Here is a 144,179-nt window from a genome sequence, read left to right on the forward strand (position 1 = left end):
ATGTTTTATGCATAGTGTTCAGTATAGCGTGAAATGAAGTTATTTATGCTAACTATATATACCACATCTGGATTATTATTCCCACTACTTAGAAATAGCACTGTGACAATGCAAGACACGTAATCTCGTACTTATCTATTGGCCTCCCCATGTCATCTATGCTAATGATAAATAATACACTACCATATGATTATGATAATTTCAGATGCTTTTCAAAACAGTATAAGCTGCAGTCTAAAGTCTTCCTGAAAACAGTACTGAACTTGCCAAAAGGACACTTGAAAAGACTGGTGAGTAAAGCCCTACCAAATTGCAGAGCAGTACTTATGGGACTGGGACTGTGGCTTCTTGTTTAACAGACAGACACTACCTCCTTACCTAACAACTGGTCTTAAAAGCAGGACACTAAAAATCCTTAAAATACAATGAGAAAACAACAGATCAAACAGAAAATTTACATCACAAAAGCCTTTGTAGTCATGGGAAGATGAATTTAAATATAGGTGTAACAGTGAGTAACTTCTTGTGAAGCCATTTCTTACCCCAGCATGGTGATTTCTGAATAACAAAAGACACAGAAAAGGAAATTGGATCAGTTCCTTGCAGAGATAAAGAAGGAAGAAAATGGAAAGGCCAAGAAGTCAGTTGATAGGACAGGCCAGAGAGTAAGGACTGTGCAGAGAAGCACAGGGAACAAAGGCAGCATGTCAGGGACTGATGTCCATGAGATGTTCTGAATGCCCACCCAAGATTAACTCAAAGACATAAGAAGTTTAAGTTACTAGCCACAATATTGACAGGCACATGCTGATTTTAAGCAGTTGTTCCAGCTGGTTACAAGCAGCCTGACAAGTGGTGGGACACAGTTCTCCCTTTCTTATAGACGTTTTAGCCTGGATGCTGATCTCCTTACACACTGAATTCATGTTGTGCATCTCACAGAATTTCCATTGTTGACCTTTCCATAGTTCCTGTGATAAATTGCTTGGAGGAACAACCTTTCTATACCTTTTTCTCTTGTTAAGATGTTGAAGTATACTCATTAAATATAGCATTTGGACAATACCCAGGCAGCAGAGATGACCTCTTTTCTGTTAACTAAAGAGAAGTGCAGACATAGTGCAATTTTCTTTAGCTTGTAACTGTTTCAGGGGGATGCCAAGAGGGTTTCACAGTAGGAAATTAGGGATTGCAGAAAAGGATGCTGCAGGTAAAGGCAAGTCAATTGTTTGCTCTAGTTTCTGAACAGTATGTCCATCTTGCTTTCTCAAATTCTCCTGGTCCTTCTTCAACTTCTAGAATTTAGTGGTATTTATAACGTTATGAGTGATTATGATGTGCAGAACAGTCAGTTTAGCCTGGATTTTTACCCACCCAACCCTTCAATGTGGACTCAGCCATTACCTATTGTTTTCTGCCTCAGCAACCCCAGTTTCTGCTCTTACAGTTGTCCTGGTTGGGGCTGGACTAGAGTTCCCGTTGGTCTGGCAGCGGGAGGAGCTGCAGCACCCTGAGACCCCAGGGGCTCCCCAGGTCCCAGTGCCCTCACCTGTGCGCGGGGGCGGGGGGAGCACAGCTGGAGGGCTGGGCCCCGATTGGCCGATAGTCCACGTCATGTGACACTGTGCTCACTATATAAAGGCAGGAGTGGGCCAGGAGGGGCTCTCACTTCCAGGAGTGTTGCTGCAATGCCTTGGTGTTTGGGGTTGCCAGGTGGGTGTCAGTCGGCTGGTGGTGAGCAGCTGTATGGTACGTTACCCGTTGATACTGCTGTCAGTGTATTGTTCTATTACTGTTATTAAGCTGTTGTTACCTCAACCCGTGAGTCTCCCTTTGCCCCTCCGATTCCCTCCCCATTCCCAAGTGGGGGGAGGGTGGGTGAGCGGCTGCGTGGCATTTAGCTGCTGAGTAGGCTCAAATGACAACAGTCTTGAAATCCTTGCTTTCTTTCACGTCCTGTAGGTAGCAGATAGAGAGAGGCAGCAGGGTACAGTGGCTTGTCCAGGGCCTGTTGGTGCTGGTAGGGCAGCCAGAGCGTGCAGACCTGTTCAGCTAGCGCCGGGTCCAACAGAGCAGGGACCTGCCCAGCTGATGCTGCCACCTTTCCTTTATGGTGACACTCACTTGGCTCTTCCTTTGCTATTCAAGTACCAATTTTCTAAAATCTAGAAATACAATGTCTTTTAGATATTACTGCCTCTTTTTAAGGTGACTGAAACTCACAACTGGGTTGAAAAGCCATTGGAGAGAGGGCAGGAACAAGCATGAACTGAAAGTACAGTCACATATGTATCACTCCTTAGGAAGCCTCCAAGAGATGCAGGACTTTTAACTTTCTCGTAGACAAAACCTTCAAAAATAGGGGGCTCATTTCCCCCATTAGAGATCATCTTCAATGTTTTCCTCCAGTTGCTCCAAGTGGGGCTTATAAATCCTGGAGACTGATCTCTTCTGGAGAGTTTTTAAAGTTAAAAATGTTACATGATACAACCAGTGTTCTCCTGATGGGGCAGCCTGTGAACCATGTGGATGCAGGAGGCCTTCATCAGTGTACCTGTAGGAATACTGCTTGCAGAGCCAGGTGCAGTATGCTATCTTTACAGCCAAAGAGGCTGAAGTGGAATTCACCTCAACTCAAATTAGACGTCTACAAGAGGTTAAATGAACTGAGTCCTTCAGGTGTCCATTTTTCTCTCCTGCAAATCTGTCCGCAAACATCTGCGGCATAAAAATCTAAAGTTAGGTGAAAGGAATCTCATCTTAATGTCCAGCTCCAACTTCCCTTTCATTTTACTTCCAAGTTGCAATATTCTCAAACACAAAAATACAGGTAAACATAACACAACATGGCAAGACATTTATAAAGCACAATCTTGCCATAAAATGCATGGGTGCCAAATAAATCTGTCCTCTTGGTGACAAAGTTGTCAGCATTATCTTGAGAGGATGCTATCATTCTGCTTGCAAATGCTGAAGTTCCAGTGGAGTAAGAGAACTGCACTTCATTAAAATCCATTTCTCAGTACAACCAATGCCAACATCACAAGCTGTTTCTGCAATTAAGAAAATGTAAAATGATCCCCTGCAGAGAAGAGTACAGTAGTAATGAAGGGAACAGAGTCGAAGTCCAACACTAAGCCAGCAAATAATTTTCTTTTTACAGCTTCCCAGAAAGGACTTGGCAGTAGACACAAGCAGATAACAGAGCACAGTAAACTGGTGAAGGCTTTATCATGAACCTACTTCTTTGTCACGCTGAAATGCATTTCATTGAACTGTACCCCACAAAAATAGATTTTTATATTTATACATGGATGTATGTACATATATAAATACGACTATATACAAATGCATGTATTCCCTTCAAAAATGAGCACTTTGTAACTAGCTCTAAGCTTGCAGTGATCACTGCTGTCAAGAGTGACTGATTCTGCCTCTTTGCCTCGTAGAAGGAGCATTACCAGCTAGTCACTGACACCACTTACCCTGGCAAACTACAGAGTTCAGTTCCACAATGTGTTTTTCTTCTAGATTCTCATTATCACACATTCTGATCTGCCTGAGGCAGCTATTAAACCCCTTGTCAAGTCACAGCTTACATCTTGACTGTGAATCATATCTTCTTTTAGCCCAAATTACCTCTGCATTTCAATATTCTGAAATAGATACTGTGCAATTAAAGCATTTTAAATGCATTAATTGACACTTACAGCAATAACTCATTCTGTTGTTTTTTGTTAGAAAAGCTATTTGTCTGCAGATACTGTATTATTATCATAGGTTTTAGTGCCCCCTTTAGTTTTATGTCCAATAAACAGCATCAATCCTTTGTGAAGACAATATAATATTCTCAGTGTCAGAAGGGACTCACATAACAGAGAGGAAAAATTGTCTTTGCCATAGCCTTAAACCAAGTAAGGCCTAGTACAACAAAATGAGAGAGTGGCGGAATTTCTTTCATCTTTCCAAAGAAAGAACTAGAGATGTAGTTTAGAAAACTTAAAGCAATATAGAAAAGAGAAATACACATGACGTGTTTTATAAACATAACGGGATACATATGAAGTGGTGTAAACCAGCATCTTAATTTTCATGGCCCTACACTAGTTCCCACCAAATGGTCCACCTTGTGTCAGAAAAATCTGGGAGACATGGAAACCTCTCAATTTACCTCCCATATGTAAGATCAGCATTTATACTTTGGAACTAGATTGTTTTTATGGTGTACTGTTGTTAAATCCCACATTCCTACTCTCTAAACAGTTCTTGCTGTCATTTCATCCTTTGTTTTCTCAGCCAATTTATTGTCTCTCACAACATTAAGCCTTTTTCTAAGCTTTTGAGAACAAAATATGGTTCTTTCAGCCTGTCACACTTCCCAGAGGTCATAGTGATAAAAAATTAGATGGGTGAACTGTTAGAACAGGGATTTTTTTAACTTCATCTACACTCCCAGACTGAAAGCGATGAACCACTGCAAGAGTCCAGATTCACGGCAGTGGCTGGGCTTCCTTTGAAGACCTGCCTGCTGTATCAGAAGAGGGTTGGAAGCTACCCAAGTCTGAAGCCAAGTCCTCTTGGCTCCTCTCTCCTGCGGAATAGATCACCTCGACAGCAGAGGATCTCAAATTTCTGGATTGTTAGCAAAACTCTGACCACTTCAGGGATTTCCAAAGGCTTCAGGGAAGTGGCTGTGTAAGTGTTTCAGACAGACCCTAGAGGATTTTCTCACTACAGAGGTGAGGTGAATCAGGGCTAACCTCCTGATGCACAGAAGCACTCCTTGGAGGTATGCCGTACAAAGGCAGGCACAGCTGCCCACAGAAGGAGGAGTTAGCTGGTTCCCAGTTCAAGTTCCTTTCACTGTTCTCCAAATTCGAAGTCAAAGGCACCAGGAGAGAAAATAGATGCCATGACATGTCAGAAGATGTTTCCATCCCATTGCTTATATTGGGAAGAAATAGATTAATTCAGGATAAAAGGTTACATGGTGTAAGTGACAGAGTGGGGTAAAATTAATACAGTGGGATCTCACTGAATGCGACTCTATTTTTCTCATGTCTGGGATTAATGAATCCTTCACCCCCTTTTCCTCCAGGAACATTACCCCCTTTTTTTTGCAGAGCAAAAGACCCAGGAAATCTTTCCTCTAGATTTAACGACCATGCATTAAGTGACTGAGGACTGTTCCGAAGGACAGAAGTCCCTTGCTCCCTGTGGCCACTCCCTGCCTCCCTGGCTTGGCAGGCTTCACTCCGTATTGCTCCTTCCACAGCTTCTTTCAGCTGGTACCTCTAAAGCCTGCCCCTGGCAGCCGGCTGTCTCTCCACCTACTGACCCCATTCTACCGGGGCTGTGGGCCTGCACAGCAGCTGTCCCAGCCTGGAAGCCTCTGCTGCTCCCTCACAGCTGGGGGAGGCAATACGGCTCTGCATTCGCCTCCTTCCACCCGGCTCCCTATGCCCACATCCACAGTCTCAGAACTTGGGAGACTGAGCTAGCCAGGAATTTCCTAGGAAAATAGTGCATTTTTGACAGAAAACTGCATTTTCACAGTATCAGAATATTCAGAAAAAGGTTTAATTTAGAACTGGTTCAGAACAGAATCCCTCACTGATTCCAGATCTGTTTTTCTACGATTCTTGTTCTGAAAGGAGTGCTAGTATTTCTAGCATTTATTCAAACTGAAAAACATCACCATTTCCATGGACTACATACTCAAATTCTGAACTATTCTTAGAAAACCTCTTTTAAGGGTCAAGTCTTCAAATGTGTATACGTCAGCATAATGTCACTAAGGCACAACAGCAGAGGATCTGATCCCATGGTCTGTATCTCTAAACCTACTGTGAACTTCAAACCTACCCAGCTGTGACATTTGAAAACCTGACCTCTTAAAGGCTTTTCTAAATTGCCACATCCTTCCCATGCACTATCTCAAGAGGTATTACTTGCAGATGAAACTTTTCAGTAAATAGTGTACCTAAAGAATAACAGCTGTTTAGAGCTCAGTGTACTTACATAGTAATTATTTCTCGGTTTCCCATGGAAGAAGAGTTGCAGTGGGAAACAACACTGGTTAGCCTGAGTAGTGCTCTGAGGGCATTTGCTATCATCATGCTACCTGTGGTTTCTGACAAAGAAATACTGAAATAATAGCTGACTGCAGCTGACTTTAAAAGCATGCCTAATTATCTCATTCAATATGTACCTGCTACAGGTCTTAGAGTTTCTAGTAACTAAGGAAGCAATTTAACCCCTTCCTCCAATTTAAGGTATCCAGGTTTCATTGTAGATCTCACAGCTTTGAATCTGAGCATTCCTTGATCAAAAAACCTCCATGCTTACCATCACCAAAACAAGGGTAATACCCTTTCTCAAGCAGAGGAAATACTAGCTAATATTACTTGGCCTCTGAACATTTTTATGTACAACAGTCACAGCCTCTTAGGGAAATATGAAATACACACTGAAGGAAGATCATCACTGGAGGGAAGCTATGGGCCTGTAATGGGAGTATAGCTGAGTAACAGAGAGGTTAAAGCCCCTTGAAAGGTAGAAATCCTAGTATTAGCACAAGGCACCTTGAGGGTTTGAGCATCACCTCTAAAGTGAAGTACATGCAGTCTGAATAGATTTACTTCTGCTGCTCGAAATATTAATGGTCTGAAGATGTAATCAGATCAGTCTAAAGCGCTATTTCTACCAAGAAATTCTTGACATCTCAGAATTAAGCTACATTAAAACACTGAGAGAAGGTGTTAATTCTTTTAACATATAGAAAGCAGCACCCGCAAACTGTGCAACTGCAGGCACATAGTGTGCCCAGAGATGAAAAACAAGAGCAGATATATAAATGGTACCACTCATCAGAGAAGCGTGTCTCATGTGTCTTCTCAATACCAAGGGCTAAATACCAAACTTGTTCCAGTCACAAGCACAGCAGCCATCCAGGAGTGACTGACTCAGAAACAGAGTCTCCTTTTCAGTTCCCTAAACATATATCCTATATACTACCATCAGCAGATGGCTACAGCCATTCACTCTTCACCCAACACAAAATGTTAGCTCTGTTGTTCTCTGCTGGCCTCCTGTCTTCTGCACGCTGTGCTCCCTCATACTTTAAGACCATAGGAAGGTGATGAGTTATCTCCAACTTAGTGCTGTTTAACAGCTCAAGGATTGTAGCAACTGTTCAGAGGAGTTGGAGTGAAACAAGAACTGACAAAACCCTGATGTTATTTACAAGAGATCTTGTGACAGTTTCCTCTCTGTCAGTAGCCTGCATAGATCAGAAGGAAACAAGACAAAAAGGGAATCATGCTTAAATACCGCATGCATTGAGAAAGATATCCTGAAGTATAATGCTCACTTCAGACAGATGGAGAAATCACTGTATCTTTCCCACAAACATGTGCAGCTGAGTTAAAGCTAATGAACAAGGAAGTGGATTACAAACCTGTCATAAACTCAAGGAACTCATGTATATGCCAACTACAAAAGCCCATTGACTTCATATTCAGTAGGTAATGATGTAAGTAGTTTGTAAATAATATACAGGTGGAAACAAAGAAACAACCCCACCCAACTTGTTCACACAAAACTGACATTATTCAGAACACTCATACAAAATATTAGTCTTTAATATTTTATCTTCATCCTGCAATTATTGGGAGAATTAAGTTATTTCTAAAAAATGTAGCCATTGCTCAATTTAGGAATATCAAGATTCACTGTTCTTCCACGGCGGACTACTGCTGGATCTGAGACAACTGAGAAAATCATCCAGGCCATATACTCATTCCCACACAGCAAAAAAAAAAAAAAAAAGTGGGAAATTAACAATCTAAAAAGTAGCTTAATTTTGGTTTCATGGAAAATAAAAAATATGGCAACACTACTTAATATGGTTTTTAAGATAAGACAGTCTGTCCATTTAAAAGGGTTGAGAAACATAGAAACCATGCCCTTTATTTTCTGACCCGAGTTTCACATGACAGTAACACATTTCTACCAGTAACTACTTACGTCTATTGATTTCTTTTTTAAAAAAAGTTCTGTATCAAGTACGAGCACAGTGAAATTTATAACATGATAGACAAAAGGAGACACTGCCTATGGATCAAACAGAGCTGAACAGGTAGACCCAAGACTTGAGCTACTCTTTCCACCCAAGAAAAGTTCGTTTGTGCCTCTACTTTCTTCCTATTAACCCTAAAATTTCAACATAATTTTAAAGATTTAGTACCAGAATATTTAGGATCTGGGCAGTGTTCTCTAGATTTCCAAGTCCTTGTCAACCACCATGTTACTGTAGTAAGCACAGATAACAAAATAAATAAAGAAATACTCATATGATTTAAATTATTATTTCTCCTTAAGAGTATGAAAGGGTTCAAAAATGTTTATACCTAAGAAGATAAATTTTCTATTTAGGAACCTCTAAAGGAATTGTTTCCAGGGTCTTTTTTTCTTGAGGTAGAACCTTTTGTTAAGAGTTTGCTGGATATGGTGTAGAGATTGGAAAGTTAAATCAATTGAGCCCCAGTCAGAGATGATCACTGTAAAAGACGCCTCCTGATAAGAATTCCATATTGCTATTCTCAGCAACATCACTTCACTTTGAATGAAAACAGGAGTAATGGCTTCCAGTTGGTTGCAAGCATTGGTTGCAAGATGCACAATTCTGTCTCTGTTTTGTCACCAGGTGAATCCCAGTCTTAATGGTCTTCCCAGACTTAATTTACACAATAAATTGTAATCTGCTGCCTTCAGTACTCAGATTTGTTTATTTCCTTCATGACTTGAAGGCCTATTCTATTATACAATGCAACTTCATACGTGATAAATTAAGAGGCACAAAAACTTGACTGCGCGCCCGGGATTCTCATCAAGAGCACTGGAGAGTGTTTGGCATGTGAAGCAGGACACCCATCTGAATCTTTTCTTGCTCGTCATTTGCAATTTGTTCTACTGAATCTGGAACAGCCACTTAAGGGCAGGCAAAGTGCCATTTTATGAGCATGGTATGAGCGCAGACTGCCAAGACACTACATATGAAAATTGAAGTTGCTCAGTGACAGCAGCATTCCAAACTAGGAATGTCCAAGCAGCTGGGAGGGCTGATCTACCCTGCCTATTTTTAATGGGATGTGTCATTGGGCCTAGGTTAATTTCAGAAATAAAAGATACTTCTGCAGATATGTAAAGGGAGTTTCTGTGACTCTGCTGAATTCAGATTATATAATGCAATAGTAGTGTAAGGCTGGAGGTTTCCTGGTCTTTTGGTGCGTTCCACAGACAGCGGTGCTGGGCGCAGTTGCACTGTAAAGCTGGGAGGCAGGCAAGCCACCGTAAAACAGCTACTGCACAACAAGCATGTGCTCTCTCCCTGAGAGTGCTAACAGGGAGGCTACAGTTTACTCCTTTGCAGGTAAATCCATATTTACACAGAACAGAATATGTGAATACCAACGTCCCATCATACTCCTGCTCAGATCAGTGGATATTCTTCCACTAGCTTCCATAGAAATCTGACTGGTTTATTGTTGGTAGAGAACCAGGACAAGCAAATCCTGTCCTTTAAATTTAGATCAGTAGACACTTCTGTGACTTTCAGATTAGAAGATCTATATCTCCATTATAATACATCTGACTAACAGGATTTAGCCTTTATAGGTAGTTAAACTCCTTGGGGTTACAACCACTTGATTCCTAATTCAAAAGAAGTAGGTGTGAATGCTCACATATTGCTTTATCGTGTTGTCATGGCAACAAAATCCTCATAGCTGCAATGTCATTGTTAAGTCATGGACAGCCAGAGGATGTTCACTGCCTGCACCCCCCTCAAAGGTTAATACCACCAAAAAGTCCTGTTCCAAAGCACTGAAATAGCCACTATTTTAATACCTATTACAGGACGACTGTAACGCAATTGTCTTCATACATGTTGACAGATGCTATACATTCTCTTTAAAGCCCTGGGTTTTCCCCTTTTGTTTGATAAACAAGCATTACTATTTAAACCTACCTCTTTTTAATGGAAAGTATTTTAAGAAATATAAACAGGAAGGCTGGCTAAGAGCAAATATGTTACAGGGGACCTCAAGATTAATTTGTGAAATAATTCCAGATAAAAAAGTATAGTATCTGTAAACAGATACAAGTCTGGTGTAACATGATGAGAATTTACACAAACTGCCTTCAACATGCTACAAAAAAAAAAAATCAAATAGAACATAGTTTAGAACATGTCTTTTAATTGATAATGAATTTCTACAGTGCTACAGTATTAACAATCTCTAAAACAAATATCTGAATCTATAGCTCAACAAATCTTATAATCTTTGCAAATAAATAAGTTATTAAAAGTATCGTATTATCTTGTTTTCCTGTCTGTGTAAACTGCTAATGATAACGCATTTCAGAAAAAATAACAATAATGAGCAGCTGTGGTGCATTTACATTACCAAGAATCTTTAAGTACAATTCTATACATGATACACTTAGATAAGTATTTCTATACTTACACTTTTAAAAAGCCATCAACTGAAAGGACATAAAATACATTCAAGACTGAACAGAGAAGCAAGAGAGCTGTGAATAAAAACACAACATGTTTCAGTTGACACAGCATGACACACAAAGTATTGTACATTTTAGAACTCGAAAGCCACAACCAGGTGCAGGCCTGAACTTGACAGCAAGTTCCTATGAGAGGGCTAGAGTTACCCAACGTCCAGGTTCCCCACAGTTTGTCTTGGTACAGCCTTAAATTCACTCGTCAGACATGCTCAGTTTCTTGATCTAAGAGTTCACATGACAGCTCATCTCAATTTGGTAATTTATAAGAATGAATCACTTACTGACATCTGTAAAGCCTTCAATCCTACTGAAGGCACTCAAGACCCCTAGAACACATCAGTGGCGTAGAGTTCCAGACACCGAACCAAGAGTACCACCCACTATTAAAGTGTGCTGTCATGAAAGCCAGTTCAAGGAGCTATCCTTGGCAAATATTAACCTGCCAGTTGAACAGCCTTGCAAAGCTTAGTAGGCACTAACAATACTGCAACTCACTTGAGTAAGAGAACACAGAGCTTTGCAGAAACATGAGGTGTTTGCTTCTTAAACAGTCATTGTAACAAACATAGAATAAAACATTTTAATGGGCTACAGTTAATCATCTATAAAAAGTGTATGTTCAGCATGAATTTAAATTGTAAACTGGTAATAAATAATACAGTATCTCCGAGCACATTTTTAAATACACATTATGAAATAAAATTTAATTTTCAGAAAAGCTTTCAACCTTTTTGTTAAAAAACACATTTAATCAATCCTTTATAAACAACTGCAGCCAGTTTGCCTGCCTGAAAATTCTGATTTATGAAGCCCTCCTGCCTAGTGCAGAACACCTACTTGTATTAACCTTCCTTCCTCTTTTTATTAAGGCAGATTAATTAAGAGCTAAATTCACAAAAACTGTCAATGTAGCAACTACCTTAAATTATAAGTTATTGTAATGGTTGTAATTTGTTTTCATTCTAGTTTATTTAGCAATCATATAAATATCCACATACCTACTAAAGTAAGCTAGTGTTAAGACTGTAAGTACCACAGTCAGAGCAGTAGCTAGACCTGTATTTAAAATGCACATATTTATTTCTGGGTAAGAAAAGGTAAGTTTCCTCTGGTCATAGAAAAGGTCTCTGTGCAACTCCCTGTTAACTAGTCATCACAATCTGTCCATTAACATGAACTTGGCTAAATGTTATGTTAAATGGGAATCTGAAACAGCACACTGCACCACTTCGCCAAGGCTGTTAATTTTGAACTGTACCATTGAGAACAGTGTGGCATAGCTATCTTGGCGTACCAGTATTTCAAGAAATATAGGCTTATAGATAGTACTAAAAGAGCTGAGTGGAGCAAAAGAACCCTTTTGTAACACGCCCTTTGTGCACAGGGTCAGAGAAGTGACAGCTGTCCACTACTGTTCACAATGACCTCAGTGACCCTCTTGGCAGCTAAGGTGGAAGGTGCAATTTCTCAGCCTCCTATTCCTTTGCACTGCCCATGCCCTGAGGCCAGAATCTGGCTCTAGACTGCGGAACAAGGTGATTCACCCAATCTGTCCCTGAACAGCCTTTCCCAGTGGGGCAGTGTGTGAGTGTTGGGGGGATCCTCAAGAAACTCAACTGCTTTCAGCTGGAGTTTGTAAAAAGGATGATGTGTTTATGTTACTACCAGTAGTAGGAGACGTCACCTGTTGAAAAAGGAATCTCCTTCCAAATGCCTTTTCCTGTGTAGAGTCATTTAAAAAGCTTCATAAGGTCATACTCTATATTAATCCATTCCAGAAGGCATATGTAGCACAAGAAAACACCTTTATATGAACAACTTTTTAAAGACTACATCAAAACATTAAAGATGCTGTTTGAATACATTCCTAATCTTTCATAAACATGAGGATTTCAATGTTTTAGAAAACCAGGAATATTGCAGAGAGGAAGACAAAAAGACAGGTGTCAAAAAGAAGCTGGAAAGAGAGCACCATATGAAAATCATACTTAACTTTTTATGTCCATTTAACAAGATAATTAAATATTTCATGATGTTATATTGAAGTTTAAGTAAACTACCTAGGATAAAATCCTGTCCCATGTGAAGTCAATGGTAAAAGGATTTTACCTGCAATTCTCACTAGCTTTGAGAAGACATTAAAACAAAAGGTATACATTGAGGCTTTAGTGAAAAGCTTGAATCAAAAAAGAAGTGGAAAAGAATATGTTGCTTGAGTTTTTTTAAAGTACTGTTGATTTATGAAAGTACAAACCCAAGATTTTACCAGAGTGCTGTATTTTTTTCATGTCACATGTACAAAAGGATATAAAAATAGCTTCTTGATTAACATATGATAATATCCTTAGGCCACAATGAAAACAAACATAACACAGTATTATACCGCAGGTATTCCTTTTGTTACAGGAGTAGTATCAGTGGGATACTCATCTGATCAAGGATTTCAAAATCACATATTTAAAGTATGCAATGAAATTTTCAATGAATTGATAGCTGTGGCCTTCAGTGAGCTGCCCTGACAGTGAAAAAAAGAGACACAGAACCTAATCTAAGCTTAGTTATTCGTATTTCATCACACTCTTCTGCTTTCTAACTGAGAAATATTTCTAAAAACCGCCATGATGTTCCTCATGGATCAAAAATCAAGTGAAGTTTACAAAACAGTACGCTAAGAACTTTGGACAAATAGAACTGCTAGCCTGAACAAGTGTAACAACTATTTTGTGATTCGGTGTTGTAAATGTAGTTTATATTTCAAACTTTTATCAATTTTAGCTGCATACAAAACACAAGTAATAAATTATAGCACCTTGTGTGAAATGTGTTCTAAAAAATACAAAGATTACAGCTTTTAAAATTGTAAGAAATACAACTATTCTATCCCAAGTGCACTATGCACCTGTAGTTTAAAAGGAAACTAATTTACAGGTAATGAAGACATGCATAAATATCACAAATTTAAGGCACAAAATGGAATTGGAAAGTCACAGATGTAGTAAATCCTTGCTTTTTCATCAAATTACCTGATGCACTAGAAAAAGGTGTATCTATAATTTTCAAGAAAGCTGTATTATCATAGAATCATTGACTCTAAAAATGAAAACTGCTTATTCAAGTATGTAGTCCAAACTCTTGCCAAAAGAGGATTGTTTTCCACTACTGCATTACATCTAACTTAAAACATTCCAAGCAATTGTGTGCATTGATAAGCACTACTGTGTCATTCCATAAGCTAACTGATCTCATTGGTAGACTCTTTCTGCTGATATTAATTGGATATTTACCTTGTTTCAAATTTATACAGTCAGTTCTAGGTACACCTTCATACTTGTAAAGCCTCTTCCTTTACATGTATGTCATATAGCAAAAAATTATACATACTTAACGACTCCGTTTTTCCAACTTCTTTCTCACTTCAGCTAATTTTGTTACTCTTCTCTGACTTTTCAGAATATCAACTCAGTTCCTTACCCCTGAGGTACGCAAAATATAAGACTGTACTCCAGAAATTACCTCAGCAATCACAAAGAGTATTCTGATTTCCAGCTGCCTGATGCATATAACCTCTTCGTCTGACATTAGTGATGCCAGAAGCAACTTTGCTAACTACACTATCAAGGCTTCTTACTACATTAGTATATTTCAATGTTCTCTCTCTCTCACTGAGCGTCCAAGTTTCCTCAAATGCATAACTTTTTCTCTGAATCTCTTAGGCTGCATCTAATTCGTTGGACCTCTCCCACGCAGGTATCACATAGTGTAATATCATCTGTAACTTTTCTTAATATACTGTAGATCCCTCTTTCAGATTATTGAAGACATTAAAAACAATTAGGTCAACACAGTACAAACAATTAATGGGGAGAGAGCAATTAAAATTGCGCAATGGTATGATTCAAAGCACAATTTATATTTTAAGACACTATTTCAAATATATCTTATCCCACTTAGCTATTTGTAAGAAGTTAAACAGCTCACTATAGCTACAGTTTCTAAATGCAATACCATATTTTTTCTGCATACATAATAAAACATAGAATAGGAAATATGCTGGCAATCAGTCTTCCTCTGCAAACAAGTCCCATTCCAGCCACTGATCAGAGAAAGGTAGGCACATCAAGTCTACTCCTCAGCACAAACTTTTAACCAGTTAATATTATATCTATTATTCTACATATCTTTACAATTACAAATGAAAATACACAGAGATCTAAATTTGCACTGACAATCAAGAATTCAACTCCTTTCAAAAGTCCTTCTGGAATTCTACAGTGTGATCCTGTAATTCAAAGAATGTTGAACAACATGCTAACAGTACTTATAACTGGAAAGGTATTATTTAATATAAAGCTTAAATAACATTTAAGCCACCTAATCTATGAAAAACATCATTACCTAATTTATGCTCTGTTTTCCAGAAGACTCACTTTCAGTACAATTTATCAACTCTCCTTTTGTTCTTGATGATGACTACAGGTCATAACAGAACTTTCAGAACAGGAAGCACAGCAGCCAACTATTCCAATTCTTAAAGCTATTTGTCAACCTACTGAAAATAAGAAAATAATTTGTCTGCAGAAATGCACAATTAAAAATCAAAGTGAAACCAAGGATGAAAAGGTAAGTCTGAAGATATATTAATTGTAAAATAATACAGTCCATGCTATTTTATGCACAGTTGTTTATTCTTGTTCCATGTTTTAAAACTTGGACTCAGAAAAATCACAGGAAGTTTTCTTTTTTTACCCTCTTTTTCCCATTAAAAGCACCAGTTACATGGCTTGATTCAATCGTCCTTTTCCACAATCACTTCTCCATGAAGCACCCTTCTTCTCTGCCGCAGCATGTGGAAGTAAAGTTGTGGAAATACTTGATCAAAGCATAAAAGAAAGCAAATTAGATAAAAAAATTCAATAGATCACATAACAGAAAAGTAAAATTTTGCAGAATTGAGGAAAAATTATGGCACACAATGCTATAGTTGGTTAAGGTAAATCATAGCAAGTCACAAACATTGCAGTGAATTACAAAACAGTAATTACTCAAAAGTCAGACAAGGCCTCCTGAATGTGTTCAAGGAACTTCCCTCCAATACTTTCTTTGTATAAACAGGACTTAACCAGTTGCCAGCAGTGCCTGAAGTTTTCAAATTTGTGCTAAAGTAAGCATGTTTGAATTAACACTTTGAGGAACATACAAATTTAACCTACTTGTTCAAGTCTGAAATGAGGAGCTCCCTTTCTCCTGGCCCTCTGAGATCTATTATATTACTGTCCTGCTGATACATTCAATCCTTATATTTAATGGATAGAAAATTTGATTTTTTCCTGAAGCATTAAGTTATATAAACAGTTGTAAAACTGTTAGTAAGTTATGATATCTTAGGACATATAAATCTCTTTCATTGGCCTGCATGATTTCTTGTGACAAAAAAATTCACAGTGTGTGTGCATAATGTGAAAGTCCATGTTTAAGGTCAACTTCTTAAACAAGTACCTTTTATGGATGCAGATCACAGACCCTTTTAACTGAATTTTTCCTTATTCTCAATGCCTCCTCCTAATCTCTCGCCTTGTTTCAAGCCTCATTGTCCAGATTATCTAAAATATTTTATTTGCCCATTCATGGTGCTGTATTTGAATCAGGTTGCTTTCTCCTTGTCTACACTGCTTAGGTACCAGTGGAAATAACATTGGAAGTAAAAGACAGATAGTCTCTCTAATCTTAGCTCTGGCTAGCCAATTGATCTGTGGCTTCTGTTATCCAGAAGTACAAGGACAATCAGGAGAATCTGATTAAATCAGGGACTGAAGTATGTTCAGTGAGGTCTGGGGGGTGGATTTCTGTGAAAATGAAATCTTGGAGAATACTGCTTCAAGTTTCTCCCGAGCATGCTCAAATGGTGATTTTAAGAGGTGACACATAAATGGACATTAATAGCAATATAAACAAGGCAAATCTCTGGCACAACTTGCAGGATAGTTTCTAAGCCATTGTTTCAAAGTGGCAGAGGCACTCGAAATTCTCAGCAACACAATTACAGACATTTCTGTGTGTAAGCAAAAAGGCTTTTTACTTTGTCCAAGTCTTATAAATGTTTTTAGCATATTCACTGACATTTTTAAGACCGCTTATGTTTTGAGGCAGGTAACAGGATGGAAAGTTTCAGTTTAACCAATTAGAGGACAGCAAAGCTCGGATCAACAGAAAACAGGCTGTAATAGTAGAAAGTGTTCAGCAAATTTAACTACAGGCAGTGTTTCCAGCATTGCTGCTTATTGATTATTATGTTGTTAGTGTTACTATAGTTAAGTAATACTTACATGGCACATAGGAGAACATGACAATAATAAGGAAGTAATAGTAGTCAAAGGAGACATTATATTTGTTGGGAAGTCTCAGTGAAAACATCCCTGTTTTCTTCACATAGGGTAAAGCAGCATATATGGTTAGCAGTTCACCTGCAACTCCAGCAGGATACAAAATGATAAAAAAGTTGTATCTGCATTAAAAAAAAAAAAAAAAACTTGTGAGAAACACCTCATGCATTTAAAATTTCCTCTTGCTATTACTAGTGGCACAGCAATGTATTACAGTAGTTCCTGCACCAAAATCAAGGACCACATCCTGAGTTGGCACAGAATACCAGCTTCAGTTACTTTGGACAGCATTGCTTAGGTTTACAGAGAATGCATTCCTCAGTCCTTTTATTTAAAACCAGCGAAGTATCAGAATGTTTCTATGTCTTTCTAATATTAAAGAGTAAAAAAAAAAAAAAAAAAAATCACAAATTTGTAGTCTCCAAATAATGACTTTTTTTTTTTTTTTTTTTTTAAATTTACTGATCTTGCTCCTGTTGTCACCGACAGGATTCAGACCAGGACTGGATCCCAAATTCAGATGACCCCATGTATCTTTGTCACAGTGCACACACACAAGGTCAACACTATGCATTATAACTTCTTTGAAGATAATGAAAACATTAAGAAACATGAGAAGCCTGTTTTACCCACTGCCACATGGGAAATCCAAATAATACTACATTTACCACTAATGGAAATGGTAAAAAGAAAATGAGTGCCAGAAACTTATCAGATCCATTTTAAAATGGAAAGAAGATGTTCAAATAAAAGGTGAAGGCATTTAGTGTAAGGAAAATGTGGATTGAATGCCATAGGCCACATAGGTGGTGACAAAATGAAAAACTTAATCAAAAGCGTTTGTGCCGTCCTTAGGCATAGTGCACCATGGAGATGCAGTTTCTCCTAAGGAACAGCTCTCGAGTTCACACAGGGAACAGCAATGAGAGCTGTTTCACAGAGAGAAAGGCACAGTGTGCACTCCATGACCAAAAGAGATAAGATCCAAAACAGCAGCAACCAAACATGAAACCCTCCTCGGAGCAAATGAGCTTAGCGGACTCACAGTCCAGGGAACAGATTAGAGGAGGTATAAACAGGAACTGATGTCATGACCTACACACAGTTTGTCTCTATGCAGTGAAAATAAAAAAAAAAAAAAAAAACAAAAAAGTCGGAATTCTGAACTAAAATTCAGAGCATATCTCTTCCATTAACAATGGACAGACAAATATTTTACAATTATAAGCTAAAGATCAGAAATTTCCAGCTCCCTTGGAGTACTGAATTTATGCCCACTTGTGCTGTTTGATTATCCATAAATCCTGATGGGATATTTTTGGACTCTATGAAAAGAAAATACATTTTCAAATGCTTTGTTTATAGTATATTTCACCATATATCTTTGCTGTGAGAATGTCAGTTTTCCCTATTTTCTATGATAAGGAAACAAAAATTCTGTCAGTCAAGACACACTGACTTGATGGCAAAAAGTGTATTTGTCAATATAGCACTTTCTGAATGCATTTCTCTTTCTGAAATTTACATAAAACATTATTAATGAAACCAGACCTGATTATTTTTAAGTTTGGCATTTACTGCTTAATCATAACCAAGCCTACCACCTTAGGTATTAGCAAAAAGATAATATATTATAAAAATGGATATAAATATCAAACATATAAAAGAAGTGCATTAGAAGCATCAGAACTGCATTATCTATAAAACAAAAATAAAGGAAAATAAACAAACACAGTCTTTTAAATAAGAGTCAGTTGTGCTGAATGTAGGTTAGATATTTTCCTTCTAATAGTGTCTGTCTGTCTTGCATGTATTTTTCAAATAATGACTACAGAGAATACTATTCTTCCAGTTAAGTCTCATGATAAACATGCAGTCTCTGTAATATATGTGATCTAGTGGCCAACCTTAATTATGCTTCAAAATCAAAGCAGATTTGATATGGAACACATTTTTTTATGTGGGCTAAGCTAAATCAATATTTAGCTTCACTACATGGATATAACCTTACAAAAGCTCTGATAAAGCAGAACTTCTCATAAAGTAATAATATGCGTACAGATTGAGTGACAACAACTCCCACATTTTCAAAGACCTGAAATCCACAAAGACTAGCACAGGTGCTTGTATTCAAAAGCATCTTAAGGAGTCACACTCTATGTTTAAAGGTGACTCCAAAGATAAAGAAAAAAAAAATAAAGTAAATGAAAGCAGAGTTCAAACCGCGAAACATAGAAAGCAAAGAACAAATCACACCCCAAAATCCCAACTAAAATATTTTTAACATTTTAAACCAAGTAACAATGATGCGAAGTACAGAAAGCAACCGACTTGCACTCTGCTGACACATAACCAAAGCTCAAACATCTGCTCTCCTGTGTGTTAGCTCAGCATGCGTGAAACTAACATGCACAGAACCATGAGAAACTGAAGTGCAAGACATCTCCACCTGGCCCATTTAATGAAGTATGGCAAATGGTTGAGCAGGTTGAATGTGTAGAAGGAATATCGAGTAATCTCTGTCACAGTCCATACGACCAGAAAAAGAATAACGCTCTCCTCATTCTGGATCTGCAGAAGTATAAAGAACCAACACTTTCTTCATCCTTAAGCTTCTTTTCTGTGCAAACTGCAACAATCTTCTGTTTAAGATATACAGAGCAGAACTAACATCTTGTAAAGAAAGAAAATTTTGGCATAAAAGTGATATGCTGAAATCATTATCATGTACAGTTCTTTATCATATGTATTTACTAACATACATTGTACAAACCGAGCAATATTTATTCATTATGCAAATATCAAATCATAAACCCCTATACTTAAGCTTATTCCTCTCTTCTGCATTTTCACTATGAAATCTGTTTCCCTCTTTTTATGTGTGGTTGATTTACTTGTTTATTTTCTCATTCCTCAAAATAGCAAGAAAAAAATGCTACAGAAGATACGTTCCTTTCATAATTGGTTTTTACCCATTCTGCATTTCACTACTCTGTCTCCTATACATTCTCTTACTTTTTATCTTGCTTCTTCCTCACCGTCTAATGCACGTCTCCACGAAACTTTACACAAGAGGAATTGCTTAGTATAATCTACTAACTGGAACTTGGTCACAGAAGATCGAATTTGGCAGACTTCAGGGAGCTGTAAGATAGTTAAGGAGCTGGAACACAGATGGATCACTAAATGAAGAGTAGTTGGTAGATCAGGAGCATTGGGCAAACTCACTCAACAATCCCATTTAAGTTCTGAGTCATTAAACTGCCTCATCGGTAGGTAGCACATATCTCTATCTCTGCTGTTTCAAAACATCAGTTCTTTTTCACTCTAAGTGAACAAATAAACAAAAGTCCCCAAATACAAAAAAGGCACATGGGGATCTATTACAAACACTACCTTCTGAGAAGTAGAACTACACGCAAGTAATTTTCTTTTCTTTAAAAGGGGAGGAATTTTGTAATACACTTCCATGCCTGAAGTCTGAAAAGCTCCAGGGATGTCTGTGAAATAAAATAAAGTAACACAAGTTTTGTTAAAATTACAAAAAAGGGAAACGATTTTTTAAAATAAAATGCAACATGGTGACAAAGCTTAATACATCTTAAAGATGCTGAAAATCCACAACTCTGTCAAAAGTCAAGAAGAATTTTATAAGTGCTCATCATCTCATAAAATTGTGCCCTCAATGTGTCAGTCAGAGAAGGTGCACTTTCAGTGAAAGGATCTCACCAACATCACAAAAGGAGATACAAAAAGACTGCCGAACTCACAAATAGAAACAACTAAAGTGCAAAGACCCAAACAAATAAGCAGAGGTAAAGACAGAATTAGGCTGTTCTTAGCCTCATGTGGTTAGAGACAAACACTAACAACCCAAACTTGGATTCATGTCACAGTGCTAAATTCAAGCAGAAGAGCTTTAAATAAGTATGCAGAGAATTCCTATCTGTTGCCTTTCAAATCTCCAGTGTAGTAGAGAGATCTGGGTCTGGCTATTATCACTAACGTGCCTCTCACCACCTAAGGTGACTGAACATTCATGCCTGCGGAGCAGTAACAGTGTGAAATACAATCAGACATATATTCAGATGTATTTTTTCTTGGACATAGCTTGACCTACTGTACTGAAGATAGAGGAAACAAAAGAAATGACTGGATATGCTAAAGATTTAATCCACTGCAGATAATAACAAAATGGCAAAATGCAGTGCTATATTCCAGCATTCATGTAAACATTCAATATAAAAAACTTGTTAATCTTTGAGACATTTTCCCTTAAGGAAAAAATGAAAACACTTAGCTTACAAAACCAAAACAAAACAAAGCAACACCCAACACTATGAAAAGCCTATTCCATGTTAGAAAAGCAACAGTGAAGGAAAAGATGAAGTGTAGAAAACAGTCCTCTGTGAACTGAAACAAAGGGATTTGGTAACTGAGGCAGGTGCTATGATACCCCATCAGCAGAAAGGCATATGCCATCTGCTGGTGAGACAGTTTAATGGCTCAGCTTTTTAAGTTTAAAGAAATTCAGAAGCACAGACTCAAAATCCATCACTTAATTCTTACATGCCCTTCAGAGAAAGCAGACCTCAGAAACTGAACTAAATGTCCTATCTACTAGTTGTAAGCAGTCTGCTTGTTTCATTCTGCTAGCAAATCACTAGATTTACAATAACCACCTACAGTCAGGCAAATAAACTATCGACATTTATACAGGACCTCAAGTGTCACTGTGGCATGCTGGATGACTTGATATATTTTTAATGACAAAAATGCAGTATGCATGCCACCAAATGTTAATATTACCATAATATTAAACCTTGAGAAGGTTCTGAAAAGAAATTACAAAATCACAACCATGTTTATCCAGGTAAATTCAAGTCAAGACCCATTTTCATTTAGAGTAATTCAGTAAGTGCTAATTTAAGTTTTTGAAAGGAAAATAGTAACACTATGGTAGATTTGGTGGTAAATAACAGCAGTAGTCATTGATCTCACTTAGGCAGACCACAGCTGGCACGATGCTAAGGACAGTGCTGATTCACAGCTAAGAGCCAAATTCAGGCTCCTGAACAGAAGCACGTAAGTTCCATCCTGTAACACCAACTTCCAAAATTGCACTCAAGTATATACGTATTCTCTGTAGGAATGTCATTAATTTTTAAATTGGTCTTCCTTGTGAAATGAGAACTATATTAATAGCTTCTCCTTAAATACAATCAAAATGTGACTTGCTCACACACATACCTGTTTTATACTATGTGCAATGAACCACACCATGAAGATTCTTGAACTCACTTGGACCCCAGTCACAAGCACAGATGTGCGAACTATTCCTTAAAAAGAGAAATATGTTATCTCTGTTCCACAATTCATGTTTCAATTAGTTACAGGAGAAACTAAAACAAAGAACTCACCAACTGCACAGTGGACTACCTGTAAATAAAAATAAGTTAGAGGTTACTGATGTACAGTATGTTACTATCTACACTATAAACATGGCCTTTTGATAGTAATATAATCCTAGGCTTAATTCTGAAGGAAAACCGTTTTTTTGTCTCCAACTAACAGCCTTTAAAAAAAATACATGTCAGAGCCCTGGTAACCAATGCTGTGGTGGGCTCAGTATCTGATCTGTGTAAACACATGAAAGAAATTTATTTTCCTAACTAATTGTACATATTACATATCTAGATACTTACAAATCATTTATTTTTTCAACTAGTAAGCTCCTCTTCCATTATCTTATTCAAAGAATTTTACAGGACAGTGTAGAGGGAGTCATATAAGGACAGTGTAGGAGCCATATAATGGGATACTAAACACATAGCAATTTTAAAATGTTCTGTATTCATTACAGATTAATAACATTATTATAATTTTACCAAGGACACCTAGGAACCTTCAGATTTATTGCATTTTCTGGGCAGTAATGTTTAGCAAATAGAGTGCTTTTCATTATTTTCAGAGATTTGAGTAGAATTACTTATTGTGAAAATTTAACAGCATAAAAGCCTATATACAGCTGGCCACATGATTTTATTAGCTGCTTAAACTATAGATCTTGTAGGCAGATTGAGAAAAAAAGTTTAAATGTAGATAGGCACTCTTTATTGTGCCTGGGAACGAACTGTAAGTGCTCAATACATACAACAGTTTCATTCCATTGATGTACTATAAACTGAGACCACTAGTAGATAGTTGGCAAAAGTGGTACTATTTAAAGAATACTTTGCACAACTTGCACAGACCCTGTTGTAACAGATTATATGGGCTATATGAATCCAGTCTGGAAATAAGCAGAAGCAGGAAAGACACAGAAGGATAATGAGTCTAGTGTAAGGAATAACTGGGAAACTATCATCTCTGGAGATGGGAGGTGAGCTACCTACCACCCTAGAGGGTTGATCTGCTGGCTGGAATGCCTTCAGAAATTTTGCCTTTTGAGTTAAAGACTCTCAAATCAAAGAAGTTCCCAGGCAGTATTTGATTTAAAGAAATATTAGAGTTAAATTTAAAAAAATGTGCCCATTTGTTTCAACTAATCAGCTTGCCCCCCAAAAAACATTCATTAAATAAGAAAGTTAAAAGGACTTTAAGTACTAATATAATATTTTTATATTAAAATCAGGTTAAGAATGTGTTTTGCCTATGAAACGCAGCATCCAGTAAAGCAAACTAATGTTTAAAATTTACCTCAAGCAAAGCAAATGTCTGGAAAAATTTAAGCGTCTTTTGAACGCTTCTGAATAAGCCTCTATGTGTTCCTTTCTGTATATAAAACCGCACCATGGCAATACCTAATACCAGCCACCTACAAAAGAAAGAGAATGTATACATTTCAAATTAGAATTCTAAAAATATCCATCCATCGTAAATAATTTAGTAGAACATTTTCTTCACAGACTATGTTTGTTTCTTCACTTGTTGGTGTTCTTAGATTATTAAAAATACCTTTAGACATAAATATTATATAATGTTATGTAAACATTACACTCTTTCATCTCTTTACTTGGAAATGGATTGAGAATTATTTGTTTACCTTCACAGGATTGACTTGAATTGAAGGAACCCCCCAAAATCTCAGGCCCATGAGACTTTTCACTAGCAGTGACTACGTACTTTTACTATTAAATCCTCATGGATCTTTACTGTGAATTACTATTATTTGAAAACACGTGACAAACTCAGCACTGAAGCCACTGTTTTGGGTCACAGGCTTGTATAAGTAAACAACTGGAACACACACACACATAATTTTTACATTTTTCATGGCCCCTCAAATCATAATTTTCAGAACTGACTAGTGATCTCAATGCTTCTGTTTGTGATTGTCCAACTGAAATTACCTTTACGATTCAGTTTTCAAAAGTGTTGAGAAGTCATCTTTGAAAATCATACTCCAAAGTGCTGAAAGATGGGTGCTCTATGCTCCCGGCTTCCAGAGGCAGGTATATTTAACTAGCATATTTGATGGTGTTGGCTAATTTTTTAATATTTTTTTAAGGAAACTGAACAATGATATCAACTGATAACCCTTCCAACGTAAAAGAAAGTAAGTTACAGTATCTTTTAATCAAACTGAAAGTGGACATAAAACTTAAACTGAGATCTCAAATGGAAATTGAGACTAAAAATAACAAACTTCTAAACTGTGGTGTGTTGCTCATCACCACCCAGCCCAGCCCCAGTATAATAACCAAAGGCTAGCACAACCCCTTCCGCATAATTAATCCACGTTTATATAATTAAGATTTTCAAAATAGTATACTATATGTTCCATCATTAATGCAGATCTATAGCACATTCTTAGAAATATCATGCTAGCGAGATGCCTTGAAATGTCAGGTTTCAATCCTCAAGGGCTAAGAAAGTACAAAAATTCTTTAAGATAGACTTGCAGGCATAACCAGAGCTATGGATAAGTATTTTGAGAGGTAAAAATTAAAATATAAAAATTACAATAACTTTAGCTTAACTTCTTGTCTGATGGTATTTGGAATAATTACTCAGTCCTTTCATTCTATATAAAGCCATAGCAAGCACGCTGTACAGCGACATGAGCTCTGGCTAAGGATGGGCCCAAGTGACAAAGCAGAGGGCTCAAAGAAATACTCAGAGGCAGATTCAGAAAGCAGATAAGTGTTTGGATAAATATTTATATAAACATTTGCATAAATATTTAACACATCTCCTGTTCTTATACTCTTCCCTTGGAAACAGGGTACCAGGAAATACTGACCTTTGGTCAGACCTGTTACACTGTAATGGCATGAGAGTTGCATGGATCGTGACAGCTCTCTGTTAACCTCAAATGGCATGTACTTCAGTATCAGTCCCTTAACAACTCTTACATACGGTGGCTACATCTACGTGGTCACTTGGCATGGCCCCTTCCAGCACTTCACGATGGCATTTCAAACTCACATAGAGTTAGTCAGCCTTCCCCACATGGTGGAAATGATTCCCTTCCTTGATCCCTTCTACTTGAAGCCCATGAAGCCGATCTATTAGAGCTCCAAAATTTGCCCCCACAAGTGTTACTTAGATTTTATAATGGATTTTAAATCTGAGTGCATTAATCTGAGGTTGTTTCCCACCGCTGTGGAAACGAGGAATTAATGGACTACTATCGCTGGTAGTTCTTCACAGTAAAGCTGCCCTTTTTATAGTGAAGTGTTTGACAAGAGGAAGGTGACAGAGAGTTTAGCTGGCAGCATGAATGGTGACAGACACAGCTTTGTCCTAGCCCTAGACTGAGAAGTCATAATACATCTAATCTAACAAGGCATTTTCTGCACCGCGTTCTGTAACAAAAGGGTTGCAGAGAGAAGTAATCTTGTAATACACTCAGAAGCAAACACGTTTCTCTTAAATTTTTATTTGAACATGAATTTCTGTAGATCAATTTATTCAGTTGTCAGTGGCTTTGACTCTGGATCTCAGGAAAGCTCTTGTACTGAGTATTACATATCACCAGGAAATGGAAAACAATTTCTGTAATAAAGGTAGCATTTCCAGTTGGGACTTTCAGTAAGATTGGGTCATTTTAGTCCCTTAAACCTTTGCTATAAAGAAAGATAAGCCTCAATATTTTATTAGAATGGTTGTTAACATGCAATTATGTATTAGTTTGTTAAAACTCTAGAAATACTTTGCTATGTTGCACTGTCTGGACAAAGATGCTGTTCTTGTCACTTATTTATCCTGTGTGGTGAGCCTGTTAAGTATCGCTCCATTTCAAATATTTACTTTTCTCTTAAATTGTATCCGTAGAAGATGGTAAGAATTTGTTCCTCTTAATTCTCTCTTTCCACATAAAATATGCAATTTTGCATGTCTTAATCCCTTTTGATATTAATTGAAGGTGGGAGAGAAGGAAGTAAGAGATACTGAATCATCACCTAAGGTCAAAATTAATATGGCTTGATAATCTTCTACAGATCTATAAAAGTCAGTGATAAGAGTCAGTGTTCATTAGCAAATTCACACATGGAGCATGAGGCTGGGAATTCAATGAGATAACATCAACCTGCCAGCCAGAAAAAAAAAACATTCAGTAAAAGCACTTCTGAAAAGGTGCTGCTACAATATACGAACAGACTTGAATGCGTGTTCAGGATTCACATATGATAGCGAGAAGAAAGCCATTACGATCATACTTCTGGCTTTCTGTATCAGTGCTTGAACTCCTGCTCCAACTACAGCATATCAGTTTTGCTCTATGAGATTCAACGGGCAGAGAGTTTTTTTATGCATGTAGAAATTGTTTGTTTGTTTTTCCCAAGAGTTAGTGAACAGGACAAATTTTCAAGAAGTGAAAATATGTGATTTAAGCACTAACAACATAAACCTGAGTGTATTCAAAACAAATACCCGCTTTCCTCAAAGCAAAGCACCGCAGTGTGGAGCACTAGCTCAAACGAGCCCCTTGCGTAACTACAGCTCTTTCCCCTCCACCCACGCCCTGCCCATCGCTAGATGCCCACGCTCGGCTCGGGACGTTACTACCTCGCAGGGAGCCGGTGCGAGCTCCTCCGCTCGCTCAGATCCAGCGCTCACGGACCTGAGCCAGCTACCCCAGCCGCGGCGGGAACCGCCGCCCGCCCAGGACAGCTCGTTCCGAGACCCCCGGTGGCACCGAGGAGCGCTCTCGCCTCCCCGCGGCCGGCCGGCAGCCCCCGCCCGGCGAGGCGCGGGGGGCCGGCCCGGAGGCGGGCGGCGGCGGAGGGGCGGCGGCGGCTGTGCCCAGGGACGCGGCACCCCCGCCCGGCATTCCTCTCCCGGCTATACTTAACCTCTGCGGCGGGCTCCGGGTGACGCGCTGGCGGCTGGCAGCGCTGCACCGTATTAGGCAATGCCCGGCGGGCAAGGGCTAGCCCCGCTCCCGGCGGCTTCCCCGCGGCCCCGGCTCTCACACCCGGTTGCCCCACGGCTACGCCAGCCTGCCGGGTCCGCGGGACCCCGCCTCGCCGCCGCCGCCCACCACCCGGCTCCCACCGCCCCCGCGCTGCGGCTCCGCGCCCCGCTGAGGCGCCGCGCTGCCTGGCCCACGGCGTGCCCGCGCCCGCTTACCCCGCGGTCATGGCGACGTTGTAGAAGATGAGCCAGGCCGTGGCCAAGGCGCCCAGCCTCCGCTTCTTGCCGTTCTCCTTCTCCTCCACCGCGCCGTTGCCGCCTCCGTCCTCCTCGCTGGACGCCATGGTTCCCCCCGGCCAGGGAGCGAGAGGCGCACACCCGCGGGGAGGAGGGGCTCCCTCCGCGGCGGGGCTGAGGCCGCGCTGACAGCCGGGCCTCGCGCTGTCTCTCACCCCATCTGTCTTCCTCCGGGGCCGCTGCTCGCCGCCAGCTGCTCGCTCGGCGCTGCGCGCTCCTCCCTCTTCGTCGCAGGGGCTTCCCGGGGCGCGCCAGACCCTCCGGGGGCGGTGCGGGGCGGCCGCCGGGCGGGCAGGGCCGCGGCCGCCGGGCGGGGCGGGAGAGGCCGGCGGCGGCCCGCAGGGGGGTCCCCGGGCGGGCACGGCGTCACGCCGCTGCCCCCTCCCGCGTGAGGAGGCGCCTCGGGGGTTGGTACCGCGTCTCCAGCCTTGCTGGTGACCCTCGGGCAAAAGCCCACCCCAACAAAACTGACGGGAAATTCCACAGTTCTTGAAAGGATAGAAATGCGTGTCTGAGGCTGAACACCTGGGAGTCGGGTCAGAGACCCAACTGGTGGCAACACGCCCAGGCTGCCACCTCAGAGGCCTGACAGCCACCTGCCAGGGTGACCCTGGGGACAGGACACCTTCCAGTCTGGTAGGCAGCAACAAATACCACCCTTGATACGCAAGGAAGACTAAGGCCTGAGAAGGGGGGAAATGTCTTCCTAGGGCCTGAGGAGAGCCCAGCTGGCAGACTGAAGGATGAGATTTGGATATTCATGCTCTCTCAAACTGTAGGCCTGCTCCCCGCGTCCACACCCTTCGAAGGTGCAGGCTGCACCAGCCGCCCTGGCTCCTGGCTCAGTCTGAGCCGGCCTGGGGATGCCGTTCACTGCTTCGGGCAGCATACATGTAGCTGCAGGCTCCTCATTTCCACAGCTAAGCATGGTGACCACGGCCACGCTGCCCAAACACCTTGAACACTGACGTATATAGACAGAAGAATTCCGAAAGTGGGTCGGGAAATATCTTTGAGATGCTACTATTTCAGTCCTAAAATATTTCAAGAGTCCAAGTGTATCTCCTTTAGGATGGAGTAGGTCATCTCAACATCGAAAACACCTGGATGGTGTCAGCTCACAGGCCTTCAGGTAAAAAAGAAAAGTAGATGTGCCATATAAAAACTCAGTCTGTCTTCATCTCCTCACCAAAGCACACAAGCAGATGTTTAGCTTTCAGCCTCACAATACACACCCACTCTCAACAGCAAATGTATATAACGTGCATACAAAGTAGTTATGTATGTGCTAGTAAGATTATAGTAAGTACCGATATTATATATACACAGATGCTTTTCATGTTCTAGTAGTCATAAATATAACCCAATTTGGGAATCCTATAGTTAAAAAATCCAGGGAAAGGAATTTACACACATGATTGAACAAACTAATTCAGAAGTTTTTGCCAACCTTGGGCTTCAGGGAACAGTGCAAGGAACTGTGTAGTGAGGAAATATGGGATAGTCTGAGCCTAAATTTCATCTCAGTGTAACAGTTACAAGTTGGTTTAAACTCTGTAGCTTTCCAAAATACTTTCTATATTTACTATTTTAATTCTGGGTATTCCTGCTATCTTACACCTTTTTTTCCGCTCCAATTTCACTTCTCTTTCAAAACTTTTCTAGCTTCTTGTCTTTGTTAATGCAGTGTTGAAATGGGTATCACAAATTAACTATGTACCCTCAGTAAAGAGTTTTTTGGCTCATTTGAATTTGCCAATTTATGACTTCATTAACTGATGAAGACTTTCTAACTTTAAACTATGATACATGGAGGAACACATGACCTGATCCCAATTCTTATTATTAGTTGTGATTTTTAAATACTTTTAGTTATCCTTTGCCATTTCTCTCTTGAGGTTTTTCCACAGCAGTGTTGAGGGAACAAATCCTATTTCTTTCTAAAGTAAACATTTTCCACTTTTAAATCCCTCCTTGAATATTCTCCATGCTTTTGCACAGAATCTTTTGAAATTTGATAAGCAATGTTTGATATATTTTCATTAGACTTCTGTATTACTTTCCTTCCCGTTATTTATTTACTTAAACTTATTGATTTTGGATTCACAAATTATCTGCAATGTTGACCAGGTTTGTCTTCAGTTGACTTAGTCAATTAAGAGCTTATTAGCAAAGATAAGTAGCTCAATGTTTTTGCTCTAATATTGTGGTTTTTAATTATGAGCATACAGTTTCTCTTCCTATGGCATTACCCATTCACCAAATTGATGAGAAATTTCTGAATATCCTCATCATTCTTTTTGGATTCGAATTAAGTAAACATTTTGTGTTGTTTGCAAGTTTTGCCATCCCGCACTTATCTATGTTTCCTGACCATTTATGAATATATTCAGCACAAAACTTATTACAGAACTTGCATAAATACCCCATTGATTTATTTTTGCCATAATAAAGAAAACTTTCTCTATGATTCTGTTTCCTGTGTTTTGATCCATGGAGATATTTTGTTCCTTAATCCATATCTGCTTCATACCCGTGGTAGTTCCTGTGTGACAATTTTTCAGCAGCATTTTCAAAATGTGTTTGTTGTGTTAATAATTTTTTTAAAAATATGTTTTTGTAATGACATGTTCCAGGAATTGCAATAGATAAGTTGAAACGTAGTTTCTTTTTCATAAGTTTTCTATTGTTATTCTTTTAATCATTATTTCTGTCAACTTACCATGTGTATGTTTGTGGTTTTCTAGTCTGTATTTTCTGAATTGCTATAAGATCATTTATTTAAGTTTGATAAAATGCCAGCTCTTTTCAAAGCGTTAAGTATAGTATCTGTGCTTAATTATAAATATTGTACTTTTATAGTGGCAAAATCATTTCATCTAATATTTCAACTTTGGCTAGCACATTTTGACCCAAAAAATCTCAGAATAACTCATAAGACAGATTTTGTTTACATACAGAAATTTAATCAATGGAACCAAATAAGCTTATGCATTAATTTTAATATCTAAATCAGCTTCTAAAATCAGTTATGACTGGCATATCAATTTATCTCAGCTTTGCTGTTATTCAAGTACACTATGAAATCAACCTTCCTAATACATTTTAAGATAGATCAAGGTCTTTTTTTTTATAACTGAGCACATCATTATGTTTCATATTCATTCTCAACCTTCACAGGCAGTTTTCCTTTATTCACTCTAGTTCCAAACCATCAACATTGCTATACTGCTGTTACAAAAACAATGGGTTTTCCTGGCCTTCTTCATGATTGATATTATCAATGTATATTTATCTTCTAGGTTCCTATTGAACAAGTAGATATTCAATACCTTATAAAGCTGAATGGGTTTTATCTCCAGTCTATTTCCAGAAATGCAAGGTGAAGCTTTTATGAGAATTATTTTCTCATGCAGTGTTCTAAAATTATTTTTTTTGGTACAAAATTTACCTATCCAATATGGGAACATTTCTATGAAACGGAAAGTTGTAGTGCTGTAAAAATAATATCATGACTTTTCAGCTCCACTATCACAGAGGAAGGTCATTACTATGAAACGCTGAAAGAATTACCTAGTATGAGCCCTGAAAAATCATTACATTATCCTTATACTTCAGAAAACTTAAATGCCAGATGATAACATAAAATCCCAAGGAAGGAGAATTTCTTAAAAAAAATTAATAACCTAAATTCTGCTTGTCCTTCTGCCCTGTCCTCAATGTTTCCAACACGCTTTGCAAGAGCAAAGTGTTTAGATAACAGACTTTATGTATACCACTTGTACACTGGTTTAGGCTTATAGTATGTAGTACTTGGTGAGGAATTCAAGGATAAATGCAAGTAAACAGAATTTAGCTATGTCTAAATTGAACAACACAATGTTTATGCAATTTTGTGCATTCATCTGGGTGTGTATCTCTATTATTTTATTTACTAGTCTAGGAATAGGACAGAAGATGCTATCAAAAAGATGTGGTGTAGAGTGGATTGCATAAGATGTCTTTGTATTTGGCACTTCTGAAGTGGTTGGAATTTTGCACAGCTACTGCAAAATAAATGATTCATATTAAGCCTCTGACTGTAAAGTTCTGTAATCAGCAAAGGAAAACAGGTGCTATGAACACAGGTCAAAGTGGAAGTTTATATTTCTGTTTAAAAAAACACAAAAATTCTGGTGTGAATATTTAGAAGTCTTTGTATGAAAACTATTCATTCTGTGTGTCTGAAAAGCACTGGTGTATTTATTTTATGTTCTGAAAAGCACCAGTTTGAGTTGCTCTTGTGTATTGTTCTATTTAATCCTCTTCAGAGGCAAAACTATAACCCAAACTGCAATGTTGAAGGACACACCCATGTTAAAGGGAGATGACTATCCTGCTCATCTGAATAAACCAAACTCAGTGCACTTTTTTCTATAATAGACTAATTGGATTCTGTACAATAATTATTTTCTTTATGGGCCATTTTGAACTGTACCACTGTCTAACTATCCTGACATTTTGTTGCATTGCTAGGCTTGGACAGATTTATGTATAGACGAGTCCCACAGACTGTGATTTGTGCAGCTGGCACCTTTGCACACTACACAGACTGGCTGTATCAAGAAGCTAACTCCACTCTAATGTTATAATTATATAGCTATACATATAAAATGCTCAAAACTTAAAATTAGTAGTATTAACCTCAAAGATACTGTTCATGTAAGTAAAATAAAGTACATGTTGAAAATTAACTGCTAGAATAATATATTCTTAAATTCTCTTCCTTATATTATGCAAGAAATGTAATATTTTTCTTAAATAAGGAAGCTTTACTACCTTGCCAACAGATATCAGGCAGATTTTTCACAGAGTTTCACAAAACATGCTTCAATAACACTAAAAATACCTTTGATTTTCAGTGTATTTCAATGGTAACTTGCTTGTGTGAGCACTACAATCTCTATAGAGGAGATTGCTTCCATTATTAGTCTTAGAGCACACACAATCTTTACTTGTTATTTAGTTTTATTTCAAGGACTTGAGTTAAAAAGGGCTCTTTATCAAGGGGGTAGCGTTCCAATTGAACTCCAAATATGGTCAGTGGAAGTATTTCTATTTTCCTTCTTGGAAGAGTGGTGGAGAATGAAAAGATTAGTTTTAACCTCATCATTGGTTGAAAACTGGTCTGAGTTATCAGCAAGTAAAGCTGACCATATTGGGTGTAGTTAGTTTGGCCACATAGAGAACAGGTGTTCATGCCAAAAAAAGCACTAGGACAAGTGGTTCCCCATGGCAGGATCAGGGAGCTGGCACAGAGAGATGCTCCCACCAGCATCCCCTGGGAAGCCCGGACACCCAGAGGTCCCAGCAGTCAGCAGCTTCCAGGTTATCTGCTTCTTACAGGTATATCACAATACATCACTATAAGCTTACTAAAGCAAATAGTATAAACATATTTTTGTGTTTGACTTTGGTGAACTTCTTGTCCAAAGTCATTTAACAAAGCTGCAGTGTAAACATATGAAATATTACTTCATGTGAGTTGGTTTGCAAGTACTGCTTTGAATACAGAAGGATTGAGGAAGATATGAACCCTTGTTTCTGGAATCTATATCTGCAAGAAAGTTGCACGTTAAAATCTTTAATGTGGTCAGGGAAAAAATGAATTGTTTTATAACGTTCATTGTTTGAATACTTGCCTAGTTCTAACGTTACATGGGTTTGAGGGAACTCTATCTATATGCTTCATATAATCCTACTTCCATACTTCATAAACATTAAGGCCAAAAAGGATATTTAGATAATTTTAGCCTGACTCCTTGTATAACAGAGGACACCAGACTTACCATATTGTTGTTTCATATATTCTCTTTAAATAAGGAAATAGGTAAGAATATCATAAGTAAGCCATGTAACTTGGACACTTGAAGAATATTAGGACATGTACAATTTGATTATAGATGGGAAGTAAATCACTCTAATTCAGTACTTAGAAGATTTACATGTGGCCTGTGATTGGGATAAACTTTGTCTTAGTCATATCATTGTATTGTTATGCGTTACAGCATCTTGTATGCCATCCAAAACACCTTGTACTTGTCCTGTCAAAGACAAAAGCTGTGATTAAATGGAATGCTGGCACTTTCCCTATTCTGAACCTTCCTCTTTTCCTTTGATTTTCTTTTCTGCCTAGCTTCCGGTTCTGAAAGCAACATACACAGTGGACTATAATGAAAAATGCAGTTAAAATAGAGGTCAGTGTAATTGATCCCTGAGACAATCATAGGTCTTCATATCTGTCTCCTTGTTGAAAGTGTACTGGCCTGACTTCTTGGAGTTATACACCTTATCTTTACAGTACAGCAGCTAGTAAACTAATATGTGCTAAAATAAGTGGGCATGCCAAGTATAACACTCCTCCAGTAAACCGGAACTGTGGTGGACTTCCCCTCCATGGCCATAATTTTCTTCCTCTAAGAAATACGCTTGTCTAATGCAGGTGTGTGTCAGTTGAAAGATTGTAAAAAATATTAGAACTTCCCTAGCAGATTGTCATTTATAAGTTGCTGTTCCTAAGTAACCTTTCCTACCAGAAGACCAGAGGGAAATGAGTCATTGTAGATCACCAGAATACAGAACTAACCTTGTCATAATTTTAAAAATAAGTAATAAATATATAAACAAACAAAATTAAACAGTTACTTAGGCAAATTTATAAGTATGTCACATCTTTAAAATCCAGGAAGTGAGTTGCACTGGCAATTAACTGAATACATGTCTTTATCTCTTATCAATATCCGAACAACAATACTATATACACAATGAAATGAACTAAGAAAGAAGAAGTGTCCATACCAGTCATCTGAGACTGTTTACTTTGGACAAAAGTAGCACATCTTTTTAAAAAATACCCTCCTTAAAACTTTCTATACGGCTGTCTGGAGACAAGTCCAAAGTCAGAAAACTGTTGGGTAGATAAGCTCCTCTATGAAATCAATAGTCAGACTGTTGCAGAGGCCATCTTTGGAATTAAATCTGAAATAGAACAGATGAATAATCCCCTGGACATGCTTGTTTTTCTTGACCCAATCTGGTGAAGTACAGCCCCTAGCCGTGCCTTCCCACCTCTTCACTTGCCTAGGATCTAATTGCAAGGTGAGTCAGATGAGTGACATGATCCAACAGGGAGCTGTTTTGCAGTGAAGTAGTTTTTGGCTGAATCAGCTGATTGTGCAGCCACAAATGAATTGGATCAAATTCCAAATCTAATACGAGAAATGTGGTGGCAGCACATAGCTGTTGGTAGAGGGAGTGTAGTGTTGCCACAGTCTCTATTAGCTGTAATTACCATGAAATTAGATGCAATTTGAGACTGTAACTTTGAACTAGATTCCTTACTTTTATATAGTTAACTTGGGCAGCACAAGTCCCATTTCAAATGCAGTAGGAAATAATAAAAACATTTTAAACTACATCCAATAGAGGAAGCTTAACACACCTTTTAAAAATTGCATACTCATTATAATACTCACACATAAGGTGGAAGAGCTGGTTTCCATTGCCATCTGTGTCTGAGAGGGCAAAGCCCACACTTTGTGGAAGAGTGCTCTAACCACCACCCATTGTTATGCCATGGAAGAGCCATGGGACAGGGAAGAGAGGGAGATACAGTATAATACAGAGTATTCAAAAGACTTTTGTACTTCACACTGTGTTCAACAGAAAAAAAAACTTTTACAGAAACAAAACATGAGCCATGACTACAGAGCCTTAAGATGCTTCCTGAGTATAGATTATCTTTTTCAAAATGTTGAGTAGGGTGTTGCCTGAGAAGTAAAGATGGATTGAAATCCATTCAGGCTGAAGACAGTCCCCAGTTCCCCACATCTCTGATGTTTGCTCTTATTGCAGGGCTACTGCATAAAAGCTCTGACTGTGTTGAAAGAATACTTACAATTCATTTTGAAACCCATCAGAGGGAAGGGATGAAAAAGGAGGGGATAAAACAGGCTCTGAGAACATCTACCATATGTCTTTTGTGCACATAATGGGGGATGATGAATGGTGAGGGGGTAAAGCACCCTCTGAGAATATCTAGCAGATGTCATTGAATTGAGGTGGAATCCAAACAAAACACATAATTCCTTAAAAGTAGTCAGTCCTAAGCAGTAGATCAATGCTGGCCTGCATCAGCTGCTGAAATCAGTTGTTGTGGGTAGGGAAAGAAGCAGAACTTGAGATTGTGGAAAGAAAAATTTAGTAAAATAAGGAAGTGCCTAGTGACTGTAAATCCCTCTGGGCAGAGGCTTGGTGTGCAGCTTTCATTTGATGTGTCAGAAGTCTGCCTAATGCATGCAATCACATTCATTATTGAGAGTATGGTTAGAGCTATTGATTGCATCCAGTGTTTCTGCACTGCAAACAGTAGTAGAGTCTTTTTCACTTCTTGTTTGCACTCTTGTGACGTGCCCATATTGCTCTTTTAGATGTCTATGACTCTTCCCTCATGTGTGCATGTGCCTTTTTGCTTAATTTGTGATCCAACTAGTTCAGAATAATAAAGAGTACTAGAAGTAATTAAGGATAATTACTTGAGTTTTATGGGACAGCAGGAATAGACAGAACATGCCATATTCTATGAGTCAAATTGTAATCTTGAGATACATCCCATCGAAGCCAACAAGATACTTGTACAAAGTGAAGCAGCAAGACACAACTGCACAAAGACCACAGAATACTCAAGGTCCTGTGAACAACTGATTGCAACTGATCTCAACAGGACCTAACCGTGGAGAAGTGGTGAGGCTCCCATGCCATGTTGTGAAAGATGCATGTGTCATAACCGCCATCCTGCACCTTCGCTGTCAGGACACCTACTTCAGAAGCACGATGGCACTGACAGCGAAAAGGCTCAGTCAGCCCGATGTACAGGGAAGCTCTGAAATTTTTCAATAGGGAGCGAACGTGCCTGGGCACAAAACCCACCCGCCTCCTCACCAGGGAGGCACGAAGGAGCTCAGCAGAACTGATCAAATTAAACCCCCGCTTTGAGCTGCCCTACCGGCCCGAAGCCGCCTGGCCTGGGGCAGGCCCGGAGGGCAGCACCGGTGCTGCCGGTGCCGGCGGAAAGAGCCTGAAGCGGCTCCCGGCCCGCCAGGCGGTACTCGCCGGGCGCTGCACCACCGCCACCGCCTCCGCGCGCCGGGCCGGGGCGGGGCCGGGGCGGGGCCGGGGCGCGGGCACCAGGCAGCCGCGGGGGCCAGCCCCGGCTTCCCGGCATGCTGCGCGCGGGGGGCTGGCTCCCCGGTCCTGGGAGGAGGTGGCGGCGGAGGAGCCCCGGGCGGGAGGAGCCGCCGCCGCTGCCGTGGGCTTCTCGCTCCGCCGCCGCGCTGCCGGGAGGGGTGGCCGCCCCGCGCCCCCGCGATGCCGCTCTTCGCCACCAACCCCTTCGACCAGGATGTGGGTGAGTGGCTCCCGCGGCGCCCAGGCCCGGCCTGGCCCTCCGCCCCGGCCTCCCCCTGAGGTAACCCCGCGGCCGGCCCTCCCTCCGAGCCCCCCTCCCGCCTCCGGCCCGCCGCCCCGCTCCTTCCGCACCCCTCTGCTGCCGCGCTCCCTGCACGGCCTCGCGTGTGGCGGGGAGCCGGGGGCAGCAGCGGCTCGCGGGCGGGATGCGCCGGGGAGCGGCCTGGCCGGGAGCGCCGCCTGGCAGCGGGCGGCGGGGTCCGCGGCCTGGCCGGGGGCAGCACGGGGGTGGCGGGGGCTGCTGCGGGCCCGGCCTGGCTGCGTGGGGCTGCGGGCGAGGGGGACGAGCACGGGGGTGCTTGTGGGAGAGAAGCCGGCCTGCTTAGCAGAAGTTGCGTTGCAGCATGGCAAAACAAGTAGTGAGAAACGTTTATGCTGGAGTGTTGATGAAAGGATGAAAAGTAAAAAGCACCATCTATAACTGCTTCACAGACAGGCATGATAAAATTGTCAAAGTGTTTTGTGTTCAGTGCTTTAAAGTGAATTCCTGTGGGAGCTTTCTTTTTCCCGTTCAAGTGAAACTTGTCGGTTGGTCATCAAGTTTCATCCCCACCTTGCATGTTCCAAGGCCAAACTAGACGGAGAGGAAATGACTGGGCTTTTACTTGACAAAAATTGTGCTTAATTCTGATGTGTCCAAACTGAAGGCAAAATAACACCTAGGCAGTTAAAAATTCATTTTGCACGTCTGATTTGTGATTGTGTATTAGGGTTTTCTTCCTACCCGCTGCTGATGACCGTTTTACTTTGGGACTTTGTTTCGTATGTGGATAAGTAACCCCCACACCCACCCTAGGTTATTTTCTTATAGCATTATAACACTATATATGTTTCTTGGCACAAATTGCTTTAGTAGTCTTATACTTGTTGTAGCTTTCAACTACAAATACATTGTTTCTTTCTTAATGTTTATCCAGCTTTAGAAGTCAGGGATCTGATTTAATTCTTCCAGCTCTTCAAAAAAACAACTCCAAACTGTTTGAAAAGTATGTATCTTTTGAGGGGTAAGGGTTAGTGTATAAACGAAGGACTGTGACACAAATTCTGGGTGTATGTTGTCAGGAATTTTAGTCTGTTGCATTTTAAAGCATAGCTTGCTTTTCTAAATTTGAAAAGTTAAGAACACTTTTCCGCTGAAGACTGCTCTTCAATCTATGACTTTCTTGGTAGCAAAGTTGACAGTGACTTATTTTAAAAAGTAGTAAATAATTTTTCCTAATTGTTTTGCTGTCTTCTAGTGTAATTTGACAGCTGAAAATGAGGACTAGATTACACTACTTACCAGTTTTCCATGGACCATTAGAGGATTGAAACATTGGTAATATTATCTGTGAGAATGATTTGAACCAGTAAGATTAAAAAGTGATAGCTGAGGTTTTGGCATAAGTTCACTTTTTTACTTTCTAAGGCTGCTATCTAGCAGTGAAGATCAGACCTCTTGAATGGGTTTCTCTAGAGTGAAGTCTGATAGATGTGCTTGTCGGCACTCCAAGTTTCATAATGCAAAGTAGTAGCACCCTACTGTTACTTTGGTGTTTTATTTGCTGTTTTCTAGGTGCAGAGGATGCCAACGCTTTACCTACTATTCTTGCCTAGTATGATCACCAGTAGGTATTTTTCAAAAGCATTATTCTGTATACTCTATGAGCGCAGGGAAATAACCACTCAGCCCCAAGTTGTTCTTAGAAAAGCAGATAGTGGGCAGTGGGCTAATTTTCATCAGTAAATATGGCCTCTTTCCACTGGCCCCTTTCATGGTATCCTGAGGGACAGCAAAGGAGCAGCAGGCTGATCAGTTGGTGGCAGCCTACTTTCAGGATCCTGCTGCCTTTATCCATCACTTAACTGGATTTGTGCCAGGGAGATGGGAATGATGAAGTCTCCCGAAAGTGTCCCTGGGCCCTTCTTCCCCAAGGCGCCTTGGGAATGTGCTGTTATCTGGATGAACTTCTTGGCAGGCTTCATAAGATAACGTCAGCTCTAAAGGTCTCGTGTTCTCAGGAAACTTCCAACAGTTGTCAAGCAGTAGTGTTATTTTTCAACTATTTTCTCGGAATGAAAGTTGAGTACTCTGCTTTTGTTCTTTCCTGACAAGAAAGTTTTCTTTTGAAAATCAGACTCCTGAAGCAGGAAGACAGTCAAAAGCTATTCTTAATTTCATATCAATTTGGACATTGGTGTAATTGATAGTATTGCTGTGATAGCTGTGCATTCTCATCTATTGGACAGCTGATCAGTACTGTGTAATAGTTGGAAATTATTTTGGAACCATTTAGGATGGTGGATTGCAGAGAACACATCTGGAACTAAATTTTTTTCATTGTTTTGAAGAGCATAAGTATATCTTTAAGTTCAGAAGGAGAAATTTCTCAGTTTGTCTGGCCAGTCATCAGCATTTGGCTAGTCAAGTAAACATGCTTCTGCTGTGGAACCTGGTCATCTGTAATAGTGTCAGCTTTGTACAGAGATTTTGAGGGGTGCACCTCTTCTTTAGGCGTGGTTGGCAAAAGAATGTTGTTTAAGATGACTGTTAAAGCATTCTTTAATATTATTAGTTTATGCCGCCCAGAGATTTGCGGAGGTAAGCCACTGTCATCCTCAAAGAGTCCAAACCTGTGGATGAAGTCCAAATACTTTTTGTTTTCTGAACCCTCTTTTTACCATATTTAGGAATATTTCAACAGTGGTGATACAAGTTGATGTAGGTTTTCATAATCAAGTCGGTGAATCTTTGACAATGTGTCCAAGTAAGGAACACAGTATTGGAATTTAACAAAAGAAAAAAACTTTCCAAGACTCTGGACTGCTGAGATTGTAATTAAGAGACTCATATTCCATTTAAGGGGTTAGAATGAGAAGTCAGTTTCTGACATATTTCACAACCTTAATCATAAAATTACTCCCAGAGAACTGTTCCTGAGAAATGCAGGTTTATATGTAAGTTTGATGCAGACAAAATAATGGTGGAATGTGCTTTAAGAACCAAAAGACTGTCTATTAATCTGTCATGACAGGCTAATTAGTAATGTAGCGGTGGTTAGTCTAGGTTTGACGAATTTACTGCTAAAGCAGTTCTGAAGTGTTATTCAGATATTATCTCAAGAACAAAATTTGTAACTCTGGACTTAATATAGTGCATACTTTATTCTAACTTGATGTCAAGCATTGTAAACAATCTATATTGTAATAAGAGGACTGAAAGAATTTTTTTATTCCCTTCTATAAACTTATTATTTCTGAAGTTTTATAAAATGCAATAAATACATGTTCTGATATGAGTTGTCATAAAATCGCACATGATATTAAGAGGAGGTGTTTCAAGAACACGGGGATTTTTGTGTGATTTTTCTCCCTTATGCACAGTAAGGGATGAAGACACTTCTTGCATCTGCTTGGATGTTAGTCTAGTTCCCAGTGTAGCTGGTGTAATGGTTTGAGGCACCACAGGTGTGGGAAGAAAGGAAAGGTTCAGGCTTACTATCTACAGTAATAGGAAATTAAACAGGTAGTTTAGTAATGTAGTAGAACTGTTAACCTGATGCGACTTGCAATGATTTTTCACGTGTTATTAACTATAGCAGTTATTGATCATTTGATGCTTGCAACTCTTTAGATATTTAATAATATGCATGAATTGCATATGGTTGCACATATGATCAGCATATAGTTTGATGTTATTAGAAAATAAGAAATGCTTTGACTGATTCCCATGGTGCAATTTCTTGTAATGAAATACTCTTGCTATTTGAAGGCATTATTCTTTAGATTTATCCCCTTGATTAGTCAACGCCTTCAAAACCATCCAAATAGACTGAGCTGGGCTTTTCTCTGTTTAGGCCAGGTTTGCCAAAAGGAGGGAAAATTGTTGCAGACGAGATTCTTGACACCAGATAATTATGGAAACTGCAGACTGTGGGTTAACTTCTGTCTACAAGGGAAGATGAATTCCAAGGTTTTGTTCAGCTTGTCATGAGGCTGACACTTTTTTTTTTTTTCCCAAGTTAGCGTAGTGTTTTCCTCAGTATTATTTTAAGGACAAGGACTTTAACTGAGCTAACAGGGAGGCTGAGTAGAAAATGCATCCCTATAGCCACTCCTCTTTTCAGTTATTTTTATAAGTGTTTATGAAAAACAAGAACTTCTCACTGAAGATACCTTTGGTGTATGTTCTCAGTGAAAAATGGCAATGCTGAATAAAAATGATAAAAATAAGTGGAATACCCCTTTGGTATAATAGCCAATAAAAAAATATTTTTTTTCAGTAACTGTTTCTGAAAATGAATACCAGACTGCGAGTTCATCTGGGCAGTTTGAAGCCAACATACTATGTTCCATAGGCAAAGGAGTTTTTGTAGGCTACTTTCCTAGTAATTATTTTTCTTTCCTCACAGGGAAGAGTTGACATTTTAAGTGCTTCCCCTCATTTCAGCTGTGACAGTGTGCATTATAATATCAAAATTCAGAAAAATCAATATAGTTCTCCAACATGTAAAATCTGCTCTTCTAGCTGATAAAAATAACTCTGTATATTTGATGTGAAAAGTTAAGTCTCTTGCTGATCTTCCTTCTGAAATTATGTTTTTACTGTGGCATGATTTGTGGGGTTCTTCCAATAGATCCTGGTATCATTTATTAGTATAACATGCCTGTGATACACTTTTTTACAGAGTAATCATCATCATTCTCATATATCTCTGATGTGCTCACCTTCCTGCTGTGTTGTAATATTTCTGGGTGAAAGGTAGTTTGAGTTCTGTGGGTTTGTTAGGGTTTGCATAAGATGTCTAAGCATCTGAATGATTTTTTTGCCTTGCTTGTCTTACTATTTTCAGCATAATTTTATGGGAATCTTAAATCTTTTTGTCTTCATTATGCTCAGTTTGCTGAGTTGAATGATGTCTATTGACTGTCTCACGCCCAGTGAGATCCTACATAGTCTTCTGAAGGAGCAAGTTGAGGTGGCCTCGTGTCAGCTCAGTCACTGCTGCTCTCTTTCCTTGGATCAGGAGCAGTGCTTTCATAGGACACCTTCTCCAAGTGCTCCCATAAGGACTTTTTAGGAATACTGTAAATGGGGATACAGTTAAACTGCAGGAGTTGGTTAATAGCTTTACTGACATTAATGGTTCAACAGGGAATTCTAGTTGATTTCTATGGTGGGGTTGCCTGTTAGAGGTTATTTTTAGTCTTGTCTAAATGGTATCTGGTTGAACATATTCTTCTGTGCAGTTCTGAGCATGGTAGTGAAATGCAGAGTAGTTAATATTAAAGCAGTGTTTTTTTGTGGAATGGGCCAACAAATACCTTTGTTCATTTTATTTGACAGACAAACTTCCCAAAGTTAATTACTTTTAACTTCAGGTACTAAGACAGAGTCTGACAGTGACATGTCAGCAGTACCTGAAGGCTGGTAGGGTGCCAGCTGTTAGTCAGGGTAAGCAAATACTGAATGCACATAAAGTTTTTTTTTTTTGGCTGTGGATGTGTGCCTCATGTAAGAAGAGAGAGCGTTCGTGGATTTTAAGTGAGAATAGTGTAAATAATTTAACTTAAGTATATTTGAGTCATAATTTTGTCTACAAAACACTGGTGCAACATAGGAATTTTGTCAAAGCGTCTTTGTTGCTCCTGTTCCCAGAGTAGTGAAAGGTGATAGTCTATCACTAATGCTCTGACAGTAATAGTGGCCTTTTTTGTGGGCAGGCAATGTCAGATAGAATGCTGTTAACTCTTAACTGCCCATGTTTGAGACAATTTAACTAAAACTCTAGAGGTTTTTTTTTTTTTTTTCTCATGTCTTATGATTAGTGTTATTATTCAAGGGAATTAATGGATGCCTACTACTACAGAAGACAAAGTACCTAATGAAACTGGGTCTCCAGCTGAAATTTTGAGCAGCTATGTAGTGTTTGTTGGTGGAAGAAATATCTTGACTAAGAAGGGGAAAGGCGTTGCAAGCTGTAGGCAGTTTTTATACAGGACTAAGTTCAGCTTCCAAGAAGGAATGTAGCCATGATAGAACACTTGCAATTGTACTCATGGATAAATTTGCAAACTATTCTTATTGAGAATTAAAATAAAGGTTGTAATTGGTGTGGTTGATATGGATAAGGGATTTAATCAATCACCATCTTATTTGTAGTTTTAGCCAAACTATTTAAATTAGCATAAAACATAATTTGCTGTTACCTTAAAACATTAAGCATGTGTTAGTTTACTTTTTTGTTTGTAAAAGATGTAACTGATTGCCATGCCATTTCTCTGATGACATTGTGAGGAAAGAAGGATCAATTGTTGCCAAAAGTACAAACAACTGTCTACTATATAGAATAATGGAAAGGCCAGTTTCAGTTCCATCGGACTGCTCAGCTCTCTGATGAAGGATGTGCTAACTGAAGGACAGCGTTAGGCATGAGGGAGCGGTGTGGGTTTGTGAGGGTGAGCTCTAAACCTGGTGAGAATTTAAGGCTGTGGAGGGCACTGTGCAGACACAGTTTGGCTGGAGGCTGGTTCAGCTCCAGCAGAACTGACAATGAATTGAAACAGTAGAGTCCTGGAAGTAAACTGCCTCCATGTGGTCTGTTTTCTGTGTCTCTGGACTGTGCTTGTCAGCTGTTTTCCGTTTAAGGAATGCAGTGTAGGCAACTCAGGCTCTGTGTTTCAGAAAAGCAGTTACTATACTTCAGAGTTGAGGCTGTGTTTGGTAGCAGCAGAGCTCCTGCTCTTCTCGACTGTGATTACAGAAGACTGTCTTGGATTGTGATGGGCCCATGCAAGGCGTTCGATTCAGGTGTCTTACCATGTGTGGCACAAGTATGCGGCCTACAGATGACTGAGAGCTGACTATATTAAAACAATAAATAACAAGCGGGAAAAGTATAATGCATGGTTCTGCTATAGGTTTTTCCTTGCCTTATTTTTTAATCAGTCTAATTTGCTTGTATTTATAAGGTATCGTCAACTAAAGAACTGAAGTTCTGGAGTAATGGAACAATGTTAATTGATGTAAGCAGGGTATAGTCTCATTGCTCTGTTCTCATTTTTTGACATTTTTAGTTGGCATGCTGAGTAGATTCTGTCAGTATGGTGTTCCTCTCAATTTTTGCTTCACAGATGACACGTTTCCTTTATGAACAAGATTTAAAAATCAAGAATTTCTCTGATGGTTAGCTATACTAGTCCTAATCATGATTTGGAGCAATAATAGACTGAAAGGAAAATAAAGTGGTTAGTAGATCAGCTGGTATATCTTAGTGCTAGATGTTAGCATGGTGTCTGCCCAAAATTTTTCATATTTTTGTTGATTATGACCATTTTTTGGTAATCAAATAGGTTTTCTGATTCAGTTTAGAGAGAAGAGGCAATGCTCTTTTACTTTATCTGAGAGGACATTTAGAATTTCCCCATGCTGCTTTGCTGTTTTCTGTGCATCAGGCAGTACAACTGATGTGGTATGATTCCAGTTGTATATGTCCAGTGTTTAATTTTTCCTTGGAAATACCTTGAGAGCACGTAACCATAGAGCTTTGCTTTTCTGAATTTTTGTTCCAAATTAAAAAACTAATTAACTATAACCTACTTCAGTTTGTAGGACAGAGAAACTTGTTCATAAAGACAAGCCATCAATTTTGGGATGAATAATACCCTGTTACTTTTGGAGATTAGATGTTTTGCTTTGTCTTTCTCTGCTCTGTAGTCTTGCAAGTGCTACTATGGATAATGAATCTTTCCTGGCAGATAAGTTTTTGTAGGAAATCTTTGCTTCCTTTCATAAAACTAAGTAGTCTGAGACATTCCCTGAGGGGTGGTACTCATTGCTGAGGCATATTTTGTGTTTTGTAGATTCAGAGGTGAATAGAGAAGGGATGGAAAACAAAATTTGTGTACTATTTTGTGCCCATTCTCCTCTGGTTTGGTAAATAAAGGAAACTGTGCATTCCCTTATGTTCTCCAGCCCTGATCTGATCTATCAGTGTTTAGATAATCTTCCATTCAGATGCAGTATAAGGCTGAGTTTCCTTTAACGCTTTTATTTATTATTATCCTCTGTGTACCTAAGATTTTCTGGGGGAGAAATAGGGAGGGAGTCTCTATTTTTTTCTTCTGAAGTGGAATCTATTTCTTATCTACCTACCCTCTCTATTTCTTCACTCTTCAGCAGAGACTTTGCTTGTCTGATTCAAAACATTTGGAGAAAAGAGTCCCAATGGCTTCCATGAGATTAGCTTTGGTTTAGCTGTTTCTTTAGCTGAAAAGACAGTGGAATATATCATCCAAAGCAGAGATGAGAATGGGGAGATACAACTTTAGTGATTATTAATGAATTGTTGACTCCTCCTTGAGTTGTAATACATAGAAAGGAAATGAAAGACTCAGCAGTTTAGTGTCTGAGGAAGTGGTAAATGTGGTTGTACCTCATGCTGCAAACAGTGAACTAATGCTTTGGGTATTCATATCCTATTCAACTTCATAGTTCCAAATGCGGAAAAAAAAAATCTGTTGGTAGCTATACTACTTTTGTCATATTCTAGGTATATCTTTATTGTGTGGGAAAACAACCCCAAGATATATATTTGTTTATGAGTTTAAATTCATGGCCACAAGTGAAGGTTCAAAAATTAAAAATAATTATGTATAATGTTTTAATGTATGAATTTAATAAATACAGGGATATGTCATGCATTTAGCAATATACAAAGAGGTAATATTGCGACATCTTTGTTTACAATTTTGTTATATTTGTTTACTTATACTTTATTCATCAGAGAAAGCAACCAGCGAGATGAACACTGCAGAGGACTGGGGCCTCATTTTAGACATCTGTGATAAAGTTGGACAGTCACGCACTGGGTAAGTGACTTTAGAAATTTCCTCCCCAAACTTTAAATTTTATTATTTCAGTCTCATACTCAGATGAGAGGAGTTACATTTTTGTTATCTTACATAGACTTTTGCAACAGCTCAGTTTAACCTACGTTTATTACAAGTAAAAGGAAAATGTATGGATTTTCTGCTGAAATATTTTGCATTTCTTCATTTGAAGATATTAGCTGATCTATTAAAATTAGGACTTGTGTACAGCAGCTTTTCACCAATGTAACAGAATAAACAAACTGGTATGTTTTAGCAATGTCACTGTAGGCCCAGGAAACTTCACTAGGGATTTTTTTTACAGAATCATAATCTAGTTTGGAATTGACCTCCAGAGGGCATGTAGCCCAACCGCCCAATTTGAAACAGGTCTAATTAGATCAGGTTGCTCAGGATGGTTTAGAGTCTTGAATGCCTCCAAGTTCAGAGTTTTCACAACCTCCATGGGCAATGTGTTTCAGTATTTACTCTCACAGTAGGTGGGTAAATAAATAAGTAATCCTGCAATCTGATTACAGTTTCCTCTGTTACAATTTGCCTGTTGCATCTTGTCCTGTGACTGTGCAGTTCTAAGAGTCTGGCTGCATCTTATATGTATTCTCTGATTAATTAGTTGGAGAAAGCAGTAATGTCCCCTTTTAGTCTGCTCATTTTGAAAATGAAAGCAGCTCTCCATCTTTCCTTCTATGTGACTCTCCTCTGACCATCCTGGCAGCCCTCCGTTGGATTTACTGCCGTGCATCAGTATCTTTGCACTGCGGAGTCCCAAACTGGATAAAGTACTCCAGATGCAATCTTACAAGTGCAGATGGGAGGGGAAGGAGCACTTCCCTGGCCCTGTTGTCTGCATTGACCACTTATTTGACCCAGGATGCAGTTGGTTGTCTTTGCTGCCAGGATGCACTGCTGATACCGGTCATGCAATAGGACCTGCAGATCCTTTCCTGTGGAGCTGTTTTGTAGGGGTCAGCTCCTGGCCTTTGCAGGTGCAGATGATCCGAAATGCAACACATGAACCTTGCTCTTGTTGAACTTGATGAAGTTCCAGTCTTCCCATTTCTCCAGCCTGTCCAGGTCTCTCTGAATAGTAGCTCTGCCTTTCAGTGTACTGATTGCTCCCTCACAATTTCCTGTTTTCAGTGAAGTTGCTGTGAGTGCACTGCCTCCTATCGTGCAGGTTATTAGTGAAGAGATTTAGCAGTGCTGGTCCCAATAGAGATCCCTGAGGATCACTAGTTACTGCCCACTAGCTGGAAATTGCAGCACTGGTCACAACTCTTTGAGTTTAGGAGGCCAGCCAGTTTTCCACCCACCTTATCCATTTATCCAGCCAGTATTTTACTGGTTGGATGATAAGGAGACTGTATGAGCTTCAACGGTATGTTAACTTTGCTAAACCCAAGATATAAAGCATCTGCTGCCCCTCCCTTGTCCTTACCACCAAACCACCAGTGTCTCTGTCACAGAAAGCAATGAGGTTCTGTGTTTCTTCCCCTTGTTTTGAGAAGTTATTCTCTGACATCAGGGCTTTGATAAATGTACATTTTGAAAATGTGATATTAAATTAAACACATCTTAATACGGGCTGCTAGTGCTTCTATTATTGTTTCTTTTCTGAGCGCTCTCATGGAATTTATGCATGCATTCATTTTTTGGACATGAAAAGTTAAAATATACTTTGAGTTAGCAACTAAAAAATACAGTTTAAAGACAATGTTTCAGTGTATTTGTAGTATGTTGTTTTTTTTTTTTTTTTTTTTTTATGTAGTTATCATTAGGCTTTGGAAATATTTTAAATACGTCTTCTCCAAACATTCACTGTAACAATTCAGGCAAGAAATAGCCTCAAAAAGAGAGTTTTGCCATTGCTGCTGTTTAGTGAATGTATTCTCTGAGAATGACTTGGATTGCTTTGTAAAACTGTGGGAAACAGTATGAGATGCCAGACAGCAAATTCTCACAAGGGGCTTTTGTTCCAAAGGACAGGTTTGAAAATAAGCTTATTTCTTGGGATTAGAGGTGGTCTCTAGAGCAGTACTTATAAATAACATGGCATATTGAGACTTCTGTGCTGTTGTATATAACTGTAGTTAAGATAACAGCTGGCAAGTTATTAATAATGTTTCTTATTAGTCTGTATGTAAAACTGTATTTCTGCTCCTTCAGCATGTTGATGCTGAGCCTGTAACAATATTATTGAAGGCTTCAGTATGTTATTTAATCACTGAAAACATTTCCACAAGCAAGATTTAGTCTCACAGCAACTTAGCCTGAACAGTGCACAAATGTGTGTAGTTGCAAGAGACAGCTGCTTGGGAGTGCAGACAAAGGTGGAGATCTTGTGGCAGCTAAATTTCTCTGGGACAGCTGGAATTCCTGTTATGACTTGTGGGATTGATTATGTATTTATTTATTTTTAAATTTTTTTTATAAAACAGTGGTTTTATTGTGGCTGTATCTCTAACCTTTATAATATTTACCCTGGGTGTAGTAGGCTGCCAGCTGACTTATTGCTTAAAGTCAGATTCTGTTAAAACTTGCTGATAGCGGATTTTCTTTGTTTTAATGGATTATATCATGCCATTGCAAGGTAAAGCAAGACAAAGTTCCCCATGAAGAAGTTTAAATCACATATGCTATGCTGTTTGAAATTCTCCTGCAGTTTAAGTTCCTGTGGCAAGGATGCTAGTTGTCTTAACCAGGATGTGCTTTAATCTTTTAACCAATTCTTGTCTAATACAAGCTGTCTGTTCTTGTCAGAAGTTTAGATTATAAAAATCTCTGGTTTATGGGTTTTCTTTGTAACAGTCTGTAAGCTCCATTGCATACCTACAGCATTTTAGTTGTAGATTGTCTTACACCTGAAGCCACAGTAGACTAGAAGGACTATTCTTCATTAAGTGGCACTTTTTGTTCCATGGTGTTACATGTCAAGTTTTCTCAGAGGTATGCCAACAGCTTGTTTGCATCCAGAGTAATTGTTGGAAACCTGTTATGCTACAAAGGTGCTATATTTTTTCTTAAGATAAATTATTTACAGTTCAGCAACAGAACTGCTACTGTTAATTTTTACATTGCAATACCTTGGTTATAGGGAATCGCCAGTAATTAAAATTTTCATCTTACTTCCCTTAATCCAACTAACTAAAACAGTTTTTAGCAAGTTGGAATTCTGCTGAATCTCTCTTTGACTATTTTCTCTATTTCTGTGAATTTAAAAATTTAATTGATGAGAGTTGATGCCAGAATTTTCATAGAAAACACTGGAAGGACAGTAAATTCAGTAATATTTTTAATAATATGCCTTTTTTACAATACCATATATAAAATATTGCCATACGTAGAGTGGAATTAACTTGGTACTTTCTGCATGTTTCACATACCAGGTTCCTAAGATGACCTGAAATTTGTCTAATTGAGACAATCAACATGTTTTTTTGAACTCTGATTTTGTTTTAGGAACTCGTACAGCTCAGCAATTGCATATTATATTGTTTGCATCACATTTTTTGGAAATATTGGTAGTTCGGTGAGCAAGTTGCCTTTTTGGCATGGAAACATGATTAAAACAAAGGTTTTACCATTAAAGACAATCTTTTTTTTTTGGCATTTATACAGCATATATTCTGCTTTTATACATTATTGAAAACCAATTTATTTTAAAATTTTCTAGCATATTTGACTGGCATTTTAAATCATCTGTCTACAGGACAGGTGTAGATTTTTGGATAGTGTTGTTTTTTTTTCAGTGAAAATGCTTACACAACTGAATCTATAGTTTATCAGCTCTTAGTAAAATAATATTTTCAAATTTGAATTATTAAGCAGAATAAAAGGGAAAATTAAAGGCCACATGGTGTATTTTATCATGAATTGCCCCCCCACCATTTCCTCAGTCAGTTTGGTGCTAGCCAGTTCTCTAGTCTGTCTGCATTTGACTTTGAGATGGTTGTACCTTTTGTATTTGTTAACGAGACATATCAGTCTTTGAAAGAATTACAACTTGTTTTTTCTCTAGAAAAGTTACTTAATAAAAATGATGGCTGGAAAAAAATAAAGTCAACAACTGGGAGAAGACACCTGTAGTTGAGAAAATAGGAATGCTCATGGCAGCACTCTATCGGGGGTGGAGGTGGCTATTGAGAAATGGTTTGACTGTATTGCTGCTTGCCTAACTTTGTCCTGATTCCTTATGGATCAATCACTGACTCAGTGAGCCAGTGTTCTAGTTAGCTGATTGTTCTCTGGTTGTTTTTGTGCCTCTTCATACAAGAGGGAACATTAAAATTGCTTGCTTGGTAGTCTTCCAAACTAACTTTTTGTTTTGTTTTGTTTTCCCCCACCTCAAGTTACTCAATCTCAGTAGCATTTTACATAGTCATTGCAGTGTATGTTTAACAGGCTGACAGGGAAGCTCTTTGACTAGCTTGTTTCTAAAGCAATGAGGAGGAAAACTGAGTCACTAGTGTAGTCTTTAGCCCCACGGTTAATTACCTTAAACTGTAAATGAACAGTAAATTCCTGAAAATATATGAAATGTTTTGTGCAAAGTAGTATTTTAGATTCCAATTGCTGTAAATTTTGTCTTTGTTAAATAAAATACAACCATTTACATTATTTTTTACTCTCTTAAAATAAAACTGAAATTTATCGTGAATGTTTTTTGGATGTATCAGTATAGAATACCTTGCCCTATTTTCCCCCTGCTGATTTGTTATACTCACTCACTGTGCTGCCTCTGAAATTTTTGATTGTAGAATCATTGGAGCAGAACTGTGGACTGATATGTTTGGCATGGTCTGGAGAGGTGCCTAATGAATAGAATTCTGTTCTTGTGGGGTGCATGCCTTCACTCTGATTTTTGCATAGTGCTTCTCATAATTTACAAACTCAATTTTGTGATGAATTAATTTGAAGTAAAAATAAGCATGACAGTTCTGTCTAGAATGGCGATTCTTAGTCTGTGTGTCTAAATATTGGGAAGCCTGGATTTTTTTTTTGTGTGTAGTTGTAATCAGGAGATTTTTTTTTTTAATTTGAGTATGTTAAAACATTAACACTCAAATATTGTTTCTGTTAAATGTATGAGCAAATAGATATTTTTTTAAGGTGTTTTTGTGAATTGCTGAGGATTTTTTTCTTTTTTTTTTACCTTTTCAAAGTTGTACTTGACACATGGAAGATCATTTGGTTTTGAGGCTTTCTTGTTACTTTATTACTTTTTAAGAAGGCTTTAGATTCCTTAAAAATCTTAGGCTAATGGTCCTGTTCCTGAACTGCTAAGCTCTTGATCCTGCATCCTACCATTATAAATACTGGCTTAACAATTAATGGACATGCATTTTTGTGCTTGCGCTCCTATCACATTGATAGTCCTACTCATAAATTAATGGTTAAAAAAAGCAGTTATTTTTGAAAATTTTAGCATGTATTCTTTCTCAATTAAAGTGAAGTCTTGGATAATGAATAGATAACAGTCAGTGCTTGTGTTACAGCCTTCAATTGTAATAATTGGTTATATGAAGGTATACATTGAATGATATGTAGTCTTGATGTGTGACAGCATTTTCTATAATTAGTACCACTAAATATGAGGTGGACACTTCTGTAAAATGTAGACACTGCCAAATATAGTATAGCCACGCAGTGGTGTAACTTACACCTGAGTTTCATGTTATTTTTCTATTGAACTGATATCCAAGAACTAATTTTGCTTCCATTTTTGGAAAAGCTACTATAAATACTCCAGAAATGCATGAAATCTCTTAGTTTTAACTTACCTTCTCTTTTCCTACTTACCTTCTTTCAGGGTTCTCATTTCAGGGCTATTCAACAGATAATGCTTATACACCCATGATAATTCCTATCCCAGCCTCATTCAGCCTTCTGCCACATTTAAAGACAGAACAAAATGACAGAAAGTCACACAGACTTTAATATGCTAAACTGTGTCTGAAACTCTCATTCAAATTCTTTCTTAAATTTCCTTTTCACATTATTTCTATCTACTACAACATACATAAGACTCGAGTTCTGTATTTAACTGTTTTGAAACTTTGTAGAATGTATAACAATTTTTTCAGCATTTGTTGGTTCATTGTGTATCTTCTTTATAAATGTTATTCTGTAGATTAAAGAGACTCTGAGGAATGTAATGGTGGTAATTTTAAAAAACATAGTAAAAGGGTGTTGGTAATCAGTATATAAGCAAATATTCTTAGATACGTTTGTGAAATACAGAGGAGTAGGTGTATGGACTACGGAGAATTACAGTTCTCTATTTGTAAGGGATTTTATATATTTCTGGGGTATTTACAGTAATTCTCACTAACTACAGAAGATAATGTAACTTACTGAGAGGTTTTGATAACTAAGCAAGCTAGCAGTCCTACAGATAGAAATGGCTACAACTGTTAATGGTGTTTTTTTTTTTTTTTTTTTTTGTTTGTTTGTTTTTTTTTTTTTTAATGTTGCACTTACAAGCTACTAAATAATTTACTGACAATGTTCAGGAGAGCTTGCTGTCTGTTAACATTGTCATGTGTGCAATAGGTAATTATATGCTTTTAAATGTCTTGTGTTTTTTAGACCTAAGGACTGTCTCCGTTCTATTATGAAGAGAGTGAACCATAAAGATCCCCATGTTGCTATGCAAGCATTAACAGTAGGTTCTTTTTAATGTAGTGCTTTTCATTCCTGAAAAGTTATATTGCAAAAAAAATCTTCTCTGAGTTTTGTTCTTTCTTTCTTTAGCTTCTAGGAGCATGTGTATCAAACTGTGGTAAAATCTTTCATTTAGAAGTGTGTTCAAGAGATTTTGCCAGTGAAGTAAGCAATGTGTTGAATAAGGTAATGTATTGCATTGATTTATACAATTCATAGAAAAGCTAGATCAGACTGAGAATTGGGGTAATCTGAAAGTGGAATGGAATCTACTTTTGGAAGACTAGAAACGTGGTGGCAGGGAGAAAGATGCAATACTACTGGGAAGATTGTGGCTGTGAGAGAGAACTTCCTGAATGCCACTTCACACTACAGTTACTTACATATTCTGTTCAGGGGAGGTGGGGTGTGGTATGTTAATTTATGAATATACAAATTAATTTTCCTGTTAAATAATAGCAGTGAAACACTAAATACAGATTTGGTGAAATTGAGATAATACAGGGCTTTTATATAACCTTGTTTTACTCTGTTGGCCCTAGTATGTATTGTACTGGTACAAACTTGACTTAAAAATAAAGTGTCTATATCATTTATATTGGCAGTAACATGACATTATTTGAAATGAAGGAATTACAGAACAGATTCCTACATTATTTTAACTTGTTTCTGCTGTGCTTGCAGGGTCATCCAAAAGTGTGTGAAAAGCTGAAAGCCCTTATGGTGGAATGGACTGATGAATTCAAGAATGACCCACAGCTGAGTTTAATATCTGCTATGATAAAAAATCTTAAGGAACAAGGAGTTACTTTCCCAGCTATTGGTTCACAGGTATATTAGATTTTGTGGTTCTTCTTAAAGGGTATTACAAATTCGTTTTATCTTCAGTTCTGTATTTAACTGTTTGTAGTCTTGAATTCTGTATTATGTTTGGCAAACAAAATGAAATCTCTCTTGTCTTAATAAAACATTCCTTTGAGGGGTGAAATGTTCTGGCTTACTTTAGGTTTTTATATTGCAGATGAATACGAATCAAAATGGTGAACTTAATGCGTTGTCATTTTTTTGCTGAATTCATTTTTATGTCTTTCACTTTTGGCTAGGCTGCAGAACAGGCAAAAGCAAGTCCAGCTCTAGTTGCCAAAGATCCTGGTACAGTGGCCAACAAAAAGGAAGAGGAGGATTTAGCTAAAGGTGAGTCCATTTACTTGCTGACCTGATGAATATATTGGTAAATATCAAATAGTGCAGGAACAAATGTTTTGATTCTTTCATTTATGTGAATAGTGTATTTATAGATGGTGGTTATGATTTCTATTCCTTTATTTTTATACCCTTCTTGGAGGGTCAGAGATTAAAACTATTGTATGGGTAAAAAATAAGAAAAATTCCTGATTTTTACTTTTGTTTCCCTTGCCAAACTGAAACAACTCAGTAAAAAAAAAATCTGCAAAACCTCATGTTAAGGCCATGCTCCACTATGAAAATGTTTGATACAAGTTCTGCACTTGGATTTTCCCTCTTCCTTGGGCAAGTGAAGCACATTCATTTGCAATTTAAACATTTGATGAAAGGAGAAAATAAGGATTATAATACAAGTTGTATTCAAAGTATTTGTGGTATCCTACTTTAAACTTTTATTCCTTTGAATACTGCTTCTGTAGTATACTTTAAGGCTTTGGTTGCCGTAAGCCTAAGTGGCTGTTATATGTCTCATTGCAGGCCCAGTAAACAAAATTAGGGTGGTTTTTTTGATTTACTGTTGTACTAAGGTATATTTAAAGGTCATTTAATAGTGCTGTAACAGACATGTGAAGTTATTCTTAGAGTGGTTTGATCTTTATGGTCTAAATACTATTTTCTGAGGTCAAACTTCAGCAGTGTGAATTCATCAAATGTTAGCCCTTGTACATAGCATGGCTTTGGGCTTAAAGTTCTAACAATGGCTGTTCAGGGGAAGTTCTTGTACTAGTAGTTGGTGGATGTTTGCAGTTTCTCATCTTTGATAGAAATTTTTTTTTATTTAGCTATTAATCTAATATAACATTGATTTATTTAAATTATCATGAGCCCATCTGTATATGTTACTAATGGTTTCTTCAACAGTTGACCCACCAAAGTCTACTTTTAAAGGGATCTGTGTTTCAAAGGTTCATTTTCTGCATGGGTTCTCTAGAATTTTTTGTGTTCTGCTCTGTCCCTTCTTAAACATGATAATTTTCTTCACAAACTTGGAAGAGTTTAATATGAGTGAAACCTTTCTGCTCAGTCAAGTTTAATTGAAAATGACCAAGAAATGTAAAATTATTCAAGGAATGATAGGGAGAGAAAAGAAATGGACAAAATTCTGCTTGTCTAAGCAGAAGTAATTTTCTTAATTATGAATTAAGGATGCACTATTTTGCTGTGAGGATGATTGGGCACTGGCACAGTTTGCCCAGGAAGGTCGTGGAGTTTCCATCCTTGGAGAGACTCAAAAGCCATCTGGACATAGTCCTAGGCATCCAGCTCAAGGTAACCCTGCTTGAGCAGGGGTGTCATGGGTTGACACAGAGGGCAACTGAGCACCATGTGGCTTCTCACTGCTCCCTTCTCCCCAGCACTTGGAAGGAGAAAATGGAGTAAAAGGCTTGGGAATTGAGATAGGGACAGGGAGGGGTGGGTCACCCATTATGATCATGGGCAAAAGACACTCATTAGGGGAAGAAAAAGAACATCAATTCAAACACTAACAAAACCAACACTTAACAGACAAGGTGGGACAGTGAGAAGCGCCACCACATCCAAAACCACCTCTTCCCACCCTTCCCTTCTTCCTGGGCTCAGCTCTGCTCTCGATCTCTCTACCTCCTCCCCCAGGGGTGCAGAGGTCAGGGAATGGGGTTCACAGTCAGTTCCACTGCTCCTTCCTTCTTGGGAGAAGTGGGGTGAGGAATGCCACACATTCCTCCCCTGCTCCACATGACTCCCCTCTCACTGGAGATAGTACTGCATGAACTTTCTCCACCATGAGTCCTTCCCATGGGATGCAGCCATTCCCATACTGATCTGGCGTGGCTCACCCTTGTGTGTTTCAGTCCTCCCAGTGCCAAAATACAGCAGCAGGGACTGCTGCTTCCCTCAGAGTCCTGGCCTTCTTTAAGTGCAGATGCCTGTTCCAGTGTGTGCTCTTCTACAGACTTCAGGTCGGCCTCTGCTCCACTGCAGACCTCCATGCGTGGCAGGAGGGGTGGCCCTGCTGTCTCACCGTGGGATACAGGGTGTCTCTGCTCTGGCACACCTCCTCCCCTTCCTTCTCCTTCCTTCCAAGAACCTTGGTGTTCACATAGGTGTTCTTCGTGTAACTCCTCCTCACAAGTCCCAACCCCCTCTCAGGTTCCCCTTCTTAAATACCTTCTCACAGAGGTGCAGCCACTGTCGCTAATTGGCTCAGCCTTGGTGCAGAGGTGGGTCCGACTTGGAGCCAGGGGAGCTTCGAGAAGCTTCTCACAGGGGGCCACTGCTGTAGCTCCCTCTCCTGCTATGAAAAACCCCACCACACAAACCCAGCACAAGGGGATTGGCCAAGATGACCTCCAGAGTTGTCTTTCAACCTCAGCCAATCTCTGCAGTTCTCGGGTTCCATGAATCCAGGCTAAAGACTCCTTATCTAACAGAGAAACTGTCTACCTGAACAGCTGTATCTTTTGAGAATGTTTCAAGTGATCTGGAAAAATTCAACATCATGTATATGCTAGTAAGAATATAAATACATCAGTTCAAAGTAATAGCAATAATATAATGATAAAATAATCAATGACTTCACTGAACTATCCTGTTTGTGCTTAAGTGCTATTATTCATTCTGTCCATGTTGAAAGCCTCAGTAAATCTATGGGCAAAATTGTGCTCTGTAGTTGTAAAACATGTTTTTGTTTTTTACCATTATTTCTAAGTGGAAGACAGAAGTTGATTACGATGCAACAGGAATGCTAAAAGTTTTCAGGGTTAAATATTCATATAATTCAACCTATTTTAATAGGGAATTTTCATGTGAATAACTCTTCTTTTGTAGCTATTGAACTGTCACTAAAAGAACAAAGGCAACAGCAAACAACACTTTCCAGTTTGTATCCGAGCACCTCAAGCCTTTTAACAAATCACAAACATGAGGGCCGAAAGGTTCGTGCCATCTATGATTTTGAAGCTGCTGAAGACAACGAATTAACTTTTAAAGCTGGAGAACTTATAACTATCCTTGATGACAGGTAATTTTATATAGGAAGCCTACTAGAAGTATATCAGACTGTAAAAATCAATTGGGATTCTATGTAGAAGCACATATTGGAATACAATTGCAATAAAATATATTTACATATTAAACACTTTTTAAATTATCCTAGATTTTTACATACAAATGTAATCGCATAAAGATTTGTGTATAAACATTTCTGTAGGTATACAAGTTGTATTTATGTACAAGTAATATAAGTGCCTTGTACAGTGCAATTCTGAGGAAGATTCCATGTCAGTTTCGTTTTTTTTTTAATGTTACAGGGTTTTAAATTATTTTTTTATCTTTAGTGATCCAAATTGGTGGAAAGGTGAAACTCATCAGGGTATAGGATTGTTTCCATCTAATTTTGTAACAGCTGATCTTTCTGCTGAGCCCGAAATGAGTAAGTATTATTACATTTATATATGTATATATATATATATATGCTAAGCCTTGCTATGGCCCAAGGGATATTTCTGTAGTGATTTACTTCCCTTATTTCCCTTATGATAGAGTTCAATTTCAAGTTAATGTGATACTCAAAGTAAAACTGAGGAGCCCTTGCTGTGCCTTCACAAACAACAGTCGTATCTTAATGTGTCAGACCAAGGTTGCCCACGCTGGCATCTGCTGAAAAATAGGATGTTGTCTACTGCTGGCTTTGTCAGTAGCTTTCTTGGGACTCATTTAACAACTCCATTGACACCTAGATAAAGGTAGACAACAGCAATTTTTTTCCAAATTGCCTTTTTGCCTGGTTGCAATGGCAAATATCTAATCAAGAAAAAACTGAAAGCCCCATGGCAGATAGGAGTTGGAGACAGATTACAACTGTTCAAACATATCAGGAAACCTACATACTGTAGGTATATGTCTACACATAATGGAAGGAGAGGGTTTTTTCTGCATACTGTTTATCTTCTTGTATCTATTTATATCAGTCTAACCTACTCTAAATTTCTAATACTTAATATTTTTATTAAATAAGTTTTTAAGATTCTAGAATTGATTTCTGTAAATCTGATGGATTTGCAAGATTAATCTGTGATCTCAATATGAGTGTGCCAAAGGTATGAGCAGGTCAGCAGAATTACATTCTGTAGGAGTCATCATGTCTATATTAAGACTAACTGATAAGAGTAGTATGATAAGAGTAGTATTTGGCAGCTTTTTTGTTGTGGCTTTCACTACAAAAGAGTGAGATACTTTTGCACGTACTTTTTGATGGAGAAGGAATAGCAAAATTTGAGAATTTTCAATTCTATAATTTGCTCTGCAGAAAAGTCTCCAATTTGGCATAGATGTTTTCTCTTCAACCTGACTTATTAGCCCTCTTTCTTCCAATCATTCTCTCTTTGTTTTCCCGATTACTTATTAATAAACATGTTATATGCAGGGAGACTGTTAAAGACATTTACTTGATAAAACATGTTTCTGTTGACCTTGTGTGAACTGATGTCTTTTTTTAAATGCAATTTACATATTTGTTTAAGAATATTGTATAAGTCTGTGGAGCTGTTCTTGGCCTTCAATTGTCAACAGAATACCAATTTTTAAAATTTTCATAGTAGATGTTTCAAATGCAAAGAATGTAGGAAACATGCTAGCTGTATAACATTTATGTCATTATTTTGTTTATTTTCATTTTAAGAAATAAAATCTACCTCTTTATCTTGTAGTGAAAACTGAGAAGAAAACAGTGCAGTTCAGTGATGAAATTCAAGTAGAGACAATAGAACCTGAGCCCGAACCAGTCTATATTGATGAAGTAAGCATGATTAAAGTACTGATTTTCAACTGCTGGTATATTTAAATATGTGGTATTTAACCCTTTCATTCTGTACTTCAAAACCAATTTGAAATATCAGGAGAACTTAATCAAAAGAGAGTGGGAAGGGAAAGTTGATGAAATAAAAGTCAGCGGTATTCTAATTTGTTCATGTATCTTGAAGTTCTTAGGAATTTCTGAAACTGAGTTTGGAAACTGCGTTCCATTTAGGGCCGTACTCCAGGATTGTGCAGCTGTTTACTCCTAAACTAGAACCTTGGTGTGCAGTGATACATTGCTTTAAATTTTTGCTTTAAGTACTTCAGGATACCTCAGAGATGCCCATATTGAATGCTTAGATTTATTTCCAGTATAACGACAACTGTCTTCTCCCAGTTTGAAAGATATCTTTTATTCTCTGAAAACTGTGAGCTTTTTGTTGATCTGTAATTAATATTTTGTAATATTCGCACAAACTCACTGCAGTTATTCTGCAAGGTTCCCAAGAACTCCCATCCCAGGATGTTTTTCCCTGCCTTTTTCTTTTCTCCTTCTCAGTTAGGGTTCTGTCATTGTTTTTTTGAAATGAAAAATCAGTTACTGCCTTCCTAAAGTCTTATTTAACTCCTGCTTCAAGTACTCTTTCTCCTAAGGGATAGTAGTTTGTAATCTGCTGACATAGCTTAGCTCAGGCCTGCTGTGAGGTGCCTTCCAGCTTTTGTCTTCTGTAATCCCATGTTGGTTTATATTTTAATGTTGTGTTTTGTTTTTAAAATTACCATAGTATAATTTTTGAGGAAGTAGTTCATTTGGCTTCTTCCCGCCTTTCCTGGGTTAAGGAGGAAAAAAGCATGATTTTAGTTTCCACTTTGATGCAAGCTATATATCTCTGGCCTGTTAAAGGCTATTTATTTGATAGTACTCAGCTAAAAAGTGATTTTTTTTTATCGTTTACATGTAGTGTTTAGCTAAGCAATGTAGTTCACTCCAAGACACAGTTTTCAAAGAGTTTATGCCTGTTAATTTTCTTGCACTTAAACTGGTTAATCAAGGATGACTTACTCTGAACTCAACCACACAACCCCTCCAAACATGATCTTAAAAAAGGCCTTTCATATATATTAGTAATGACTTTGCTTATGTGCAAATAGGCCTCATACATTTTCAAAATGCAGGATAGTTTTTCAGTGAATTTAGTTTTAAGGACTCATTTCTTTTCACAGTAATCTCTCAGTGTATTCTCTCAAAACATTTCCACTAATCCCACTAGGTGGTGGTATTGCATATGTAATAACTAGAATGGAAAAATAGAAATTGCTCAGAAAATACTCTTTAGAAGGGCTTTTAAGAATAAAGGGGCATTCTGCGTGTTCCACTTGTTACTACTAATAATTCTGATCATTTGGCTTTTCCTTGTTCAAGCATCTTCATTCCTGTAAAGTAGCGTGTGTGATTTCCATTTTCTTAGTCTAGGTGATTTCCAAGTCCCAAGAGATCCAACCAAATGGCTGTTAAAAATAGCTGCTTTAATTTACTATCCTGAAGGTGTTAATTCTCTCCCTCACATATGCTCTAATTACACAATTTGTGTTCTAGGATAAAATGGACCAACTCTTGCAGATGTTACAAAGTGCGGATCCATCTGATGACCAGCCAGACCTCCCAGAACTGCTTCATCTTGAGAGTAAGAAAATCTCATGGGTATTTTTTGTTGCTTTTCTCTCTAGAAATTGCCTATAACAAAAAAAAATGAAACTAAGCTGAAACTACTTCAGCTTTATGTGCATGCCACAATCATTCCTGAGAAAAGTGTCTGAGCTGTAAATATCTTCTCACTTCCCGATTCCCACATCTAAGAGACCAAAATGCAAAATATTAACTTAAAACAAGCCCACTCCTCTCTCAAGAAAACTATATTATATATTTTTTTTTTCTTTTCAAGACCCAAGATTACTTTATTCAATCTTACTCATCCATTATTTTTTTTCCTTCTTAGAGTATCACAGCATGAGTTGCAAAAGGAGTGTAAGGAAGTTTCCATGAGAGGAAGCAGGAATACTTCTGAGGCTTAGAATAGACCTGTGTGTGTCTCCCATGCCTTTTACTTGCATGTGTATTTCTGTAGGACTTTAATGTTAATGAATACCTTACAGTGTGCTACAAATTAGACTAGTCCTTTAGACTCAAATTATTCAGATTACTTCTTCAAAGAGGCATTATTAGACCATTCTACCTGATTTGATAGGTGCACTAATATTTTTGGAAGGGAACTTAACAATTACGAGACAGAACATTGGCTTAAACTGACAATTTGGATTGGACCAGACTTTAAGAAAATGGCATATTCCAAGTCAATCTATAAGTTAATCAGGAAAAAGTGCATAAGCTTGTAAGCTTTAGGATGTCTCCCATCTTTTCACGCCCATCTGGTTCATCATACCTGCAAATGAATCCTGGTTTAGTAACTGCACATCAGGGATGTGTCTGCACATACTCTAGTTGCACTAAAGCTAAAGGCAGGTAAAAAGAAACATGAATGGTTTTAAGTACCACATATAGTTATAGGGGCTGTTTTCTAAGAAGCAGGTTGCCTGTGTCTGGTCTAGGACAGAGGCAAAGAAATCAAAGATATGCTTGTCAGCCTACCTCTAGGTATGGCTCACATTAGGGTCTCCTTTCAAAACACATTGTGAGATCATTAGAACGGTGCTGAATTTTATTTTAACCTGTGGGACTGATCCCAGAGTCTGAAAGTTGTAGTGCAGTCAGATGATTTCTCCCCAGCTACCTACAACAGTGCTTGCCAAACACATGGCTGCGTATATTTCTACAATGCCATATTCAAGACTGTACTTGTATACTTGAGTAGGCCTTGGGTAGCTACTATTTTTGGCATAGGTTATAGGAATTTTGCTATAGCTGTGTGCTGGATCTTGGTTTCCTACCAGTAGTGGCAGGTGCTGATCAATATTTGACAAAAAATCACCTCATTTTCTCCTGCCATCCTTATGTCCAGTCACAAATGTCTTTAGATTGGAGAGCTCATCCCAACACTTCCAGGAGCCCAGGGCTTGTGGTTGACAGCAGTGCAGTTGTCATGTTAGTGTACAGACATCTAAGCAATCCTTGTCATGCCTTTTACCACACTTTGTGTTATATGTAAAAATAGACAGTACTTACACTAGGTTTTACCAGTGTAATGCTTTTCCCAGTATTATTGCAAATGTATTACTGATCACAGGTTCAAAGAAGCAGATGAGTGCCTTTCATACAACTCCTTTTCCACTTGGAGTTGCCTTCAAGGAACACATCAGCGATACCCTTTTGCCCATCATGGCCCAGAGGCTTTCAGCTCCTCCTGCATCTCTAATTTGGGAAAACTGGGAGTGAAGACAGTATTCCAGAACTGCTTATAATGCATTTAGGTCATCTTTGATGCCTGAATCTTTTTTTTCTCAGCTCTCAGTTTGAATGTTGAGTGGCTCTTGGGATTAAATACATCTCTTAATTAGTAAATAGTTCACTGACTGGATAACTGGGCACATTTTGCATTTTGGAGTTGGGTTAGACTATAGTGTGTCCCTTTTCAGCTTCCTTCTCTGTTTATTTTACATTTGACAAATGCTGTCTTTCTGTTAACTGTGGTTTGCTTGATAGTTACATGAACCCCATGTCCTTGTGCTGAAAGTTGGCAAGGGGTGTGTGCATTTGTTTATTTTAATGCTTTTCCATTCTAATTCTGGTGAGTTTTTGTATTGGCTTTTGCACATGTTAATGGTTTGAAAAAGCCCTCTTTCCCCAGTTAGGATTCTAGTGAGATAGCAATGTGCTATTAGTGTCTTTGATGTGCAGATGATTTGAATTATTGCAACATGCTTTCATAGATAGTCTTTTTGTAGTAATGCTAGTTGAGCATATGATCTAGGTTGCGGTGGCAAATTTTCTTCCTTGAAGAATAGATCACCTTTCAGATTTACCTGAACTTTTTTATGCAAAATAATTTCAGCTTTACACTCCCTGGATGTTAAATGTGGTTTTATTTTGCTGTACTTTTATTTTCCTTTTAAACTGTACCACTACTGAAAACTTCATCTGGATCTCATTATTAAATTGTTTTGACGCTAACTCTGTTACTATAATCTGTATGCCAAAGAAGTTATAGTAATGATTCTAAAAAAAAAATTTGGACCAGCATCTACACATTTCTATCTGATTTTTTTTTTAAAAACTGCTTTCTGACTTTACAATATGGAAATCTTTATTACTCTGATAAATTTTACTGTCTTTCTATTCTAGCAATGTGCCACCAGATGGGACCTCTCATAGATGAAAAGTTGGAAGATATAGACAGGTAAAAAAAGTCATGTGTTTTGACTCAAATGAAGATTCATTCTTAGAAATACCCATGTTGTTACTTAATGATATCTTAATAAATTCTGTGAATACTGGCAAAGAAAATAAGTGTATTTATTAGTAGCCTCTCATCTGAGAGGAGAACTGAAGGTTTTTTCCCTAGTCACATAATATTTTAAAGTATTGTACCATTTGACATTCTGGCACTTGTCAGGCATCACTTCACAGGCAATAAGAATATGCTGCTTATCACACCTCATGAAAGTTCCCCGTATTGTTTGTTCTGTACTGAAGCTTTCTAAATTGTAGAATAAACTGTAAAATATATTTTATAGGAAACATTCAGAACTTTCAGAGCTCAATGTTAAAGCAATGGAGGCTCTTTCTTTGTATAACAAATTGATGAATGAAGACCCAATGTATTCCATGTATGCAAAAGTACAAAACCAACAGTATTATATGCAGTCAGCTGGTGTTTCTGGCTCTCAGGTATGTATATAACCTTTACTGTTGTTCTCAAGTACATATTGCGCTATGGTTGCTTTCTTATAAATTATTAGTCATAAGCAGTTTTTCACGAGTTAACTTTTTTTACAAAACTTGCTCAAATATTTTTTTTACGGTATACTTCTCTACATTACTAAAATATATACTGATATATAAAGTGTGGAGCATGTTGGTGGCAAGCAATAATTTATTTCCTATTTCTGCCCTTCTCTTCCCACCCTCCTCACCCCCCAAATAGGAAACCTCTTTTTATGACCATTATTACCCTAGTACCAGGTTAAAATCATCTTGCTCCCTCAGAGATAATCTCAAATGAAAGAGTAGTGTTTTCTATCAACACAGTATTGAAAAAAAAAAAAATTGTTTGTTTTTAGCTGCAAGCTTTGGATATTCTCTTTGCAGGTCCTCATACTTTTAGTTCTTTCCTGTTAAGTTCTTTTTGATCAAGGAAAAAGCCCATCATGTGCTTTGGGTTGCATATAAAATTAAAAACTAAAGCTGCCAGGGCTTTGCATAGTGGATCAAAGAAAGTAAAGAAAGAAAGAAAGTAAAATCAATCTCATCTTTAATTTCCTTTTTTTGAAATATCAGTAGAGAACATTTAATATTTAAATTACTGAAGTTAAAAATTGTAATTTTTTCATGACAGCATTTCCATGTAGTTGACTGTTTCCTCTGAGTTGGGTCTTCTGGCTTATTCATATACTATGGTAATTTTTTAAAGGTCTTTTAAACATTTTAATGTTTAAGTCCATGGTCTAATGCATACTTGCTGTATTCGTTTTCTGTCTATAAGAATATATAACGTTTCAAACTTCTTTCAATAATTACTTGCTTTTTAAGTGAATAAAAAAAATTCAAGAGAACTTACTAATACCTACACAGTATTACATAAACCTTGAAGCAGATTTAGTTATTTTTAGCTGCCTACAAGTATGTATTTTCTTTCAGTGTCTTTTAAAGAAGAGGATGTATGTTTTTGTAGTGTCATTAAGAGGAACATTGTCTTCCATTCTTATATGCTAAGCAATCATGTTGGGACTGTATCAGATAATTTTCAGGTTTTATAAATGGGCATGGTTCTGGGGATTCTTAAGGGAAACCCTGGATTTTTGGGGTGAATATAAGCCAGTATAAAGTTCTGAAAAGTTAAGTCGTCTTGTGCCTTTGCTGCCTTCTGAAATTCTTTTGTGATATTGATAAGCCTTGTATGAATATGTCATCTGAGATTATGGTTCTTAAGATAGAAGAGCTGTATATTGTAAACTTACATGGGCTCAGTTGTGAATGAGACCTGATAATTTCTTCTAGTAATTTGTGTTAAGCCAAATAATTCATGATTGAAGAAAAACATAGGGTTTAGAAATTTAGACTTGATTTAGAATACAGTTGACACATCTACTCGCAAGCGTTTCCTCTGGTTAGTTGTAAAATATTACCTTATTTTCAATTGAAATTTTCTTAAGACCTCTTTTTCCCTTCTGCCCTGCTCAAATAATTTTACAATGGCAGTCTCAACAGTTACATGAAATGATAGGTTAACTAACAACATGAAAATAATACATTATAGGCTTGCTATTTTAATAATTCTACTTAAAGTCATCTGGACATCAAAACATATTCTGCTTTGGACTGCTATTTGTTACATGATTTAAATCCTTCGGTATTTTCATTCAAAAGTAGAAGCTCTTAATTAGTATGAGTGATAGTCATCAAAATAAAATTTGGAATACCAGTTTTACTGTAAACTATGTTTGACCTTTTTGGTACTGGAGCCTGAGGTTAGAAATGTAAATAGTGTCCTTTGAAAATCTAGTAATTTTTTCATACTGCAGCACCTAATAGAAGACAATCTTTCTATTAAAACATCTGTAATGAAAAAAGGTTTGAGAGGCTGTCCTTAAGTTCTGAAGTCAGATATACCAAATTTTCTTCTGTTTTATTTTTAATACTCCTTTATGTAACTTCCTAGGTTTATCCGGGACAACCTCAAAGTAACGCATATTTGGTGGCGGGGAGTGCACAGATGGGCCATATTCAAGGCTATAATCTTCCTCCAGAACAGCTCTCTTCTCTCAGCCAAGGCACAGTTCCTCCATCTGCCAGCTCAGTACTGCCTGGGCAGCCTGCACAGACTTCTTACACAAAGTAATTTTAAATATTTTCCTATTCAAGCTTAATTCAGTTTAAACATAAAGGACTACAGATAATATTTAAAGGAGATTTTTCTTATAGAAGCATAATTTTAAACACAACTGAAAGATACTTCAGTGTAACTATTTCCAGTATGCTTTTTATTGTTGTCTTGTATTTGGTAAAAATTCCTGGCAAACTTCAAAATTTCTGTTGTTTTTATAATTTTCTGTAGTTTATTTCTTTTATGTAAAAGAAACATTAGAGAAAATTATAAAGCTATGACTGATTTTTTTTTTTTTAATAACTTTTAATTTACATTTAATGATGAAGATTATCTGCTGCTCTGGCTGGCTTTGCACAATTTCTGAGATAGTGTATATAGTATTGTTCTTTTTTTCAAATATCTTATGATGGAAGCATTTTGGGAAAGAAGTGAAGAGGCTATGAATACTTACTAAAGCTTATACAGCTTCCCCATATAAAGGAGCTACAGGTGGCTTTCTGTTTTGGATAGGTGCCCAAAGATGCTAAGCTTTGGCTAACCTACCTGTACTGTGAAAAAATTTTGAATTGACCTTAGGAAAACATTAGGGAGCATCTGTTTTGTTGTGTGTTTTTGTTTTTGTTGTTATTTAACTCTCTGCGTAAAGTAATTTTATTTTATAAAGTTGGGAGAGACATCCATCTTGAGTTATTAAAGTACTTGTTAATCTCTGTCCCGCAAAGTTACTTATTTGGGGTAGGAAAACTTATACTGATAAAGCCAGTTTCTGCATACTGCACCTGACTTGTTTTGCTATTTAAAACAGTTGGTTGGGTTTGTGTTTTTTTCCATAAGCACAGTGGAAGATAGGCTTCTATGTTGCACATTTAAAGAAAACAAAGTATAGATTCACGGTCTAGTTTTAAATGTTAGGTGTGTTTAAATCTGAAGACTGTGTTTGAGTTTTAATTAGAATATTTGTTGGCTACAGTTTTAAATATGCAAGGTGTCCAGAATTAGGAGAGTTCTTTGTGTGTATATAGAACAGCTGAAGAGTCAATAAAGTGCTTCTGTTCTGTTGGTAATTTGTTTGTTGATTCAACTTTAATTTTTTTTTTTTCAGTGCAATGGTTGGCTCTGCTGGAAATACTTACTCTAACCAGGCTTCAGTGTATAGTCCACCACCTGCTACTGTTGATGTTGCTTCTTATCAGAACACTGGAACTAATATGTCCCAGGTGCCAAACTATAACTTAGCATCTACACCTCTGCCACAAACAGCAGGCAGTCAACAAGCACCGCCACAACAACCACAGCCTCCACCACCTCAACAACCACAGCATAGTTACTCACAGAAGGCTCTGCTATAGGATCCAGGACTTCTGATTCCTAATCTTTAACCTCTGCTAAAGGCAGTTGGCAATTCTATGAGTTTCTTCCTTTAATCTTTTAAACTTTGTTTATCCTCAGCTTAATAAGAATCTATCTTGGTGAACAAGTTCAATTTGCACTGACTTTTTAGGATTTTTTTTTTTTTTTAATTTTGCAGAGGAACATATTTAGGACATTTAATTCCTTTTAAAATGTCTAAAAATTGGTACAAGATTATTTATGTCTGGTAGAATTGGATAGTCTGTGAAAACTCAACACTTGCAAACTGTTGTGGCATATGTTATGTACATATAGTGTGTGATTGCAATAGTGGCCATTTCGTATAGCTATGGTGATCATGTGAATATATTTAACACAATGTTTAAAAATAATTTACTTTACTATTTTATTTTAATCATGAACTGACAACCATATTTCATAGTTTTGTCTAGCTTTGACAGATGTGGTGTCTTTTTCCAATGCAGGAAAAGCAGTAATTTTGCGTATCATGGTTACACTTCCAAACTAAGGTCTATATATGAATTTACAAACTTATCTGAGTCTACGCTTCATTACTTCTTGAATTGAACACAAGTGTATCATGACTATTAGATGGCTTATCTACCAAAGTAAACTAGTTAACTAGTAAGTGATTTGGGGGGATAACAGCAAATTATGATTCTGCTTCAGATATAATTAATAACTTAAAACTACCATTCAGAGGCTGCTAAACATATGGGACCATGCAACAGATCAGGATCTTGCATTTTATCATGAGAAACATGCAATTTACTTATTTCCAAGTTGTTTTGTACAATGAGAACCAGAACTGTATTCTATGTGTGTTGGTAGAGATTACACCAAAGACAGAGGAATTGAGTTGGAAGAGAAATGATGGAGTTTTAAACTGGAACACACAACATGAATAACACTACTTTATTCAAGTCTCCTTAATTAGAATATGGAAAATTATGGACATTTAAATCACTTTGCTGAACAAACCTTCAGGGCTTTATTTTCTCTCTTGTGGCCTTGCTTAGCAATTTGTTCTGTTTACTGTTACTACACAAACACTTCTGCCTTAAACATCTGTTTCAATTTCCAGTTGTATCATTTGAGTTTGTTAGCCCTGCTATAGAATGAATAGTTTATGAGGCATCTTATTTTCATTCTCTTTCAGGCTACTTTGAATTTTCTTCTGCAGCAGCATGCATGAGCCTTTTTTAAACCCTTTCATTTTTCAGTAGCTTAGCCAGGTGGCTCCTTAAGGCACTGATATTTTCTTTCTGTACCTGAGGTGCTGCAAAAGGAACATGGTAATGGAAGACAGAATTTTAGATATGCTTGATCAGAGTTTTTTGTGCAAAGACTGTTGTTACTTTGCATTTGTATTCACTCTCTTAATGCATCCTGGTTTCCTCTTTTCCAGCGACTAATTCCACTTAAAGCAATACTAGATGGCTTCAACAGGAGATCTGTGTTTTCAGTCTTGTTAGTGTGTATGCCAGAAATGTTTGCTTTTGTGTACTATGTTTTAGTGTGATGCTTCTGGAAGTAAATGTTGCAGTTGTACAGTATACTGTAAGCTGACCTCAGTCATCCCATATACTCCTGCATCCGTTCAGTTACCTAACATGCCTTTGTTTCACTATTTTAACAGACACTGGTATTTTTCCTGTTAATGCTTTCACATGACTGCTTTGTGTACCTTTGAACTGGGGTGGTTACAAAACGTGCCTACAGCTGATGTGTTCCCATTGGGGATGTTCTAGCCAGCTGGCTGTTTTGATACTAGTATTTGAATGTATTTTTTTTTCTCTAGAATTCTTAAGCACCCCTACAAACTGTTATTACTTCAATACTTGATGTCATCACAAAAGTCTGGAATTTGAAAGGAAATACTAAAAAAAAAAAAAAAAAATAATCCAAGATATTGTGTCACAGATAATTTTTAATAGATTGAAGAGGTGATTTTCTTTAGAAAGGGGATGTAGTATCATTTAGATAGTGTTCTCTGTATGCTCTAGGTACCGTATTCTAAAATCAGATAAACAATGTGTATAGAAGTGTATAATTTCCACAAAAAAAAGTGAAAATAACTTTCTACTCCATATTTAGGCCCTGATTCAAGGAGAAATTTGAAGTATCAACATAGTCTGAATGACATCTACTGTTTGTATTCTTAGGTTTTCACATGTTGTTTCACATGTTCCCTAATAAGGGCCTATGGAACATCTGTACAGAAATGACTCAACAAAAATACTTTTTGTTACTAATTTGTCTTTGTTTTTAAAATTTTTGAAGTCTTCTTTCCTTAATACAGAGAAATGCTTGTTCCTGACTTGTCCTTTGAACGCTGAGAGAACTTTTCTGTACCTTAAGTTTTCCGGCTTTGTAACTAATTATTTTGGTCATTTATCCATCTTTAAGAAAACTAAAATCCCCTTTAATTTGTGTTCATCATGACCAAAAAACACTTTCTAAAATGCAATGCCTTTGTAAATTCAATACAATGAAACTTGAGAAAAAGATGGACACTTCTTATTTTCCTTCATGCCTTTATATTAGTTACTGCTCTAAGGTATCCTCTGTAATAAATTGTGAATTTTACGTGATTTAGAATCGGTTTTATTTGTCCACAATTGGTGCAGAAGATCCCTAGTTTTTTTTAGATTCAGACTCTTAGTGTTTTTGTTACATCCTACCTTTTCTATTTTAGATGCAATTTGTGATTGAATTTTGAGCAGTATTGCTTCATATTGATTTTTCCCATTTATCAGGAAAGTTTATTTCATCTTCTCGCTTGGTCGCATCGCATATGCTGGATACTCTAAAGTGATGCCTCTTCCTACCTTGCTAGATGCTGTCATTGCACTAATTCCTTCACTCATCCTCTTGTATCCTAAGTGATAATTTAGCAATTATATTTCAGTTCACCCCCTTTCATGGTTTAGTATCATGCATCTGGAGATGCCATTGCTGGTGCTTTTCTGCTGTGATTTATTCTGAGATTCCTCCTTTATGCATTGTTTTGACCAAGTTCATGTATGTTCTGTCTTACTATAGTATTGAACACTGAAATATGGGTGAGAGATGGGGAAAAGTACATGTACAGCTACTGTATGAAAAAGCTTTTGAGCAAATAAGAAGTCAGAGAGTTAATCTATTTGAAAGTTAAGAATCCCTGGAAATTAAATGTTGTTCATCTTCCCAATAGAAGACCTAATTTTTGAATGTCTTGTTTCTTTACGTGTAAATTGTCAATGAAATGCTAAAATGTTTTAATAATACTTTGTATAACCCTTTGTTATTTAACCTTTTCATTAAGGAATACAAAAATGTTAATTAACTTTGGAAGGGGTATTTTAGTGGCTTGGTTATCATGAACTGGAGCAAACTCTGGAAAGTGCCTTCTGTGCATTTCACTTCTATAAACAAAGCTTGTTTACCCATGTGTATCATCTCAATTTATGTGGGCGTAACAAAGACTTCAAGATTTACTGTAAAGCATCCTGAGAGAAATACTGAGGCAGTGTGTTAAAACTTGCTACACTGATGTCATGGGAGCGTGTTCCAGAGCACGCAGTTGCAGGAACAGTGGCAACATTTACCCACCTCTGTTTAGTAACTGCTACCCATGCAGATGTGTATTTAATGTCACTGGCCAAAGCACATATAGATTACATATAGCAGTAAAACAACAGTAAAAGGAACAAAATATAAGAATTACTACATGCTTCTCAGCACGTGTGGAGCAACATATTGCCCTCAGGGTACAGTTACTGTTCATGAATTGTGAGGTGAGGGAACTGAAATGAATTTGAGTAACCGGAGCTTTAGAGAATTCTGCCAGATTGCAAATGCTTAGATGTAACAAAGATAAATTTGCTTTTAATAGCATGTACATATTTTGCTGATCAAATCTAGGCTGCTATTATAGTTCTCTGATTTCATTTAGATGGCAGGAACATCAGATTTACACTGGAGAACTGCTTAGTACCTCATTCTCCAATTTTTGTAGTATTTTCTCTAATGTCATTTACCTTATTTTTCACTCGCATTTCAAAGGTATCTGTGCAGTCTTTACATATAAAGGTCTTACCTTATTATTTGTCTGCTGGGTTTTACAGACAGAATGAAAAAGAACATCTCCAATTACAGCAGCTACAATGGGACTTTGAATTATATAACTGCAGCTCCCTTTGGAGAAGATGCATATATCTGATTTGAAAAACAAGGGAGCATAATTCTTCCAGTTAAAAACTGGGAAGATATTTTTTTTTTAAAGAAATAGGTAAAATAAAAGTTATAAAAACCTTAATTGCTAACATCAGGCAGAATCATTTTTTACTCTGTTATTCAATCTTGGTAAAGCTGACCAAATCCACACTACTGTTGGTCCTTTCTTATTTTCAGCTGCAAAGAAGAATATTAACTTTCATGTGTATACTGTCCAAAACGATAGTAAAACATGGGAAGGCCTTGACATTTGAACTTTTTTTCTTCAGTATATAAAAAACACTATGTATGTTTTTGAATCCTTGTTTCTTAAATTAGGATGTTTGTGTTTAAAAACATTCCATTTGCTACTAGGTAAAGTTGCAAATCTAAAGTTCACTTTTCATGCTGCTACCTTGCCAAAAAGGTGGCAGGAGTTTTTGTTCTTCTATCCTGCATGTGCTTCTGGAAATAATTTTTGTCTTTGTCATGAAAAAGAAGCCTGCTGCAGTCTGCTTTGGTATTTAATAAAGTGTACGCAGTAGCAAAGTGCATTTTTGATTTTGTTTTGATGTTCCTTTGATGTTGGCATATGTATATATTTAGATATCCTGCACTGTTGTACAAGAGTTGTTTTAGTAAATAACACTATTTGTAAAAACTGTTGTTTTTGGTATGAATGCAAAATATTAAAGTTGGAGTATTCATCATGTTGCAAATTCAATTTGTAAATTTCATGGAAGAATAATCAGAAAAGGACTTCCTTTGCTGGAAGGACTTAGAGATGCAATAGGAAAAGCCTGTTACAAGTACTTAGCTCAAATTTTCTGATTTCAGGCATGGTAGAGGTGGGTTTTTGATTGTTCCAGGGGTTTTTTGGTGTGTTTTTTTTTTTTTTTTTTCTATGATGCTTACCCATGGACTGTATTATTTTCGCTTTTAAAGTTTTTATCCTGTCATTAACTTCCTTCAGCTAAAATCAAAGTAATACATTGTACATCTTATTTTAAGTATGTTGCATGTCATCTTTTGGTAAGAAATATAGCATGAGCCTTTTAAAGGGGTGGTAAAGAACAAATGAAAACAACTGTTTCTGTACAGTCAAATATATATACTTGCTTACAGATCAATACGCAAATACTACTGGCAGCTTGACAGTTAATTTGCACAGTGATTTGACAGTTAATTCAATTTCTGATGACAGTAACACAAAATAGCATAAAACTTGGTTGTTTAACCTATGTGAAATGGGTTGAAGATCAGGCTATAGCCTGGTTTGTGAAACTTGATAGTCTTGACAATGTATGCTGTGTTCTTAAAACAGCGTTAAATTTTCTAGGTTTCTTGCTTAAATCAATGTAAACATCTAAGATTGCCATGGGACTTTGGGAGCAGTGGGCAGCAGATTATTAGTTTGACCTGTTCTTAGGGTCTCTTCCTAAAAATGTCAGCTAAATACCTTAGGATAAGTCCATATGTGGAATGTGGGTTAATTCTGTGTGATAATTTCTGTGTTTCAAGAGAATATCAGTTTTGTTGACAGAATTAAAAGTCCTACAGACTGTGTAGAAATGAAACATGTAATGTCTCTGATTTGGAACAGGGAGGGGGGAATTGAGTTTGCTTTACTGCCCTTCTCTTTTGGAAAGAAAACATGTTTCTGTTGATATGCCTATGACAAAAATACAGTTTGAGAGTTTGTTCCATAGTATTTGAAGCTTATTGTAATATCTGCTGTCATAAATGTGGGCAGCAGGTAAAATAAGCATCAGTCTGTGTTTAAGGGGATCAAACCAACTATCTTCACTTAAACTTTGGATGAACTGGTTTGTATGTAATCTCTCTTCATAGCAGTCGCTTTATATCGCATTATGAAGTTGGGGACCTTAAAGCATTGTCTTCCTACTGTAGCTGGTTTTCAAAATCTTGTGCTACTCTGCTGCAGGATAAAGACTTTTCTCTCACAATATTTGTAAATTTAAATTATCTGGATTATTTTAAGTCAATGCAGTTTTGGTTGATACTGAGTGATCTGTGTTTTAAGTGAGAAATGAGAAATAAGCCATTGTGAGAGAACCTCTGAAAAAATTTCCACCGATTAAGGCTGATTTGCACTTCTTAAAATTCACATTAATGTTGGGAGTATACATGGGCAACATGCAATAATACAGGAAAAAGAGGCAAATCTGTATTTCCAATTGTAGATTGAGAGCATCTTTAGAGTACAATCTTCTGAGTTGGTATAAAATACAAGGAATGTAGTGATGGTAGCACCTCATGTTTTTCTTTGACTTTGCTTAACCCAGTTAAGCATGAGGTTTGAGTCCTTATGTATGCACCTTTGATTTCTAAAATCAATGCAGGTTGGTGTTTATGCCCCCCATGTTCCTGAGGTTAGTGACATCCACGGCCTTAGCAGTTGTACTCTGGACCCTCCTCACGGAGGTGCTGAATCCAGCAGGAGCCCGCTGTGCGGTTGGTAAAGCCTGTCACCAGTGTGCCACTGTTCACTGCTGGAAACTCATTTGACTGATCAGTGTCTCTGACCACTTTCTGGCTATATGAAGCACAAATATCAAGAAATGGAACCCTTCCATATATCCATGCCTGGGCCACTTAATTCTGTACAGTACATTCTGAGGCATTTTCTAAGCTTGATTTACTAATAAGCAAACAGATTTGTCCTGACTGGTACTGAAATCACACTGGAATCTATTTCTATCCAGTTGTGATGGCTTGCCCCTGTTGACTTATGCATCCTCAGGTATTGGATTATGCAGACGTGTTTATTTTTGCAAGCTATGTGTCAGACTGTCCCAAATTACTGTGCTTCATGACAGAGTGTGAACATTTAGATCCCTTGTTTTTAATGTCTTTTAGACTTGTGAAAATGTCCCCAAATTAATCTTTTTGTTTGTTCCCCTGGTGATACACTCTTGTAGCTGATGCTGAAGAATTGTGGCAGAGTTCATTTAGACAAACCCTGCAGCAAAAAACGTGGCCTGTGGAATATAAATATGATGATGATTGTCATGGTTTAAACCCAGTTGGCAGCCAAACACCACACGGCCGCTTGCTCACCCTCCCCTTGCCCGGGGGATAGGGGAGGGAATTGGAGGGGTAAAGGGAGACTTGTAGGTGGAGGTAAAAGTCCAATAATTGTAATAAAATAGGGAAAAAAACCCAAACCAAAACAAAACCAGAAAGTACAAATGGGTAAGGCACAATGCAACTGCTCACCACCCCCCAACTGCTACCCATCCCCTTCGTGGCTAGCGATCCAGAAATACCAGGATCCCGCAATTGCAATCTTGGAAGTGAGAGAGAACCCCCTCCTTCCTGGCCACCCCTCCTCTACATACTGAGCGTGATGTTATATGATAGGGAATATTTCATGGGCCAGTTTGGGTCTGGTGCTCTGGCCGTGTTCCCTCCCAGCCTTTGTACACTTGTGCAGGGGCAGGACATGGGGAGTTGGGGAGTCCTTGATCTCTTAGCAACTGAAAACATCAGTGTACTATCAGCATTCTTCTTATACCAAATCCCATACTGAATCCAAAACACAGCACTATTCTAGATAGTAAGAAGAAAAATTAACTCTATCCCAGCCAAACCCAGGATGTGATTTACATAAATATATGGTGTTTTACCTAAGAATAAATGGAAGTCTCAGTTCAGCTGAGATGGAGAAATCATGGTTCTCTGGAACTGTGTAAGGACACAGGGTCAGTACCAACCACCTCACTGAAATGTGCTATTGAAACGTTCAAATGGGTGCTTTCCAGAGAAACCACAGGTGACTAAAAGGCTCTTGTTAGGGGTGTGTTTGTTCAGAGGGCTCTTTTTCCTCCTGGTCCAGTGAGGAAAAACAAATAGTGAAGAATTTTTTGCTTTAATAGAGTCCACAATCTCACTTCATAACAAATTTATTGCAGCTTCTGTGGAATTGTGATTTAGATTATCTGATTGTGTGGTTGATGACACTCAAGTAGGATGCAGCATTAGTAATTTTTAAAACTCTAGCTCACTTAAATGTAAAGTACATTAGACAACTTTAATTTAGCAATTTATTTTAGTAAGCTTGTTCTCTCTCAAAACTGACATGCTTTCTACTCTTGAGCACTTATCTTCTGGATAATCAAGGTTTCCTGTAAATGTTAGCTGTTCATCCCACTGATTGCTTGGGTGGGCAGTTATTTGCCTTGGTTGCTCAAACTGGTCCTTATTTTTGCCTCTTCCAAGAACTAGACTCCCTTGATTTTGTCTATCCATGAGGCTCAAATTGACACCAGAGTTGCTGTTCAGGTTTCTTTATTCAGGACAGATAGTAGGTGGCAAGCAATTGAATGCATATCTGTAAACAGCACTGAGCTGAGCAGCATGCAGCAGGACCCTGTAGTTCAGCAGCAGCAACACACAGAATCCGAATCCCAGCTCTCCTGTGTGTGTGTGTATATATATTCAATCAGTTACATATACCGTATGTTTCCTAATGTTTATCTCCTTTCATATGCTTTCTCATACTTGATCGTTATAGTAAGCATGGCCACAAATACTAATGGTTAGTAAATAATAAATATAATTATTTTTTAATATGCATATTTATATTTCTATGTTCGGACACTGTACTCTGCAGATTGTTCTTCTGCAATAATACGGGTGCCTTGTGGAGCCTTTAAGTTGTTTTCTGAAATGCAGGTAGTCCTGCTCTTTAATATCTGAAGTACTATCTCTTTCCCTCATCACTAGTTCAGTCACACAACCGCTATAATTCAGATTTGTAATTTTCAAGCTCTGTAATGTTGCTTTGGCCTACAGTGTATTCTTCACATAGTACTTTGCCACTAACTTTGGATAATCATTTTCTGATTCACCTTGTTTTGTTCATGTGGTACCGTTTCACAAGGGAATTGTCCAGATTTCAACCCAGGAAAAGGGAACCTCTGTTCTTGGGGATGGAAGGTTAGTTCCAAATGGTTTAATGACAGAAGCTAATAGTTGCATCCTATTTGCTATTTTTTGTCTGCTACAGGATTCAGAAAGGCAATTACTTTAGTACGTGTGGCAAGTCCATCATAAACTTTTATGAGTGTTCCTCATACATTGTGTGTTGCTTTTAAGAATTTGATTATATTTATACAATCCCAGAGATTATTTCAGCCAGACAATGCACTTAACTGCTTTTGCAGACTTGTTTGTCTCTGTTAGAGACTTTGCACATTCTTTCAAATCTTGTTTGTCACTAAGGACTTCATATGATAGATGGATGGATGAAGGGGAAAGTAAGAGAAAGTTGATTGTTAATAGTGTAGGTACAGGCTATTCCAACCCTGTATTTATCAAAGTTTGTGTCTAGATTTTTCAGGTGTTTATATCTTCCACAGTGTAAGTATGTCCTTCAAGAGCACAGGGTGTTTCTGCAACTTCCTGAAGAAAGAAGTTTCTAAATCTTTGACAAATAGGGACATACTTCCAGAACACCATGGATTGCTTTGAAAGTAAAGTATTTTCTTTATTTTACAGTGAATTAACGTGAGCATACAAATCACACAAACTCCAAGTAGTTAGAAATGATAACTTTTTAAGCATTACTGAATGGCTGCAATTTTTGCCACACAGGTAGATAAAGACTCTAAGCTTTTCCAAGAATAAATCAGTCAGACAGTGCTGCTGGGACTATTCTCTTTGGCATGTCCTGGCCTCATCTTTGAAAATAAACTGATTGAAAAATTTCTGCTATGGAACATTTCTAAAGATAATGACCAAAATCTCATCATCAGCTCTTATTTTTTTTCTCATACTTTACTCAGGAGGAGGCTATTCTAATTATTTTAATTGTTTGATTTAGGTAGAGCAAATAGAATAGATTTAAGTGTTTAAAAGTGAATGCTTTCCTTTAGAAGTATTTGTTTTTAAAGTGTTGTACTGTGCTGAACACAATATTCTGACGGAAGTATCTGTCTGCCTAATTAGCTGACCCTATTAAGAAGTGGAATTTGTAATAGACCTTGTAAGACTTTCCACTTATGCATAATCCAGTATGTTTCTGTATTTTTTTATCATGGTATTTGGGTTATTAATCTGTTCCCTCCTCATATTTTTCTACTACTTTAGGTGATTTTAATGATTTTTTTTTTTTTTAATAGTGTTTACATAAAGGCAATTCTTGGCTAAAAGCGAATCACATTAATGAAATATGGAGTCAGCAGTGGGTCCAAGTACAGCAAATTTGTAATCGTGTTGGGAGTGCCCATCCTGGTCTTCAAAATACTCTATTTAACAAGCCTCTCTCACCAACCCTTTTTTTTCCTTTTTTAATTTATTTTAGTATTAGGTGGAAAAAGTGAGTCTTTTCCCTCATTTGTATTGGCTCTTTTTCAAATAAATCAGTAACTCTACATAAAAACATGGTGTTCTTGACATTTTTCTCCTATTTTCTGTCTTACCTTCTACTCCTTCCTATGTTTGCATTTTTCTTTCATTTTTATCCTAACAAACCTCAACTTTACTGGTCTGAATTCCTGGGAAGTATTCCAGGCTGCAGCCAGTTGTGTGATACACCGCTCTCCTCAGTATCTGGAAATAACGATTCACTACTGAAGATTTGCTGCAAAATCCTCCTGGGTCTGCCAGGAATCTTGTTTCCATCATTGCAACAAATTGTTGATTTGTTTCTGGCTATTTTCTTTACTAAGTTTGATTTTTAAAATGCTTCAGAACACTAAGGAGTACTTTGCAGTTCCCCTTCTTCCAAGTTCAAAGAGAATTGTCTTGTTTGAACACTTTGAGCATGTGCTGAATTTGAATGTGTATTGACAGTGATAATGTCCCCGTTATCTGTTGAAATTTTGTATAATAATGTGAATTTAGTCTCTTGTCTTACCTATGTAATGCCAGTGCTGACTATATTCAGTTTATGATCTTGGAACTGCTCCCTCCTTTTTTTTTTTTTTTTTTCTGGAAGACATTCAAGTCAGATTTAAATGAGTAGTAGCAGCTGTCATTAGAACCACTTTCAGTTCATATTTTTGATAAAAATCAGGGTAAGCACTACACGTTCCCCAAATATCCTCCAAGAAATCCAGATCCAAATACCAGTGCTCACAGGGACCTCCATATCCTGGGCTACTGGTATGCAAAGGGATGACACTAAAGGCGTGACTCCACATCAATATTTTGAGAGCTTTCCCGACTGAGTGTGGCACTGCATACTTGCTTCTAAACGAGGGACTGGAAGGTCTTAGATGCTGGTTGGTGGATGCCTGTGGAGTTAATTTGCTCTATCCTTACTAATAACAAAACTGTTGTTATTATGACAGTTGCATACAGTTTCATGTATAGGCAACAGTCAAGAAAAATAGTGTTGACCTGTTACACAGGCATTTTTTTTTTTAATGTTCTACTGTCATATTAAGGAATATGACCTCTTGGTTCATTACTGCCAGACTGGTTTTTATCAGCAGCCCCTCTGCATGTTCCACTCCAGTAAATCCTGTAGGTTTAAGAATCGTTCTTATCAACAAAATCTGAAAAACATCTCTCTTTCATTATTTCCTTCTAAGCCTTCTGATCCTACAGGACAGCTGTATCATTGTCTGCATGTTCATGGAATATTTAAGCCCACCTTGTGCACTGAGGTTACCAGAATATCAAGATCATCCAGTTTTTCTATTTTCATTAGGGACACAAAGTTTCAAATTTTCCTTTGGGGAAAAAAAAAAAAAAAAAAAAGACTTGGTCACAGAGTTACAATAGTCTTGGGTTAATTTATTTTAAGAACAAAAATCAGTTCTACATAAGATCAGTATCAGCAGTGCAATCCTAGAGTTTGTGTTTCATCTGAGAAGGTTGGTAAGGGAGGACCTTTAGCTTCTTTGATAGAAGGATGCTGTATTAAGGTATTGATAAAGATGACACTTCCAGCATATGCTTTGCATGTATAGTAATATTTGTTTCACTGATTCTTTGATTGTGACGCCCAATGCAAAACTGGAAAGGATGTTGTGCCATAAAATGGATCTTGACTGCAAATCTAGCCTGTCACAAGTACCCAGAAATACTTCTTTTGTCTGAATTTCTCAGCTAAACCAGACTTGTTACCCTTAGCCCGCTACAGGTATTTGGGCTATTTTATTTTTTATTTTTTTAATACTTGTTTGTCTTGCAGAACAGAAGGGGCCGCTGTTGAAAATGTCTGGTAAAACATGGAATACAGTAGACAATCTTTTTGGGTAATGTTGTACTTCAGGATAGCAGTGACAAGCAAGAGACCATGATGAAATAGATTTAATATCTTTTCTTAGTACTTTCCTGACAAAAGTATCAAGCATTGGCTTTACTCAAATTGGGTCTCAAGGATTTAAGAGTGGTGGAGGGAATGAAGGAAAGAAGCAAATTAGCACTTGAGGTGGAAGATGCAATCAGGAGAGACAAAGGAGGAAGATGACTTGGTGCAAATAAGTGAACCTTTATTATTAAAACTTTGTTTCTAGAAGGACATGCATACTTCATGTAGAGAGGATTCATTCACAGAAACCCTCAACTGTAAACCAAGCAGTACTTTAGGTCCGTGTAAAAAGTAACCTTTTTGTGTTATAAATGATGTAAAGTAAGCCAGGGCTCTGAGTGAAATCAGAATTATAACATGTTTGGTGATGTCAAGAGACTTACAGAAGTTTCCAGCTTTGGGTGCAGTAGTTAACTACCTTACCCAGGAGAATTATTAAAATAAATAAAAAGTAAGGATATATATAGGCGAGTCTTTTTGGACAGTATTCTTACTCCAATGGCACGCGATATCCTGAGCACTTCGGTATTCTTCTTCAATTGCTTACATTTGCACTGACTATTTTGTAGGGAAATTCAGCTTTCTTTCCCCCTATACCTATGTTTGCTGTTTGCTACTTTGGTCTCAGCTTTAAGAGCGTAAAGGAAGCATGGGATGTATATATGGAGCATGGTTTACTATATCCTGCTTTACTGCCAGTATGACATTTGATGATTTGGTTTCCTGTAAAAACTGATACATCAGCTCACTTCTGGTCACAGATAACAGGCAGGAAGAGCTGCCAGGACTCCTAAGAATAGTCTGTATAAATTCTCCATGCAGCACAGAGCTGAAGTGAGTATTTTTATTTTAGGAAGAAAAAGCAAATGGCATGTTTTGATACTGCAGAAGGAAGCTGTTCTCAGAAAAATACAGATATTTTAAGTTGCTCATGATTCCAAACCCATTGCTTTACAGAAAGCTTAGATAAGGTGACAATGTCAGTATGAAATGAAATAAGAGAGTTGTCGTGTCGCTGCTGTCTTGATTGCTTGGCAGGCTGCCGTAGTGGGTCTGCCTGAGCAGTTACACACTGTACTGGCTGAAACAGACTGTGAGGATCTCTTCTACTGAACTGAATGTTGCAGATATCTACTTTCTGGGATTGCTAGTAGAGGTAATATAATTTTTGTTTAAATGCAGATAGCACAGCCAACTACTAGTTAATGAAAAAAAATCAGTATTTTTTTTATCTAAGGACTCACACACTGCTTGAAATGACAGAAGCGCTTTGAAATATTACAAAGTTTCTTCAGTGAAATGATGGAGATGGCAGATTACAGAAAAGACATTGGTCTTGACAAAAAGAGTGTCCAAAAAAGGGAAAAATCTACCCTATCACAAAACTATTCTTAATTCTTAACAAGAGCAATTGTTTCCATTTGAATTTTTCTGATTTAACTGCCATTTAACTCAGTTTTGAGGCTTCACGTTTAAGATTACATTAACAGCTAGATTCCACACTTTCAAAGTAATTTTGATGTCTCATTCCAACTAAAATGAGGCATCAAAATAATCCAGCCATGACTCTGGCTGATGTCTTGCTTCTAGCCAAGACATCAGGAAAGGCAAGTAACTAATCCCAAACTCTGCCTGATATGAAATTATTATGCATTTCTTCTCTAGGCATCTTTTACCTTTTACTGGATGTTCTTTCCCATGTGTGGCTTGGGGGTTTTGTTTTGTTTTTACTTTGACTTGCATAAGAAATGTCTTGTCCATCTATGGAAATACCTAAAAAAGTTGGAGTCCAGATCACCCATAAGCAACCTATGTACACAAACAGGAGATGAAGCTCTCCTGGTAACAGGACCATTGCTCTTTGCCCAGGGAGGAGGTATAGGACTATTTTGTAGGAGAGAAAGGGAGAGTGTATGAGGATCCTCAGCCATATAGTGCTGTCAATGTCCACATGTGTGAGGGCTAAGGATAAAATAATCACATATAAAAAGGATATAAAAGTCACATAAAATAGTACCATACTCTGAATTGTTTTGTAGGGTGTGACATATTTCAGCTAGGGCCCAGACTGGGTGCAGTTGCCCACCATTTTGGTCTTTTACGTGGTTTTCAGAGCCATGTTGATATTTGGCTCCCTGCTGTTCTGAGAAAAGCTTTCATGATTGTACTTTATTGCTCACTCTGCAAACAAGTTTCATCACGAGGAACATTACAATCTTGCCTGTAAGTGTTCATCATCTTACAAGTATTGACTGACCTACACAGTATGCTACATCAGCGTGCATTAAATTGGTGAAACAAGGCACACAGTGACTGTGCTGCATGCCCTAAACACACAGAAAACCAGTAGCTGAGGTTAAATTCCAGGAGCTCTGGATTATAGTCCTGTTTGCACATCATGAGAGTGCTGTTTCCCTGGATTCAAAATATCTTGGCATAGCTCCCGGGCATCTGGATTAGTTCCCTTTCAGATTTTACAAAGTCATTATTCATAAATATTCTCAAGGAAATGCCTATTGAGTCTGTTACATAGTGGTACAAGACATTTCACTTAAATCTCAACATTTTAAAATATTTCCTTTAACGGGAAACCAGTTGTACAAGTAACACTGAAATTGGCTGTTTTCCTGATGTATACAACAGGTACAGCTTGGCTTTGAGGTAGTGTGAGATTTTCTGACTTGTAACTCTTCCCAGTCATAGACAAAAATGTGATTCAGACTCTCTGCTTTTTAATTCCAGGGCATTTCTGCTGAAAACGCTACCAAGTGAAAAGCTGAAGTGATGGCTGACATTAGGATGCTTCTGGCCAGAGCCAATCATTTCACTACTGGTTCACTCAACAGTTTTCAGATGGTAGGTTCTGTGTAGTGTAGTGCTGTTTGTGTATTTAACATGATGCTACATTTCTTAATAACTTTGGAGCCTTGCCAAACTTCTCAAAATTTAAGTCAAGGCTGTTGAATTTCCAAGAAATGATGATTTATAGACTCAAACTCATGCCTCATATCAAAACTTTGTAAGAGGAAGACAGCAATTTAAACTTCTGTCTTCTCTTTATCTTTCTCTCAGTAAGACCTAGTGCAGGAGTCACTGCAACGAGATGAAGTGGTAAGGTGTTTATATCTTCGAGCAGCACTGCCTTGAAGTTCAGCTGTGGATGAGCAGATGGAGGAAAAAGCGGGAAGGCTTGTTACTGCAGCTCCAGCAGCCTCCCAAGATCCAGTAAGGATTAAGCCCCAAGGTATCTTTTACACCAGTCCCAGACTCCTGCTTCAGTATGTGCCTTCTCACAGCAGCACTCAGCATCGTCCCAGCCCCTCCTCACCCACTGACAAGTCCGCTCCCTCCACACACCAGGTAGTACCAGCTTCCCTCCCTCTACCCCTGTCTCGCAGGTCATCCTCCTTCACTCATACCTCTTCAGACCACAATCTACAAAATTGTTACATGGCTTTTATTTCATTGATAATAGGATGGAGGATAGAATAGCTTTGAGGCTCTCATCCACTTTTTGGCTACTAAATTTCATTATATTCAGTACTCAATATACACATCACTGTATGTGCTCCTCTAGTAAGTTGAGGGAGGTAGTGACTACCTCATTTTAAGAGCAAGGAAGTGAGGGCAAGAATTAAGTGAAACATGGGATAGCTACAAATAGGTACTTAGAACTGCCTTTACGGAGAACTGTGTGTTCGTCAGGACTGGTGATGTTCCTGGGTGACACTGCAGTGACAGGACACGTGCTGTGCAGATCTGAAATACACAGTGGGAGGCATCCGTCACGGTACACGTGTGCAGATCTAACGCGCCCTGCTGTGGTCTAATGAGTCATCCTATCTTGTAAATCCAGCATGGCAATTACTTTTCAAACAGACTTGGTGAACTGTGTCTGAATTAATAAACAGTTTTGGACTAATCAAAATGACATTATTTGGTGACTAAACAATGTCAAATAAGAATATCATTATCAATCTCAGTCATTCTCAGGAGAGACAAACCTAGCACATTTATGAGTAAAATGCAGGGTGAGCTGCCTGGGGGCAGAGGGCCACTGTGCTGTTCTGGTGCTGGCCTAAGGGGGAAGTCACCGGGAGGGATGCTCAGTTTGTTCTGACACAGACAGAACTGAGGTGTGGAAATTTTATTTTGTTCTGCAGGGAATATTATCAAATGAAAAATCCTGTTGTTGAAATTAGAAAGAAATGCAACAATGTTCTGTGAAGTAGTATTTCATTTTTTCTCCTACTACACTGAAAATGCAATAGTAGGTACTCAGTGATTAGTTTACATAATATCACATAATATTTCAGTTTTATTGAGTTCATTTTCTGATGAAAAAAAAAAAAAAACTTTAAATTCTGCAAAAATGGTGAAAAAATTCCAGGCAGAACAGACTTAAGGAGTTAATTGAATAAGACAGGAGGTTTGAACATTAAAGCATAGATGTAACTGCAATTCTCAGGGCCTTTAGTGAACTTATGTATATTTCTTTCTGAATATTTACCCTATGCTATGGGTAACACTTCATAAACTTGAAGTTAGCATACGCTTAAACTTCTGTAATAATAATCTGACTAATATTAGGGAGAGTATTTTTTTTTTTTAAATGCGCCTTTTAAAAGCTCATACTATTGTTTAATTTCATAGTTCTTTGGGAAACTGGACTGAAACCGGTTTTCTTTTTTCAAATAAAACTTCTGTCACAAGTGTGCAGTAGTTTGCTACTGTAACCATCATGAATTAATATTCATGATGGCATAGACTTAATGGCATACTGATCACTGCTGTAGACTTTTATTTATAATAAAGAATATTGCAGTGTTTCTTAACTACTACCCAAGAGAATAGTTTCCAAGAGTGATTTAAAGATTTCTCAGGTATCCTCTTAATAGCTAGAGGACTGTCATAGTATAGCTGTTCCACTGTAGTTAAGGAGTGTGACATGATTTTATCCAACATTAGATTATTTGAAGTAAAGTTAAAATAAAGACACAAAGAAACCCCAAAATAACCCCCCTCTCTGCAAAAAAGCCAACCCAGAACCTCTACCTGACAGTTACCTGTCAATCCCATAACCTGCTCAGAAGAAGTTTCTTCTTAAATACTGTCTCCTACTGATTTATTTCTGTCCTAAAATATGATAGGTCTTGAAGGACCTCTAACAACTCATGTTTATGGTTATATTTTGAGTTGATAGTGACAGTGGATGTGAAGACTGTTTTTGAATTAAACTGGATTTTTTTGTGCTTGTACCATGATATGGCAAATAGAAAGGACTGACAAACCAGCTCTGTGCCATTTATCCTTTTCACTTCTCTATCATGTCTCAACTTCGGCCTTTCATTTAAAAAAAACCCCCTATTTCCTGATAAGAAAAACTCTTTATCCTTTATTAAACACTATTTCATCTGTGAACTGTCACATTTCTGCTGCGTCTCTTTTTAACCATGATAAATAACTAGAACTATGGGTACAGCTCAAAGGCAGTAACTGTTATCAGTATGTTATGGCATTACATTAATTTCGAGGTGTGCTCTGCTTGACTCCTACTGATTTCCAAATTTTGCTGACCTTTGACTCTGCAATAATTTCTATGTAGTTGGCTATTATTATGTATGAAGAAAACTTGGAGATCACTGGTGTATTTGTAAAGTTATGAGGGGGATTAAAGATGCATATTCACTTTAATAATTGGGAAGGAGTCTTATCAAAAGACTTATGGCACCTAGATAAATGAGAAATAGCAGTCCAGAGATTTATAATTGTCTCTTGTGCAGATAACAGCATGGTGGGTCCCACTTTTCTGGTTTTGTACAGATTTTTGCTATGCAGAGCACTGCAATTAAGACAAAATTCCCACAGTTATCGCTTAGGAGTGCTTTATTATTACAGAATGGGAGAGAAAACTGAATAGACCGTGAAGAGCAACCAATGCTTACTAGAGTGGCACTCCCTTTCTGCCGCTTGGCTGGAGGGGATTTGTAGAATGGATTTCATGTTTGAGAGCAATTCTGTTCTGGGAGCAAATTAAGCTACTGTACCTCCCAAATCAGTGGTGAGCTATTTTCTTTCTGTACAACAGATACCTGCCATAATTTGTAGGCAGATGATAGAGGAATTAACTTAATCTGATTTGATTTATTCTGGGCAACAAAAAGGTAATTAAACAAAGGGGTTTTTTTAAAAGGAAAACATGTAGGGCTTCACAATAAAGGGTTGAGCTATTTCCTTGAGAAAAACAAAATGGTTATTCAGATTTAATATTTATTCTATTGCTCTACTTAATACAATGATGTATGTATCCTGTTCAGGAATGCAGGCCCAAGCTCAAGTCAGGTAAGACTGGACATCTGAGGTGTTTATGGAAGTGTATGGAATCCAAGTTACTCCTCCCTTTCTCTCCACTGACAGCAAAGGGAGGTTAGGATGATTGTACTGCTGTCTTAGTGGTTGTGCAGGTCAGCTGAATACATTAGGTATTCAGTGGAGATTTTTTGGTGGGATTTAATGTAATTACAGAGCAATTAAGCTACTTTATTGGAGTACTTTACTTTTTTTTTTTTTTTTTTCTCACACTAGTGGTCAAAATTTCTTGTTGAAACAATGATATTGTAAAACCAAACCTGAAATGGATCCTTATTATTTACTGTTTAGTTCACTGTTCTTATTAGCTGTCTCATTTCTGTGTGCCTGCAGAAGTTAACAGGATGAGCTTAAGCCTTGCTGTCATGGTTTGAGCCTGGTTGGCAGCCAACCACTACGCAGTGGCTCTCTCTCCCTTCTTTTCCGGCAATAAGAAGGGGGCAGAGAGCCAGGCTTGGGGTTTGAGATAGGACCGGGATGGGGAAAAAACCACCCTTTATGGTCACGAGCAAAAGGCAGACTCGTTAGGGGAATTAAAAAAAGAACATACATTTATTACAGACACTATCAACAGGTAACAGAGTAGGACAGTGAGAAACATTGCCACATCTTGAGAACACTTTCCCCCCAACCCTCCCTTCCTCCTGGGCTCAGTTCTGCTCCCAATATCTCTACCTCCTCCCCCCAGCGGCGCAGGGGCAAGGAATGGGGGGGTGCAGTCAGTGCTGCTGATTCTTCCATCTTTGATGGGGGGAGCTTCTGGAACTTCCTCCCCCTGCTTCATCGTGTCCCCCCTCTCACAGGAGACAGTCCTCCACAAACTTCTTCAGATGTGAGTCCCTCCCACGGGCCGCAGTGTTCCCCACACTGCTCCGTCGTGGGTCACCAACTTTCTCTGACTGGAGTCCCTCCCACAGGCTGCCGCCCTTCCCGAGCTGCTCCGGCGTGGGACACCCCCGCATGCTGCAATCCTCCCAGCACTGAATTACAGCAGCGGGGCTACCTTTTCCCACAAGACCCCGGCCTTCTTCGGGCACAGCACCTTGATCAATCGGGCAGAAACCACAGGCCATAAACCAATGTCTGCTCCACCGTAGATCTTCATGGGTGGCAGGGGGGGGGGCCGCCCTGCCGTCTCACCACAGGATACAGGGGGGTCTCTGCTCCGGCACACCTCCCCCCTCCTTTCTTCCTCCGTTCCTCCACTGACCTTGGTGTTCACGCAGCTGCTGCAACTCCTCCTCACCAGTCCCACTGCTCGTCACCACGTCCCTTCTTAAATACGTTATCGCAGAGGCGCAGCTGATTGGCTCAGTTTCCAAGCAGAGGTGGAGCTGACTTGGAGCTGGGGGAGCTTTGAGAAGCTTCTCACAGGGGGCCGCCCCTGCATCCCCCTTCTCTGCCACCAAAAAAAACTCCACCACTTACTCAACCCAGAACACTTGCAAAGCAAGAGAAGAGATGAAAAAGTGTTGAAAGTTTTCATAACCCTTCTTCTTACTAGCTTTTGTATGGAGGAAAGGTGCCCGATTCAGCCCTAGCTACTTCTGAAATCAGCTCTGATGACTATTGTTCAGCATTCATAGGTTTGTGTCTTGGCTATTTTAGTTCATACACAACAGTGCTATAATTTTTCCTCAATTTGATAGTTACAGTTAGTTTGTGTGTCATCAAAAATTCTTAGAGAAATTTCAGGATTTCTGTCCATTTTCTGTGATTTTCCTCTTAACTTTTAACTCCTGACCCCTGAAAGATTCTTATTTAAATAAAGCTAAATTCTCTGACTCCTATATACTAATTAGAATGTATACAATAGTGAAGTTCTTGAAATTATCTTCATAAATAATGTTTTAGTCTATGTCTGTTGTGGTTTAACCCCAGCTGGCAGCCAAGTCCGTGTAGCCACTCGCTTACTTCTCTGCAGCAGGATGGGGGAGAGAATCAGAAGGGTAAAAATGAAAAAAAACTTGTAGGTTGAGATAAAGACAGACAGTTAAATAGGTAAAGCAAAAAGCTGCATGCACAAGCGAAGCAAAATAAGGAATTCATTTACTACCTGCCATCACTAGGCAGGTGCTCAGCTACTTTCCAAGGAAAGCAGGGCCTTGGGAAGACAGATGGCGTAACTCTAAAAGTCCCTCCTTCCTCCTGCTCTTTTCACCAGATTTTATTGCTGAGCATGATGTCATATGGTGTGGAATAACCCTTTGGCCAGTTGTGGTCAGCTGTCCCAGCTGTGTCCCCTCTCAACTTCTTGCCCACCCCCAGCCAACTCGCTGAAGGGGCAGCGTGAGAAGCAGAAAAAGCCTTGATGCTGTGCACACACTGTTCAGCAATGACTAAAACATCCCTGTGTTATCAACACTGTTTTGGTCATAAATTCAAAACAGTACCATCTGAGCTGCCATGAAGAAAATTAACTTAATCCAAGTCAAAACCAGTACAATGTCTAACTTTAATTAACTCATTACAACAGTATAATCTTCCAGAAATCTAACTCTTCAGAGTCATCTAATACTGTGAGAATTAAATACTCTAGGATGACTAATGAAATGCTGAAATGTCTATAGGCTTCTATGACAAGTAACCCATTGTAGCATCAAAAAAACCCTTGCTTGGTTGCATATAAACTACCTCACTGTTCACAGAATAAGAGCGTTATGTCTGTATCAAGAGAGAAAACATTTACAACTTGATATCCCATACGCAAGTTGTGATGTTAAGCATTTAAGAAAAAACACTGTGAAGAATTAAGCTATGGAGAAGTCATCAGCATCTTCCACTGCAGAACTTCCAAACCTCAGTGTCTTAATGCTGGAAGGCTTCATGATGCTCATGGAAGAAATCTTTCAATATAAAAATCTTCCTTTGTTATCTTTGGATTCTGTTTAAACTAGGTGGGCTTTCTTGGTGGATGGATAGAAAGTGGCCTACTTTATGGATACATCCCTCCCTGTCCCTAAGCAGAGTATCTTTACTTTCCAAATTATTCTCTGAAATGTATATAACTTACGAAGTTTCTGGTTTTGAGATAAAAAAACATGTATATGCTAAACTGGTAGCTTGTTTAAGGAGACATTCTTTCATTACAATAAAGTAAGTCTCATCTGCGTTCACCATGTACCCCCTAATATAACATATTAATTTTAAGATGTGAACACCTTATAACTATGGACCTCTTATATGTATTTTTTATATGAAACTGCCCCCACCCTACAATCCAGTATCTAGCTGTATTTCTGAAACATGACCTAGAAAACCATGGAAAAATCAAATTAGAGCTGATAAAAGGCACGGTATGATCTATGTAGGCACACTGGATGTTCTACTGCCATGGATCTTCTCTCTTTTGCCACTTGAGACTCCTCTGATGACAGAAAGCAGAAACCTTCTGGAATTTCTTTACTTGGCCTGAGCATCTGAAAACTGGGCTGTATTTATTGTGGCATTTAACTATGCAGGTGACACTCATTTGTAGCTGTAAGCAACCTGAAATGCAAGAGGGGGGACATTTCTCTTTATTTTCACAGTGCAGGTCAAGCATAAACTGAACGTGAAATGTTAGAAATCATGAGAGTGTACATGCATTCCCTATAGTCACGTATATTTATGAAGCAATTAAAATATATGCAAGGAAGAATGACGTTCCTGCTTTGCAGTAAAGGCAGAATGTTGGAATTTTTAATGTTTTTAAAATTTAAAGCACAGATAGAAGATTGCATTAGTTGAATGTAAAGTAAATATTGTACATGATATTAATAGTATCCTCAGGGGACTTCTACTAGGTAAAGGTTCTCTGATGACAGATATTAGAGCCTTGATTGTTCTCCTTCCTAAAACATGTTATTATATTGCTTTTAGAAATCAGAAACCTTAACATAAATTTTTGAATAATATTTCAGAGGACTGACTTGCATAAAAAAGAAATATTAACTTTGCCAATTCCTATTTTTTTTCTCTCCTCAATTATAGTCTTGTTTATATAGCTTCTTAATATAGAATTGTGATAGTAGTGAGGATACAAATGATGTGCATTTTGTTCTTATGTTTATTATATATGACCATGCAAATATTAGAAATGCATAGAAAACTACTGAATGCCATCTGAGAGATACAGGTTCCCACATGAAATAGCTAAAAACATCTTGGATGCAAATGTGAAAGAATTGATAATAATCCAGTTGTTTTGCTTCAACACAAACAAAATAGGCATATTAGGTTTCAGGTCTGGATATGATTTAATTTAGACTGTATTTTCCATCTTCCTGTTGACTATCAGTCAAGGGCCACTGTGACTTCAGGGCTTCAGGGTATTTTGTCAGGAAGATTCACCAGTTGCGAGTATTGGATATGCCAGAAGCAGAGAGGGTCCGACTTGTTTCAGAGGAATTTAGGCTTTTCTGTTCCAAATGTAAATGGCAGCTGGCTTCCTACCCACGGAGAGAGATGAAAACATATGTCTATCCAGGGCATGTATCCTGTCATTAGTTATTTAGCAGATTGGACTTCTGGTAACTATTTGCCTACAAATCACTATAGCCTGACATTGCTGAATCCTTTTGTCTCGAAAGAAAATCTTTCCCTTGGAGTATATCAGATCAGATTATACAATACATGTATTTGCGTGATTATTCCCCAAAAGCAAGACAGATCCAGACATAATTGTTGAGGAGTATGCAGCAGATGAGACATGGAGGCTACGTGAATAAGCTCACTGAGACCTGTGCTGCTCTAGACAGGGTGTATACATACATGTACACATATAGATATATATATATACACACCCACACACCACACTCAAAATGGCTTTGAAGTGGCAGTATCTTCAGTGTGTATGCAAGGGACAATGAGAAAAAAGCATTTTTCAGTTCACGAAGGGAGCTAATTTGTCAAGGCACAGATCCCAAGAAAGGCTGGAATACTTGTTTTGGAAGTAGTTCTTCTGATGTCTCATTTTGGTTGGAAAGGATCTCTGGAAGTCATCTAGTATGACCACCTCCCCAAAGCAGGGCTAACTTGAAATTTAGATCGGGTTGCTCAGCTTCTTGTTCGGTTCAGTTTTGAGACTCTCCAAGAATGGCCTAATACAGTTACTTCTATCACTTCAGAGCATAGCTCATTCCTGGTGCAGCTGCTGACTACTGAATAGGTATAAACTCATCTACTTACATTTTTTTGCCTCTTTGTGAGACTCACATAAGTTATGTACAGCCCTCTGCTATGTGAATCATCTGTGTTTAATCTAAAGACTTTTGTGGCAGTTGTACTTACTTACATTGAGACTGAACTTCACAGTGTCTCCTTCTCTGTTTGTCTTGGGCCAAAAGAATACCATGAATTCCCAAACCTTCAAACAACAGTATTCTGTTGGGGCAGCAGCATTATTCTCCGTCTTCTGACTTGTTCCTTCTAGCACTAGATACTTTCCTGGGCTTTCAGGTGTTGCTAACTGCTAGTAAAATAAGTATGTAAACAAATACTAAGGGAACTTAGGAAAATATTTTCTCTTTCACCTCTAAAAACCTTTTTCATACATGCTTTAAATGCCTGAATCTTTTGAAGGTGGTAGTGCTAGAATATGGAGGAATTCTTCATTTTTGAGTTGTACTATGATTATTTAACTATAATTTCCTCAGTGCAAGCACTCAGATCTTTTAGTTGTTCAGCATAAAGACCATTGCAAATAGTTAGAAAATAATAACTATCTGCCATATACTGCAGCAAAAGATTAAGTTTCCCAGATGAGAATTCATCAACATAACTATACAGAACATCACCGATTATGGCTGAAATACTTCCCACCTCAGGCCAGGCTGTTCCTGACCTTCATGTGGGCCTACAGATGTCAAGAGAAATTATGAAGCACTTCCTCTTCACTCCCTGCACGTAGTTCACAGATGGGCTCAGCACAGCTGAAGTGCCTGGCTGGATTCCCTTTCGATGTTAATGCGAGTTTCATTGTTGACTTCAAGTAAGCTTGGACTTCATGTCCCTTGTTTCTTCTCCTCTAATAATATTATCAAAGGACCTTCTCACTCTGCTCTGTCTCCTTCCATACTAATCTCACATTGGTTTTTCCCTGGATGTGCTCTACTTTTACACCCAGTACTTCCAGCAAGAAGGCTTCTGAAGATTTTCAATACTTACCAGAGATTTCTGAGTGCATGACAGTACAAGGAGAGCTGCTGTACAACATGCTTCGCACACATGGTAGGTTTGATGCTTTGCAAATTCATGTATGCTGTATCACAGTGTTCACTAAGGTCCATATGTTACAAAAGCCTCTATATGTAAAACAGCACTAAAAGTTATGTTTTCAATCCATTTGGGACCCTTCAGGCTGTATACTGGTAATAGTCCCTGAGGAATAACACGCTGCTCCCCACAAAAAAACCCACACAGAAAGTCTCCTACCCAGCACAGCAAGAAGCCCTAAAATGCTCAAGGCGACTGTGCTCTAAAGGCACCTTTTCAAAATGATTATTTAATTCCACGCAGGTCCTTCAGCTTGTGAAAACCCAGCTAGCAAGCAAGATTCTGTTTTTCTCACACTCCAATTCATGAGCACAATTTGAATCCTGTTTACAGCAGATACAGCCACCTCAGTCCGAAGAATCGTTTATTGTAACTCAGACCGTGCCTCGCTAGTTTTTAAGCCCCTGCGTCCCCTTCGGCTCTTCCTTCCCACACTCGAGCACAGGCTGCGCCTCCCGCCCCGCCGTGCCCCGGCCCCGGGTTTCTGGCCCCGGCGGTCGTTGGAGCAACCTGCTCGCGCGTGGGGGAGAAGTGATGGGGGACGAGGTGTGTGTGTGGGGGGAACCCAAATGCCGTTGTCTCAAAACTAGGTCCCTGCTACTTCTGCAGTCCTCGCTCCCGGCAGAAACCCGGTCGTTCGAGCGGGCGTTTTGTTCGAGACTTGGGTTCACCCCAGAAAGAAAGGGGTGGGGGGGTGTGTGTGGGGGTGTCCTGCTCCCTCGGCGCGCGTTTGGCTAATTTTGTTGGAAAGCAAGCCACTGACCCACATGTAACACTGACAGGGTGGCAAAGGGGATAAAAAAATAAATATATAAATCACCACAGCGACAACAAAAAAACGACAGCCCTCCTCTCAGCTATCACCACTTTATCACCTGCATGTGCCTGGAAGTAGGCTCTTCCCTCCGCTGGGAGAAAAAAAGCTTAGGAAAGCAAAGTTTGAACAGCGAATTCCTGTTATTTCAAAACGCCCCATGTGACAGGATATTTCCTTATCACTTCGAGCCCAGAGCTTTTTCCCTGATCCACCAGCCTGCGAAGTAGCGCGGAGGACCTGCCCGGCGGGAAGCCCCCTCTCCCCGCGCAGCGCCGGGGTGCCACGGGCGCAGCCGCGGCCATGCCTCCCGCCCTGCTCCTGCTTCTCCTCGTGTTCCCCCCGCGGGTTTTTCCGCTGCTGGGTAAGTGCCCGCGGGGGCTGTGCGGGATAAGGCGTGCCGAGGAAAGAGCAGGGTCGCGGCGAGCACCGAGCCCAGCCTGACCCGGGGCTTGAGGGCGGGGGGAACGGCTGTGCAGGGAAAAGCCCGCGGGCGTTTTAACCCCCTCGGTGCTGCCTCGGGGGCCTCCCCTCGGGCCCGCCTTCAGCCGCCCGTCCCAGCTGCCTCCCGCTCCTCGCCTGCACCCTGAGGTGCCCGGTGGGCGAGGCCGCCTGATGAGGTGGCAATGTGGGTGCCAATCAGGGCTGTCACCAGCAGTGCCTCAGTTTCCCCCACTGCTCTGGGGGCTCAGTCCCTGGTCAATTTAACGCCATCATCCAGTTTTTCTTCCAATACCTCCTCACCACTGAGGTTTGCAAAAGAGCCTGGTGTTGGGGCTCTGCCTTTCCTCCAGTTCTCTGGGCTTTGATGAGCCTGGGGATCTGCTTTTGACAGATAGCTTTCATGGGGGGATGTTAAGTAGCTGAGGTACTGGCACGGATTAGAGCTGTGAAAACAGCTGAAAGCTGTTTCTTGGTGAAACCTGGAGCTTGCACCTGCTTACTGTGCGAATTACGGTGATCTCCAGCGTGCAGCTATTTTTCAGTGAAAGTTTAGCATCTCCCCTTCCTGAAAGCCTCTCAGCGTCCTCCACTCTTCTGTTTGAGGTCTACTGAAGCAAATCTTCACAACACTGTCTTGTAACCTTTCTTGCTTTGTGTAATTAGCAGCAATCATTGTAGGCCATCTGGTAAGCGAGAGTCTGCATGGGGAAGACAGTCATCCTACCTGCTTGCTGCCTCATTGCTGCCCCTCTCTTGCTTCTAGCTTTTGGCATGCTCTTCTGGTGCTCTCCATTAGTGTTTAAACGCTGGTAGCACTTCACTTGCTTCACAGATTACTTCTTGATTTACCATTGCATAATCTGTGATAGTTTGCAGGTGCTTCAGAGTATGAAGCTACCTTAGCATAGCGGAAATCTCTACTGTGAAAAAGCTAACTGACCAGTGAGATTTTATAGTACTTGGTACAATTCTTCAGCTATAAGGTGGGACCAGAGGTAGGCAGATAGTCACAGTGTGGTGGGTGAAGAAAAATGAAAGCCTGTGTGAAAAATTCTGTTAGGATCTACTTGGGACATTTGAGGCACAAGATGCTAGAGCTCCCTGAATAGGTTATAATGGTGAGGTAAGTTGGTTCTTATGCCTGGCATGTTCCTATGCATTTTAAAGAACCTCCTTGCAGGAGTAAGTTTAAAAATATGGATTACTCTGTTAGAAACTGCTGTAATTCAAAGTACCAGAACTGTGGTACTCATGATCATGCTGTGGTGGACCTTTAAGTGTACCACCTACAGCTCATTTATAGTGAAGAATGGCACCCTGTTATGGGAGCTCTATAACAAATGTTGCTACAAAACAGTGAAACACAGGTAATGGTTATATGAGTAATTCTGCTTGTCCCATTTTACATATACAATTCATCATGTTGACAGGAGTGGTATCAAGTGTTTAAGAGAAGTGCTGGCAGGGCATAGAAAGTGTCGCACAAATATCTGGCTTGTTTCATATTATTCAAGACTATTTATTAGCTCAGATGGAAAGTTTTGTATGGGAATCCCCTTTAGTGTCCAAGCAGACAGAACAAACACAGAAATAAAGCTGTGAACTAGAGCAATGCAGGACCATGCTACACATCTGCTGTATGGTCATGGATGAGACAGGAGTGTCACTGAGGGGAAGGAAATCCTGCAACTACAGTCTCAGCCACAGTTGCTCCTGCATCCTGCCACCTCCTGTTCTGTCCTCCTGTTTTGATGCCAACTTATTTTCAATGCCTACTTGGCTGTGTTGGCCCTGTAGCTGCTTACCTATGTATCATTCCCTGTCAGAGCCCTGCGTGTATTGGGGTCCTTGTATAAGCAGCTGTGTTGCATTTACACACTGCTAATGCACTTTGTAAAGGTGCAGTCCGAATAACAGAAGGCCAAAGATTTGTCTTTTTCTTTTCTTGTTTTTTTTTTTTTTTTTTTCCCCCCCATTTATTTATTTATTTTTAAAATATTTTTTTAATTTTAATTTTTTTTTTTAATTTTCTTCCCACTGGCCAGATGTCTTTGTTCAGCTTTCTAACCTTGTTTCTGAAGCCAATAGTCCACACCCTCTCAGGCTTAGGTGCAGCAATCCAGGCTTTTGATTTTGGGGTGCCTTTTTCACGTACATAGCATCCTCTTTTTAACACCATAAGCCACATAAAATAAAGAATGTTACTGTAGACCACAGATACAATTTTAGCAGTTTGAAAGATCAGGCAGTGTTTTCCACACATATGAAAATGTCTGACGTCTCATTAACCCAGGAATTTTAAATAAGATTTCAGGAAAAGGAGAGTTGCAAGCCTTGCATGTATTGGTTTACAATAACATTGTGCTAAATGCTAGTAGAGAAGCAGAATAAATAAAGTTATCGCCATCAGTGATAATTATACGTTTCCTTGTATTGTCTATGAGTAAAACAGATTGGCAAAAGGCAACAATTTCTGTCTCCAGTGCTCGTCAGTTTTATGCTACTTCCCAGTGAGTTGGAAGTCAAAGGACAGGAGAAGGAAACTGAACCATGGATGAGATAAGTCTAGGTCAGCTCTTTCTCTGAGATAGAGGTTATTAGTTCCCAGGTTGTTCTTCTGCAAAAAAGTACGATCATTTCCATGTTGGGCCCTCAGCAGAAAAGGGAAAATTTTCTGTGATTAACCTGTTTTACCCTTAAATATTTCTTCACTGTAGAATTTGTTTAATTTGGTAATCATACACTAAAATAAATAATGTTTTAATTAGCTTCAATCCCCAGAGTCACATAAATTAGTATTTATCTTTCCTAGTTTGTAGTCCAGTTAAAATATAGTTTTAAGACCTTGAGCATCCTGTTGCATTATGCAATCCAATATCAGCAAGAACTGTTAAGTTACTGTGCTAAAATGTATCTCAGGGGTATCAGACAGGAGAAAATCTCAGTCTATGGGCAAGACCAGCTCAGAAATGTTGCTCTCTATAGTACATTCAAGCATAAGAGATGCTAAAAACTTTTCTAGTGATTACAATTTTGAAATAAAGCTTGAATACATGAAAATGCATGCTGTGAATCACTATTTGCCACGAGGGAGAAATAACTTTGGGAGCTATGAAGAGCCTTGTGGATCTTCATAAGTCATTAAGAGGTGTACCTGATGATGGCAAATCCCACTGTCGTCAGTATTTAATTCATGATGGAGAAAGGTAAGAAAGGAGAAAGAAATTACTGATGACTACACTTGAGTGAAAAATGAATATGCTTTTCTAGCCCTACAAGTAGCTTGTGTATAAAGCTTTAAAAATATCCTTCTCCTCAGTTAAGACTTTAAGGATTTGAGCAGAGTTTATGGGAACAGAACTCCCCACTGTGGGGAGACGGAGCCTGAAGAACTTAGTGGCTGTTTCCGTCTCCCTGATCCTGGGAGCCAGGATCAAGGCGCCAGTGTTGCTGGAGTGCTTGGTGTCAGGATTTGCAGTGTATGGTGTGTGTGCCTCCTTGTTTCGGTAACTTCTATGGGTGCAACTTGGAATAATACCATGAGTGTATTTTTTTCTCTTCAGTTTAACCCATGCCTTAAAGCTGCAGGAGACACTAGATCTGCATCTCTGCTGCCTCCCACTTTTGAGTGTAGAGTCTTTCACTGATGCAAAATAGTTGAAACAAAACATCTGAACTAGTTGCATTCTACAGTCATCTTAACAGATGTAGGCTATAGGAATATCACACCTTCTTTTGCTGAACAGATGATGAGATTTTAACCCCAAGAGTAGTGCCCAGATGCATGTTTCATTTAGATAGCAGGTAAGATTACTTCAAACCAAATGATTCCAGTGTTTTTTGTCTTACAGACACTAGCGTCTTCTTAATATATAATGAAGATCACAAGCGCTGTGTACTGGCCCAAAGTTCTAATTCAGTGACTGCTGCTCCTTGCGTTCAAGAAAATGAGTCACAAAAATTCAGGTGGGTCTCAGATCACCAGCTTATGAGCGTAGCATTCAAATTGTGCTTGGGAGTGCCTTCGAAGAAAGACTGGGTTCCGATCACTCTGTATCCTTGTGACAAGGCTAGTGAACTTCAGCGATGGGAATGCAGAAATGAAACTCTCTTTGCAATCCAAGGGGAAGATTTGTTTTTCAACTATGGAAACAGACAGGAAAGGAATATTATGCTGTACAAGGGATCTGGTTTTTGGAGTAGGTGGAAAGTCTACGGAACCACAGACGATCTGTGTTCTCGAGGCTATGAAGGTAAAGTTCTGTAAATTAATTTCTGTATTTCAATCTAATTTCTATGTTTATCATTAAAATATTTAGAAGCATAGGAGAATTTCCTTCATCTTGTTAATGATCAGTGAGTGTGATTTCTGGTGAAATCAGCAATACTTGAGCATGTGTTTTATGTTTATTGAGGGGTTCATTTTGCTTTTTTGTCAAAGTTGTCAAAGTTCTGATATATAATTCACCATGCGTGATGTTGATTCATTTGGAGAGGGGAAGAAAATGTCTATGGTTATTCGGAACATGTGTATAAATATTACACAACAGTTAATGATAGCTTTTACTATTTACATGTGTACAGAAAGATGTGGTGTAAGTGTATAGTCTGTTGATTATGTTTTGTTGTTGTTGTTGTTTGTTTGTTTTTTTGTTTGTTTTTTTGTTGGGGAGAAAATCTTGATAATTGTAAGGATTTAGTTAACTCTTGATATCTTCAGCTCCAGTATATTGAAGATATAGGTATTTGAAGTGTGTCTCAGAAATGGCACTGAAGTGTTAGACAAAGAAATAAGATATTTTAAATAGGTAAATTTGAAAAAGTTATGTATGATACATACGTACATAAATATATACATGTATTTATGATAAGTATCTGTGAATACATTTGGCTTCCCATTTAGTATTCTTTGATAAACAGAAATGGTCACAGAGGGAGGTATGGATGCATTTTCTGTGGTTTACACAATGGCTGATACCAGTACTAGTCCTTGGTCTAAAGCCAGAATAAAAGAAGCCTAGCTAAGTAAATTATGTCAAAGGAGGCAGAGGCGAGCTGGATTCATGGCCTTCCATTCCTTTCTCCTTTGTTTTCTACCAGCTCTGTGAGACAGTGAACTTGGTATGTCACCTCTCTAGCAGTCCCTATCAAGTAGTGTTCCCCTGTATGTCCTCCCATCAATGCAAGTACATTATATGTGCCCACACAGAAAACTGCTTCAATTACTTTGATAAGTTTCACTAAGTCAGGTTTTTGGTGACACAAAAATTATCTTTAAATGCCAATGGAACTTTTATTTGGGCATAGTATATTGGAGTGATGCTGTGGTATATATATTTCAAGTTTATATGGACATGCTCTTCCCTGTCTAAACTGGTCAGCAATTGAGTGGGTTATTGACAGAATAATCAGTAGCTTCTTCTGTTGTGCTTAAAAAAAATTGCTTAACTGTGTGGATTTTATACTTTTGATTGTTATGCATGTAGAATTTAGCATGGGAATGTACTTGTCTTGGCTCAGTCAGTTCCAGTCAGTGGTCTCCTTAAGCAATAAGAATTTGTTTCATCTTGGACATGGGTATCAGCTTAGATCCAGAGAGTAAAATTTTATCACATTTTTAGTACAGTTTGTATACCAAGCTAGCAAACTGCTTGCTATAACTTGCTATAATATTATGATAAAGCTGAAATTATATTTATCTCATACTTATTACTGCTTATGTATTTTTAAACTGTTGTGTCTCCTTAGATACCTACACAGTGAAAGGAAATGCCAATGGAGCACCTTGTGTATTCCCTTTTAAGTTTGGTGATAAATGGTATGCTGACTGCACAGATGCTGGCAGATCAGATGGTTGGTTCTGGTGTGGAACCACTTCAGACTTTGATGTTGACAAGATATATGGATTTTGCCCACTGAAATGTAAGTTTTGTATGTTCATGATTCTGCTGTGCTGTTATTCAGCTGCCTGGAAATATTGGTGTCCTTATCACGTGCTTTACTGCACAAATTTTGTATTTTGTACAAATACTGTACAAAATACAGTTTGAATTAGTGCATTTTTCTGTCTCCTTTCAGCATGCTCTCCTTTTCAGAACTACTTAAATATACAAACATAGGGTTCAGCATTAAAAAAAAGTTGACCAACTTCATCCTAGTGGAAGTGTGTTAATCATATGCTGGAATCTGTAATTACATCATTTATGTAAATAGAAAGTTAATTGGATGTAATGATGTTATATTAGTATATGCAAAAGGCTGTGTAGAAATTTGTGCAGGAGAATTGGAAGTTAGAATATATCTTAATTGAAAATTAGGACTACTTTGTAGAATGAGTTGCCTTTTAAACATGATGGGGCTTACATGAACTTTTTACTAAATCCCAGTATTTCCCAAATCTGTGTGCTAAGTTGTAGTTCTATATTTAAAATCAGTGAGAAATATTTATATTCTAAATTCCCTGGTTTGAATATAGTTAGAGTTTCAACTGTAGTGTTACGAATATACAGAACTTTCTTCAGAAATTTTAATATTACTTTAATTAAACTAGAGTAATATGGTTGTATGTATTTTAATTCTTTTAAATTTGAAAAAAGTTTCTCTGAACTTCTGTAAAATATATACTAACCATTTTGTTTGCAAGCTGTTTCTTTTCCTGTCATGCTGAGGGAGGTAGCACTTCTCCCTCCCTTCTTCTTTATTGTGTTTTGCTGTAAACCTCCAGCTGACCGCAGTCAGAGCTAAGGAGAAAAACATGTCTTTCCTTTGATGTGAAGAAAACAATTTGAGTTTATCTTAACTGTTTGATGATGAAGTTTTAGTGTCCTTGCCTGATTTCCGTGAAAGTTCCATTCATTATTTCAGACAAATAAAAATTTCAGGGATGTTTGTTTTGTTTTGTTTTGTTTTGTTTTTTTATTCTATGCTAGTATTATTTTCAAGATATTAAAAACATGTTGAGAATATCAATCTCATTAATACAGCACATGCAAGATCAACTTAAGAATGCTACCTGTTTAGTGTTCTTTGAGTATAACAAATAGAAGGCATCATTAACACTTTGTTTAATTCTTTGGCATAATTCAAGGAAATTCATTCAGATGGCCATGATTGTTTTTGGAAAAAACTGCTTTATGCTGATTGCCTGCATGTTTCCTTCCTGATTCTTCAGTAACTGGCTATAAACCATTCAAGTTTGGGTCATATATTTTAATGAGAGACAGGTTGTGGTAGCAGAAGTTTTAGTCAGCCCTATGAAAGAGGAATGCACTGCATGAGAGAGTGATATGTTAATAGACTTCAACAGCACCTTTAAACATAGAGTGTTTAAGTCTTCATATGTTAAATTTTATTTAATAAGATCAAAGTGATTGTTGTTTCTTAAACTGTCTGGGAGAGCAAAGATGATGATATGAAAATACGTGAAGTAAACTATTACAGCTGTTCATATTGGGGCCTGGACATACGGTGACATTATTATGATTGAATTAGTCACTTTTTTTCATTGTGAACAAAATGGGCTCAAATGTTCTCTGAAAGGAGGAGGGCATAATACTATAATTATAACAGTTGTTATGCTCAATAGAGGTGTTGAAATTTGATCAGTGAAGATAGCATAACCGTATGACCTTTTATTTGGTGCTTTACCAAGAGATGCTGATACAGTGACAGTAGAAACTTAAATCCCACAGGAAGAAACTGAGAAGTGTTGCGACATCAGACAATTTTTAGTAGCCTAGGAAATACTTGTTCTTTACAGGTTACACCGTGTCTTTTTGAACTGTATGTTGCACTGCAATATAAAAGTAGGTGTTGGGGAAGGAAATAGGTTGCACAGTGTTAAGACCATCAGGAGAGTGAGTCATGAGGTGTGCTTGTAGCTGTATTCGAGTGGGCAAAAGTCCACTGAGGCCCCTTTCTTGACAGATAAAAGAACGAGAATTTCTGTGAAGAATTTAGAAAGCCTTAGAAGTGATGCATAAAACTTGCAGCTGACTAGGAAGGAAACAAAAAGTGCAGAGAATGAGGAAATTTTTAAATAGTCTTATCCTGGTATGTTAATTATTGGGCAAATCTGCATCCTTGTATTTATTCACAAATGCTGAATTTATTTTTTATGACAGGCTTTTTCGTCATGCTCATGGTTCAAGATGTTTTGAAGGGATTTTCACTGTGGTTTTGGCTGGTTCAAAATGCCAGGTGAATTGGTCAACTAACTTACATGTTGTTTCTTCTGATTTATCTGGAACTCAAAACCTGACTTTGGACCTCCCAAATTTATCTAGGATAAAGAAAGAGAGGAGCACTTTAGGAAAATATATCTAAGTGAAGATAAGCATGTGAAGGAAGTTCAGAATAAGTTAGAGTTCTTTACCATTGGCAGCATTACATCTCTATATACTATACTATAAATTCACATAAACTGTAATGTCTTTATTATGAGATTCCTTGTCTACTGTATGCTCAGAGATGAAGTGTTGGCAGTTATTTTAGAGACTGTCTAACAGGATTTATATTCAGTTTTTGTTTGCCATGGTTCTAGTAATGTAGTTTCTATGGATATTGGACTGAGACTCCAACTTACTTTGGTTGGATAACTAAACAAACAAGAACACTTTATTGTTACTGCTAGTTGAAGGCCAGATTTCAGCTTGCAATTTTGAAATTAAAATCTCTCAATATTCTTCCATTTCCTAATTCAAGAGAAATACTGCATTTTGATACGTTAATAATGTTGACATTTTAAAAATTATTGAACTTGTCTGTCAAGGGCTGTACCCAAAATTCAATACCTTTTTGGTCTGCTTTGCTTTGCTTTGCTCAGAAGACTGAGAACTTTCAAAGACACGAGTGAAGTCTTCCAACTTACTATAATGTACTTCTGGAATTTTGATAGTAATTGTAGGGGAAATACCTAGTTCTCACTGATTTTAGTTTATACAAAAAATGCATGCTGAATTCATCTATGTAGGGATAAAGTTCAGGTTTTTTTTTTTTTCCCCTTTGTTTTTTCCAGTTATGTACTAAGGACAGGTGTAGTTTAATTTAGTTTAGACGCTTAAATATATCATTCCAGAAAAGTGATTAATCTTCTGGTTTCTCTGGGGATACTAAGCTTTAAACAATAGCATATAGATTCTCCAAAATCCTGCTCTGTGAAGGTATGTGACCTCATAGAACTCAAATATCTTAAAAACAAATATTTCCAAGGTTCAGAAATTAACTTTATTTTTATGAAAGACCAAAGTTCTACAGGGGAGCATGTGCATAGGCAAGTCAGCTATAAATTAGGAGACTGGGGGAATGAGGTGGAAAGTTGGATGAATGCCTGAGATTTGTTTACCTCTTCCTCTGTAATAATTGTATGAGATTTAGAAAACCCCTTCTATCAAGGCAGAGCCAGTTTTATTTACTGAATTATAGATTTAGCTATTTTTGCAATCTCCATTTTATCCCAGGCTTGTGCTTGCGCACGGGAATTTATGGTCTTGTAGAACATAGCATAGTGAATAAATTTTACCTTCTGAGAAAACATTTTGAACAGAAGTTGGTTTGTGGATAATGACAATAGGATGAAACTTCCCATTTTTAGTCAAATATCATTATTACAGTAGGTTTTATTTGATTTTTTTTAAAAAGCATGGACAATTTGAAAAGAAGCACTTCATATTATCTATAGACTATCAGATTTAATACAGGAAATAGTGGAACTGGTTACTGACCTGATGACATTTAACATGTATTATCCTTTGTCTTGAGTTTTGTTTATTGTATTGTTTTCCTCTTATTTGCACTCTTAAGTTTTCTGAGCTCTCTAAATTCGGTAAAGGAAAAGACCTCTTTCTTTCAATTTTTTCACAGCTTGCAACTTGAGAAACTCTGATACAGGCTGCGGGAATTTAAGTCTTTTTCCCATTGTCAGCAGACATATAGTGACCTCTGCTATATTTGGCTTTTTGTCATGCAACTTTAATCTCTTTGTGTGATATTTAGCTCAGTGTTGGGGCCTCCTGTAGGTTCCATTTTTGGAAGCTCAAGATCACACTGTTTTCTGTTGCTTCTTGTGGGGATTCAATTGAGACGAGCCAGGAGAGACTGAAGCAGTGTAAGGAATGTGGTACCTTGTGAGGCTGCTTGTAATGTTGGGCCATGCTGGATGACATTTTCACTGGTATGACATTGCCTAAATGTGCCAAGTTCAGGTATTCAGGGATGTCACAGTCACACAGTCAGGTCACATGACAAAGAAGAAAGGATGACAGTATATCAGATGCATGCATAAGACAAATCAGGAATTGCAGGGAAGTGTGAGATGGATGCTGATAATGTAAGTTTTGTGTTCAGTGCTTCGGTCTGACTACCTCTATAGCAGTAAGAGAATCCATAGCCACTTTACATGGTACTCAAAATGAGTGAAAAACCTGGGGTTTCTTATCTCAGAACAGTGGTCAGCTTGATAGACACCTTAACTATCAAGAGTCTGAAAGTTTATAGTCTTTTTCTTCACAGAGATAAATGAACTCTTTTAGCATGACCTTAGCCACTCATCTTCTACCTTAAACAGCAGCTTTGTTATACTAGAGAAAATTGTGACCTTGCTTCATTACCTGCGTACTGTTCAACACAGCTGTCGTGGTTTAGCTCTGCTCTGGATTACTAACACATCAGAGAGCCTCAGGACTCCTTTCAAAACAGTTGTCAGTAGCAGTGTTTAGGTTTTGTGCATTTTTGCTACACAATTTATTTCATGTTTTATCTGGCTCCGTCTTCATGATCAGTTACAGCATTTCTTTTTCTTCCCACAGTTAATAGTGTTGATTTGTTGTGGAATACAGATCCTTTAACAAATGTCCAGTACCAGATAAACTCCGAGGCAGCTCTGAAATGGCACCAGGCAAGAAAAAGCTGTCAACAACAGAAGGCAGAGTTATTAAGCATCACAGAGTTGCATGAACAAACATACCTGACAGGTAGGGTAGTATTATCCATCAGTTTTTTAAAGAAGTGCATTATTGTAATAGTGACAGTTATATAGCATGTTCCATTTTGAAAACTGGTCTTTATTCAAATCTGTTAACTAATAGATTTAAATTGTTATTTTGAATGATTCAGCTGGAAAAATCAGACAGATAATTATATTTTTTTTATTCTGATTAAATATTGCCAGAAACTTACAACAACATAAAAAATACAGCAACTAAGTAATGCAAGCAATAAAGAATGAATGTTGGAATGCAGGAAAATACAAAATAGTTTGTAAGCCAAAGATACGAAGATTTTATCCTTTTTGTGCTTTACTTGTTGTGTGTACTAGTCAGCATTTTTGATCAGAAAATATTGTGAGTATGTTGCATCACTTGGAAGATAAACTATCCTATGCCATAAGCTATATGTTGTGCTATGTATGTTCATAGAATCAGAGACTCAGAGAATGTTTCGGGTTGGAAGGGACATTTAAAAATCACTTAGTCCACTCCCCCCACCCCAACCCCACCCTGCCATGGGCAGGAACATCTTGCACTAGACCAGGTTGCTTGAAGCCCCATCCAACCTGGCCTTGAACACTTCTAATGATGGGAATTCACAACTTCTCTGGGAAACCTGTTCCCGTGTCTCACCGCCCTCATCATAAAAAACTACTTCATTATGTCTGATCTAAATCTACCGTCTCTCATTTTAAAATTGTTGCCCCTTGTCCTGTCACTACAGGCCCTGGTGAGAAGTTTCTCCATCTTTCTCATAAGCCCCCTTTATACATTAAAAGGCTGTGAAAAAATCTCCCCAGAGCCTTCTGTTCTCCAGGCTGAACAACTCCAACTCTCTCAGCCTTTCTTCACAGGAGGGATGTTCCAGCCCTCTGATGAATTTTCATGCCCTCTGGACCTGCTTTAGCAGGTCCATGTCATTCTTGTACTGGGGACCTGAGAACTGAACACAGCACTCCAGGTGGGGTCTCACAAGAGCAGAGTATAGGGTCAGAATCCCCTCCCTCTACCTGCTGGCCATGCTTCTTTTGATGCAGCCCAGGACAGGATTTGCTTTCCAGGCTGCGAGCGCGCATTGCTGGCTCATGTCCAGCTTTTCATCCACCAGTACCCCAAGTCCTTTTCTGCAGGGCTGCTCTCAATCCCTTCATTCCCCAATCTGTAGTGATATTGGGGATTACCCCAACCCATGTGCAGAGCCTTGCACTTGGCCTTGTTGAACTTCATAAGGTTCACATGGGGCCACTTCTTAAGCCTGTCAAAGACCCTCTGGATGGCATCCCTTCCCTCCAGCGAATCAACTGCATCACTTATCTTGGTCTCATCTGCAAACTTTCTGAGGGCGCACTTGATCCCACTGTCTATGTCATTGATGATGATATTTAATAGTATCACTCCCAATACAGACCCTAGAGGGACACCAGTTGCTATTGGTTTCCTTTTGGACACTGAGCCATTGACTGTAACTCTTTGAATGCAGACATCTAGCCAATCCCTTATCCATCTAATAGTCCATCCATCAAATCCATATTTCTTCAATTTAGAGGAATGATAAACATATTTTTAATGCTATGAACAGTCTGTTCTGTCTAAACTTTTGTTTTCAATTTAAGGATTTAGTCAAAACATGGGTCTTTATTTTTTACTGAGTATGATGAAATTATTGCTGAAATTAATGCTCAAGGGAGCAATCTGGCACTAACGTATAGGAATGAGTTACTAGTAAGTGTGTTTTAATTGCAAACTAGTAGATGTGGGTGCCAAATGCATGTGAAAATTAGTTTTTCATTCTACAGCTACCTTCTCAGTGCCAGGGTTTCCCATCATGCTCAGTTCTTGATTGTCTTAACCACAAGTTGTTTAGAAGTTTTATAGAAGTACTGCAACACATTAATATGTTGGTGCCAAATCAGGCACTGTTCTGATATTCCAGTCCTTTCCACTGCTTAAATACCCCTCCTTTTAACCTTGTCATGCTTCAAGTGCTGCCCATAATCATGGTGTCAGAGACAACTAAAATATATAGAACAAAATTACATACTAGTATGATGCCACTGGTAGAAGCATAAATAAATAATATATATTGAACAATGATTTTCTGTGAGCTGTGCAAAAATACATTTAATTAAAAAAAATCAGCAGTTGTCCCGTTGGACTTCCAAGTCTTATATGAAAGGCAGAGATAGACATTTGATTAATAATGGCTATAAATAATGCTAGAGAATTCAGCAGGACAATACGTAAGCATGATATTTCTAGGTGCTTTTCAGAACTTGAGCAATAAATTGGAACTGGTTTTGGAAGCCTGACTTATCACTGGCTAAAGAAGTGAAATTAGATGAGTCTGAAAAATGTACAAGATGTGCTTGCTGTTAAAAAGACAATGTTTGGAATAATCACATTTTAATATAATTTGATAAACGTGAACAGTTATTTTGCTTTACAATATTTTTTGAATTTGAAACTTATATTTTGTTAATTTTGCTGGAAGAGGAAGTACACAGTAGGAAGCTATTAGTGTTTCATTTTAGAAAAATGATTTTTGGGTTTGTGACCTTTTGTGCAACTTTATCAATATAATATTTTATAATTCTGGAAAAAATATTTGTTTCATATTTATAGTCATTGGTTTACAAAGAGTATGCAGAAGCGTCTTTTTGTTTTTTATTGTAATAAAATTCTCCACACCTAAAAATATAAAAACTCTAAAACGAAAGTGACCCATGTAACATGACATGTTTTGCACATTTAGTTCAGCCACGTTAACTAAAAGGTAAGAGTTGTTAAAATTTGTACTGGGAAAAAGGTGAAGCAGATGGTTTAGTTAGAATTCAGCTCTCAGGTTTTGAGGAGGTGTTTGTTCTTGCTGTGCACTTCCAGTATCTCTCTTTTTTCTCTCTTTCTCTGTTACCTAGGTTTGACTGGCAGACTGAGTTCTGCTCTCTGGTTTGGTCTTAACAGTTTGAATTTCAACAGTGGATGGCAATGGGTTGGTGGTGCTCCTTTTCGATACTTAAATTGGGTTCCAGGTAAGGTTAAATATGTTGCTACTCAGTTTAAAAGGCAAAAATTTGATCATCATGTAACATATTTCTTTCATGGTACTCTATTCTCCTGCAATTATTGAGCTTGTTTTGATGTTGAAAGATTTTGACTGTGGCTATAAACACTTGACTGTGTATAAACCCTTGTGTTAGGGATACACACTGGACTTAATTTATTATTCACAATGCAAATGGTAGCCTCAAAATCCAGAGGAAAGTTTTAAAAGTCATCTATTCACACTTCATTTTTATATTTTCTTAATATACTTTATTTCTATATGAATACAGAATGAATTTGTTGCTATAGGTGTCTTCACTGTGAGATGAGATATATGGGGTTTTGTTTGTTTGTTTGTTTTTTAAATTCCTTTCCTTACCAATTTGTTTTGGTTAGTTCCAGAAAGATTAGATTTTTATTTTCACTTGGGATTAACCTACCCATGGCAGTAACATGTATCAAACTGAACATTTTAGGCTAGTTTATTTATCAAACACATATAATTTATATACGTTTCTTTTCCGAGTTAAGTATAGGTGGCCCGTCCACCTGGGTCCAAATTGGTGAAAATTTTGTCAAGTCCAATTATTAATGTCAATTTCTGTTTCCTATCCTGGTTCCACAACATGGACAAGATGTATTTTTGTCCGGAACCTTCACCACAGGTGTGCCTTCTGGTGAGGGTTCTCCCCCCGAAGCCAGGATAGGTGATGATGGCAATGGGGAGAGTTGAGCCATGGCCTCTGGGGGTGAGAGCTCCCCCTCCCCTTCTGACTCACCCTTCTGAAGGAGGGGGCTGATGACCTTGCCCTCCAGTTCAGAAGAGGAAGGTTCCTCATACACCTCCGGCAACATGGCTAAACTCTCAGTCATGGTGGATGGATCTCCACTCTCCAATCTTCCCACACCCGAGTTAACAAACTCCAATCTTCTAAAATTTATCCCAACATCCACCAATTTGTTGTGGTTTCTGATGGTACGAGAGACCACATTGTCACGCAAGTCCAAAGGACTTGCTTGTGTGCCCACAGACACGAAGGAAATCCGCGCTGTTAGGCACATTTTGCCAATTCCAAGTAAGGGTAAAATTTAAGCCAGACAGCACTCCCTTACGAGCTGTCGGACTGTGCCCAACATAGGCCCATGGGCCAGGCTCTGGTTAGTTGATTTAGACTCCGAAATTTTGTATCACCAATTTAATACTATCAAGTGGTCGGTGAAGTCACTTGATAGGGAGGAAGTAACCATATCTCATCACACTGGGGTAGAGGCCACTTCAGTTACCCAAAGGGGTATCCAGCTGGACCACGGGGAGGCGTGACCTCTGCAGCTGAGCCCAAACAGTAACTATGATCCCGTCTTAAGAGAGTCATAGTTACTCCCGCCCAACTACTTCACACCTGTAGTTGCAATGATGAACTCTGGTGCTGTTACTAAAAAGCTGGTCTCTGTGCCATCTGTATACATGGTGAAGAAGAGGTGCTTTTCTGGTTTACTATTCAGAGTGCCTATGTTAAAGCATCATTTTGCAGGACCCTTGTTCCCTTGCACTGGCTATTCAAGAAGCCTTTGGAGATTACTTTAAAGCAGATGCCTGAAGTTATGCAGTGTAAATACTCTATCTTTACTGAGCATGTCACATGTATTTAATCTGCAGTAATTATAAATGCATGCTCCATTGTATCACTCAGTGGTTTCCTTGTGTTGGTAAGGCCAAAAGCACACTTTAGGTGGACAGATTTCTTGAGTAAGTATTGAAGAGTGAATTGAACTACTTTATAAATAGCCCTCCAATGGAGAGATCACACAAGGCAAACAGATGGTCTGAACTGCAAGTTGCTGTGAAGGTGTTTATAGGTCTGTCATCCAAGTGCACTGCATGTAATGAAGAGTGTTGGAAAACTGATTGTGAGGTGGAGCCAAAGCAGCAAGGAGATCTGTTCACGGTTGTTAAAACTGCAACCTTTCAGTTGTCCTGTAAAGAATTAGATGGGGTTTGCTGTAACCAAAATGGGCCCCATTTATCTTTAACTCCATATATTCCTTAATTTCATTCAAAGATAATACTTTTAAGTCCATATAGCATGTTTTATAGTTGTGCTATGTCCTTCATAACTTTACTGTGGTCAGCCTACTTCTATCTCATTCCCATTATCCTGGATGTTCAAGAACTGGCTGTTCTTCCATTAGTATATTTTAAAAGAATTTGTGGAAGCTTCATATTCTTTTATCTCACTAGCCCTAAATAAATAACAGAAAAAAATGGGAACTAAATTATCAACATTTAAGCTAAAATTATGATGGTTGGGCTTTTCAGAGAGCTAACTTCCAACAGCTGAAATTTTTTTGTGCACTAAAACAATTTACATTTGTATTTTTGAAGTAAGCATATATTTTTATTCTATGTGAATAAGATATAACATGACTGCAAATATAAAACTAACTGTAATCTACAGTAATGAAATCACAATTTTATAAGAAGATTTTCAGTGAACAATCTTGCACACTAAAAGCCAAAATATTATTTTCCTGTGTTTATTGCTGAGCAGTACTGACACTTGTTAACTTGTTTGTTAAGTAGTATAGTGGCACATGTTCAGTAATGAAAGAAAATCATGTTAAGTTTAATCACTTTAGACCAGATCTTGAAAAGTTCATCTCATTTATTGCAGAAATTTGTTCTGTTCTACAGGTTTTACTTTTCTTCTAGATGTTTCTGTTAGTGCTAATCTTCAACTGAAAATATCCAAATATCCTGCTATTGTCACACTGTTTAGAAAGTGAACAAGAAGTTCGCATTAGCAAAATGATTACTTATTACTTTTATGTCTTTACTGTTATACTAAGTACAGAATTTGACAAGCTTACCGAACAGTCTTTTCGCCTAATAATTGTGCTGTGGAGTTTAAACATTCTTCATTTAGAAAGGGAAAAAACCCAAACAAAATAAATAGGTGCACTGTTATACATTCCGTCGAGACTTTGAACCTGTGAAGAGGCTGTTAAATTGTGAACTGGATAAATATCTCAATTTGTGATTGCTGTGAAAAAATCTCTCTTAAGGGAATGAACTATCCTGTTCAGTCTAAAGGACTGTGGAGAATCACAATTGTCTATATGTTACTGTATCTTATAATTAAAGTATGGAACAGATTAGAATGTGAGAGTGATTGGGAGGGTAACCATGATGTGCTTACACTTTGTTATTGTTGTTGAGATTTTGTTTTGGTTTGGTGTTTTTTTTAAGGACATCCTTCTCCAGAACCTGGAAAAATCTGTGCAGCATTAAATCCTGGCAAAGGTGCTAAGTGGGAGAATCGGGAATGCGATCAGAAACTTGGCTATATTTGTAAACGAGGAAATGCTAATTTAGGATCATTCATTATTCCTACAGGTAGGTTTGGTAATAAACCCTTAACAAAGTATTAATGATCAGTGTTTTTTATCCGTAAATCTAGTAGCTATTTGTTATTGCATATGGCAAAATGGAGCAAAGGTCTTTTCAGACTGTGATTTGACCAAAATTCCCTGTAAGTGAACAGTGTGTACTTCCTTTTTGTTTTGGCCCCCCTACTTCCTGTGTAGTAATCTTTCTTCTGTAGCTTGGAGTTCTAAATTGCAGAAATGGTGGAGTTCTCTTTTTCAGAAACAAGCAGAAATGTCAGATTTTGTTCATAAAATAAAAAGAGAAATAATTTAATGTTCCAAATAAATGATGTAATCATCTAAAGCCCCACGCATTCAGTGAAACTAATCTATTTCTTCTTGCTGTCATTTTTACTACTTATGAAATAGAGTAAGTTTGCCAGTGCAACTTGGTAGTGGAGTAGAGGAATTTTTAAAAATACTTTTGAGAGACTTAAATAATTTTTACGTATCTACCTATTTTATAAATAGATATATATTTATAAATGGATATAGAAAATGATTTATTTGTATATATAAAAAACTATTTAATTTATGGAATTATGTAAATTATATATATACAGACACTTTTACAGAAGAAATGTAATTCTTGCACTTGCCTAATGTACATAGGAAAGACAAAACAAGGATAAGTTTTCATATCTTTATTTAGACCTCTTTCCTTATTATCTCTGTGTATTATAAAAACCTTGTGACTTATTCCTTTGTTTCATCATTCTTTCGTTCTGTTCTTTCCAAATTTCTTTCTCTTTCCAGGACACACAGGTATCTCCTAAATCCACTGATATTATTTTGTGTAGGTTTTAGAAGCAGAAGCTAAACCATTACTGAATTTCCAGTACATTTATTAATATACATTACTGACAAACCAGATGTTTTGGAAACTCAGTGTTCGACATTTGGCTTAAAAAACCATGGTTTTTAATGTTTTTCCTGCTTTTGCAAATATACAACCTGTCCAGTCAAAAATACTTAGGACGGAGACTTCTGCCAAATTTGTTTTGCTTTATTGCTAAGAGAAAAAAAGCCACAAGAATGAGCTAGTGTCTCGTTAATTGAACATTGAAATCAATATTTAATATTTAATTAAATTAATACTTAAGTATTGAGATCAAGAATATTTATTGCCTTAGGCAAGGACTTCAGTGCATGTTTTAATTATTTTCTAAATTAAGATGTAAAGTTTTGTTAGTATTTGTATACAGCCGATAACCAGATAATTTAATTTAAATAGGTTGTCCTAGATTGTTCAACCGGCTCCTGCTCACTTTTTCAGGTTTCATGCATCAGTTCTTAAACACTGATGCCTATAAATATACTATCAATTCAATAGTGGCTGCTGTCTTATTTAGATTTAAATTCAGTTTTGAGAGGGTCTAATGGCCATTTATTTCTTATGCATTAGGCTTTTGACTCTAACCCCCCCCCCCACCTCACCCCCCCACCCCGTTTGCCAGTAATTTGGAGGAAGGACTGAAATAAGACAAAAGTTTTCAGTTGTACAGAAATTGCTGAGTGAGCGTGGTGACAGATTAACCAGAGATTGGCAGTGATTCATAGCATAAAATATTTTGCAAAATGTCCCATGGGGAGGAAGTCATAAAAGGAATATGCATGTGATCGTGCAAGGTGTTAAGTGCCCTCAGCTTCTAATGATGTAAAGGAAAATTCATGGCAGATGATGTTTTCCTGACTAGGGCTTCTGAGTCACGAGATAAATTAATTGCTAATTCATACATGCACTTAGTTGTGCACTTAAACACAGGGGCAATCCTTTGCAACTTTAACCCTAGAAGTTACAATTGAGTCTGACAAGGCAGTATGCAAGGACTGTGGCACAGAAGAACACTTTACAACAGAATATAATCACAGTTGTGTCCAGAACAAAGTAGAGGAAAATCTTTGCAGAATATTTATTTTTGTTGCAGATGAAGATTTTACAGCCAACAGCCGTAAACAGTAAAAAAAAAGGGTTTTTTTGTAGCAGAAGTGTTGTCTCCAGCAGGGGGCGACATGATTGTATACATCTAAGTAATGTAAAATCTTAGGGCTTCAAAACATTTCAATGCCCTGCAATAGAGCAAAGTGGATTAATAGGAACCTCTTAATTTCACCTGCAAATCTTGCTTATTTTTTAACTAAATTTTCTAGGGAAATGCTGTCTGTCTGTCTACCTCCACCAAGTGACTGCCAAAACAGATTTAATCCCAACCCAACAAGGTGTAGTGATTTTAAAGTATTGTTTCCAAATGTTTCATGAACCATTAGATTAGAGGAAATAAATGCTTTTAGTATCACTGTTGTGATTGCTGTGTGAGCTCTTTTATCAGACCACAGGGGATGGGTGCGTGAGAGAAATTTGAATGCGTGAATCATGAGATAAACTTCAGCTAGAGCTTTCACCCTTTTAGACACCTAAGTCAATCACTGTGAGATCTTCAGACTTCAGGAAGCCAAGCTTACAGTTTACAGAAGCATTTGCTCTCTGTTTGAGGAATAACCATTCTATGCTTACAAAATGAATTTCTGTATCTTGATCTATTCCACAGTAAATTAATCAGCTTGACATTTGGGATACCGCTTTTTACACATTAATGTAATTTTTTTATATCTTATGTGTTCTAATTTGCATTGCTTCTTTTGCTTAAGTCAAATGAAGTTAAGGGAGTAGTACTTGTGTCCATTAGGATGAAAAAATAGATTGTATGGCTTTGCGTTGCCATGTATTTTCTTTAAAAGGAGAATAGGGAAGCATAGAATTCATTTTTGCTGAGTACTGGAAATGAAAAACTGAAGACTTTCTCTTACTGAGAAATCCCCAGCTATGTCATTCAGTAAGACTCGCACGAAAGAACCTAGATTGTCAACTGCTTTTCTTGTTTTATGGCCTGCAACAAATTCCCTGGTGTGACTGCATTTACAAGCAAAAGATTCTCCCACCCTGCCATAGATGCTTTAGTGTTTATAGTAATAGTCTCACAGTCTCCTTCAGTCTGAAAAAGAGTCTCTCATGGACTTGTTGGGGAATAAATACCTTTGTGAGTGTCTTTGTAGGCATGTCTGAACGGATGATGTCTGTTCTATTCAGTGTTTATAGTTTGCAGAAGGTTGCATTAAGTGTCAGAGGTGCATACATGCCTAGATTTTTTTTCAAAGCAATTCTCTGATGGTTATAGTGAAGCACTGTAAAATGCATATGTTCAGAGCTGAGACCAGACATAGGACAAGTTAGGCAGCTATCTGTAGCATCAGACTAACCTCTACAACAGCATTTGCCACTTCTGTTCTCGCATTTCTACCAATACCACCACGTACTTTCAGTTTGTTTTCTGGGGTTCCCCCACTCTCTATTTCAGTTCTTCCTCTCCTGTGGTAGGATTGACAGGATATGTGCTTGCAACCTGGGCCTGACTGGTCATGACTTTGAATGCCTACTTAATTTTTCTATGGAATATACCCCACTGTTATACACAAACATATTGCTTCTCCTTCCCTGACATACACAAGTTTTTTTTTGCCAACAGAATTTCTGCAAACCTGCTATCCTTGTTCTACTCTATATGTTGGTGTTTGCTAAACCTATCTGCTGATTATAAATAAAAAGTACTGCAAGAATCATAATTTCTTTCTACAACAGAAATATTCTGTTTATTATAGGTTCAGGTGGAACTCCTCCCAAGGCTGAATTGTTTGCTGAACAGCAGTGTGGTTGTTGGCAGTACTCTGGTGTTGTTCTGTTGAACTTTTAAAAGCATAAATCAGTTACTTTGACAGTATAATGTTTCCAATGAAGCTTTTTAAAAGGACTTCTAAAAGCAGAATTCTTACTTGGGCTCTCTTGTGATCCCGTAGAACCAGTTAATTTTTATTTGCTAATCTAGCAAATGGAGCTAATCCATAAAATGCCTAAGGTTTTGTGAAAAAAAATTACCCTCATAAATATGGTTTATAAGCCCAGGTTCTTAATATATAACTATACAGCATGGAGTAGCAGGAGAAATGCTGACATGTGTGTAGAAAAATTATAAAGCACAGCTCTGCAAACCTTACCTTTTAGTATATATGTCAGCATATAAAAGTCAAAACTGTGTTTTATGGTATTTTAAATTCTGTCTTTTCACAAGATGTAAGCACTTGTTTGCAACTGCAGAGTTCTTTAAAAAAATCTGGAAGTTTCAATTTTTAATCCTGCATGCAGATTATTATCCCTGTACATATTTTTTTGTCTCTGCTGTTCTTCATGAAGAAAATATATAATTTATTTGTTAAATCTTTCCTTATGTGATTTTCGGTCTTTAATTAAGCATAGAATTCTGAAACTCTTCATGACAATTTTTCTTTTCAGAGACAAATGTCCCCATTAGGTGTCCTGATCAATGGATGTCATATGCTGGTCACTGTTACATAATTCACAGGGACCCCAAAATATGGAAAGATGCCTTAACATCTTGCAGGAAAGAGGATGGGGATCTGGCGAGCATCCATAATGTTGAAGAGTATAGCTTTGTTATTTCTCAGCTTGGGTACCGTGAGTATTTTTTACAATAACACATATGTATATATTTATAATAAGAAAATAAGGAGTTTTGAATATGTCTTACCTATTAATAAAAGGAGGAGACTGTTTTAGAAAAATAATTATTCTGATCACAGGGTGCAGAAGGAGTTAAATTCTAAATTTGAAAAATCTTTGGAAGAAAAAAAAAAACACAATAAGGGCAGAGAAACCAAACAAACTGCTGTCACAGAAAAGCTGTGGTCAATATTGTGAATTGTATAAACCCCAAACTCCTATTTCTTAGAATCTTCTACCTCCTTTTATACAGATTAAAACAATTTTCAACTTTTTCAGAAGCTGGAAGGATTTTTACTATTGGTTTGCAAAGATAGATGAGGGGAAGCAAAGTCTGTTGGTCAAAGACAGTTTGGGAAGATCTGGGTCCTATTGCCAGCACTGCCATATCCTTATTTTTCAAGCCATGCTACTTGTGTTTCTTCTGAAAAAGGAGGCTGTCTGTCCCAGTATGTGGATTCAGGTGTGCCCCAAATTAAATATGATACTTAGGTGCTCAGTTTCTGAGCGCACATTTGAGTTGTTGCAAGGCACGTTCAGCTACAGATGCTGAGTGTTCATTAGGGAAAATGCAACCATGCTGATGCTGAGACAATTTTGTGGTTGATGTTGCTTTACATGAACCTGATTTTGCATGTAGGATCTGTTACTGCTTTTTGATGGGAGGGCCATGTTCACATCTAGGTATGCTTCTTTGCAGTAACTGATCCAACGTGTGCTTTTAGTGCCAGGTAAGTGTTAGTTTGTCCTTTACTGAAAGTGCAGTAAGCTGCTTTGAATTGCAGTGTAACAGCAATCTTGGAGTAGCAATCATAAAATAGCTGATATGCTTTAGTTTGTATCCTAGCCAACTCCATGGCAACTCGTGCTTGTCCTCACATTCCCTGAAAGAGTGATTTGTCATTCTTTCATGAACAACATGAAACTTTTACTCTTTCAAGGAGATTATTAGGAAAGGTGAGACCTCTTGGTGAGATACTAGGACATTTGAAAGAAGTTAGGCTCTAAAGGAAATTAGTTGTATTTTCAATTTACTCCTTGGTAGTAGATTATTTCATAGATTAATGCCTTCTCCAAAGACCTTTCCTGAGCTGAATGCACTGCACTGTTTTTGTAAAAGTGAATGTTTCTGAAAGGCAAATAGTCCTGAAAGAAACCAGGCTTCTCACATATGGCACACTCACTGGAACAGACTATTTTGAAAGCATTCTTTTCAGAGGAGTAAAATTGGACCAACTAAAGAAGCCTTCTAAGGCAGTTTCTGACAATATCAGATTACTGTTGTTCACCACTGAGATGAGAACACCATGTATTGCAGTGCCTAGAAAATCTTGTCTGCATCAGAACTCTGCTGCAATAAGTGCTGTACAGAAAGAACAAAAGTCTATCTTTGTGCCAAACAATTCATTCCCATGATAAAACAAAGGAAGAAGGGGTACAGTGAGATGAGTATTGTCACAGTAGCCAAGCTTTTGTTTGCATCACCCACAAAGGAGAACTTCAGAGAGGAACATGAAGAAGAATTCAGAATGTATTCTGGATGTTTACACAGAATTCCAGCATGTGATATGGCATAAATGTGGCCAGTGCATGTTTGAGAGTGGGAAACAGCTTATTTACAAATGGCTGGGAAAAAAAAAATCTTGGTAGTTAGTCACCCAGATTTAGAGATGATTGCAAAACTCTATGACAGCCTTTCTTCTTCAGAGGAGAAAATGTTATATAGGAAGTGGCTCTGCAGAGCCAGAAATGGCTCTTGGCCATTTCATATTTGCATGGCTTATTTAGATGACTTTGATGTAAGTATTTTGTTAAAGAATGCTGTTTATTGCTTGTTTTGCCATGGTGTGAGCCCACCACAGGAGGAACTTTGGCCATGGATGAGGCCTCTGCTGTGCTTGGTGCTCAATAAACACAGACAGAAAGATTTTAACAGATAACTAAACAAAAAAAGAAATTAACGAGCATGGATGACAGTAGCTAAGGAGGGAACAAAAGCATGATGAGCAGTGGAATTGGAACAGGTTTCAGTTTTGGTGGCAGAGGAGAGCTGAAAGGAGGGTACTGAGATGTGATGTTGGGGGACTTCTGAATATGAAAAGCAGTCTGGAAGAAGAGGTAGAGTTGCCTGTTTGAAAATGGAGCCTGATGTCCTGTGAATCTGAGCCCTTCTTATTGGGGAAGAGATTGTAAGGACAGTATGGATAAGCTATGTGGGCTGATCATACTTAGGTATAATAAAGATTGGAGAGACAAGGGAGAGAAAGAGAAAGGAGAGAGAGTTGACTGCACTAAAGTGACAGGCAGGGAAGGTGATTTTTGCAGCAGCTTGATTGGTCAAAATAGAAAGCCTCCATGTTTCTGTAACTAGTAGATAGGAGAAATGTCACAGGAGAGTTTTAAGTTGTGGCGGCATCTAGGAAAATCTCCATCCGAAGTGTGTTAATCAGAGAAAATTTCCTTGGGGGTCAATGACTTTTAACTGTTTTACAGGCACTTCTGTTGCTAGTGATAGCAGCAACAGAAAAGAAACAGTTCCAGTTTCATTGAGAGACCCAATCCTGCAGCTGATGTCTCTTTGGGTGGGCTCACAATCCCATTTATAATATGGGTGATTTTGTTGTCACATTGACTATGGTCAGTCTGAATAGAGGATTTTAGAGGAAGCCTTATGGAAGAAGACAAGAACTATGATAACAAACTGAACAGGAAGAACCTCTGGTGCTGTAGATGAGATGTAGAAATGCAAGATCACAAACAGTGGAAGAAACTGTTAAAAAGTAGTCTCCCTAGCATTTGTGAAAAATACTCATGGGTAAGTTCTAGCAACCAAGTAGTTCATACTCTGCTTGGAAAGCCTGCTATCTAAGGAAAGGACTGCACGTAGTTGGTCAGTGGGATCTGAGTCATAGTGCTGTGGACAAAAGGAAACACCTGATGTCCTTAGCAGAGGCTGGATGTCAAACTATAAATAAGTAATCAATAATTTAAAAAATGCCAATTGCACTGAACAAAGTAATAAAATCAGTTCTAGAGAGGAATACCCTTTGATGATGATGGAGTTCAGACTGATTATAAATGCCCACATTGTTAATCCCTCTTATTCAAGTAGTTTATTCAGAACAAAACTAAATATGAACATTATAGTAGCAATGTGTTAGAGTGGAGGATTTTAAGCACAGACAAATAAACCTCTAAGAAACAGCCTCTGTAAAGTAACGTCCTTGATCAGTCCTGCACTTTCCTTCCAGCCAAAAACCAGCAGTTATCTCCATTAACTAAACTGAAAAAAGTCCAACAACTACATGAATTTTGCTCAGAAATTAAATACAGTATAGGAACACATGTAATGGAAAAACTTGCAAATACTCTGGTTGTCAGCTCTAAAAGACAACACCAGGTGTCTGAGCATTGGAAAAGATGCTCTTTCCTATACTAAAGATAGGAGGAAAAGAAGAGGCAGCATTTTATTTGTGTTTATCCATATCTTGTTACAAGAGTTTTGAGCTGAAAAAAACGAATTAACCTAGTTGTGTTGCAACATAATTCAACAAAGAGAGTATTTTGTCTATTTTATACAAAGATAAACACTCTTATTTTGTTTCCACTAAAGTGAGTGCCCTTTCCTGATGGCTGGAGTGGGTATATGAGGAATGGAATGCCCGCTTTATAAAAGAGGGAGCCCTAATTTCCTGTGACTGCCTTTTAAACTTCCTGACAATAAATTATTTTCTGTTCCACGAAAATAAAAATTCACCTCATATAAAAGAACTATCAGCCTTCTTAATCATGTTTTAGAGCCAGCTGATGAGCTGTGGATTGGACTGAATGACCTCAAGGTTCAGATGTATTTTGAATGGAGCGATGGGACACCTGTCACCTACACCAAGTGGCTTCGTGGAGAACCCACTCATGCAAACAACAGGCAAGAGGACTGTGTTGTTATGAAGGGAAAGGTAAAGTTATGTAGCTATTTACTTAATTATCTCATAATTTCATTTATTGTTTTGGCTTTTTTCTATGCAAGAGAACAGAAGTAGGGGATATTACTGCTTGAAGCAGACTATTTTAGAGTCATAAGGCTCTAAAGGTGTTACTTTTCTGAAGAAGGATCCCTGTTCGGGGTTGACAGAAAGTTGTTTTTGTTGTCTTCCCTGAGAAGCAGGCAAGTGGTGGCTTTCCTTGAAGGCAACTGCCCCCCAACACCTGTATTTCTGGATTTCAATTTGTGCATTTGTGCATGTGGGCTTTTTTGAAGAAACTTTTAATTACACTGTGAAGCACATGAACATTAAATGCTTTTCTTCATGAAGCTACAAAGACATTTTGGATATGTTTGGATTTTTTCTGCTTTGACGGAATATGGGATATACACCTGCCTTAAAAAATTACACTAGCAATTTTTAATGATGTTGGAGAGAAGTATTATCTTTAGAAGAAAATAGAAGCCTTCCTTTTCATTTTCTAGGCAAAGTTATAAAACTTGGGTCTAGGTGGATTAGATATTATGCTTGTATCTGCATTGCACATGAAGAGCTGTGAGAAAAGTAGTTAGCAATGATGTTAGTGGAAGCCTTTACTGAGTGACTGTATACCTACAATTAAAGGATGCTTTGAAAAGGCTGCCTTTTGGAATATGGTAATGATTGATGACCTAGGTGTACTACAGGAACTGAGATAATACCTCATATAAAAATCACTCTGTGTGTGATGCTGCAAAGTGGTAATTTTTCTCTTTGTGATAAAAATATTGAACTTACCAACTCCTTATTTTATCAGGTGGAAAAAAATGTATTTACCCACACCAAAGGCATTTTCTAATTTTGCAGAATTAAAACTTGGGGATTGTACTTTTGGTGAGCTCACTTATAAATTGGAGAACTACAAATTTTTTCCCATTTGACCTGAAGATTATACAGAGCTTGCCTCATTGGGCAAGCCCACACTCAAGCCCCAATAGGCCTAGTTTTCTAACTTGCTTCACTTAATTAGGTGCAATCATCTTCTGCTATATTCTAATTTTCTTCAAGCCTAAGCAAATCACTTCTTGCGATAGTCTGAATTCTAGAACTTGTTTCATTTCTCTAGGAAAGAGACAGCTAGCTCAGTTTCTTTTGCAAGATTATAGGATTGACACATCTGGTTAATTCCATAATACTTTAGGAGAAAGGTGAGTCAGAATGTCATGGTTTAAGCCCAGAGGGCAGCTGAGCACCATACAGCTGCTCCCTTACCCCTTTACCCTCAGAGATGGGGAGGAGAAAATAAAAAAAAATTGAGACAAGGACAGGGAGGCAAGACTCACCAATTATGGTCATGGGCAAAAGACAGACTTGATTGGGGAAGAGAAAACATCAATTTAGTTTGACCACCACTACCACCACTAATTTACCAATCAAACAGAGTAGGACAGTGAGAAATACAACCACATCTTAAAAACACCTTCCCCCCACCCCTCCCTTCTTGCCAGGCTCAGCTTTGCTCCTGATTTCTCTACCTCCTCCCCTCCAATGGCACAAAGGGGCAGGGGATGGGGATTGTGGTCAGTCCATCACCTGTTGTTGGTGCTGCTCCTTCCTCCTCAGGGAGAGGACTCCTCACACTCTTCCTCTGCTCCAGTGTGGAGTCCCTCTCATGGGAGGCAGTCCTCCATGAACTGCTCCAACATGGCTCCTTCATATGGGCTGCAGCTTTTCCCAAACTGCTCCAGTGTGGGTTCCTGCCATGGGCTGCAGTCCTTCCAGCAACAGACTGCTCCAGCATGGACTTCCCTTGGAGTCCTGGCCTTCTTTGGGTGCAGCTACCTGCTCCATCATGGGGCTCTCTACAGGGTGCAGGTGGGCATCTGCTCCATTGTGGACCTCCATGGGCTGCAGGGGGACAACCTGCCCTCTCGCCACAGGCTGCAGGGGAGTCTCTACTCCAGCACACCCCTCCCCCTCTTCCTCCTCATTTCTTCAACTGACCTCAGTGTTTGCACACCCTGTTGTATTTCCCTCACAAATTCTCTGCCTCTCAGGTTCCTCTTCTTAAATATGTTATCACTGAGGTGCAGCCATCATTTCTTATTGGCTTGGCCTTGGCCAGAGGAAGGTCCAACTTGGAGCTGTTGGAGCTTCAAGAAGCTTCTTACAGGAGTCACCCCTGAAGCCCCTCTCCCACTACCAAAACCCTGCCACACACAAACCCAACACACGGGGAGAGACTGCAAATAGCCCTAGCAGTATCTTCTGGTGCAGGGCAGGAACAGCATGGTCTGGAATAAAATCATGCCACTCCACAATACCAAGCCCTGTAAGAACCACTGTTGGTCTACCTAAAGTTTTTCCCCACTCCATGTGGCCATTCATTGAAACCTGCTGGATAAGGTAATGGATGGAAAAATAGGCATCATTCCTATTTATGTCATCACCCTCAGTTTGTATGGTCAGTAAAGTCCTGAAGTGTATGCTCGTACTGAACCACTGGAACACAAAAGCAGTTGAATTACAAGGAGGCAAGAATAGTTACAGATATATGCAGTGATGTGTGATTGCTTGTATGTGTCTAGGCATATCTACTGATAGAAGATAACATAAGATTATAAAAGGAATCTAACATTTGGTTGGGTATTAAAATAAAACTAATTCTATGGCCAGGATCTCAAAGCATAAAGATTGAGCCTCTCTGGTCATGTCCTATGTGCCATGCTAAAAGTGGCAACATTCAGTACAGCCAGATAACCCATGATTATTCAGCAGTAGAGTTTCTAATGGCAGACTGGCATGTTAAATACTGTGGTTGAGAATCAGCTGAAAATACCGTTTCAGGTTGCTGGGCCTTGACTTTGGGAAGGGAGGAAGCAGAAGACTCTACCCTCTGGTAGCTCAAACCTTCTCTTCCTTCACTAACACAGTGTCTGTCAGTACAGAAGGACCTTGGGATCCTCTGGCACTGAATATGCATTAAGTGAGACTTGTATCTAAACGCCAAAGACTTTTAATTCCAACAGCAATAGATAGATATATTTATGGCTGTAGCTATAAATAAAAGTAACAGCCTGCTGTTCCATTCTGCTGTTTTAGAAGAGTTATCATCCTTTCACTTGTATCAGTGCTCAAAAGCAATATGGAAAGTATGATGTAGCTTTTGGCTGAAGAAATAAAGGGGGTTTTGATTTTGAAACAGAAATCTGAAAAGAGCAAAAGTCTTCAAGTATACACAGCTTATTACAGAGGTTGCAATAATTTTTTCCAACTGTTTAGCAAAAAAGCAAAATGAGCTATGTAGGTTGGGGGTTTTAAGTGGTTAAGAACAGGTTAGCTGGAAGCCAGCAGGGATATTTGAAATAAATTACTTCCTCTCTCACTTTGAGGGATTGAGATAGACGATGTTTGGAGGTCCTCTGACTAAATATTTCTTTGGTTCTCAGAGAGTGTGAACTGTTATAAAAGTGTTTCATACCCATTGCTTTAAGTGGCTGGTCTCTCTGCTGCTCATATATGTAGCAGCAGATAATTAGCCTTCAAAGATAATGAAAAAAAGGAAGCACTAGGGAGCAACAAGGATCAGCTCTTTCCTAACAGGTGAGGAGCCACAAGCCAGGCATAATAGCCCAGCTTGAAGCAGCAGAGCCTGTCCAGCCAAAGCCTGTCCTGCTGTCCCCAGTGAGGGAGCAGGGCAGGTGGGATTGGCAGCTGGTGGCAGACCAGAGCCCATGTCTGGGATGATGATGTGAGTCCAAGGTCAAGCCAAGTAGCTGAGTCAGGATAAGGTCTGGAGAGAGTAACCAGGGTCAGATACATTCCAGTGATTTCTCGGCAAGTCCACAGTGACAAGGCAACTCCAAGATTAGGCCAGGAAGACAGTCCAAAGGTCAAGGTGTGGATCAACAAGGCCTGTAGCCATGTACAGACGTGGCTAGAGGTGGAGACAAGTGCTTGTGTTACAGCATGGACAGGGATTGAAGGCCCAGTCTGAGCTTAAGTGGAACTCCAGGGCTCATGGGCAGGCAGGTGGGTGGAGACCCCAGGTGAAGACAGTGGGGACCATTTAGGTCTATTAGTGACCTCAGGCCTCTAATGGAAGGTTAGAAATGAATTATGACAAGAAGTGATGTAACAATGCCATCAAAAAGGACTTCTATTTGTAACAAGCTTGTTATGACTTTTGTCTATTTTTCATTGAATTTGGTGTTCATAGATGCAGTTTTATTTGAACTCCTGCATTATATTGTTTTTACTTTTAATTTTCACTCTGTACCTTTTGGACAGTGATGCAAATTAATGTGATACAAATATTCCTTGATGTAAAGAAGCTACCATTTGTCCAGTTTAACATGTTGAAAGGGTAGCTGTTGACGTATGCTACGCTTTAGTTTTTCTACCATTCTTTTTGATGGGAAAGTTCTTTTGCTTTCTATACCAAGTAGTAAGTCAGCCTACTAAATGTTTCTTTCAAGGCTAAATTTTAAGGGCTTGATGCTTACCATCAGACCAAGTTTTTCCTTGGGTTCAAAAGTCAGTATTTTCTATTGTGACAGTTACAGATTAAAAAAACCCAACATGTTTTATCTGTATACAGACTTTTCATACACGTGTCTTTTCTGTGGAAAGCTAATTTTATTGTGTGTTCTTCTGAAAACTTTCAAAATATGTATCTATTAAATCGTTGATATTAGTAGGAAAAGTGACTTCAGATTCCATGGATGTTGAACTAGCCCAGAATCTCTTGGGATCAGTCATCAATTGACCAAACAAAGCATAATTATAAGTTGACTTTCCCTGGTTTTCTATCGAAGTATATATATGGTTCCATTGCTGATTACTTTGGGTTGTTCACTCCTTGGCTGAAGTCATCTGAATCCATCATTTATTTTTATGGAACAAAGCCTGTCTCTCTATGACACCACCTTCTTTTTAAAGGAACTGTTTGGGCTTAGCTAATGAGGAAGTAGGAGAGATATTTGCAAAAGGCAGCCCATAAGACATAATAAGAAGTCTCTAGAAATTACTGCATGAATTTTCCAGTGAAGACAAAATTATGGGAAGACACCAAAGGATCTTCATGCAACTGGAAAGCCAAAGCTTCATAGTAACTTTTCCCATATTGAAGAAGTCTAAAGCTTGTGAAAGTTGTGTTGATTTCTTCCAGGCTGAGAAGGTCAGAGTTTTGGGTGGTTATTTGAAGTGCCTACCAGCATAGTGAGACCAAGAAAAAAATGGTAAGAGGTGATGAGACGGCCACCAATGGACTTGCCTTGCAGTCAGCATAGGACAGAGAAGACACAAATACCAGCTCAACGTCTTAGGGTTCTTCATTGTTATAGGCAGTAGAGTTGAGCTTTGCGAGAGTTTTTGCTGAAAGCGGGTTTTGTTGAGGCTCTTGAGGACTTTGCATATTGTGGCACAAGGGAGAGTATATTACCATGATGATTATTTTACATTTCCAGCAGGAAAAAAAAAGAAAAAAAAAAAAAAAGGAAAAAAAATAAAAAAGGAAAAGAAAGAAATTTCCACCAACTGCTATGATTGTACTTTTACAAAAGTGGAGTCTTTAAGGCACAGGTGACAGAGTGCTTTGCACAGGGGTTTCTCTTCCTCTCCAAGTACCTTAGTTCATCTGTTGAACCAAAATGTATGTAAAATATAGGGAGATCATGGTGTGAGGTTTCTTACTTTCAATACAGTTCCCACTGAATGTCATTGTTTCTTCTGAGAATCTGTCATATGAGGAGTAACAATGTTAATTCTAACTTTGACCTGGAACTTTTTGCATCTTCAGAGTTTTATGTAAGTATTAACTAAGGCGTGTAGTCTTTTGTTTTTTTTTTTTTTACTGTTGCAACTGGATTTCTGTGGGGAGACATGACAACTCCCTTTTCTCCTGCATGTTTATTAAATCAGTAGTCTTTGCAAAGGTGGTGTATTGCTGTCACCTCCAAGGGTTCGCTTTTCAGAAGGGTAAATAATCAAAGAAGGCGTAAGTTAATGGTGAATCAACCTCAGTAGAAGTGAGGTTGAAATGAGGTTGGAGTTAAGTACAGAACTTAGATGTAGGTTTTGCTTATTTTAAGGCTAGCAAAAAATAATTAAATACTCGAAAGCATACAGCACCTGTTTTGAAGAGTAAATCCCGTTTCACTGTGATGTTCTGTTCTTATGTTCAGGATGGATTTTGGGCAGACCATTCTTGTGAAAAGAAAATTGGCTACATCTGTAAAAGGAAACCTATGTCAGAAGCTCCTACAGAAGAGGAAACCGTTGATATGGGCTGCCAGAGTGTAAGTACAGAAAAAGCTGTCTGATCTGAATAGGCTGCTAGGAATGATTAAGAGTAGAAAATGCCACCTAGGTGACAGATAAAACAGAAGAAATGAGTTCTGTGTTGCATCATCAGAACAGTTGGCCTTCTCATTTTCATGGCAGATGGGATAAGTGATACATATGAATAAATCTAGGCTCTGACTGTCATTTGGCTCTTGATGCTCCCTTTCTTTTTCCAGAACTTAAACCAAAACTCAAACCTGTAGTCCCTGCAACAGGCCATTTTTCCTTGATTGACATTCAAGCCTTCCTAAGGAACTTGCCTGTAGCAGCAGTTGCATTTCAGCTCTGCCTACACTTTTCTTCAAAATTATTCACAGCAGGAAGGGTGTTCTTGGCTACATACTATTCTCAAGGCTTTGCTGTGGTCTCTGGCAGTGTCCTCTACTTCGAAGAATTTGTTACAAGTGCCTGAGCAAAATGAATCCATTGTGCTCCTTCTGAACTGCCAGTGGATCCTATTGTTTATTCGGTAATGCTTGCTTTCTGGTAACATAACACTCAGTAATACAAAACAACCTACTGTAATTTGTTATGTCATAGGGAATCTTACCGTTTTTTTGTCTTCCATGAAGAAATTGCCTTTTCTCCCAAGTCTGCTTTAAACAGCTGCAGAGAATGTCTTTGATATTTATTCCTGGTATTTGTAAAAGAATACCTGGGAACTTTACAAATATTCAGCTGCTGGAGAAGATATAGGGATCCTAAAGCTTATGGATGTTATCTTTGCCAAGAGGACTAATTGCATGCTCATAGAAAAAAGTCTCTCATAGGTGAGAAATTGAAAACCATTGGAAGAAAATTTGTGTGAATTGTTGCTGGTCACAGCAAACTCTTCCTCTGTAAACATATTCCTGACTTAATGGTATTTGAATGACAAAACATTAGAAAGGAGTGATAATAACATTAGAAAGGAGTGATAAAACATATTCCTGACTTAATGGTATTTGAATGACAAAACATTAGAAAGGAGTGATAATGTTAGTTAATAATAAACAGACTTCTTTGAGGTATCTTTCCTTTTCTGAAAAGCCAAGCTGAAATTTACTTCTCAAGACCATTCTTATGATTGCACAATGCCTATGTGCTAGTTATAATCCTATACGGAGCGCTAAAGGTGCACAGCAAAGCCTCTCACGCCTTTATTACTGGAATGCACTGATTAAAATATCATTTTATGTGAGAAATTATTTTATGAAGCAAAATTTTTTAAAGCTTTGATCCTGCCTGTTTCTGGTTTTGCTTTTCCAGTTCAGTTATTTCTTTGTCTAATGGTTATGTGACAGTAATATAAATCAGTATAGATCAATTTGGTGTTGTATTTTTTTTTTTTTAAAGACATTTAGGAAAGCTGTAACACGTGATCATTTAATGTTTATTTTGACAGGGTTGGAAAAGATATAGTTTTTATTGTTACTTCATTGGAAACACATTTGTATCATTTTCTCAAGCAAATCAAACCTGTGGAAGACATCAGGCCTTTTTAGCAACTATTGAAGACAGGTATGTAAAAGTCTACTTGTATGAGGGATCATAGAAGGATTTAACATGTAGCATCACCTGAGTATCAGAATAAAGACTGGACAAAAATCTTTCTTGAGAGGAGAGCTATCTGTAGATACATAACTTCTCACAATTTTTTCCTATATATTCAAATCCAGAAATTCTGTTTACAGTAAAAATAGGTGATGGCTGTGAATAAGTATTGATATAGATGATTATGTCAAGGAAAAAAAAATAGAATTATTTTTTCTATTTCCTTAATTGTAGTGGCTTGAGGATGGGTTTTACTTAAGTGAGGGATGCAGAATCCAATTTTGATTATTTAAATGAAGAGCTATGGCACCGAATTCCATTCAAAAGGTAGTTCATATGAGCAAGAGGATATAATTTTCACCTATCTAGTCTTCTCAGTACTAAGCTACTTAAAAAAAAAAAAAGAAAACAAAACAAATAATGCTAGAAGTGCTTGGTACCTGGAAATCTATCACAATTCAGCCAGGGTTCAGTGTGTGACAGATTTCTGAACGACTGGTGCACATTATTGAATGTGGAATATTGGGAAAATGAAAGTTAGGGTTAAGAAACAAAGCTTATTTTGCTTGCAGTTGACTCGATGTTTTATACTTTCTCTTATTTGTTTCTATATAATCTGAATAGATATGTTCTAGTGTGAAAGATATAGCTGTCAGTATGGTAACTCCCTAAACATAGTTAGCACTGCAACTGTCATGAAAAGTGTTTAACATTAGTGTGGTCTTCAGACTATTCCTTGTTAAAGGGAGACTTCTATTTGCTTTGATTTCTTAAGACCTGTTAAACACCATAATGAACTATGACAGGCTTTACCTCAGCATAGGTTCATTTCCCAAACATAACATTTCTTGTATGATCATTGGATCTAATTTACAGCATTCCTTATTTTGATAATTTAGTATCATAATACTCAAGCCTTTACTTTTGTATATTTCTTCAATAAAGCTGAGATTCCTTTTCCAGTTTTGGATTTGCCTGAAACAAGAAGTTGTTAAAATCCAAGGGTATTAGAAACTCTCAAAAAATAAAATAGCACAACACATAAGTCATGTCAGGTTTTTTCTTTCCCACCAATTTCATGTCAGTCTGTGATCTCTTTACTGGACATCTGAAGAGAAGGCAGAATACTCTGGTATTGAAGATTACAAAATATCTGTTATGTGATGTTTTGTTATGTGCTTTGTTAAACTAAATTCATCCAAGTTATGCTTGCAGGAAGGCACAGTGGTAATTCTGAGAATATAACAAGCCTTTTAAATCTTCAAAAAATAAATTTAACAGCATTAATTTATCAGTTGTGTTCTTTTGAACAGATATGAACAAGCCTATCTGACTAGCCTGATTGGGCTGAGAACAGAAAGATACTTTTGGATTGGACTTTCAGATATAGAAGAAAAGGGAATATTCAAGTGGGCTAATGGCGAATCTGTCTTATTTACACACTGGAATTCTGAAATGCCTGGTAGGTATGGCTTTATACCGTTTGAGTCCAATGTCCAAAATACATTGCTCACTACTTGAAATTTTTTTACTTCATTCCTTAGCCCTTGTTTGATGGTATAATGACTAATTGTTCTCAAATATATCTGGCTGCTTTCTCAAGCATGCAGTGCTGTTGATAACTTCCTGTGTAGTGCTGAAATGAGTTTTTAACATGAGCTTGGGAAGAAACTTTAAATTGAGATCACACTTCTGATTTGCATCTATTCTGGGAAAGTCTGTGTCTGTACTACTCTGGAAGAGCAATCTTTGCAGGCCCTGCTGTCATGTCCTGCCTGTTCAGCCATATCTCATAGAATACTTGCTCACTGCATGTTGAGGTGTGTGAGGCCACAGCATGCATGAAGCATCTCTCGTCCTAGAGAAAATGGGATGGTAGGAAAGGACAAGAGGTCCAAAGGAAGATTTGTGCTTAGTTTTTTTTAGTTAATACCTTTTCTACATTAATTGTGATTTCCTTAGTTACTGACTTTTGTTGAGGAAAACGTTATTTTTTTCTGTTCTAATGAAATTATGGGAGTGGAAGGTCATTTAATCTTTGACATGATCACATCAGAAAGGGGATTGTCATCAGCTTTCAAGGTTCTGGCGTTTGCCTTTCAGGAGATCCTCTGATTCTGTTTAATTTCAGTGCCTAAATGCTGATTTGAATATGTCAGGTGGAGTGATAAGGCTATGTAGACCATGAAGCCAATACTTGTCCTATATATAACAAGTTAGTTTGTGAAAAGTATAGTCAAATTAGACAAATTTGAGAAACTAGCTCTAACAACATCTTCAGTTTTAGGGGAGAATATGTTGCATCACAGATGATGATATTGCTGCACTCAACCACTGGAGATGATTTGATGTGAGGCACAATTCAGTATTAAGATGTGGATAAACCACAGATATTTTGCCTTTTTTTTTTTTTTTTTTTTTTTAAATTAATTAGAGTCATAGTATCATAGAATCACAGAATGGTTTGGATCAAAAGGGACACTTAAAGATCATCGAATACCTGCCTCCTGCCATGGGCAGGGACATCTTGCACTAGATCATGTGGCTCAAAGCCCCATCCAACCTGGCCCTGAACATTTCCAGAGATGAGGCATCCACAACTCCTCTGGGCAGCCTGTTCCAGTATCTCACAACTCGCACACTAAAAAACTTTCTTCCTTATGTCCAATCTAAACCTACTGTCTTTCATTTTAAAACTGTTGCCCCTTGTCCTGTCACTACAGGCCCTAGTAAAAAGTCTTTCTCCATCTTCCTTGTAAGCCCCTGTTACATATTGAAAGGCTGCTATAAGGTCTCCCCAGAGTCTTCTCTTCTCCAGGCTGAACAACCCCACTCCCTCAGCCTTTCTTCATACAAGAAGTGTTCCAGCTTTCTGATAATTTTCTGGACCATTCCAATGTTAGAAACATTTTCGACTGTATAAATACTTAATTTCCATCAGGATAGAATATGAAGTTTTCTAAATTCTTATGACCCCCTAAATGTTGCTTTTGTGCGTTCCTGTTTACAATCAGGAAGAAAACCAGGTTGTGTTGCCATGAGGACTGGAATTGCAGGTGGATTATGGGATGTAATAAAATGTGAAGAAAAGGCAAAGTTCCTATGCAAAGTGTGGGCAGACGGAGTGACGCTTCCACCTGTTCCTACAACAACTCCTGTTCCCCAGTGTCCAGAAGGTTGGGATTCAAACAAGCATATTAGCTTCTGTTTCAAAGTAAGTATGCAGCTTATTTCTGCATTAGGGTGGTTTCTATTTGCTTCGCATACGTGCAATAAAAATTGGTATACATATGTCTTACTGTTTCATAAACTTATTTGCATATTATATGTAGAGGTCTTGTTCCCTTCTATTGAAATGCTCATGGTTTTGTTTATTCCATTAAAGTCTGATCTTCAGGTCTGATGTTCTGATCTTAATTTCACATTCGTTTAAGATTAAAAGTGCCTTCCTCCTAGTTATTGTCTTGCAGCAGATATTCCTGTCAGCAATGCGGTTTGCTAACTTGGCTTAAAGACGCTCATACTAAGCCTGTGTTCCACAGAGGCAAATGCTTATAAATCCTATATTCAAAGTTTCTGTAATCCCCACAGAATAAATTCATTGTAAATTAATTGCTTTTGGGTAGCTGAAGTTTCTTGATCTTGTGACCTGTTTGGTCTATTTTGTCTGATTACAATATGCTCTCTTTAGCCTTTTTCAAGAGGAGAGCAAAAGAAAACATGGCTTGAATCTCAAGAGTTTTGTCGAGCTATAGGAGGAGATCTGGCCTCCATTAATGGTAAAGAAGAGCAGTATGTGATATGGCGTTCTATTGCGTGAGTATCTGTAGGGTGGCCATCCCTTCAGTTTAATTAGCCTTTTAATTTTTCTGAAATATTTAATTTGATGAGTATGTTTTTGCTTCAGTAGAAGCCAGTCTGGATTCATTATCTGCATCTGTATCAAGCAGCAAAAAGGCAGAGCTGATGAAATATCAGTTGTACAACTAGTGGCAATCACCCCAGAAGCTGATGCTAAAATGAGATTGTCAAGATATCAAGTTGAGGCAACATTTATCATCTGATGTAAAAATATTTACTGTGGATTTGGAGATATTATAAAATTGCCACAGATGCCAGTTATTTTCACATAAGCAAGTGTACAAATAGGATAACAGTTGTGATATAAGACTGGTCTTGACTTGCGTTGCATGCTGACATCAGACAATGTTGACTGTCATTTTTATGAACTAATCAGAAAGCAGAAGCAACTTCAGATTCATTTTTTCCTACACAGAGAATGTAAATAAAGTTAAGTAAATCTCTGAACTGTAAAAAGCAGATGTGAGATTTCTGAATGAGATCAAATACTTAAAAAAGGTAAGACTTGCAATATTACCTGAATAGACTGGGCTCAATGACCTTATACATCCCAGTCTAACTAGGAAGCAAGGCTGAAACATGGCAGCCTTGTAAATTGCTCCAACTGTACTAGAATCCTGGCTGTGTACTTATAGTAAGGAAGAAGTCTCAGGTGCTGCATTACCGCAAATTGACTCAATAAATTCAGATAAATCAATAAAGTGTGTCTGCTTGCAGACAATCAGTTTAAGGTGCTATTTTTTAAATGTGATTCAACTGCAGCAAGTAACTTTGTGTTTGTAAACTGTAAATGGCTATAAAGGGAAAATGGAGAGTTGATAAATGGAGAAACAGTAGATATTGAACCATTATACAAAATTAAACCACCTTATTTTCAAGAGTTGTATTGGATCTGGACATTTTCTTGGTCACTATTGCAATCTGTGAGATAATGTATAGGGATAACAGCTAGAAGTGGTTGCATTTTAATTAATTTCCACCCTGATTGTTATTGTTTCTGACAGCTTTAAGGATTATTTTTAGAGAATCTGTTGTGAATGATAGATTATTAAAAATATTTTCATACCCTTATTACCTTTGGTTTGATGTTTAAACTTCTTATAAATGGGACATTTATTATTTTGTTGATTTTTTTTTTTTTTTTTTTTTTTTTAGGAACAATGGCTATTACCATCAGCATTTCTGGATGGGATTATATTACTTGAATCCTGATGATGGCTTTGTTTGGAGTGATGGATCTCCAGTGAGTGATTTATTTTTCCACAGCTGTCATTTTGCATTTGCTGTGCTTCTCAAGTGTGCGTGGTGTATGTGTTTCTGTGTAATTTTATGCCTAATCACAACCCTCTAATGTATCGTGCTCTCTTTAGGAAAGCTTATGAACAGTAATTCGGTGGCTTGATTTTTTTTTTGCTAAAACATTCTGATTTCTGATAAGAACATGTGCATTGAATCAACAAGAAAATTAAATTCATGTAGACTAAAAGGATGTTCTTATAAATGCAAAGATTTTTTGAGTAAAATAGTCCATCTTTAGTATTTCTCTTCTTTGCTAATTAGACTTTTATCTAAAATGGCCTACATTCCACAGAGCTGAAGGCAGTTGTTTTATGCCAGTGTGATTTGACTGCACTTTAGGCTAAGATATAAATTGGTAGAAATAAAAGTGGTTTTGGACATGTGGGTGTATTTCATATAGGGTTGGTCAAAATTTATTGATGGAAGTTTACTATATAGAAAACTGAAACTGGAATTTTATCAGTACATCAGTAATATTTTTGTGAGAAAAATGCCACATTTTTGTTGTGTCTCAATAATATCCTAATGTTTTACTCATACAAGATATTTGCTTAATTTAATATCAATATGTAGGAGTGCCCCATCATTGTTATTAGATTAATTATACAGCATTTAGGTCCTATAAAAATGTCAATATTCTTCCAAATGTGATCAGAAACAACTGTTATCTAAGATGCAGTCCAGTTGCAATCTGAAGAAAAGTTTGAAATTTACACAGAGATTAGAGATTTTACAGAGGGAGATTCTGGTTTCCTCTTATCTAAGTTTTTAAACTGACAGTAGGAACAAGTTGTAGGTCTGTGGTTTGATGCTGTCTCCTCCCTCTCTCCATTATTTTCTTTCTATATAACAGAATCTTCACAAAACCTTTTCTGTCATAGGTGAGGTATGAAAACTGGGGCTTTGGAGAACCCAATAATTATCAAGGAATTGAACTATGTGCAGAGATCAGTGGTGATTCCAGCATGCTTTGGAATGACAGGCACTGTGATTATCTATATGGATGGGTTTGCCAGATAAGAAAAGGTATCACTTACTCCTGTGTATTAGTATAATAAGAGAAGATTCTCACTTATTTTTTCCTTAACTTTAAGAAATAAAAATTTCAAAACATGTTTATAAGAATAATGCCATGTGGAACGTGAAATATCAAAGAGGTGTAAGGATTTCCATGTCTTTGATGCATTTAAAGATACAGAGCCTTTGGTGCCCTGCTGGGACTTCTCACTGTCCTTTCTTTATGATTTAAGAAGGGGAAATGTGATACTTGAAAAATAGGAAATGTTACTTCGAATATTCACATTCATTTTTGACTTTCCATTTTAAGCAGTTTATGCCTTCTCCAACAAATCCTATTTTGTATTTTTTTTTCCTGAGTGTTAAGTTATTAGAAAATAGTTTGCAAATCAGTTCATATACTTGAATTTTTATGTGTGAAAACCCGCTCCTTTACTTGGCTCAGGTACTCTTTTGTCAGCTAAATGAATCTGTAGTTGCAAGATGGAGCCTGGTTTTAAGACACTTTATTTTGCTTTGACTGGATTTTATATTCACATGTTGGTTTCTTGCTAAATTCTTTTGAGATATGAATTTGGATGCTTTTTATTTTCTGAAGACAAATTTTATAATTTAGAGAATACTTGAGTTCCACAAGCAGTGCATCTACCTAAGTTTGAGTATTTTAGAAAGTGCTCATTTGAACATTTAACCACATTCTTAGATTGGGAGGGAGGGGAGCAAAATAAAGATGTTGCATTAGATTATTGACAATAAATTACCAGCTCTGCTCTATATTGGTAAAATGATTTCTTATTAAATTCCAGTATTGGTGAGATTATATTTGAGCTCATATATTATATATGAGAACAAAATAAATTGGTAAGCCTATAAAGACAGAGATCTCCTGTATTAGAAATCCTGAAATGCTAATGATGCCATCTGAGATGCCATGTCCATGATGCCATAGCAAAAACAAACAAGGGAATTCTTTAGCCTGAAGTGTTCTTTTCAGAAAGGACCAGTTAATTTATTGGGATCTTTTCCAGTGAGCTTTTATCAAGGGAAATTTTAAAGATCCAGATAGAAGTGCTTCTCAACCAGAGAAAAATGGGACTACTACTCACTATGTAGTAGCTAGGGCACCACAAAAGAATATAACCCAGGTTACATTCCTGCTGCCTCTAATTTAAGTCAGAATTCATGTATAAGTGACCTGGGGAAAGGAGGGAGTGGGAGATATAGGACTGTCTTAATCAAGTTAATGCTTTGGGACATAAGTTTTTCTGTATCCAGTGAATACCAAAAATAATTACTTACTTCATGTAAATTTTGAGGTATTTTATAATACCTTGCACATAAGGAATAGCCTCAGGGAACAAGAATATAAATTTAAAATTGAACAGTGTTCAGAAATAAGAGATTTAGGCTATTTAGTTCCTTCTAGTTTTTGGTGTTAAGCCCATTTCTAACCATAAAAGTCTATGTCAATAGAAAAACATGTCTATCAATCATAGTAATATTTCCTCTTACAGCAGAAAGTGTACAATCATAATAATTATATTTTTCTTACAGGTGCAAGTGTAAAGCCTGAACCAACAGAATCTCCTGCACCCAGTAAGTGTTATTGCTATTACTGTTTGTGTGTGCATATGTTTAAATTTTAAAAATTTTACTAATGAGAACTTCTTACTTCTCAGGAACAATATAGTTAGCTTACCATTTATCTTACAGAATACAAGACTACTGAGGATGGATGGGTTGCACATGAAGACAAGCAGTATTATTTCAGCACTGAGAATGTTCCTATGGAAAAAGGTCGGGAGTTCTGCAAAAGGAACTTTGGAGACCTTGCTGTCATTGAGAGTGAAAGTGAAAGAAAGTTCATCTGGCGATATGTAAGAAAAATCATTAATACTATGGAATAAATCATCCAAAACAAGTGAGCATGGGCACAAATCCTTTTCACCCTGGTGTTCTCCCTACAAGTTTTATGACAGTGAAATTGCAGTAACACTAAGCCAGATTAATATGAAAAGCAAATTCAAGTATTTTTTAAGATTGTTTCATAGCTGAGATGAGAATAATTTTGGTTTTGTATTTTGTATAGAAATAAGCACATTAAGCATTAAACAGATCATTATCTGCTTTTTCGATTCAGTGTGGCAGTTACACCACTTGTCTATATGCCACTGGTGATGTGCTAAAGTAAATCTTCATGCTTACTTTTAAATGATCTGTGGCTTAATTTTAGCAAGAAGTATTATACTTATGGTCTACGACTCTGTAAGGCGGGTGAGTTAACTGAAAGTAGAGTTTATCACCAGATAAACTCAAGATATCTTAAGCAGTGGATCAAAACAGATAATGCCTTACATGCAACACTCAGAACATTGGGTTTTGATCTTGTCAGTGTACCTAGGATGTAGTCTACCTCGCAGCCTCTTCTTGGTCCTCAAGTTTGTTCCTTTGCCTCCTTCTTCTTGTGTGGGGAATATCATCATGCAGGAACAACAGCTTGATGCATAGATAATGCCATAAAAAAGAGCTTTTAAATGATATTTCCTAGGTGGCTGGGGTTGATTGCCTGTGTATACTGTCTTGTGGCCAACTTCTTTTAATTAGGAATGTGCTTAAATATCAGATTTGAACTACATAAAAATTTTCCTGTGCTGGCTGAAGAGTGGCAGTGAGTTGACACAAGGGCCTATATCAATTTATATCCAAATTCTAGGAAGGCTTGTCCCTTGCAAGAAATTTGTCAGATCATGTCCACTGCAGAGTCTGTGCAGGAGGTGCTGATTTCAGGGACTTTCAAGTAAGACTGTGAGAAATATTGATATAGTGACCACACCTTTTGGCCAATGGTGAAGTTTGACTGTGGACTGTCAGCTCTGAGCTGCTTTAATTTAAATGTTGTAGCTAGAAAGTATAGCAGTTCATATCCTCTGTCAGTCAGACATATATTGCTCCTTATTAACATAACAGATTTCTATGATAAAAAGAGGACATATACAATTTTATCTTTACATTCTAGATCTTGAAAAATGGCAAAGAGGATTCATATTTCATTGGTTTACAACTGAGTGTTGACCAACGAACAAGGTAGGCCAGCTAGAACCATCAAGCTTACGTTATGTTTTAAAATAATCTACTGAGTAGAGCAAAAATAATGAAGTCTTTGAATGAAATTATGGCCTGTTGAAGCAAAGGAGAATATTTTTCCTCTGAATTCTGTGGGATTTTCATGCTTAATGTTTTTTGATTGTGAAGGTTGTAAAAAAATATTCTGTAGAAAATATACCACAATGTGCCATTTTATTTAATCCACTTTTTTTTGAATCCCATTTCTGTTAGGAATTCTTGCCGTATTACTAATACTATATTCTATATTCTAATATATATATAATATATATATTATATATTATCTATATATACTAATACTATATTCTATATTTAATTATAGCAGGAAAAAAGTTTGATTTTAATTTTGCTCTCAGCTGTTGTCTGCCTTGTCCATACTCCAATAAAACATAGCTAATGTAAGGAATTTTTAAAAAATACTTCCTGTTGATACCGGTGACATTTTTTCTTCACAGAAGGCCACCTCCTTTTCAAGTAAATGGAATTTCTCCTTGACACCAGAGGAAGCTAGAGTAGATTCATAAACCCTAAAACTGGACTTATTCTTTAACAGTATAAAAGCATTTACTTTATTTTTAGAAATTTACATCAGGTCTGTTAGATTTTAGAAGTTCTGCTTTACTGTTTGTTTTAAGATTTTCTAGTCAGTGGAAACAAACAAGTAACTCAATAGGGCATGGATTTTCAGGTGACACGCTCAGTTTTGAGTCTTAATTTAAACATAATTGCATTCTCAAGTGGTTTAATTCCATGTTAATTTAGCTCCAGATTATCAAGGAGAAATACTGCATGTTTCCTAAATAGAATTCACCCAAAGCTAGCAGAAAAATTACACTCTAGATAATGTATTTTGATTTTTTATTCAGGAATTCTATTTTCCTTCATTGTGTGATTTATACTGAAAATATAAATAGGTTCCCCAACTCAAAGTATGTAAGATTTCTGGTAGGTAAAAACATTTTTTTTCCACATCCTTAACTGTTGGGAACAGACTGTAATAAAAGGAAAAATGCAACCTATTTTCTTATTGTAGAAGAAAGATAGCTGTTGCCATTATGTCACTTTGGGTGCACTGTGAGGATAAGCAGGTTTTCTGCAAGCCTTTCTAAGTGTCAGTATGCAGCACTATATCGATTGTCACATGTGATGTTAATTTAGGCCTGAATACAGTTCAGTCTAGGTCGTGAAGTGCCTGGATAGTTGTCTAGTAGTTCCTGGTTCTCTTTGTAGTACACAGTGACAATGAGGAACCTCCAGAGGATAATTAGGATGTTAGGTGAGCCAGATCACCTTCTGAAAATGAGGTGTCTCTGCCATTCCATTGTTTTTGTAGGGACCCTAAGATGAATATGCTTTTAAGTGAAGTATTTTGTGTATGTGCCTGAAGGCTGAACTTGGGCACCTCTGTCACTTGCAGTCCAATAGAAATATGTCTTTGAATAAGTGTTTGGTTGCCTGGTTATGATTTTGTTCTTTATTATTTAATCTACATGGATGTACAACTTTTTTGATGTTTGTATTTTACCTTATGGTGAGGCCGCAGGAATTTCCTTGTAGGTGGTTTGTCATGCCCTTTTCCTCTATATGAGGGAAAGATCAAGCATTTTACCAGTGTTATGAATAAAATCTCTTCTCTCTGTAATAGGCACAGGGAATGTATGACTTGGGGGAAATTGTGAGCATCTGGGATCTCTTATGCTGAAATGGTGTCTGGCTTTCATACTGGCCCAAATGGTTATTTTGAGTATTGTCCTATAAGTTGCAAAAGTGTTAGCATATTGCTTAAAGGCAGAGTAAACACAACTTCAACACATACACCTATGTCTTTGCCCAGAGAGTGAATTTAGTGCAATTAACAAAGAGGCAGATTGGTCAAAAAACCTAGTACACTTTAAACTATGAATGGCTTTATTAAACATATTTCAAAATTACCTCTTGTAATATGAAAGAAATTCTATTTGTATGTTAAAGAAGTGTTTTGTTGGATTGTTTTTCTTAAGCTGGATGGATGGCACTCCAGTGAATTATTTGGCATGGGCACCACATGAACCTAACTTTGCAAATAATGATGAAAACTGTGTAGTTATGTATAAAAATTTAGGTGAGTTTTGCATGTTTGTTCCTGAATTTCATTATTTGTGTTTGTGTAACAACATTTTTTTCTTGAGAGGCACCCTTTCCTCCTTTTTTTTTTTCTCTTTTGAAAAATGTTACAGAAATAGACCATAGTGTTATTTTCAAGACTTAATAATTTTGTGCTGTTGTGTGACAGGGAAGCTCTGTTAGAGGTTTGTTTGATAGACCTCTGATTTATAGACAACTGTTTTATAATTTTTATTAAAAATGGCCTAATGTGCCACTTTACAATTGATATTTCTAGTACTGCTTCTACACTGCTTTTAACATTCTGTAGCAAAAGTAAAGTGACATATTTATCCTAGATACTGATATAGAATGATAATAATCTGAGACACTCTGAGGATTTGATCTTATCTTTCAACTAAAAACACTTTGTGTAAGAATGAGTGAAATTGATTTCCATTTAACCAGCTCTGGATGTGGTATCATACAGTTCCCCATTTATCTTACATTCAGGATTTTGGAATGATATAAACTGTGGTTATCCAAATCCCTACATATGTGAAAGGCACAACAGTTCCATTAATTCAACTGTTCCTCCAACAACATTTTCAGCTCCAAGAGGATGTCGTCCAACTTGGCTTTCCTTTCATAATAAGGTACCATAACAAATGCAGTGTATGTTGGATATTTGGCATAACATTAAATAAAAAACAAAGGAATAATTTCATAGTATTGTTTATTAGAGTAAAATATTATTATTTTTTGGAAACAGTTGGTTGATGTCTGCATGCTTTTCTTTATTTGCCCATCCACTGTTTTGCAGGAAAGGTGCTTTTTTAATGCTTCTAATGAAGTGGCAGATAAGCATATTCAGTTGCAGTTGACGAAAGTCATTCTCTAGTCATCTCTTCAAACCTTTTGATGTGCATTTCTTAAAGAGTTTAGACAGCGTTCCTGAAGTATTGATGCTTTGATCTTGATGTTTTTCAACCAAACCATAATGTTCTTTCAGTACTGAATACATTTTGTCTTCCTTAACTTTATTAACATGCTATGCTTTGTAGAGTCAAATAAACAAACAAGCAGACTAATACCAGTCATGCATAGTTTACCACTGTTGGCTGACTGTCTGTAAAAAGTCCAGTTTTGCTTATTTTCTAGGGATTTCAGGTCAAATTTTTTATGTGCCTTGTTGAGCAAAACACTTTCTCAAGACCTTTAATTTTATATAGAGCAAGCACCAGCACAAAAAGCTCATTTTAAGCTGAATGTGTTTTTGTTTGTTTTTTTTTTTTTTTTTTCCAATAAATGCATTATTCTACTGCCTTTTATCCATCCTGCTTTTCTTAAAGCAGTGGTTTTTAATCTGTGAGGGATATTGAAGTAAAGATAATATATAGAGTATTTGTTCATGTTTTAGTGTTACAAAATATTTGGATCTTCAGAAGATGAACGTGTCACTTGGCATGCTGCACGAACAGCTTGCATGAATTTAGGAGGAAACCTGGCTACTATCCCTAATGAACAAGTGCAAGGTACTGGGTCTAGTTTTCTGTCAACTAGATGAAATATCATTTAATCTTTACAGAATGGCTATTGTATTTTTGTGACTATGGACAGGATTTGAATACTGATTGCACATCTGATTTTTGTTACAAAACATACAATTTCTAGAAATTTACAATGAAGTCTTTACCTGAATCTACCAAATTTGAATGTTGGCTTAGATATATATACATATGTATGTTGTCTTGGCAGCCATAATAGTGCTTTTTCTGCTTACACATGATGCCAGCTGGGCGCAGCAAGTTCCATTCCAAGTGATGTAGTTTCACTAGGTGGCATTAACTTGCTCCATGGCTTTCCTATTGACTCAAGCAGAAAAACTTTAGGATCAGAACTTACTGTCTCTGGGCAGCTTGGGGCAGGGGTTTGACTGCTCATACACCTACCCACAACTTGCCACATAGATGTACCATTCTTTTCAGTAGAGGAGCTTATTTTAATGGACCTAAGAGCTGCATCCCTGACTGGGGGAGATGAGCAAAGGGAAATTACCTCATGCTTGAACAAACATGGCACACATTCAAATAAAAAATTGGGGAAGATTTTGATAGAAGTTAACGACACACTCTTTTTAGAAATACTGTTTTATACTACAGTGATGAGAAACAGATGTTGCACAACACATACTGTTTGTGAACTCAAAAGATCATACTGAAAAAAATTAACTATTGTAAAACAAGTCTTTGTTGTAGTCTGATCAATTAAATAGTTTAAATTTAGACTGCTGACATGAACTTAGTACTACTTATGTTTTCCACATGTGAAGAGATGAAGAATCAATCTTTCACTTTTCAAACATAGTTAAATTCTTATCCAACATAATTTCTGAAGTACAGATTTCAGGTGGTTCATTCAAGTACAGGGACTGAATTCTAGATAAAAGAGAAATGAGCAATAAAACTATTAGCATAAAGCTATTGTTAGTGCTGGCAATATAAGTGTAAGGGCTTGAGTACCTGTTACAATTTTGTGACAGAGCAGCAATGCTAACATTTGGCAAAGAAATCTAGAGGTTCCATTCCTGAAACTGTAAGTTGTATTCATTTTAAAAGACTAAAGGAAGGTGAATGGTTGATAGAGCAGACAGAAATTTTTCTATTGTTTGCAGAGAAAAGTAAGCTCATGACTGTAGGATATATTAATTTTATCTATGTTTGATGTATTGTGGATTAGTGAGTTGATGAATGCCTAGTCTGCTCTATTTGTGAGCTAGCCATGCTGGCTAAGACACATACGCACCTTCCTGGACTGTGCAAAGCTGTGGTGATTGATTTGCTTGTGATGAATCGTTCTGTTGAGACTCATTTTAAGCATGTTGCTTGTGCATTCTGCTCCCTGCTAAAACAGTGCAGGCTATTGTTGAGGTGTGACAGGGAGAGAGGAAACACTCCTGCAGTTCTAGGACAGCACTACTTGTGCAGATTCGCAAGGGGTAGGTGCTCAGTGGTGCTCTCTGATGCCACTGGCAGGTAACCACTCTGGTGGGATTATCAAAAATGTGTGTGATCTACATGGCTGCATATTTCTAAGTTAATTGTCAAATGAGGATTCAAAAATGTCTTGAGACATTATAAAAAGCATTTCTGTCACGCCTTTGGAATTCATCTCAGTACCAGGTTAGATAAGTAGCTGAAGTATTTTGCCCAAATGCACAGTTATATATCTGGTTCCCTGTTTATTAAACTCAAAAGTCACCTCCTTTTCATTTTACCTGCTTGTGTTGTCAACAATTAAGTGTCCTGTATTTAAAAAAAAATATTTAATATTACCAATCTCAGTGAGGCCAGACATTTCAATTGTCCCTCATTAAAAGTATTTATCTTTTTCTTTGTCTTTTTTTACTCTAGCTTTCCTCACCTTCCATATGAAAGATTTTGTTACTGATACATGGATTGGATTAAACGATATAAATCATGAACTGAGGTTCCTTTGGACAGATGGAACAGGAGTTTACTTTACAAACTGGGCCAAAGGCTTCCCATCAGGACATATGGATTTATACTCGTATGATGGCCAGGTAAATAGCAATCACAAATTGTTCACTGAAATTTGATTTTAGATTGCATTTATGCATTTGTTGGGATTTGAGACATGCTACAGCTTGACTTATTATTACCATCCCTTTGTACATGTCAGATATAAATCCAAGCAGACTGAATGGTTTTGAGCCCTTGGGAGTTGCTGTATTAACTGGTAACAGGATCTATGTAGTGCTCGTACAAAGTCTGGTTTCAGACTTTAGTTCTCTGTGTCCATGAAGGCTGTGCTGCTCTCATAGGCTCTGGTAAAGAGAACAGTGGGATTCCTGCATTTGCCCCAGAAGCACACTATATGAACACATCCTCTGAGTCCTCTAACCACCACTGTGCCTGAATTTAGCAGGTTTCTCATTTGGCATGTATCTTGCAAGGGGCACTTACATACATTCCCCTCAAACAGGCGTGTCTTATATAGAAGCAAATTCTATCAGTCACATTTGCAGAAAGGACATGCTTCTATAAAAAGACAGCCATTCAGTTTTTACAGAAAAAAAGGAAAAAAAAAAAAAAACAAGAAAATCACTTCCCTTATTTCTCTGTCAAACAAACTAGAGTCATAGAGTTCCCGTCTCTGATCTTATGTGGTTAGATAATTCTGTGCTATGGAACTACAGCACATTATAGTAGTAACTCTATCTCTTGAATGCCATTTTGAATGTGGAAATCTATTTTTATGTATAATGTCCTTTTTCCTATTTTTGAAAGTAGCACCTCTGAGCTTCTTATTTCTAATGGAGGGAGAAAATTGGGAGAATTTGGAGTTCAAAAGAGAAAGCATCTTTAAAATGTTACTTCTGGGAGGAACAATGTATATTTTTCTCTTTTTATGAAAAGTAATAGGATTTCTATGAAGTCTTCTGTGAAAACTTGTAAAGTGTCTATTTTATAAATTTCAGTTTTATTTTTAAGTTTGCTTGACCTTAGCAAAAAATCAGTTGTCATAGTTAATATAAAATAGTATGCAACTGTTAAGTTTGAAAGATTTAAATCTTAATACATTTCACTTACAAATGAAGTGTTTCTCTGTGCATCTCCTCCTGGACAGCAAAACCAAGTAAGTAAATAGAATAAAATAAATATGGATGCTTCATTGCACAAAACTATTTGTACCCATGCAGCTTTTTACGTTCATCACTGTTTGCTTAATATGTGCTAACATGGGTTCTTGCTACCGTGTCTGTGTCAGAGAAGTTGAAATGTCACCGTAAGGGTGGTACTGACAGATCAATGGCTGCCTTTGGGCAGCAGCAGTTCTAATTTTTCTGTGTGTACTATTACAGCTTGCAACAATAAATGTGAAGAGACTGATATGTCAGAAATATTGCATTGCCCATTTAGGGTCCAGGTTTTTTCCTGGGGCAAACTTAACCATTTTTTTCTACAATAGTTGATTTCACTTCCCTTTAACTTGTCTGTGGCTTTCCTTCTCTCCATGCTGTATGCCTGAAGATATGAGAATACTGGAATTTCTCTGGTCTGCTTTATCCACCCCAGTGTTTCTCAAGGGAGAGCAACATTAAGAAATTTGTGAAGTGCAAGAGGAATAGAACCTCCAAATCATAAAACTTCTGCTCTTAAATGTTACAAGGATATGAGAGTAAAACTACAGCATTACTTGTGTCTGAAGATGTAACAGGGGGACAAAAGTTTTATATTTGCTTTTTCTAGCTATTTGTAACTGGTTTTATATCTTTTTGCCTCAAGGCTGATTGTGTTGTCATGAGAAACAATCCTGTTAAAGAAGCAGGGAAGTGGGCTGATGAGAGTTGTGATAACAACAGAGGATATATATGCCAAATTAATGCAGGTACTTGTCTTTTTAGTTAAAACACAAACAAACCTTATGGTTTTTTAGGCGGTTGCTTGGGTGTGTGGATTTCAACATCATTTCACTTCCAATAAAGAT

The 144,179-nt window shown here is 37.9% G+C and overlaps 3 protein-coding genes across 4 annotated transcripts in view; 2 read left to right on the forward strand and 1 right to left on the reverse strand.

The window, feature by feature from the left end:
* Positions 1–15,250: 15,250 nt before the first annotated feature.
* On the reverse strand, positions 15,251–27,881 carry HACD1 (3-hydroxyacyl-CoA dehydratase 1). Of its 2 annotated transcripts, none has more exons than XM_042802150.1 (7): positions 27,543–27,881; positions 23,664–23,781; positions 22,385–22,403; positions 22,215–22,297; positions 19,414–19,535; positions 16,908–17,086; positions 15,251–15,453 (listed from the first exon to the last, which is right to left on the reverse strand). In XM_042802150.1, the coding sequence occupies exons 1-7, from the start codon at positions 27,668–27,670 to the stop codon at positions 15,371–15,373; spliced, it is 732 nt and encodes a 243-aa protein (XP_042658084.1). In that variant the 5' UTR covers positions 27,671–27,881; the 3' UTR covers positions 15,251–15,370. The 2 variants fall into 2 exon arrangements, with proteins under 2 accessions (XP_042658084.1, XP_032847581.2); XM_032991690.2 differs by having other exon boundaries at positions 22,215–22,303.
* Positions 27,882–36,854: 8,973 nt separating this feature from the next.
* On the forward strand, positions 36,855–71,795 carry STAM (signal transducing adaptor molecule). The gene is made up of 14 exons (XM_042802072.1): positions 36,855–37,068; positions 45,893–45,977; positions 52,587–52,662; positions 52,752–52,847; positions 53,346–53,492; positions 53,765–53,855; positions 56,715–56,907; positions 57,224–57,318; positions 58,595–58,683; positions 60,280–60,367; positions 62,980–63,034; positions 63,372–63,525; positions 65,516–65,691; positions 66,786–71,795. The coding sequence occupies exons 1-14, from the start codon at positions 37,029–37,031 to the stop codon at positions 67,030–67,032; spliced, it is 1,632 nt and encodes a 543-aa protein (XP_042658006.1). The 5' UTR covers positions 36,855–37,028; the 3' UTR covers positions 67,033–71,795.
* Positions 71,796–93,275: 21,480 nt separating this feature from the next.
* The window catches only part of LOC104357856 (macrophage mannose receptor 1), a 66,173-nt gene continuing 15,269 nt past the window's right edge, over positions 93,276–144,179 (forward strand). Inside the window, exons 1-23 of the mRNA XM_032991375.2 lie at positions 93,276–93,340; positions 97,272–97,673; positions 99,169–99,342; positions 104,226–104,390; positions 107,321–107,434; positions 110,695–110,841; positions 115,219–115,401; positions 119,245–119,402; positions 125,594–125,707; positions 127,138–127,253; positions 128,600–128,748; positions 130,301–130,500; positions 130,978–131,102; positions 132,303–132,390; positions 133,328–133,472; positions 135,018–135,059; positions 135,177–135,340; positions 136,480–136,547; positions 138,587–138,687; positions 139,182–139,324; positions 140,089–140,203; positions 142,082–142,251; positions 143,978–144,080. Coding sequence (XP_032847266.2) covers positions 93,280–93,340; positions 97,272–97,673; positions 99,169–99,342; positions 104,226–104,390; positions 107,321–107,434; positions 110,695–110,841; positions 115,219–115,401; positions 119,245–119,402; positions 125,594–125,707; positions 127,138–127,253; positions 128,600–128,748; positions 130,301–130,500; positions 130,978–131,102; positions 132,303–132,390; positions 133,328–133,472; positions 135,018–135,059; positions 135,177–135,340; positions 136,480–136,547; positions 138,587–138,687; positions 139,182–139,324; positions 140,089–140,203; positions 142,082–142,251; positions 143,978–144,080 — 3,247 coding nt within the window. The 5' untranslated portion in view covers positions 93,276–93,279. The remainder of the gene's footprint in view (positions 93,341–97,271; positions 97,674–99,168; positions 99,343–104,225; positions 104,391–107,320; positions 107,435–110,694; positions 110,842–115,218; positions 115,402–119,244; positions 119,403–125,593; positions 125,708–127,137; positions 127,254–128,599; positions 128,749–130,300; positions 130,501–130,977; positions 131,103–132,302; positions 132,391–133,327; positions 133,473–135,017; positions 135,060–135,176; positions 135,341–136,479; positions 136,548–138,586; positions 138,688–139,181; positions 139,325–140,088; positions 140,204–142,081; positions 142,252–143,977; positions 144,081–144,179) is intronic.

The sequence above is a fragment of the Tyto alba genome, unplaced genomic scaffold (assembly GCF_018691265.1).
Source record: "Tyto alba isolate M040663 unplaced genomic scaffold, T.alba_DEE_v4.0 Super-Scaffold_38, whole genome shotgun sequence".
Classification (NCBI taxonomy): Eukaryota; Metazoa; Chordata; class Aves; order Strigiformes; family Tytonidae; genus Tyto; species Tyto alba.

What these genes read in the sequence shown, in the direction of transcription:
- HACD1 (XM_032991690.2), bottom strand. Translation starts at nt 27,670, where the DNA reads ATGGCGTCCAGCGAGGAGGACGGAGGCGGCAACGGCGCGGTGGAGGAG. An exon ending in AACGTCGCCATGACCGCGGG is followed by an intron (nt 23,782 to 27,542) that starts GTAAGCGGGCGC and finishes TTTCTTTTGTAG; the next exon opens with GTGGCTGGTATTAGGTATTG. An exon ending in TACTTCATTAAATGGGCCAG is followed by an intron (nt 17,087 to 19,413) that starts GTGGAGATGTCT and finishes TTTTTAATGCAG; the next exon opens with ATACAACTTTTTTATCATTT.
- STAM (XM_042802072.1), top strand. Translation starts at nt 37,029, where the DNA reads ATGCCGCTCTTCGCCACCAACCCCTTCGACCAGGATGTGG. An exon ending in AAGTTGGAAGATATAGACAG is followed by an intron (nt 63,035 to 63,371) that starts GTAAAAAAAGTC and finishes TATATTTTATAG; the next exon opens with GAAACATTCAGAACTTTCAG. An exon ending in GCACAGACTTCTTACACAAA is followed by an intron (nt 65,692 to 66,785) that starts GTAATTTTAAAT and finishes TTTTTTTTTCAG; the next exon opens with TGCAATGGTTGGCTCTGCTG.